General features: G+C 38.5%; 2 protein-coding genes and 3 long non-coding RNA genes across 6 annotated transcripts; 3 read left to right on the forward strand and 2 right to left on the reverse strand.

The window, feature by feature from the left end:
- Positions 1-7,370: 7,370 nt before the first annotated feature.
- LOC121902258 lies at positions 7,371-108,433 on the reverse strand. The gene is made up of 3 exons (XR_006097501.1): positions 108,257-108,433; positions 107,958-108,064; positions 7,371-7,451 (listed from the first exon to the last, which is right to left on the reverse strand). It is a non-coding gene; the product is annotated as an uncharacterized LOC121902258 (long non-coding RNA).
- Positions 41,184-50,726, forward strand: LOC121902259. The gene is made up of 3 exons (XR_006097502.1): positions 41,184-41,347; positions 49,872-49,983; positions 50,240-50,726. It is a non-coding gene; the product is annotated as an uncharacterized LOC121902259 (long non-coding RNA).
- On the forward strand, positions 79,996-90,088 carry pitx2 (paired-like homeodomain 2). 2 transcript variants are annotated; one of them, XM_042419514.1, is made up of 4 exons: positions 79,996-80,234; positions 82,696-82,766; positions 87,581-87,780; positions 88,695-90,088. In XM_042419514.1, the coding sequence occupies exons 2-4, from the start codon at positions 82,721-82,723 to the stop codon at positions 89,250-89,252; spliced, it is 804 nt and encodes a 267-aa protein (XP_042275448.1). In that variant the 5' UTR covers positions 79,996-80,234; positions 82,696-82,720; the 3' UTR covers positions 89,253-90,088. The 2 variants fall into 2 exon arrangements, with proteins under 2 accessions (XP_042275448.1, XP_042275449.1); XM_042419515.1 differs by lacking the exons at positions 79,996-80,234; positions 82,696-82,766 and adding an exon at positions 86,617-87,088.
- Positions 108,434-115,292: 6,859 nt separating the features above from the next.
- elovl6 (ELOVL fatty acid elongase 6) lies at positions 115,293-134,511 on the forward strand. Its single transcript, XM_042419744.1, has 4 exons — positions 115,293-115,579; positions 130,363-130,494; positions 130,793-130,944; positions 132,848-134,511. Exons 1-4 carry the CDS (start codon positions 115,497-115,499, stop codon positions 133,288-133,290), a joined length of 810 nt encoding a protein of 269 aa, XP_042275678.1. The 5' UTR covers positions 115,293-115,496; the 3' UTR covers positions 133,291-134,511.
- Positions 133,992-135,837, reverse strand: LOC121902434. The gene is made up of 2 exons (XR_006097545.1): positions 134,737-135,837; positions 133,992-134,587 (listed from the first exon to the last, which is right to left on the reverse strand). It is a non-coding gene; the product is annotated as an uncharacterized LOC121902434 (long non-coding RNA).
- Between the last annotated feature and the right edge of the window lie 8,342 nt (positions 135,838-144,179).

The raw sequence follows: 144,179 nt of genomic DNA on the forward strand, positions 1-144,179 counted from the left end.
CTGAACATGATAGAAAAGTCTGTAATCTGAAATCTCAGCTGTCTAGGTCTCGTTTCTGGGGACACAACAAGATAGCTCCCAAAGGTCAAGGCACGATGCCTGAGACATCAGTAAGTTTCATGAGAATACTTTATCACTTTTGTCTTCCAGGAAAAAAAGAAACTGGGCCAGCAGTTCTACTACCTCTACTATCAATAAAACCCCAGACACTAGAGGAAACAGCAATTTGTTTTCGCTTTTCTGTGATAAAAATCAAAGCAGGATTTTCTACATTTATGAAGTTCTGTCTTAAGAAAACATACTTTAAAATGTGTCATTCATATGTGTTTTCCTGGCAGCATAGACTCTTAAGTCAGGCCAGAGAAAGTTTTGCAATTAATTGTTCCGTTACTTCAGTTCATACTGCCTAAATATGGCCTGTTTGCCAAGTAAAACATAAATGTACTGTAATGGGTGGAATCCAAACATCTTCATAGTTACTAGCACATCAGCCACACCATCAACATTGTAAAGACATTACATCTCCATATGTAGGCGGTAAGCTTAGGAGGTTGTTCCTACTGTATGTGTAAATGAAATTTGCAGTGGTAACATTTAACAAGCTCTGCTTTATTGTTGCACAAATAAAAGACCAACTCACCACTGAGCACCCAAAGAGCCAACAGTGTGTTGCAGTCTAGCACAACTCAAGAAAGCATTTTATCTCTCTTATAAATTAACGACACAACCATAGGCCCTCACCAGGAGCAAACACAAGCACTCCCCTGGGGTAGGCAATTTAAGAGGAGAGAGGAGGGGGACAGTGCATCAGGCCACCGCTTGGACGGATCAAATCGACCTTAAAGACGATCCAGTGCGAGATGCAGCAGAAATTGATGGCCATGTGTCAATGAGATGGAGACAATGAGGGTGAAAGGTAAATGTCCCAGGGTAGATGTTTGTGCACGTGCATGACTGAAGTTTACATTGGGTCTCTTGCTGTGTGTGCATAAATCATGAATATCCTCGGAGTCTCTGCTGTTTAAGGCCCCTTTGGAGCGATTTCACCTTTTTTATTAAGTGGTAACAATTTATAAATTTCAATTGAAGTGGATATATGGCATGCCATTGGAATGGATCCTTTCATACGTGACCGAATCAGATGATGGATGTGGCATTACTAATCAAATTCATTGTGGTAGCCACTTGGGAATTAGACCCAGTGAAAACAAGTCTTGCATGTTTATGAAATGCCATCACAATGACAATTACATTACATAATTCCAAATTAAAAATGCTTTCTATTAACTCAAATAATAATTCATACAAGGCTGCACTATTTTAAAAACTGTAGGCTTTGTCTCTGGCACAAAAGGATGTAAAACAAAGGAGACATATCAACATGTATGATTGAGGATAAAATCACTAGACCATAACATGGACACGACCTCCATTGAGACACATCCATCTATCTCTCTCATCACTTCATTTTAATACCTTTTATATCTTAGCGGGTATGTGGCTGACCCCCCATACACTGCAAACATAGTACATACATGAAGCACATGTTGACATTTCATTGGTCAGTGTCTTCTTGTCTATACATATTTCATAATTAGCGAGAAGAAATGAGAAGAAAATGCTCAAAATACACAATCAAATCTCAAAACTCATCTTAAATATAAAATATGGACTGGAAAACATATTCATTGCGCTGCTGGAAATTCCCTGCTGTATTTTTAACTCAACTGACTTGTTTGACAAGCTGGTCAGTTAGGAGGTCTCACATTTGAATAAGCAAAACCCTGTTGTAATTGGGGTGCAGATTTTTTTTGAGTGAAAACCGTAAGACGACAAATCAAGACAAACCTTTTCCGTTCAGCCAGACGGGAAATCAACCTGATTCCCAGATGTGTCGACCCCACCCCCCACCACCCACCCCCTCTCCTAGTTATTCCTGTAACCTCCGAGACTATAAGGAAATGAAAAAGGATTAGTGGGACTCTGAATCAACGAAATGACTTTAAATGACTTCTTCGGGTAGCCACAGGCCAGGCGCGCAGCATGTTTAAGTTGACATTTCAATTGTACAAGTAATTTGCATTCTATTTGAACCTAAATGACACCTACATATTAAGGATTCCACCAGCAGTTTTTGATTTCCTCAGTTCACAGACAAGCCAAAGAAATGTGTTTTAATCAAGGTATGCAGGACTCCTGTCAATCTCTGACCAGGTAAAAAAAAAAAAACACTAACAAGGTGAGGTCTTAACTTTCAATCAAATTCTTAACATGTCCACTCATGACACAAAGCAAATCTTCAACTGCTGCACCACACCTTATTAAATAAAGATCACTAACTGAACACCTGTATCTGTAATATGGCAATCTGGTGAAAATGAGAAAAAAAAGGGGGAAATGATTGCTTTGAGGTTATCACATGAAGCCGCAGACAGTGAGGCTTAAATCTGGTGGGATCCTGTTGCTAAGATACTTGTTAATGTCAGTGAAACAAGACCATCATTTTAATTGGTTGGAGTTCATGCATGTCCTCACATATTTTGTCATAGTGAGGGGGAAGTATTTCATGTGTATGGTTGTATTGTTTTCTACAGGACTGACATTTTATCTTATTGGGCCATAATGCTGAAAAAAATCTGAACTTAATTTACTGTACCGCCGTACATCTTCACTGTGGACCTTCGTGATTTGTTAATCTTATTTGAACTACAACACGATGGAAGCTTTAAATATACTGCAAATCTGTAAACCCTGTTATGTAACCTATTACTGACACTCATTTGTGTATTTTCAGAAAAGGTGGAAAGATCTATCATAAGATTCAGACTATTTCATCTGTTTCTACTGCAAATCTACCCGTTTCAGTCATTTTCATAAATCAATCGACATCAGTGACCCAATCTGCCTGAACACACAGAAAATGATCTGGCTTCATGTGCAGATTTGTCTTTTCATTCAAGAAAAATATGATTTTAAGACAGTATTTGTTAGCACCATGCAGTCTAAGCATGCTGTCTGTTATTACCAACAGTAAGTAGTAGAAAGAAAAATCCCTCTTAGTGCGTAAAGACAGAACATGATTTCCTAGACTATTAAACTGAGGCAATTTTGGAAGTCAGAGGAACACACTGTTACTGGGTGTTTAAGGCAGGCAGTGCTTTGGTAATCCTCCACTAGAACAAAATAAAACTCAAGACATATGAAATAAGGTATTTGTAGGGCTTGATATTCATCACCTGTTGCAGGATGGGTAGATGTGTTTGCTGCTATGTGTAAACGAGGGACTTAAAGAGCTTCTTGCTATACTGTACTTCAAATCCAGTGCATTTGTTTGGGAAAAGCACAATTTACTTACTTTCCAATAAAGGGTCATATTTGCACATATGCTATCAAAGTTTTAAATACAATAAAAACATATTTGGGAGTAAAAAATACCAACAAACTCAGAGATAGCCACTTATATTAATATATCTTTTCATAGCTTTTGATGGCTTAACCCATTAGACACATGTGGGTCAGTAATGAAGAGGAGTTTTTTATGCATTTTATTTCATAATTAAAACATCTCATATTAAAGAAAAAAGAACTACACACCCAGATCTGTAAAAATACCAGAAAAATGGGAACTTAAACTATAAATTGTTCATGTCTGGTATTTACTGTTACATTTTTTTTTAAGATATCATATGTTTGTTAAATCGCATTATTATCCTGCTATTCTATCAGACACTAGATCCTCTGAGTCCGAACACAAAGAACCACAGCAGAAGTATGGCAGAAGTATATTTACCCTCACTTTTTTTCGCCTCCACTCCTTTATAGAATTGGGTACTCAGTTGTCACCTTTCTATCTATTTTCTCAAGGTCAGAACATGATGGGTAGATGGCCAGACGCGAGACCGAGGTAATGAGTTTGGAATGGCATTTAGAGCAGTGAGAGGCTGGAGACTCACACCTGACTCATCACACTATGGATTCAGAAAGAATAGATAGTGTTAATGAAAATATATGGCCAAATCCTTGGTTCAAAAGAAGAAGAAGAAGAAATAGTCTACTATATGAGGCAAGCTGCAAAAATTGTACATGATAATAATAAAGGTCATTTCTTGATGTAATTACAAATTTGCATCTAGAGTGATGTATTTTGGGGGAAACATTTATTAATAGCTGTACTGTAGCAGGACCATGTTGACTAATTTGTAAAAGAATAGGAGTTTGGCTGTCATACAATTAATTCAGTGGCTAACATGCTACAAGAATCCACTCTGTTGGTTTGGCTAACATCAGATTTTTAGCTAAGCCAAACACCAGAGGCAAGCTATTGCGTATAACACAATAAAATGCAGGTTAGTGAAAAGAAATAGATCTTTTAGAGACTGAGTTTAAGTGAGAACTTAACAAAAAATGTGGTCAGTGCATTGTGTGTCAAAACCTTAAACCTGATTTTTCATGTTTGTTTGTTTTTTGTGTTTATCTTTGCTGAGTGCAGTTTTTTTTTAATGAAATTAGTATTGAGAAATGTGAGCAAATTCAGATAAACTGTATACATCCATTGTCAAGGTATGATGAGTACTGTTAAGCAGCCTACAGTAGATAAATTGGCTTTATTCATTTACATACATCGTAACAGAGAAATTGACAGCATATTTTGTATTAAACTAGCACATTGTTTGCAAGTTCTTTGTCAAATTTTAAATGGGAAATGTACAAGTCTTCTTACGAACTTACTTTATGAACAAAGCTGTTTTCTGATGTGGCACCTATGTGGTCACAGTGTGATTAGGGTTAGGCAAACTAAAGCACTTGGATAAAGGTTAGGACGGCTAATGGGTTATGGTTAGGAAAAGCAATGCTGACTCGCAAAATGTCGCAAGTCAGAAACTTGAATGTCATGGAGCTTGGCAGTGGTATTAAACATTCTGGTGGTAAATTAAGAAAGTTAAGACTTTATAAGTTGATGAGGCCTGGATATACCATACTTTTGGGCTCTGTGAGTCTACACAGGAAATTATGTTACAGTGAGTCTGACCGTCCTATTTGGGAGGTGAAACAAGTTCAGCCTACAAACACCACTAATCATATCAACAAAACCCTTTTTGCCCCTTTTATGTATTCTGCTCCAGTGTTTGCTCTTGTAAATGTCTCCTCATACCCCAGGGCATATATCTGTTCTCACGGGGCAGAGCAAGCAGAGAAACAATCATGTTTAGGCCATCCATGAATGATACTTTTCAATTGTCCTGTCAGTAGCACAGAGGAGACCGATAGAAATGTTTTTCCAAGCCTCTTACTACTCTCAATCTCAACGCCGCTCTGCCATGAGAGGAGAAAATGCTTGTTTACCCAGAAACCAACGGGCCTCCCTGATTGCCATCCCAACGGTAATGGCCAAGGATGAGGCAGATCAATAGCCATCTGCTCCCATTCCTAAAGCAATAACATTCAATAGGAAAACCCATTTACTTTTACTTACCTTTGCTTTATTTTGTTTTACCATAAGGACAGCCAGTTCTGATGAAGAGGGGATTTGACTGGACGGGCAGTTGTGGTTATGGAGCTTTTACTCCTGTAATGCTTTATGTCATTGATTTTATTATTATTATTATTTATTTATTCTGAATTTATAAGAAAATGGTCTTCAAGTCTGATCAAGAATTCAACATCTCTACTCGTCTATGTGACAGGTATTCCTTGTTGCTTCATTTGACCTTGACGTACAGTATCAGACCTGCCAACCCTGAACTATTTTTTGAGTACCACTTTGGTGACCTAGTTGCGTCAGATGCATATCACTGCTGTTCGCACAATGAATTATTGTACATAATTTGCATACATACACATTATAGTACATCATTTGCATACATGCAACAGTCAAACAGACAAAAAAGTGATACTCATCACTGATATGAAAATTCTTGATACCATTAATAGATTGTTCACAAAAATATCTGAAGATGCCAGTATTGTTAGTTAGTCATAAATGCCCATGTTTGTCCATTTGTATCACCTTCCTAAACCAAGGAACACAATTTCACTTAGGCTACACACTACCCTACCACCACTGCATTTATATAGTTTCTACTGTTTACACCGCCACAATAATAAAACTTTAAGCCAATTTGATTTTTGAAAATATGATTTTCAGCTAATTTGAAAAGATAATGACAATGTAGCTGTAAAACCCAAACCAGCCTGAACAGACTATTTTGTGGCTATGGTGAAATAAATATTTTTGAGTTGGTTAATACAACTGTTCTCATTATGATTAATATTACTTAATGGTATGATGACTTAATAACAATACAGGCTGAATATGAACATGACTGTTGAAACTGTAGAAGTAATCACATTCCTTTTTAGATATGTACTTAATTTGCAATGGGGGGTGTTTCTTTTCCTTGGAATTTTCCGAGAGTAGGCAAAGTTAAAGCAGCGACAGCAGGCAGCTTTAGTGTCATCAGGCTAGGCTAACCCATTGTTGCTAACTTTGGAGCTAACCCCTTCACTTTTACAGCAGTTGGGGAAACAACACACGTGACTTTTCATGGTCTTGACAAGCTGCAGCATTTATTAACTGACACACTGTAGTCTGTACTGTACATTTACTGCCAGACTGACAACTTACTGCTAACCTTTTCCTGGATATTTGGCATTATTTTTGACATTTAAAAAAATATTTTTTGGCCTGGCGGGGGTTCTTGTTGGCCTGGTGGCCCGCCAGGCCTGTACTATTATAGGGGAAACACTGTGTTGTGTTGCTGTCAATTTGCAGTCTCTTGAAATGACATTACACATTTGTCAATCATGATCATCCCCGCTTGATATTTGGTTGAGGGTAGGGAGAATAAATCCGGCACTATGATTGGTTGAACTCTTCTTCTTCTTTTGCTTTTTGGCAGGCGAGACGCTGCTGCCTCTTGCTGTTAGACTTACTGCACGTGCACAATTGAACTCACAGGCGTCACCGGCTTTTTCCGTACTTTAGAGTGACATGCATACAGGTTTGCAGGTCTGCAGTATGGACAATCATCTATTGCAATGGCTCTAGTCTTATCCAAGCAATGATTGCTGACATATAAGAATAACACCAATTCATGGCTGCAGGAATTTAAAAAAAAACACTGTCATTCTCACAAAGATTTTTTTTTCTATATTTCTTTTTTCTTTTATGAAATACATAACTTATCCCTGACCACCAACAAATCTGGGGTTAGAAAGTTCAGTTGCTAAATGCTACATTTCTCTCTCTCTCTGTGTTTGTGTGTGTGTGTGTTAGTGTGTGTGGGCCAGCACATGCATGTGCATGCTCTCACTTGGTGAAAACAGGAAGTTTAATAAGAGTTTGTGTGTTCTGCTGAACTTGCCTCAGAGCCAGTTCACAAATCCTCTTGCAGTCAGAGCAGCCAGCTCTCCCAGGTGAACCACTCTCAGATCAAATTATCTCCAGTTCTCTGAGACAGAGTGGGAAAAAAAGAATATAAAGTTGCTTTATTTGTTGAAAACAGTTTTTCATCACCCTATCATTCAATATTCACTTCAATATTGTGCTTCACCCCTGTATTGAACCATTGCCTTCCACCCGTTTGTCTCACCAGTGTTATTCCTGATGCAAGGTGAATTAAGTTTCTGCATCTTCCATTTTGTGGCTGTTGTTTGACTCATTGTACTAAACTAAACACCCGTTCTGGCTGCCCTCCGTATAACCTTGCATCTAACTCCAAAGACTTCCCTGAATCCTTAGCTAAGCTTCTGGGAATGATATTTCTTTACTTTGGCACACCGCTGACCTGCTGTAGATATTTATTTTCTTTCTTTTTATGATGTTATCACACTCAACGTGCACTGCTGTGGACAATTTGTCAGACTAGCATTGTCACTACTGTGTCAGTATGAGACCACTTTGCATTTATGAAGATGCTGCATCTTTGCTATAAAGTCTGGATACAATATATTCTCTCATATTTGAAATGCTGTCACTGTTTTAACTCAAACTAGTTTTTGTACTATTCATGTCTAGACATTTACTTAAGTAACATTTTTCACTTGTTCTTATTTGTTCCAGAAGAAAGCTTTAAATGCACCTCACATGAAATATACTGATATATATTACAGTGAACATTGTTGGTGAATAAGTTGGAGCAATAAAATGTAATTTCCAACCTTTAAACCTTTCACCTCATGTCACACTGCAGCAGAGGTAAAAGGGATTTTAAGAGCTCTCTCTGCGTTCTGTGTAATGGCCCAGCTGACATTTTCTACATCTTTGCAAGTATGTCTACTAATCCTATATTGTATGAGTATTAGTGTGCAATATATATCCAAATTATTGTATTAGGGAATGCAATGGAATATACTAAATCATTGTAAATAGGTCAAATTGTTCAGGTGGACTTTTCACTCAGTTGGTGACTTTATATATGTAGTATAGATATTCACATTTGAATACAGATAAATACTGATGATAAGGTCAATAATACTGATGATAATAATTGATAGATGTCATTAATCAATAATGGTAGATATCAACAACATCAACAGTAGATGATGTTAGTTCATTAGTTGATTTTATTTTGGGAAATACTGTTTATTTCTACTGCTGTATCCGCTTTCTATTGAAAGAAGTGGGAAAAACAGATGACATGGTGTTTCTGCTGTTTTGAGGTCACATTTAACCATTTTCAATATGTAATTCTTGGGAAGTGTAAAAACTCAAAATGCTCTCAGATAACTCAGATATTCTTCAGTTGTGTGTGTAAAGGTGACAGTTTCAACATTACATAACTCATCACATATGCATAATGACATAGCTTACAAAACAAACCATTCCTTTTAAATCTATTTTTAAAATAATTCACTATGTAAGGATCACTCTATTTGGCTAAATGCTTGGAGGAGCTTAGCACTGCTATCTTGTTGCCAGTTTCTCAAGCTGCAACTTCCTGAATTCACTGAAGTTGAATATAGATATTATTAGCTATACAAAACAATGAATATCAAAATATGTGGAATGCGACAAATTTTGACTCCCTCTTGCTACTACTAGTCAACAGAAGTCACCATTTTAAAGGGGGCAGCCGCAGCAGTACGTGAATTCAGCGTCTCACTGGGATTGGCCGTAAAAGGTTAGGAACACTTGCAATTAATCATCCTGTATCTGCACTGCAACAAGTATTGTTTCCAAATTTATCATGATGCCAGGCCTTTGCAGGCATCTGTGTCTCACATCATGCCATCCAAATGCCCACAGTAGGAGACATGGGATGTCAGCTGTAAATTAGCTGGCACACAGTGACCCCATGGTGTACCAGCTTTGGTTAATCCAAGGCGAGGCGCGCCGCGCACAGAGGACACAGCAGGACACAATGATCCCTTTGACTAGGGTGCTCAAGCACTATTTATGTAATTCATAGTATATCCCAATTGTGTGGATGCTATGAATGTGTACATTTGTGTGGTTGGCTCTAGTTCAACTCGATTAAGAAACACTTGCCACACCGAAAAAGGAACTCCTTCTACTAGCAATACTAGTGTCTTGCTGTACACATTATGCTATATAGGGAATGGAACCTATATATAACCTCTTGGCTATGTTAGCGCCATGATCTTTCATTACACTTCAACCAATAACGCAGGACTGTCTGCAACTGGTCTAAAATACAGTATATAAGTTGGTTATGTCGTCTTCTGATCAAATTGTTGACTTTTTTTTCCCCATTTGTTGCCTCTGTTTACATTTTCTAACAATTTAAGATGAACTCTTCTCAAATTATTTAAAAAAGACACAGTTTGCTGGACATGTTAATTGACCTCTGCAACTTTATGATTGGTCAAACAGCCTGAAAATACTCCCTCAGTGACATTTGCACACATCTCACTTACATTTCCCAATCGTTGTTGTTTGAGTTTCTTTGAGTTTTTGTCATTGCTTTTTGTGGATTAATAATAACAATCATAAACTTTATTTAAATAGCACATTTCTTAACAATGTTACAAAGTGCTTCACAAAAAGATAAAATATAATACAACAATAATAATGAAATGTAAATAAATACAATGAGATAGAATAAAATTCACATAGAGATAAAAGCTTTTTTTAAAAAGAATGTTTTAAGAAGAGAGTTAAAAGCAGTGATAGATTTAGCAAACCTAATCTCAGCAGGAAAATCATTCCAGAGTTTGGGGGCCGTATTACAAAAGCCTGATAGCCCTTGGTCACCAGCCAGGCTTTGGAAATGACCAAAAATCCACTATTGCTACTAAGAGAGGGCACCCAGGCTTGTTAGGGGTTGGTAGATCTTTGATATAATCAGCAGCCTGGTCATGTAAAGCCTTGAAGGTCAACAATAAAATTTTAAAATCAATGCGAAGATTAACAGAAAGCCAATGCAGGGAGGCCAGAATTGGAGTTATATGATTTTGTTTTCTTGAACCAGTGATTCAAGAAAGGGATCTAATTTTTGAAATTAACTTAAGTAGAAAGAAACAAAACTGAACAACCATCTTAACTTGGTCATCAAAAAAGGCCCAAATTTCTTCAGTTGGCTTCATGTTATGTGATAAGGCTCCAAGATTGCAGACTATCTGACTGAAAGAACTGGGTGTGGCAAATAAGATCATTTCCATTTTGTCATTGTTAAGTTTGAGGAAGTTTAGAGAAAGTCCAGAAATTGATATCAGAAATGCAGGCAGTAAGTTGGGTTAGGCTGCTATGATTAGTGGATTGTAATGGGACATACAACTGGGTGCATAACACAGTACTGTACATTATGCTTTTTAATTACCAGACCCAAGGGCAGCATATAAATGGAGAACAGTAACAGACCCAAGATTGACCCTTGAGGACTGCCATGAGTGAAACAGGAAACAGAAGATTGGGAATTTCCAACAACAACAGAAAAGGTTCTGTTGGGCAGAAAGGAGTGTAATGAGATAAGAGCAGACCCTTTTAGACCAACCAAAATTTCAAGATACTGTAGAAGAATGGGATCGTCAACTGTATCAAAGGCCACACTCAGGTCTAGCAGGACCAGAATGGACCTTTCACCTTTATCTGCAGCAAGGAGTAAGTCCTTTGTCACCTTAACTAAGGCAGTCTCAGTACTGTGTAGAGCTCTAAAACCAGACTGTTAGTTATTGAAAATGTTGTTAACATTCAGATGCTATAAGCAATCAGTTGAGAGACCATAACTTTCTCCAACACTTTAAATAAGAAAGATATTTTAGAGCTGGACAGATTAGACATGTGTGTCTGAGATGATATGAGTCCTAATATTCTCCACCTTTTTTAACAAAATAATTCCACTAATTCAGGGCTAAGTTCAATATTAGAGGTGGAGACACTGCTCGCAACAGAATCAATAACCTTAAATAAAACTTTGGAGTTATGGGAGTTTCTGGAGATCAAACTGGAGAAATATGCAGATCTTGCCTCTGATAGCAGCAGTCTGATAGTTAGCCATGTGACTTCTTAGGATGTCAAGCCTTCCATATATGTTCAGCTTTTCTGCATTGTGTCTTGAGGGCCCAAGTGTGCTCATTGAGTCATGGGAAAGGATTATGGTTTCATGGTTATGATTTTAAGGGGAGCAATATGATCAAGGATAGAGAGGCAGCTATTGTTGAAAGAATTAGCAAAAGCATCTTGGTACTGTTGCTGCATTAAAGAGCTTGAGGTTAAGGTATTGGATGAAGCTTCACAGAAGTTACTGGCAGAATTAGAAAAACGTGACAAGACAATAGCACAAGGCTTACCAGTGGGAGGAGATAAGGGAACATTAAAAACAATGGCTTTATAATTTGAGATATAGAAGTCAACAAGGTTCACATTGATAGGGAGAAAACCACTAGTTAGGACCAGATCTAAAGTAGGGCCTTTAGATTGTGTGGCACCTTTAACAATTTAGTTTAAATTAAAAGACTCAATAAGATCCAGGAAATCACAGGAAAGAGTGTTAGTAGGCCAACATACATGGATAATAAAGTCACCAAGGATGAGTATTCAATCATATTTGGGTATAACAAGAGAGAGGAGCTCAGAAAAAATCATGAATAAGCTTAGGGGGTCTGTATAAAAGTATACAAAGCAGAAGACCTGGATAAGAAATTTAAAAAAACTTTAAACTTCAAAGGATTTAAAAGAACAAAATTTCTATGGAAGACAGCAGTGCCACCACCCTGATCCAAATGTCAAGGGAGATGAAAATGAGAAAGGTTGGCAAGGGTAGCCTCAATTAAGGAGACAGTACCATTAAGAGTGAGCTAGGTCTTAGTAGCTATAAAAAGTCCAAGCAATTAGCAGTTATAAAATCATTGCAAATAAAGGACTTACCGTAACTATTCTAGTATAGTTTTAATCAATGAAAACTGTTGACATTTTAGTCTTTTTAGTCATCAGATTATATTGAACATTTCAGTCATTTATTAGTCTTATTTCACATAGATTGTATCATATTATCTGATGAAAAACACAGGTTGAATAATTAAGAATGCAGCTTTGCAGAAAGTGTTTGGTCTGTCGATATCAATTCAAGGAATACTTCCAGACGTGAAACGTTCTGATTTGCATATTTATTTTGAACCAACACAATTCATCAACTGGAGCCCAATGAGAGCTAAAGACATTTTGAAATCAATTTTTTGGTTGCCCAAAGTACATGACAAACTTACCTTTCTGTTCTGAACAATGGAAATAAAAGTAGTTAGCCTAAAAAAAAAAAAAAAAGAATACTGTAAACACACCAACTGCAATCTCCTTGCATTAATAAAATAAAAAGATCTGAGGTCAGTGTTAATAAGAAAAGAAAAAAGGTGCCTCATGGACTTAATAATGACATAAGGTTAACGAAATTGCTGTCTAGCAAGCTAGCTCACATGGCATCAATATTAAAGGTTAAACAAAGCAAGGTTTGCTAGAATAACAACAACCATGATAAGGAAAGGTAATGTTATACACTGCTATTTTAATAAATACAGCTGTCTACACGGGCTGCGTAATGGCTCACATTTCACTCGCACTATATACACGTAAATGCGACCTGGAGCCTATTTTCCTCTGTTTTATGCATGTAATTACAGTCATTGTGTATTGGGCTCTGAGTACAGCCCACCAAACGTGGGTGACCTACACTCAACACTGCACCTGAACGCCTCCAATGTAGACACACAGAGGGAGCACTCGCTGCTGCTGCTGCTGCTCTGCTAGCGTGCTGCTCAGGCTACAACTCCTGTGAATCTATAATTGTTTTGTCAATGAAAATAAAGAAAATTTTTGGTTTTTATTGAGTTTTTATTTTTTTAAACTACATTTTAGGTTTTTTTTCCCGTCAACAATATTGCATGCTGATATAGTCACAGTCTCATCGTCTCGTCTTAGTCATGGAAAAAAGAGATTGTTGACGAATATATTTAATCATACAGTAGTTTTCGTTAACAAAATTAATATTACAACAGGCGGAGCTATCATACAAGATGGTGGGTAGAATAACCTGGTTTCTAGCCTGAGTATGATTCTTATTTACTATGATAGTGGGCCGGTAGGGGGAGCTAGCATAAGGAACAGTGCCTGTGCTGGTTGCAATGTCATGTACTGTGAGGGAAGAAGAGTTTGTGACAGGTGTACTGGAGTATGATGACAGTCACACAGCTGGGCTAGAGAGTTGTGAACAATAATGGCAGACAACATGCGAGAACCCAGTCGGTTTGGATGTAAACCCATCCCTAAAGTTGTGGTTAAAGTTACAAAACCAGTTTAGTTTTCACACCCATTGGTGTGGAATGTGCTTAATAAGCTAGATGAAGTCACAGTAAGTTTGTATTATTGTTTTTGGACAACATGGACTTTGTGACTGCCTTTACAGACCAGTTTCCATGCATTTTGAAATTACTGGTACAGTTCAGAGCTCTTAACTAGTGCAGCATGGCTGTGGTTTAACAGGACATAATCACATTTGAATGCAGGAGTGTTAGGGTCAGTTGAGTGACAAGCACTGCAGTGTTTTTTTTTCATTATCCATGTATGGTCTGAGGTTGGTTGATTTATAAAAGGAACAGGAAGCTTTATACATTACTGTACAGTGTATGTGTGTGTATGTCTCTACGTGTGTTTGTGTACATGTCCACATGTGTCTCTGTATGTATTCTTCTCTACACTTTCCCCACAGTCCCACTGCCTTTATCGGCATAAAGCTGCCTAAACAGCTGCAGCCTTCCACCAAGAACCCTGGGACAGCTGGTCGTTCACACAAAAACTATGTCATTTTAACACACACACACACACACATACACACACACACACACACTTCCTATCCTCAGCCTCTCTCCAATCCTCTTGTATCTATCCCAGGTGGAATTGGGTTGAACAATGGCATGATGGGAAGGGTGTTGTTTGGTGGGCTTGGTGGATAGTGGAATCCTCCCCAAGGTGACCTCTGAGGGGTGGTGGGGAAAGAGTTGAGGGCTTTGGCGGTGTAATGGACTGGTGTCATTCTGGCCAGAGATGCTCAGCAGAGTAATGATATCATCTTGATGCTGCCAGATAAAAACCACACAGCTACAATTTATTTGGGGTGGGGTTTTTTTTCCTCTTTTTATTGCTTGACTTGAAAGTTGACATGGTCATTTTGCTGTGTGTGTTTAGGGCAATTTCATGACCATTAGGCACTAAACCTGACAAAAAAGTCAGCCAGAAATTTGATCAAACATTCATGGGAAGCAATGATAAAAAAAAAAATTAAAAATCATATGACTTCCACAAACTCAAAAAGTAGTTATTGCGTGTCACTACTGTATTTATTTGTTTTTATCCAATAGCTGTGACACAAAGAGATAATACTTGCATATGACTACATTGTACTGTGTTTAGTAGCAGTATGCATTTTAAAATCAATATTTAGAATTAACCTGTATACTTGAAATATGTCTTCAAATGTTGTATTTGCAAATGAGGAATACACTTTAGCAAAATTGAAATATATTTAGTTGATTTAGTTGTAATCCTTGTTGATTTAGTTGTTTTGAACAAAACTACTCTTTAATCTCAATTTTGTTTCCTTTCATATAAAAAAGATAATAATAGTGCAATTTATTCATATACCAGGACATTAATGTAGTATATAGCTGGTAAAATATTCTGACAAATACTATGGATGTATTTGAAATGTATTTTTATGAATTACATATTCATATACGTACACTATAAATACTGTGTAATTAATGAAAGATACTTGTATCAGAAATGTTCTCTACTATTAAAATGTTTAAGCATTATTTTAATAAATGAATGAATATGAACATTCTCTGAATGAGGTGATGATGACAGCAAGGAAATATATCTTTTTTTCATGCATAATAGTGTATTTTGTGTCTACACATTGCTGATTAATGTGTTGTGTTTGTGTAAAAGACAAAAATTTAAAAAGAGTGAAAAAGAGATATAATTTGTATGAGTTTTTGTACGTGTGTCTGTGCATCTTGTCCAATAATTGGCCCAAACACAAAGTGAGATCGGGTACACATACAGCAGACAAGTAATTAGCAGATGCTGAAGCTTTGCGTCTCGTAAATCTGCCCATCGCCAATGATACTGTATATCAATGAGGCTACGCAGACTCACATGAGATCCAGATCACGCTTTAATTACCTTGAAATGAACCAACTTTGAAAAAAAAGTATCTTGAACTTTCATATATATTGATCTTAATTATTTCAGCCCCGAGGGTTCAACAGACACACAAAATGAAAACAGAAGAGTGTTTCTGCCTCCCCTCCTCCTCCTCCTGACAGAGATTTTGCTCTCTTGGTGTGGAGGTGTTCAGAAAAAAAAAGGGAAAGGAAAAATAGCCTGGGGCACCTGGCAGAGGATTTGACCTGTTCCCTTGCAGTTGGAGGCAGAGAGGAGAAAAACGCACTTTTTCCCACACTAGCCATATTCAGGTTTAAAAAACTGGAAAGTAAAGCGGTGCCCCTATAGGTGGAAGCCTTCATCTCTCTCTCAATATGTAGGTGCGTGCAGTGGGGAACAATCCGGACATTGTGCTGACCCGCCCTGTCTGCTCTCAGCTTACACACCCAAAATAAGATAAATAATAATAAAGGTTTCCACGTTTATCAAGGGTCTGGGGGTCTGCCGCGTCACATTAATTTACTTTCAGTCTTATGGCATCACAGCTAGTCACGCGATGGTGTGTTAACCCCCTTGATGATGTATTAAGTTGGATATATAATACGCCGTAATAGATGAAAGTTCACCCATATGAAAACTTTCACTCTGCCTCTGTGTTTGGTCCTTTCAGCTCTACTTAATGCAGAGCTTCCAGTTCTCAGGCATGGAAAAATCCAGAATAATTTTCACTTTAACAAACAATCACATTAATGTGGCCTCACAAATATACTTACTTATCCGAGCAATGCTTTCAACATAAAGATCCTTTAAATTCACAAAAACAGTTCATAATTAACCAACAATTCAGTTCTTTTATAGTACAATATAATTACAAACACAGTATATTTCTTCTACTGAGGCCAAATGTGATTTGATATGCCACAGAAATATAATAAACTTACTACTACAAAGGGCTGTTTTTATGTCAATCACAGAGCTATTTGACAATAACTCATGTTTTCCACAATGGCCCCGGGATAACACTCCTATTCTACCACATAGCACTGTACAATAACCATATTTCATATTTCTGAGAAAATAGGCACATGGAATTGCTGACAGCGTTTTTCCTGCAGTGTATTTTCATGGTGGAGTTGTGCCCGATGATGGTTATGATAATTTGATCTAAGACACAGAGATTTGAACTAGCAGAAAGGAGGATGCAAATCCCTCAGTAAATCCCTACACTATATAGCACCCAGCCTGCCGGGAGAGTTTAATATCTACTGGAATGATTAAACTGAAAAGGTGAAACCACCATTGTAGTAATAAGAAGTTGGGCTGTGCAACAGAGGTTGGGGAGTGGGCTAATCGTTTGCACTGCAACTCTGATCTCCAATGTACGCAGACAAACCTGAATGCTAATTTCTTCAACTTATTTGCAATTTTTCCTTTTTAAAAATGTTTAAAATCTGAATACCCTTCATGAATGAAACAAAATAGGGAATGATAGTTATTAATACATTTTCTGGGTCTTTGATCAATAGCTCTATGATAAAGTATTGCTCCATTGTTTAAAAAGGACTGCAGTCATATGCATCCCTACCAACCCTGATAAATAGGTGCAGAAAAATCAGTAGTTACAAAATTTGTAAATATAATATATAAATAAGTGCTACACGTTTAGCAATTTATATTCAAGTGAGATGACTTTCAGCGTGACTCGACTTTAAAAGGTCAGTTTTCCTTCAGTGTATAATTTTTCCTTTGTGAGATATTAGTACCTATTTCTCAAAAAAACCTAGTTTTAGATATAGCATATTATATATTCATTATATTTATTTTCATGTAATGTCCATGAGACTGTCTCATAGTAATTTTAACAACAAAGGAAGTAATGCTACTGATTCCAACATCAGAGTAAATAATACTCTTAATTTGATTAGACAAATTGTATCATAAATCCGAGGCCAATATTTGTTCCTCACATCACTTACGTAGATATTTCCTTATTCAACACTCTTTCCGTGTCTGCCATATAGCCGCAAACGTAGCCGCATATTCTGTTGGCAGTCGCTTCTTTTCCTCTGCCAACAAGGATCTTTATTTGGAAGCTGTAACATGCACAGAGCCTCACGCTATCCCCAGATCACATCACCCATGGCCAGGCCCCCAACCAACTGGTGGTTGCCACTGAAATAACACAGAGTGATCCCTCACTGGCTTCCCACCCGGAAAAACTCTACACTAGCCACTTGTTTACCTTAGTTCGCCACCATTTTGTGCTGAGCAGGTGGCATAAAATCAGCTCGTGTGAGCTGAATGTGCTGGGAGTGAACGGCCATGGGGGTGTCTGTGGGAACCAAAGGTTTTCAGTGTTTGTGGCTGAAAGCTGCATAGAGCTGAAGTGTTGATTCTCAGTAAATCCAGCAGCACCAGCAAGCCTGTCACACTATATTTGATTCAATAATGATGTCAAATATCTTTCTAAATGGAGCATTAAAACAATTAAATTGTTAAGATGCATCTGAATGAGCTTTCTTATCATTCACTCATGGTACCACAAGGACTTTCATTAAGAGCATCCAATCCACCTATGACATATTTTCTTCTTTCATCTATTGACGTGTTTTTGTTATCTCAGAGACTTCTTGTGATACTTCAAAAGTCCTGTAGGGAAAATTATCTTTGCCTTGATTGGACTTCTACATTGGCTGGTCAACAGAATCAAATACCCAGCTGACACTGCACCACCCGACTCCACATCCCTCATCTGAATGTCTATTAATAGCATTAATAAGTGTGGACCTTATAAAACCCATGAGGTTTTCACTAGAATCAAATCTGATAGCGCTGCTGGGTGTTGTAGGAAAAGGGTCAGGGAAGGATTTAAAGTACACAATTCCTCTGCAAGTACAGTGAGTACTCTCGTAAAATCTTGACCCACATACAGTACATTCCTATTTAAAAGAATACACATGATAAAGCAGTACCTGAAAATAAAAGAAAAAAAATTAGTTGTCCTTCTAGCAAATTTTGTGACTTTTAATTGAGTGTGGCCTTCTAAAGCATTGCTTACTCAATATTATTATCATTATGTTAGGTGCTTTCTGTACAATACTACAGCATATTATCATTATTATTATCATTATTATTATTATACATAAGCAACCAGATTAATGGCCAAATTGACAAGAGTGTTTCTGACAGACATAACTTATTTTTCTCTTTCCTTTATGTAAATTAAACATAATGAGCTTCACCACTTAATTGAAGCTCATATCCTATCATTCCTACATTTAAAATTAAAACTTTAAAATAAATTAAAATCATTGAACCAGGAACATTTTCCCAGACATAATGGATGACCCTACATCATTAATGAGAAAAGTAATGTGTTTAGAGTAACTTGTCACTTAGGATGGTGCCACCCACAAAACTGCCTTGTGAAGTTTCATTAGAGTCATAAAAAATAAGGAAAGAGGGTTTTCAATTCAGTTCAATTTTATTTTATTTATATAGCGCCAAATCACATCAGAGGTTCACAACAGAAGTTATCGGGGCACTTTTCACATAGAGCAGGTCTAGACCGTATTCTTTATTTTACAGAGACCGAACATTCCCCCATGAGCGAGTACTTGGCACCTGGCGACAGGCAACAACAGTCAGGAGTTCCCAGGAGGAGTTTTGGTGCTGCAAAATCTCAAATGGTAAAAATGGCTAAAAGAAATAATTAATAGTTGTGATTAAGAGAAGACTACTGTCAAGATCAAATTAATCAGACAGGGAAAAAATCTAACTGATCTGATCAGAGAATGGGTACAAATGGTCATTCGAAAGGCCGAAGGGTAATAATGCTTTGTTACCTACAATATGGGATCTGTGTCAGTTTGATGATGTTAAATGTTTTATTCAAATCCTTTATTTTTTCCCCTGGTTGCTACCAAGTGGCTAACCCTGTTTGGACATCCTGTTTTGGGTTACTTCCTGCTTGTCATTACATTGATAAACGCTGCATAGGCTGAATGTTAATTTTTAAAAAAGATAATTTTTCACCCCATTAGCACAATAGAGTACACTGTGTTGTCACACCACCAGGACCAATTGAGACATGTAACTAGGGTTAATTTACTTTCCATTACTCAGTTCATGCTTTTGTATCTAAAGCACTGTTGTTACATTTATACCTCCCCTCCAAGCAGACCTGGATGTTAACCTGTAACACAAGATAAAAATGCATTTTTATCTTTTGTATTATACTGCTAAACAGTATCCAGGCACAAAAGCAACCAACTTGCAAGGTAAATGCGACGACTCATTCAGGCTCCATACACAGTAATTCTGCTCTAGCCCCTTTAGTCTCTGCTGGCTAAATCCTCTGTTAGAGGTAGAGGCTGGGTTTGATCCCCTGCAGGATCTCAGTTTATCTCTCTTGCAAATCTGCTGCCAGATGACAGGGTTAGCTTTGTGGACTGTGGCTGCCCACGCTCTCTTAAAGATCGACACAATGCCTGGTGCCACAGTGTTTCTGCTGTTTACCTATTCTGGACCACTGACTTATACGGGGGTTGAAAAGCCATCTTATTCTTAAAGATGCAATTGATGTATGTTTGTTTATGGATATCTTAATTAGATTTCAAATATTTCCCATATCAAATTCATATCAAAGGGAAAAAAAATCAATACTTGTTGCTGTTTTTCATTCAATAACTCAAACTATACTACCTGTGAAGAATTTTTAAAGTAATATTTTACTTTAAGCATACAGAGGCAGTATATAAGCATTTAATAAATGATTTATAACACTATAATGTAGTTATAAGTAGATAATGACATTTAAGTGTTTATTAATATAAAGCTTTTGTCAACAATTATATTCCCCCATGAAGACATATTTTATATTATTACAACTGTGTTTTACTATATTTTCATTCATTATCTGTTTATACACCAGCCTCCACTTATGGGTGCCGTCAGGAGAAGTTACTGACAAATACATTAATAAACACTTACATCTGCTGTTATGTGCATTATAGTGTGTAAGAAACTATTAACTAAATTCTTCTATATTGATTATAAATGCTAACAGGGGAGTAAAGTGTTACTGATTTTTTTTTTTCAATTATGGCAATTTACGCTTCAGATTTTTTTTGATTTTTTTTTTTTTTTTAATCAAAAGAAACATTGCGGTCATTTTGTGATGATTTTTTGTCCACTTGGAAATGGTGAATAATTTTGAAATCAAATTCTTAAACTGTGTTTCAACATTCTCAGTTAACATAAATTAATATAATGTTGTGTATGATGTACTAAAGACTGCAATGTCACTGAGCATCATTAGAAGTACTGAAATAAAAACTGATTTTATACAGAGTTTAAATGTAAAAGCAAAAGGAAGAATAAAGAAAAAATAAACTGTACTGTGTTTGCCCTTACAACCACAGCCCATACAGTGCTCTGTGTGCTACACATGCCCAGTCACTGCTGTGTCTTGTGTCATCATTTCATCAGCCCTGTGCAACCAGCTGCTGTTGCTGCTTGCTCATTAAACATTTGTAGAGTCAATACAAATTCCACCAAGGCTCCCTTCCTCAGGGCAAACATTGGAAAATACAGTATGTAAACGGTGCCGCACTCATCATTCACCTCTGCAGAAAATAGAGCTATCTTCCCACCGTACTGTATCAATAACTGAGGGATGGAGGGGGTTCAGAAGCAAACCTCCGCAATTCATAACGAGCCTGCGTCGCCTCCGGCAGATGTGAAGGTTTGCTGCTGTTGACAGCTCATCTCTCTGCAGAGAATCACTGATTATTGTTAAATGTCAATGTGAAATATCAACTCACCATGTGAGAGTACTGAGCCAGAGCATTCTGATGCACAAGAACTTTCTTAAAAACTTTTTTTAACCAGGGAAGCAGTCTTTTGCCGTTTCACGTTCATTTCACACTAGGGAACTTCCTAGTACAGATACTTGCTTATACTGCAACAAGCAGCTCTACAGTTCCAGTTGCAGGCTAATATGTTGATGACTGATTGTAGCTGCTGAGAGAGGAAACAGATTTCTTTTTAGCTGATTACCTCAGCCGGAACAGGAAGTTGACATTTTGTATTCACTGTTCCTCTCTGGCCTTTTGGCGACCCGCATCTTCCCTCAGATTTATAGATTTTTGATACTATAACTTACCTGGGGTGTCACAGGTGTGTTGTTTAAAGAATTTCACAAGGGTTTATGTGCAAAAAAAAACAAAACACAATTACAACATGATGGCAGAAAAGAGTGTCTGGTCTCACCTACTTAAAGGATAGGTTCAAAATGTTTCAAGTCTGTCTTAAAATAACAGTCAGGTGACATTATGAAAATTGAAACTGGTTTCAAAAGATCCCCTCCAAACGCCCTTACATTTAAGTAATTGGGGACAAAATCCAAAAGATAATATGAGGATTCAGCCACCTGAGTTAGTCAAATAAAGTGGACATCTTCCACAGTTAAAGGTTTTTTTAGTTTAAAAAAAAAAAAAAAAAAAAAAAAAAAAATCACTCTTTGTGTCTCGACAGGCAGTGTTTTCCTGTTCAGCTGCAGTGGAAGGATCGTAAGAGAGGGAGACAATCTGGCATTGAAAAGATAGTGACTTTGATAGATATGTATTTGATTTGATTTATTTGCACAGCTGAAGCATCATATTAGCGTTAAATAAACTTTTAAATACATTTTTATACAGAGGGAGACCTGTGGATTTTACATTGTGGATCATAAATGGATCTCTCAGAGGCCAGTGTGAACAGGAGGACAGCAAGAAAAACATGAGTCATTGTTCATACGGGTACCTCACAAATGTTTTAAAACAGACTTGAAAAACTGTGAACCTTACCCTTAAGAAGAAAAAGTTCCCTCTGTTTACCAAATCAAAGTATAGTGTCAGGTATGGACTACTAATGCAATATAAAGAGCTAACTCAATACAACACTATACCACAGCGAGAAAACACGACATCCAAAGAGATGATTGATTCACTTTTAGTCAAGCTGACAGGAAACATAAAAAGGTGAAGGGGGAACATGTAATAAACGTTGCCGGCAAGGATCAAACCAGTTACATGGAATGTGCCTTAGACAATTGGGCCACCAGGACGTCTGGCCAATGTTAAAAGTTTTGCCTCTCTTGTCCCAAACAAAGTGATCATCATAATCCTGATTTGTGCAGTTTAGAGCTTAGTATTGTCAGTTTTTAGGTTATTGATGTCCAGATATTTCAAACATTTATATCTTGTTGTCATTTAGAGCAGCCAACACTGTCTCAACGATTCAGATGAGTGAAATAATCTTAATTATCGTCATTATCGTCATCGTTACAAGCAACTACTGTTCAGTCTCACTGAAGCACCAAACAGAGGTGACGTAATTTTGTTAAGCTCTCTTAATTATGATAATAAGTACGGGCATCTAGACATTGACTGCTATGTAGTTATTTTAAAAAAATGGATCTATAGATGTCTTGCTGTGGATGTTCATGGTGACAAGCTCCATAAACATTAAAGTACAATAGCATGTCTAAATGCGTGCAGGGTGTGAGTGTGTAAGGTTGAAAAAGTAGAAAATGATTTATTGTAGTATATTCAAAAAAAAAAAAGAAAAAGTTTGAAATGTTAAGTAGATTTTACTAAATAAAAACCATAACTATATATTTTTACTATACTACTTTCACTGCAATCTATATAATCAAGCAGAATGTTAACTAAAGGTCACACAGGTCAATCATTGTTGCCCCAGGAGCAGTGGCAAGTTGACTAAAAGCCCCCCAGAGTGACAGATATTTCAACTGCAGTCATATTAGCAATATGTAGATGTTTATTATTATTTTATGTTTCAAAGTGGACACTTGTGATGGAAAGCGACCATTTTTGCAAAACATCTGCAAGGTTTTTGAAAAGAATATGCACATCTGCAGGTAATGATATAATCATATAATTAGATTTTGTTTATTTTAATTAAACTATATATTTCCCCATAATGCTGAATTGTTGTCAAGTTGCCTTTGATTATCCTGGACTCAAGAAAAAGCGGAGTGTATCTATGCGTTGTGCTGTCGCATTTAAAAGATCATTATACTGTATATCACATGATTATTGTTATTTGGAAACCATATGCCGTAATCTTCTACTACCCTCAGTGGAGTGTCTCTGCTGCAGAGACTGTACTGACTTCTGCGGTGAGTAATCTGGCTACTGGCATGACGCCCCCGCACTGTGAATGTGAGAATAGCCTGCTGGGAGCAAAAGCACTCTGGGGCCTGCTTATGAAACGTCTTCCTGTGATCCCAGCTAGCTAGGCCCTTGAGGTTCATCCTGTGAGCAGGACATTGCAGGAGACACTGTAAGTCCAGGTCACAATAAACTGGGTCTAAGAAACATTACTGCTTTTTCCATTCGTTCAAAATTCAACGGATAAATAAATATAAAATGTTTTCTTATTTTTCTAAAGAACTGTAAAAGTTTGTGAACAATATAGACAGAAAGTCAAAAAAAAGGGAAAACAATAAGGTTTATATTTAAGTGTGTACTGGAGTTAAGAAAAAGAACATTAAGCATAATAAATACACAACACCAATATGACAGAGAGCACTCCCATGTTGTAGCTTTGATGCTAGATTATCAAAACATTTGGGTGAAGGCAATATTGCACATTTGCATGCCCTGTAAATACAGTACTAACTGAACTTGCATACTTCATTCAGCTAAAGTTTACATGGGTAAAGTGTGCAAACACCAAAAGTTAGTTTACTTTCCCCCCCTCATCGGTGACCTCGAATTTCCTAAGTCGCAGACACTTTGAAATCCAGTTTGTTTTCGGGCCCTTCAAAAGACAACACACTCCCTTTTTCATGGTGTAAATTCTTGAGAGCCTGAATTATGACAACAGATGCAAATAGTTTGTGTATATTTGGTCAGATGTTCTGTATTTATTTCCTTCATATATCACAAGGTATCTTGGGCATTTTTTTTTTCTTTTTTTCTTTTCTTTTTTTTTTTTTAAAGGCAACATTTTATTGTCCAGGACTTCTCTCATCAGTTGGAACAAGATTTAAGAGATAAGACAAAAATGTAACCTTAACATGAACCTTCTATGAACGTATGACCCCGACTGGTATGATCTTCCTCTGGTGTAAGACTAAATAAGTCCAATGTGTGCCAAATGATTCAGAAAGAATCAACATTTATTGAACTTATCTGTCCAGAATCTAAGTTTGCTTTTGATCTTATCGCAAATTTCATTAGTGAAACTTAATCAAATTTACAACAGAGGAAACGTGCAGTGCTGGCGTGTTGTAAACACAAAAAGAATTCACAACACATCGTCTCTATAGATATTGTTTTCCTACCTATGTAGTCGCCCCAGAGGTGAAGTTTACAAGAAATTTTGCGTGCGAAGCGAGGTGCCAGACGGTCAACACTCGACTCCGCTAAACAAAAGTAAACATAAATTCCAAAGATAGCTGATGGCTGTCAGTCAAACCCATCCTCAGCTGCCTTCACCTGTCAGCCGTCAGTCTTTTCCCATGGTTCCTCTGGGCTGAAGTGTCCCTGCCCATGTTTTTAGACAAACAGATCAGATTCCTCCTCAAACAGGCCGCTGCCGTCCCTTTTGATAACAATGTAATAATTCAAAACAAATGATTCAGCTCTTTGATGAGAGCACTTTACGGGCACGAAGACTCACCCTCACACTGACATCTGTTTGATTTTATCTTCTTGAACTTTATCCTCTGCTGGAAAATTTACTGGCTCTGACCAGAGCAGTGTGTTAAAGCCAGACTAATAGAGGGGCAAAGACAACTGAGACACTGGGCAGGACAGCATGTCTTAGCCCGTAAAGCCTGCAACATATAGCGCTACAAACTCTACACTGTCAAGCATTTAAGGAATATCACGTTTTCAGAGTGGTCTCTTGAAATTTTGTAAAAATGAGCACATTTTCAAATGCAAATAAATGACTCAAGCTCAAAACGGAGCGGTGGATACTTTTCCTGGAATGAAAGAAATACATGGATGAGACGCCACTACAAAAAAAATATCTAGTTTGACTTGGATATAACTGTGCAGATTAATGGTGTGGAAGTCTATCTTGTAGATGTGTAAATGCAACTTTTATTCAACACCTTGCTCAGTGAGTAAAGTTTTATTTTAACCTTTTTTTTTTTTTCTTAAAATGCAGCTTACTGGCAATCAAATTGTGAAAACATTTACCAAAGTTGCTTAACAATATAACAACTCTTGTGACAAAATTAACCAACATTGAATGCAAAAGTTAGCTCGGTTGTCATCATGTGGCCGAAGTATGGAACTATCTCCAAAGAAAGACTATTAGAGGCAGCTGAAAGCTCTGGGAAAAGCATGTAAGTGGATGAAGAGGTTTTTTTTGGGGGGGGGGGGGGGGGTGTTTCATGTCTAAATTTGACCACTGGCCAACTACTTCCTGTTATGTCACATGGCTTCATCTTTTCATAGTAGCAGGAAATTTCAACTATTTGTGTTTCACACCATGTATAAGCTGATTTTGCATTTTCTTTTTAGACTATATTGCTCATTTTGCAGTTTTTGACAAAGAGCGTGCTAATGGAATTATGACAGTGATTATCGTAATAAATCCAATGCACAAAAGCTCAAGTTACGGCACAATCATTTCGTCTGATCATCACTGTATTTCGCAGGAACATGTGTGAACCAAAAGAATCATGAAATGAAAACCTGGCCCTCTTAATTCTTAATATCAGCGCTACCTTCTCATGCTTCTCTATATTTCTTCCCTTGACGAGGGCCTGGGGTTGGGGGGGGGGGGGGGGAGCTGCCTGTGCTCTAGACCCTGGCCGTGGTTGGAGCTGTATGCTAAAGCCATGGTCAGGCCCCAGAGATTTGCAGCCTCTTAGATGCCTATAACTCATCCCTAGCCCTGCTTCTGAAGGGAGATTTTCCCCCCTCAATCCCAGGCCTGAAATATCCTTTCAAAGGCCACAGACTGGAGACAGATATGTAGGTGTTTTAGATAAGGTAGGAATTGCATTAAAGGATTTTTCCTTTTTAAAGCTGTTGCTATCTTTTTCTGCCCTTTCCCATAGACTTAAGAGGAGTAGTTGAGAAAGGATGGGAAGGGGGGTAAGGGATGTACTTTGGGACAGACTAGTCCGTACATTTGTGGTCAGTTCACAGCTCATAAAAGACTAGCGCTAACCTCAGTAAAAATTGAATAATGTAGAGTGGCTAGAGGCAGTGCAGAACCTTCTCAAAGAATACTAAAGTTATTGACCCAAGTTTGAAGGAAAATCCTCCCAGCTCATTGATCTCTTCACCAGCATAATTACAGGGCAGCGAGATGAATCTTCATGTGGAGGAAAATAGAAAATTCATAGTGATGAATTTTCAGAGTGACGGGGATTCTTGCCAAATGCAACCGTTAAATTAAAAGCTCTTTCCCAAAACCACAGAATGGGATAATTTTGTTTTGCAAAGTCGAGTGTGGCCAAAAAGCGACTCTGTAAAAGTCAACAGAGTCTCACCCAGGCTGCGGCGTGTGAAAGTGAAAAGTCGGTTTAAACAGCAGGTCTGTTAAGGCCCTAGTATGTATGTAGGTATGTGCACGGCATTCCCGACTTCTCCTCTCCACACTTCTCTGTTTTATAAGAGCTTACGCTTCGCTTTGGCATTTGCTTTAAAACTTTATAATTATGTGGCCTCCTTTTTCCCCAGCCGACTGTGTTTACATTTGCCAGCTTAACATGCACACGGTCCAGTCCACACACACGGCTCCTCCACAGTCCACATGTCGTTCTGCTGCAGTGTTTGTTGGACTGGGCTACAGAGAGATTAGTCGCCTCGTTCCCTCTGGTGCCTCGGCGTAATGTTCTTCACCCAGAGGGCTTGGCTGCTCATTTTCCAATAGGACCTTGGAGCAAGAATTTCACTCTTATTTTTTAAATGAGCATTTATTTTCCCTTGCAAAGCCTGCTGAAATGTGAAAAAAAAAATCCATCCATCATACTTGTATTACTGTATTATTCATTGCCATATACAATGTTTCTCCATTTGATTTCACTAAAACTGAAATATTTGAAACACAGTAAGAATCTGGCTGAAGAATTATAAGAAAAAGTGTGAACAGTGACGTGACAATCTCCGTCCTTTTGGTATCATAAGATTAAATGAAGTTAATAACCTAACTACACAGTAAAATAATTTTTCCTCTTTAGTCCATTTTTAGTTGCATTTCCTTTTGCATGATCCATGTCAAGTCGTCAAAATTTAAATAGTTTAAGAAGACATAAAAAGTCAACTTTATCCGTTGTCCGTTCTGAATGACACAAACAGATGGAAACAATAACTTTCACCTGGTCAGTTTACTTCATGAAAATAGAAACTGTCCTAGACCCACACATTAAAAAAAAAAAAAGAAAGTCTTGCACTTTAACACACTGTAAATATGCCAGTAGTTATGATGAAAAAAACATCCAATCATAAATCAAAGTATTCTGAGACGCTTGCTTGAACGGAGCCTCAATATTTGCTGAAATAATATATCACATCTCATATTGAGAAAATTACAGACAAGCGCACTCAGGCTAGGGAAGTGCTCTAGAGTAGACAGGGACTAGGACCCACATGGTCAAAACCCACACATCAGTGGATTCGTAACGGCATGAGAGAGAAAAATAAGAAAGAGAGACGGGCAGTGGGGAAACTTGCTGAAAACATGCCTGTGGCACTGGCTGAAATCGAGGGAGGAAAGACTCAAATTTGCACAGAGAAAAAGCCACAATTGAAGTTGTGCATGAAATTATTGAATAACTTGATTGTGAGGCAAAAAGTGTAATCTGTTCAATTAGCAATCCTCCTTTTTGTCTTCACTCATTCAGAATCTGCACACCGGGACAACTGTTTTAAAGCTCTCTAAAGGTAAGACTGGTTTCATTTCTATTCTTTACCACTCCATTGTGCTGTTTTTTTTTTTTCCACTCTACTCCAGCACAGATCATTGGCTCATTTGTTGTTTGGTGGTGTACATTTTACTTATTGAGCAGTGGAGTTTTGTACAGCCTAGGCAGAGATTAAGACAAATTCTGATAAGGACTGGAAGTTGACTCTCAGCATTAAGGAGGATTAATGTTTAGCTCTGTGTGGCAGGGGCCTTCTCAGTGGCTGTGTTTACGCAGTGTTGCAGACCCCGCATTAATCCGAAATTAGTATAAAAGATCAGCTGTGGCCACTGAGGCGAACCTTCACAGGGCTTAGGCCAGTAATCAAGTCTCACTTTGGGACAATGAGCGCCTGGAAGGTCAATGAGAGGCCTGGGTTGAAGGGACGAGGAGATTGAGGTGGGGGGGTGGGAGACTGCTGAGGGACTTTTGGTGACCACATGGTTTAATTTAGGTGAGATCCACACACACACACACACACACACACACACACGGTTTGCCCCCACAGTATGTGCCTTCTCCTCTTGATGTCGGGTGTTCATGACCATGATTTGTTTTTGTTACAGCTGCAGAGGACATTAGTGTTTATAATTTAACACCTAAAAGACATTTCTTCCTTTTTCTCGAAGCCCGTCTGAAATTTAAGACATGTATTTGAATTCACACAAGTTTACATTTCACAGCACTAAGTATTACCTCTGTCACATAATTATAATGTGTGCTGAGGGATTATAACAATAAATAGTATAAGACTATCTAGCTGCTTGTAGCGTAGAACAACATCTCCTGTTCCAATGCAAACCAACATTCAGTAGAGCTGGTAGGAGAATCGCAAGAGATGACTCGGCTCCAAGAGCGTCTTACCGGAAAGTAAAACTGTGTCAAATTGAAAACAAGCAGTATAAAAATCAGCAGTAAATTTTCCACTACCAAACTGGTGCTGGCTGGTGCAACACAAGAGGCAGCACCGCTGAATTCAGTTAGGAAAATAAAATAAAGGAAATATAGCTCAGCATAAACCACAACCCTTGGATGATGAATACTCGCAAAACTGTTGATATCTGCATTATTTTGTATTTTTAAACCACTCACACTGTGAGCGGCCACATTCGAACCTGCTTCCAAAAGGAGACAATTTTATTGACATTTTAAATAAGGCTCACCATACGTGTAGCGTTATAATGCGGCCAAGTGAATGTCTCAGCTGCAGCGAAAAGGGTCCGAGGAACTTGCCCTTGTAAATACTTTCCAAACTACATCTATAAAGTTCTTAAATTATTTATTTATAGGGATTTTATAGTGCCTGAGCAAATTACAGTGCCCTTGAAAAAGAAACAGAAAATCATCTCCTCAATCAAGTATTCTTGGCACGTGCCAAACTTTAATCTGCACTGACTTTTCCACAGTAGTTCCTCTATGTCTGTCTTTTGCGCACACATGTTAACAACAGACAAACTACAAATGAAAGGGGAACAGCACAAAAAACAACAGCAACACAGCCAAATGATAATTTAGGGCATTTGCACCACATTGTGGTGGAAGCAGCTCTCTTCAAGTGCCAGCGGGGTACCAGGGAAGCCCCCACCCCAGCCACCCACTGCTCCTGCTAAGATTAGACAAATTAAACACTATTATTCACGTCACTCCCGCAGCTGGCCTTTTAAGTGGTTCTACGTTAACTATCATAATGGTTTGCTTTGAAAGCCACAGTCTTCTCCTTAATTTACAATATGAAAAAGCACTTTTGGCCAAGTCTTGGTGGGATTTTTCTTCTCTTGTGCCTCATGTTGCAGGGGAAAAAATGTTTTACACTGCAGTTTGTAGTATGTAGTATCTATGCATGAATTTCCTGTGTGAAACATTTTATATGCATATCCGTATTTAAACATTACTGTACATGCATTTATATTACATGTTCACTTTGTAGATTATCATGTTTTAAGACAGATCACTTCTTTTAGATTTTTTGTCATCAGTAATTTTCTCATAGCATGTAATTTATTTCCCAATGCTAAAAGTTTTGTACAGTATATTTGGTTAAAAAGTCAGCCAGGACTCTTCATGTCAGATATAATCAATGTCTGTCCCTGTGCACTATTTCATCATTTACAAGAAGACATTCCTGAGTTTGTGTCCTCTCAGAGTGAAGAGTATACTGTAGTGGGTCTGCCAGACTCTCACATCTGTCCATACGTTTTTAATGTAGTCTCCTGTTGGGAAAAAGGCCTTTCATTTTCCCTGTTCATGTATCCCCGCAACCTGATAATGGATGTGGTATTGGCCAGGGGCCCGTGGACTGAGGACGGCCGGTGATGGATAACCTAGTTTCAGAGCCATCATCACTGTACAGCATGTGCCTTGTATCTGTAGTAAAAATGCCCCCACCCACACTGAGTGTGCCCCAGATATGGATTTAGGAAGTGACAGATAGTGACATCCTGTTAGCTGTATTACATTTTAAACCACTATCAAAGGCACAAACTCACACCAAAGAACTCAGTTATCATACCATGTGGGTACACGACGGACAAAATAATGGAAACACCACATAAACAAGAACTTTAGCTTCACTGAAACTAAAGCTTAATTACAGAGGCAGATAAACAGCCCAATTATATGCCCATTAGTAAAGTGTCAGTCTTAAAAGAGGTAAACATGTCACCACTTTAATATTAATAGTTATGTTACAATGTCACAGCTCATCAAAAGGGAAAGCTGACTTTTACAGAATAGCTGCTAAATGATCACCACCACCAACCAGCAGCAACACACAGTATGGCCACAGAATTAACAAAAATTTGACACAGTCTCAGCAAAAAAAAAAAAAAAGTACACGATGAGATTCATAAACTACTTTTCATGGTGGGTTTTGAAAACTATATTTAAAAAGGGGCACGCCACTGTTTTTACACATGAAGTTCAGTTTACTCATCATGATGAGTACCACTCAGCATGTTAAACATTTGTATAATGCGTTCTGTTGCTCTGGAGGTAGTTTTCCAAATAACCGTGATGATGTCACTAGGGTTATCTTGGCTTGGCTCAGGAAAAACCCAGTATTACAAACTGGAAATGTAGGATTTGAAAGAAGTGGATGCAGGGAGGGTCTAATGACAGACTCTATTGAGTTGCATTATGGGAAATGTAGGACCCAGTGTTTTTGAAGCCTGATCCATACTAGAGACTAACAGTTCAAGTCTCCTTACTCAAAATGTGTTTTTGTCACTTCACTTGGATGTCTGACCATTGATGATGAATCAGAATGATGTATGTGCAGAGTTTGACACTATAGCAGGCTGTTTTCACTTTCATCTACTGCGGAAGGAAAGTTTCTCTGTGCTCACCTTAAACCTGAGTTTAAAGCGCATACATACAAGCATGATTTTTATGATATCAAAGCTAGTTTGGGGCTAATCATGACATGTCTTAAAACATGTCTGGAGGGGAACTTTAAAATATGGTAAATGCTAGGTTGGATCAGCCAGAGAGACAAACTCTCGCGAGGTTAGGGATAATGTTAGGGTTAAAATCTTCCAAGATTTTTGCAAATCGTCCCTGCCTGCTCTAATCTAGCACCAACCTTAAAATATCGCATGCTCTGCTGCTTAACTTTTTACCATTCTTTTTTAATTTGTCTTTTATGAGACTCCCATTGTTATGGAAGTGCAATATGAATCGCTGGAGTACCCATTTAAATCTATAGCATCAAATGGAGCAAGGATTAGTAAGAAGCACTTGCCTGATCTATGAAAAATGGGAAAAAGACAGCGGTATCTACCCTAAATGTCTGTCACCAGACGTTAAACATGGTGATGGATCTGATTTGATAATGGCAACCATCATTTAGAATATACAGTATGGTTCTTCATAGGAGCAAAGGAAAATGAGACTAATGTAATGGAAAAGGGCACAAACTAATCAGCTATCAACCACAGCCAAAGCAAAAACCACTGATGATGTGTCTGAGGAGCAGTTCCATTGGTGTGTACAAGATGCTGGCTCCAAAAAAAAAAAAAAAAAAAGACCTCTCTGGCTCCATAAAGATCCAATTAAAAAGTCCTTAATGTTTGCTCAGAATACAAAGTAAGGTTTCATTTTATAGAAGCTTTACATAAGGAATGAAAATGAATTAAAACAACATTTAAAAGGAAAATGTAAAGGAAAATGAAAATAGAACTAAATTAGGCATTAAGCCTTATTCTAAGCTGTAAAACATTCCTTTAGAAACATACCGTTAACATATCACATTTCGTTAAAGTGTGGAGACTATGACCACGTTTTTCTACTCTGCAGCACAAACACTGTGTCTTCCCAGTCTATCCCAGTACATACCACTAAGCAAATTTAGTAATGATTTCATGGACATAAGTCAATCGCAATTCTATTATTGTCCACATCTGGCAATACGTTCTCAGTTTTACAGAAGATGTAGCGGCATGGTAAAAGAAGGAACAGCCTCACACAAATGTTATACATTAACTAAATAATAGTAATAACAAATTAAACTGCAAATACATCAGGCTTCTCTGACATTTGAGTTGCATTGGTGAGACCATAAAACACAGACTTTTGTTACATGATCACGCTATTATGACTTGAGTCTGTGTGTTCTCACCAAAACCAACTTTTTGAAAATGTATCCACAGTTCTAGGCCAGTTTCTGGTGTCATAACCAACCCCATCACCGCAGGAGCCAGCGAGCGGAGAAGCACAGCCTGCTTCCACTCGTCAGCTCCCGACGTTATTACCTTCGATGAGTCTTGCGTATCAACTTCACATCCAGCACCAGGGAGCTGCACATAACTTTCTTGTGGAAGAGAGAGAGAGAGAGAGAGAGAGAGAGAGAGAGAGAGAGAGAGAGAGAAAAAAAGTTCTCCAGCAGGTTGAGATTGTATGTCTATAAAAATAGTGACAGAATAGCTCATGCCTCAGTGAAACTCGATCACTTTGTCTACAAGCTGCGTACTTGAGCTCCAGCGCACAAGAACACCATTTAGTTTGAGTTTCAGATTTACTGGTTGATTATTAATCCAATGTGTCCTTCGCCGAGTGCTGCTTATTGCATAGAATATCAGCACATTTAATTTTTCAACGTAGTTTCACTTGATTTCACAATTTTTAGAGCGTGTTTTCCGAACATAAATATTGTTTAGATGGATATGTCTGGAGACAACCCAGTATTTTGTTTTCCAAAAACACACAGGACTAGTGGTTTGCATTAATCATTTCCAAATTACGAATCAGTCTTGTGAACAGTCTTTTTTTGTTGGTGGGAGCCGCAGCACCGCAGGAGGGAATTAGTCTAAGCAGGGTTAAAGCTGTGACACACAATTTGAAGACAGCTGTACGACTCGCCATACAGCATGAGTCTGTTTGTCCCTGAGTGTCTCGAGGAGCTGCGGGCGGCTGTTTCTCATCCTCGCTGTGATGATTTATGCCTGACACATCTAAGTACAGTAAAAAGAGTCAGCATACAAAAAAAAAAAAAAAAGAAAAAGATGCTCTTCACATTCACATGTTTTGCATTTCTGCCTGGGCGAGGATGACATTTCATTTCTTACTCCAAGTCATCTCAGAAGGGCTAATTCAATTTGCACTCCAAGCTGTTTCTAATCCTCTCTCCCTTCTCAATTTTTCACTCCATCGTCTGAATACCAGAACGTTTGCTGTTTGATTGTCTTTTAATGGCAAATGTGAGGCATTTTTCACACAGCTGTTGGTAAAGACTGAGAGGAAAACAGTTTTGTCAAATGTATTCCAATATCCTTATAATGTATATGAGTCCATCAGTAGGATATTTAATCTGTAGCATGTCGTTTGGCAGGGTTACCAGTTCACGCTTTGTTGGTTTGTTGGGACAGTTCACACTCTCTCCGTTTACTGTTTAGGAAGCTAATTGTGCAAGTCCACCGAAGTGGGTTTGACTTCAAGGACGAGCACACTAATAGCGATACATCACTCATTTTAATATAGGGTTTGGTCATGTACACTTCAGTGAGTGGTGCATGAGACTAACACTGTCTAAGCTGGATGCCTTGTTTATTCCACTACATCAATTAATGAATAGAATAGTGCACAGGAACCGCATCAATACTATTGGAAATGTTGATAAATTTGTTCTACAAATGACTTAAATCTGTAAAAAAAAATTTTTGGCCACTCAGGGGCAGTGCAACAAGCTTTTAACAGAACACTGACTTTTCACATTACAAAGTGATATGTTGAATGTGTTCGCAAACACTATACACATCTAGCAAACACAGAGAAACATTAGCATTCATTTAAAGTTGTGATTTTGGTGATCTGACAAATGTAAGTACAATAGTCACTCTCCTTTTAGCTCTGTTTTGGTCTCCACCAACCCCTCAGAGAAATATGTGGCTCTTTAGCTGCTAAATGATACACTTTGTTCGCCAGCTAGTCGCTAATTTTGCTGTCTGTTCGCTGTGAGAGTTTTTTCACTAAAAATAGCTGCAGCTGGATCAGCTTTAAATATAGTTTGTTTTGTTTTTTTAAATACTGAATATGTTTCATGGATTTAGAGCCAAAACATTTCATAAATTATTAAAGACTAAAGTGTATTATTTTGCGTTTTGCTGCAAAGGCAGTTATGTGAGCAGCAGCCCTACAGTTGTCCAGAATGTTTAAGGGATACTCCGATAATTTGGTATTATATTTCCATTAAGTTTGGCAACTCACAAGAGACAGATTTTAAAAAATATACACACACACACGTTTGTCTCCAAGCTAAAGCTGAGACAATCCTGACATCACTATATTCTCAGACAGTGACAGGAGTGCCACTTCAATGTGCTGCTGAATTGTAAGATAACACATTTGTTTTAAATTAGTATACGTAAAGTCTCATTAACACAATTTATGCCTACAAGTAATCACTGTAACAAACTTACTTACTGTATGCTACAAGTCAGCTCCTGCTAGAATAGCTGCAGTTTTGCTGCCTGTGCTTCTATATTTAAGTGTTGTGGTCATGCATGATCCATTGTGGGCTTGGAGAGGCACCCATCATGCCAAGCTACAGTATCAAACAACTGGCGCTGACTGTTGCCATGAGTTTCTCCACATTGGCCACAGCTCGCTTGCACCGCGCCTGCCTCTGACAGCCCTCACAAGGTAATCTTCACCCACTTATGTGTGGCGTGTGAAACTAGTTTTCTCTTCTGCTCATCAAATTAGCCGGTAGATTTCAAAATAGGACATCCACCTTTATTACTTTACTGCACAGTTTTTTTTAGAGTAGACAAAATAAGTTGTTTACCAGGTGAGATGTCTTTAAAAATGGTCAAAACATGCCAAAAACAAAATCTAGAACATGAATTTTGCTTGTGGATGGTGTTAAATTATAAATATTCTTTAGTAATCTGGTGACTTTTAAGGGTTGTGGTGATCCTCTTTGCAGCAAATACTTTTCATATGTTATAAAGTTTGTGCTACACGACACAAGGTGTATAGTGACTTTGGCATCTACTGAAGTCAATATTAGCATTTGGCGTGTAATTCTAGGTCACATCAGCAGGCCGCAAAAGTGAAAGTAAGAAGGGGAATACTGTACATTTCTGACGTTCTAAAGTTGTCTCTAAGGAAAATACCCACATGTGCAGCGTATAAATAAATAACACAGAAATGTCTAAGTTTCCAACCTCTGCCAAGTAACATAACACTTGACATAATAGCAGAGATAAGTTGAGAGTGCTGGCTACTCTAGCAGTCCAACAGGCTATAGGAGAAGTTTCTCCTTACCAGCCCTGCACGCCATGTCCCTGCACTGCATTTTCATCCATTAACACATCCACTGTGTACGCACTCAATTTAGGAGCATAATAAGAGGCAGATGAGACTTGCAGCCGCTCCCCTTGCAGCCGGCAGACACCCTGTAGGAGGGGAAATTTGTCCAACTAAAATCACCCCAACAGGGGGGAGCTCTTAGGTCAGAAGCCCTTAAGTTGAGGCGAGCAGACACTCCTATGAGTTTGTGATGAAAACCGTGTGATCCATCACTGCGGCATGTTCCTCTGTTAAGGGACTGTAAGCGTGCTGGGAGCTCACACAGGCCTCCACTTGATCACAGTTAAGCTGAGCTACATGGGGCACCAAAGCTATCACTCATTATGAAAATGGAGGGAAACTGAGATAAGCTTCCACATTAAATAATTAAAGTAGATCCTCGTAGGGACTGGTTTAAGTAGATATGCAGAGAGGTAAAATATTATCCCAATGATGAATCCCTTTATTCTCAATATCACAAGAGCGTTTATAAATCCTGTTTGTCACTGGGCGATATGGTTAAAATCAATGTTAATAATAATATGATCATGTCATCACAACTGTGGTGGTGACACTTTAACTTACATATTTGACATTTTACACAATTTTTCTGCCAAAGTTGGAAGAAATATGTTTTTTTTTGGCATGAATTCACTAATTTGAAGAGAGCAAATTTAGCATTATTTGAACCAAAATCTGACGACGGTAGTGTGGTTATGTTGCTAGGTCGATGTCAGTCAGATCTGATCAAACCATACCCGCACAGCCCTTATCAAACAGAGTAGCTGAGTTTTTGACTCTTAAACTCTTAATAATATTGAAGGTCATGATTTCTTTGCGGATTCCCCTTCCAAACATAAGCTATTCTTAAACAGCGGTACCATCTTGTCTTACACCAGCGCTGATGTGACCTCTCACTTGCCCCACTCCAATGAAGACAGCTAGGTAGCAACATCCCTGAGTCTTGGAGCCAAGACAAGTCTGGCTCTGATTACCATGGGAGCTACTGCCTCTGCCTGAGAAAAATGCTGCAGGTTTAAAATAAATGTTATTGTTTGTCACAGGAAACCAATCTGATTACTGTTTCTTCTCTCATGTGCACACTTAATGCCGCACACCAGGCTATATTTACGCATGTGGTTTTCATTCAGCCTGCCCAGTGAGGGGGAAACGGACACCTCGCGTTTTCATCTTTATTAAGTCACACTTTGGAGAAGGTTAAAATGGGGGTTGTTTACACAAAGTATTTGGCAATCTTTGCAAGACAATCTGTCTGTTCACATCAAACAATAGATTGAGTTTCTCTGCAGCAGCAGCGTCTCAGAAGTGGGCAGGGGAGAGGGAGGGAGAGGGAGAAGGACGACTTCTCTGATAGTTGTGACGTCTGTGTTTGCTCAAGCTGACAGCGAAAGTGAGGAGTTGTTAAAGTGTGGTGTGAAGCTATTTTGGGTTCAGCAGGAATTGGCCATTCTTATGGTATCATTTCACATCGGGGCATGTGTATTGTTATGGCACAATTGTGTGAGTGCATGTGTGTGTGAGTGTGTCTTCAAACATTGAAAATAGCATTTGAGGATGCCTCTACCTCTTTTACTCACTGCCATGTCTCCCTCTTTCTCTGTCTTTCTCCCCTCCCTCTCTTTCTCTGAGTGTATCCCTCTGGGGATCAATGAAACACACACACACATACACACATCCCGAAAGCAGTGCACAGAAAGAAAAAAAAAAAACAAGTGTGCCAGTAAAAAACAGAATAAAAGGCTTAAAAGGCATCTGGGAGGAAAGCTGAGAAACCAAGGGACCCGTCAGCAGGGTCTGCCAAGGCTTAGAAGTCAGACTGTTTGTTTTGCTTCGTATGTCGACGCGGCCACTCTTTTTTCCCCCTTTCAGTCCCACCGTGATTCTCCACTAGGCTGCCTCTAATAAACTTTACCTCCATAGGACACCTCTACTTGACACCCACCAAACCAACAACACCCACCTCCCAGGGGAGAAAAAAGAAAAAAGAAAGGCAATATGTAAATGTTGTGAAAGGAGCCAATTAGGAAATTTATCTTGTTTGGAAGGCTCGTAATAGTTTAATTCCAAAAACATGTTTTCTGCCTTCCTGGTAATGTGTCTCATGTGAGGCTGTGGCTTTCTGGAGAGCAGGGGTGGGCAGGCGGTGAGAGGGGGAGGGGGAGTTTGAACGTGCTTGGTGGCAAACATTTGTTTATGTTTTCCTCCTAGTGCATCATTTCAAAGGGCAGCATGCATGTCCCACCACGGGCTTCACATCTCCCACCGATTGGAAACACATTTCAGCAGAAAAATGTCAAACCAACACTCATGTCATGTATGAGAGAGATAAAGGGAGCGTTATGTGATGCACTTTTTAGAGAAACAATAACTTGCGTATTCAATCAGGGAGACATCGGCTCATTTGGTTTCACTTAAATCCACAAGTCTCCCCGATGTGCAGAAATAAATGATTTTCTGGGACCCCCCACTCCTACAGAAGGAATAAACTGCTGTGCATCCGTGTATTTGAGTGTGCATTCAAAAGTAGTTTTAAAAGAATTTCACTCTTTTTAGACACAGGCAGAGAAAATAACTGAAATAAAACAGCCAATGCCTATATACATAGAATGAATGAAGGAGGCCATAAAGCATGTGTGTTTCCTACACCTCTTTATTTTCCACTTCCACTGTGCTAAGCCTGAGCACATGGTTAACAAGACTTTGCCTTTTAATTGCTGCCATCACACAGTTGACGCATATACTACCAGAGTGATGACGAGCAGTGTCCTTGAATAGACCACCAACCTTAACGGCAGAATGAAACTTTTTATTTCTTTTTTAATATCCTCAGCCACAAGTAATTTTACATTCCATGTAACATACATGAAAATCACATCTCTTACTATTTTGATTGAATTTTCTTATTTAAATGACATTTCATTTTGTCAGTGTGTCTTTCCCTCCTCTAAATTAAATTGTCAGGTTTAACACATTTTAAATTAAATTAGGATCTTTGCAGATGTCACATTCACACTGGAGTCCTAAAAATTGTCATAGACATGGTTTTTATTAAACTGTTGGAAAGTCATTTGCTACTGGGAAGATGGAAATATATTAGGAGAAATAACTGGATTTTTCCCCCCATCAGGAACAGTTCAACATATTAGAGTTCTTTTAATTGTAGAGAAGAAATTGAGAAACTGCAAACACTTTGTTTGCAGACACTACTGTCGTGGGAAAGCACCATTGTGATTCAACTTTCAGTATCTAATGTATTTATGTAGTTACTGCCTATGTGACATAAATAACTGTGATATTGGAGTATACAGACAAAATACATGATGTAGTCGGATACTGACTCATAAAAGAAGTAACACTGGGTAAAACATAGGATACGACTGAAAAAAGACATTTAAACATAAAGCTATTCTGCTTTTGATATGAGCCTTGCATTTATTATTAAGCCAACTGCAATTCAATCTGAACATCCCGAACATATTTAGGGTGACATATGTTGTTGTTGTTGTTGTGAAACAAACAGATTCATGTCCTAATTCAAAATGTGCTTCCTGATGGTATTGCAGTACCTCTAAGGTTTGCCTGTTGATATATGATATGAAGGGTATACATTATGAAACAAAAAAATGTTACCTAAGCATGATTTGTCTATTAGTTCTCAACAAAGTCCTACATATACACATTTACCATGCTGTCTCCACTAATATTACCTTTAGTTTGCGTGCGAATGCCGACAGACAGTGAATATGAGACTGACCAGGTGTTATCTGTGTGCGCCCCCAGTAGCTGACAGCACTGAGGCAGCGGGCAGCACAGGGTGAACATGGTGCTGGGCAGGGTAAGGCCTTATCGCCGCTTTAATTTTTCTCCCCAAGGTGAGCTGGGAAGAGATCAGTGGCACTAAACCCTGGGAATTACCCTAGATATTGGCCCCCTGTGCTCTGCAAATGAAATCCTGCCGTCGGCAGGAAGAACATGGTGGTTAACACTCTGAAAATCAGTTTTTGTGCAGACCACAGCTGGCGTGAAGGGGCAAGGGAAAGCAGTGGAGAAAGGAGAAGCAAGGAGGGAGGAAAGAGGAGGGGGAAAGGGCACTTTGAAAAAAAAAAAAAATCGACATTACTCATAAAGAGAAGAAGACAGAGGGAGAAGGCTTTGCTCTTGGTCTCTTCATTCTTTAGAGTACTGGCCTACAAACTGGGCAAGAGTCAGCATCATAATTTGTTTTCAAACTATGATAAATGGACGGAAATTTGTCTGTGTTTATATTTAGGCACACACATATCAAGAAACGGTACATGGTCAACAGACAAGTGCAAGATATGTGACAACAGACATAGTTTGTAGTTGTATTGACCAAACTAGTGGTGAAACCAGAACCAGGGTCCAGCTGTCTGGGGGTCTGAGCAGGGGTCTCTGAGTTGTGGTGAGTGGGCGGATGGTGAGATGGAAATCACTCACTGTGATCATAACCTTCACCGTCCTGAACCTGACCAGCTGTCAGGCCTGTGTTCGCCTTTACCCATATAGCACTGTGGGCAATGTTAGAGTGCTCAGATTAATTCTTTTTGGTACGTTGTATACAAACTGAAAAAAGTTATCATTTTAAAATATCATTTAATTAGATTTTATTATAAAATAGTTTAAGTTGATTAATAAAAATAATACATTTTCTGTTTCAGCTTTTGTTTTTATGCTTCTGACACTAACAGTTGAACATTCTGTTGCTAGTAGAAACCTCTAGTGACACAGTTCCACAGCAGCTTCACTGACATTGTTTCATACATTTAGTCAGATATGTAACACCGTGTCCTAACAGTAAGCAAGTGTCCAACTATCACGTTGCATCGCATAACATCAGACGCTCTCTGTCCATACCGAATCCGTTAAATATGCTCTTTTGTTACGTCATGTAAACAAATCACGTACCTATCAGCTGCTCACTCAAGATCAAACTGGAGACGTACTCAACTAAAAGATGGGTGAGTACTTGCTATCCTACATTTGTACTTTTTAAACAGAAAACACACGTTTTATATTGTGATATTTAGATGTTTCTTTACTGGAAATGACATAAAATATGGCAGCTTAACCAGAAACTTGCAGCTCCCTGGCGATCTCCCTCCTACCCAGCTGCCACCTTATTTAGGCTTTTGTAGTGAAAGGAGGAGGTATCATAGATATAACTCCTCATTTCAACTAAATAAATCTGCTGTTCCTCGTCCATGACGCACTTTCAACACGAGCTGCAGGAAGTAAATAGAAACAGGGCATCTGACAAAAGTTCAGCTCAAAACAGTGTGCCGCATCACGTTGTGCACATCTCAGCAAATTAGGACATTTCAATAGAGAATAAAGCAATCAAACTGATTTTGTCGCTGACGCTTACTCGCATTGCATTCAGTCAGGACATGGTGTTACAAAGCAACTACTGACAGGTATCTTTTATCTACTCCCTAAATGCTCTTGTTGTATGTATAGATACACTTTTTATAGCTGTTTTGTGATTGATTATTTGTGATTTAGTAGAATTTTGTTTTATGTGATCAGTTTACTGCTAAGCTAACCATTACACTATCAGTCTGACTGTGTGTTCAGACAGAATGAGAAGCAAAGTCTAGATACGGCGCAATTACACATAAAAATCAATGGAAAGATGCGATTATAATGAACAGACGCGAATATTGGCAACAGTGTGCAAATAGATGCGAAGACAACGAGTTGAGAATGTTTGAACTTGAGTATTTATATATTGTATATTTCACTCTTTTTACTTTTACTCTTGTGGACTCTATGTGCAATGTAAGATGCTTATGTTTTTTTTGGCCTATTCCTTTCTATTGGCCTGTGTCCACGTCACGTGACCGTAAAGTTTCTGTCTGTGAGAACCAAAAAAGAAGGACTGACATTCCTTTTACTCTCAGTGGAAAATACAATATTTTAGATAGTTTCAACATTAAAATGCATTTTGATAACATTTCTAGCCAAAAATGTGCATTTTACTTTCATAGTCTATGTTCAGTGAATGTATATAATGTTTAGTTTTTTAGTTATTAGAATTACAGGCTTTCTATTGTTGCTATGGTGGTTGCTATGGACGCTGCTATCACTGAAACCAAGTAGTTGCATGTTGTTTGAATCATTGTCTTTGTGTTGTGTAGTTATCTGAGCTGTTATGTTATTTGTGTAATTTTCTGCAACTGTTGGATGATGTTCTTTCAATAAAAAACTAGATTTTAGAGCACCCCAGGGATGAGGGAATATAAAATCCAGAATTTGAAGCTTTACAATTGGCTGACCGGAGGACCCGCCGCACGTGAGTATTTTCCTCACCTTAACTCAAGTATTTTTCCCAACACAAAAACATGAAAGTGTCCTTGATAACTCAACAATCCAATAGGTTAATGTTAAGGCCATCAGTTTTAATTATTTCTCCTTCAATTCTCTATACCTAAAATAAACCAACATCTTTACTTTTTCTTAACACATATCATTTAGATACAGTGTAATTATTAGTTTGGCTACTAGATATTTGATATATTCAGTAGATATGTCTTTTTACAACCATAATTACAACCCTACTGCAAACCGGAAGAACTGCAACAGCTGATTTGCATCAAGCTGCATGGCGCAGCTCCACGGACTTGTAGTTTTTAAAAAAATATTAGTGTTTTTTCCTAGAATTAGAAGTTGTAAATACTGAATTGAGAGTACACTGAGGAGTTTACAGGGATGGGAAACACATTCATGTAATCAGATTTTAAAAAATTGTTAAATGGGTGAAAATTCATTTTAACCATATTTTACCCATATTTGACAGCACCCCCATCTGTTCACTGTACTCACATGATAGCTGAGGTCAAGAGCTCTCTATAACAGTTGGTCCCATCTCTGCAGCCCCTTTTGTTGCTGAATTATAAGCCTTCAAACATGCACCAAGGTCAAGGTTCAAAGGTCAGTATTTCAAAGTAGGAGCTATGCAGAATCTTCATACTGACATATGTTACTGTCGTTGAGACCTTTGCAAAGATGTATTTGGTTTGGCTCTACGACCCTAAGGCCCAATTATAAAATTAAGCTGTTTGTGTGTTTGTTTGACCAAGATGAGTCACCTTCAGAGATTACAATACTGCTGACAATCTAGGGCATTACTACATGTTTGGAGGTTTGGGTTGGGGTTAGGGTTGGGGTTAGGGTTAAGGTTAGGGCTGAAAAGACCAACCTGTTCTCATTCCCAGGTCGTCAAATACCGACGCATACATAGGCTAAAATTTACACAACTCTGAAGATTTTTTTTATCTCTATGGTTCTTGGTTTTGGGATTTTATGTCAGCATGACATAGTCTATTCAATCAGAATCTGTTTTATTAGCCAATGCAAACATACAAATGATGTGTCTTGGCATTTGCTCCCAAAAAACTCAACACAGAAGAATAAAAATAGACAAAAGTAAAGTTATAATGATGAAATGAAAATGAAATAAACAAAGTAATATTAAATATAAATTTTAAAATCTATTTACATAATGGAATAGTAATAGTTTTGAAATGGGATACAAAACTTTAAAGGAAATATTGACTGTACAAAGGAAATATGGACTGTGCTATAGACAAGGAAATGAAGTGTATCAAGCATATGAAGGTGACAAGAGAAAAAATTAAATGTGACATTTGCATAAATAATTAAATAATGTAACAGTGGCAGTTGAACGCAATACACAATGTAAAGTCCAGTTCAATGAAATATATGAAAGTGACAAGTGCAGGGATTAAATGAGGGATGTGAAATGTAAAGTCCATTTCCATCTTCATCCCGTTTATATGGCCATGGTACAAGATGTCATGTACCGACACACACACACTGTTGGAGTGCTTTGTTGGATAACATGGCTCAGTATTCATTGAGGAAGACTCAGTGTTTTAAGAAAGATGATTTCATATTAAATATCCTCAGCCACATATTCTTGGAAATATAAAATTAAATGAGCAACTTCACATTTTACAATCACAGGCTTTACAAAGCCTTTCTTCCTTGTTGTTTGGATTTGGGTTGCGGCCGACTGGGCGGCAATTTGAAATGGAACAACACCCACTGGCACCAAAATAGTAGTCAAATGCGTCAAGTCCGCCCACAACCCAATGCTCATCTGTAGCCTTCTGCTATCAAAATCTGACAAAAAAAACTTTATTCCTCAGAATTGAAGGAGAAATAACTAAAACTGATGGTTTTAACATTAACCTATCGAATTTGAGTTATCAAGGACACTTTTGTGTTTTTGTGTTGAGAAATGTTAAAGATATTAAAAGAAAACCTTAACATCATGACAGTGAGGAATATACTTCCAGGCGGCGGGTCCTACGGTCAGCCAATCACAAAGCTTCAAATTCTGGATTTCAAATTCAATTCATCCCTGGTGCACTCTAAAATCTCCGATTTTTATTGAAAGAACATCATCAAACAGTTACATAAAACAGCTCAGATAACTACACAACGCAAAGACAATGATCCAAATGTGCAACTACATGGTTTCAGCAATAGCAGTGTCCATAGCAACCACCATAGCAATCGCCATAGCAATGATAGAAAGCCTGAAAATATCTTTGTAATAACTGACAAACTAAACATAATATACATTCACTGACCAAAGATTATGAAAGTAAAATGCAAATTTGTTGCTAGAAATGTTATCAAAACGCATTTTAATGTCAAAACTATCTTAAAATATTTTTTCACTGAGAATAAAAGGTCAGCTATTTCTTTTTTTTTTTCCACAGACAGAAACTTGACAGTCATGTGACGTGGACGCAGGCCAACAGAAAAGAATAAACCCCCCCAAAAAATGTAGGCACCTCACAATTTTAGAGCCATTATTGTGAAACCGATACGTTTTGCGCTGTGGACCAACGTAGCTGTTACACATTTTGATGTGAGACTGGGTCGGGCCAGAAGTTAAACAAGCTTGAAAGTTTTTAACCACAGAGCGCAGTACGGTAGCAGTCAATCACTACCTTGATTAACTGTGGATTTAACCTTTAAAGAGTGAAAATCAAACGTTTCATGCAGACACCATGCTGTTAATCCAGAAAAATGCAATTTAAAATATGCTTTGTACAAATGATAAAGTAATAATTTATTGAATTTCTAAACAAAAATCGACAACATATATGTCAGCAACATTCATATTTTTGAACTTGGTAACATAAATGTGTTTCATATCAACTAAAATAAGAGTGACTTTGTTACATATATATATTATATTATATTATATTTAGTAGTTAACAAAGTAAAGCAGCTAATGACCTGGAAAATTAATCATCAACTACTCTTGCCATCACTAAACTGACACTGCTCACGAGGAAACTATATATATGTTGTCATATTTCAACACTCACTTGAGTGTCTGTCTCAGTTTCTCTGCCTTACAGTGGTATATACAACTACACACCCATACACACAGCATGCATATACACACACCAAATACACACACATCATCACCCACATCCTCACCCCCCCCCACGTCCCCGCCACCCCTGAACACGCACACATGCAGATTTTATTTATAGGTTCTGATCATGGTGTAAAACAAGCCCTTCTCTCTTTAGATACCCCCTCACCATATTCTCCCAAAAATAGCAGGTGCCCATCCACTTAGCCGCAGTGGGAGGATTCAGAGCTTCTAAATAAATGGAAGGATGTTTACTCATCGCCAGAATGAAAACAGCGCTAATCTCCAATCAAGTCCAAAAGGCAGATAGTTAGCAAGGAGAACCTAAAAATAGCCCAGAGGGTAACACATTCCAGCTACGATTGAGCTTAACTTTGATCTTACTATACGCTGGCCCTTGTGCACTGAAAATGATTAGTACTTCTGTACAGTGATTTAGGACACACTGTATATAGATGAAGTTAAAGGACATAATATGATGAGCCTGGTGTATTAGTGCATGCTCTACAGTTCAGTGGGATGGAAAATTTGGAGGGGGGTGAGGGGTGCGGGGGGGGTATTTGGAAAAGTGATGGAAAGCTTAGTTGGAAAACATAGTTACAACAGACACAACTGAATGATGACCTTGGTGATGATCATGTTTTACTGAGGTGTTTGGGTTTATTTATGAAGACACATATGAATTGTTGCATATTTACATGAGACAATCATAGGAACTAATGTATTTGTGATTCATGCATGGTAAGAAATAAACCAGATATGGGCTTGTAAAGTAACAGATTAAATTCATTTGTCAGGTTTGAAGTATTTAATCAAAGCTGAACGGAAGATTATCAGACATAACACATTAATACAACTAGCTTACCTCAGAAAAAATGCTTTTTTGGCTTGATTTAAAAGAGGAAAAAAAAAAATACAAATTGATGTTTGCATTCCAGCGAGTGAATCACAAGAACACTTTCAGGCTGTAGCGATGAAATATTGGTGTGCAATTCTACACGTATCAAATGAGCTATTACAGCTGAAATATGGTTTCCATAATTGTTCAGCTTTTTAATGACATGTAACTGCAGTGTGAGTGTTACTGTGTTGAAAGGGTGGGTTTTATATTCCTTTTGGAGTTTGCATTGGCCCCATTTTTGTGTTATGGAGAGCAGCACTCCCTGCAGCTGCAACCATATCTCTCACGATTTACCTTCATGTTCGACTATTTTGCATTAGCAGGTTTTTTTGGGTCTTTTTGTGGGGAAATTTTACGGTGCCTGAGTACGTACTGTATCAGGATGTTCATCAAAGTTTTTCTCGTTTTTCCCATAACATCTTAGCCTGGTTCACTGACCGCATCTCACTTTTTCAGCCACTCAAATAGGTCAAGCCAATTGGAGCTTTTTTAGGTGGGATTAAGAATGGGGACAACATATCCCTGTGCCACAAGCAGAAAAATGCTCCTATCAACTGCTACTGCAGCTTCCATATCAATAGAAATGGCATAGGCAGAATGAATGTGAGACTTGCCACTGCTTGAATAGGGTAAAAACATCACTTTACCTGACAAATTTGAAAACCACCATGTCCAATTGAAGTTTTTGCCACAGTAGAAGAGAATATTGTTCGTATCCATCCCACATAATCAGCATTTTTGAGATGATTTCATGTATTTGAGAGACAGTGTTGTTTTGATGACACTGAAGAAGGAGCAAATTCAACATATAAGCTCCAAGCATCAAATATCATGGATGTGTTTCCTGAGACTAAAAAGTGTCACAGTAGACGAAGGGTTGACATTACAACTAGTGCAAATAACTCTTTGATATCCTGCAGATTAACAGTCACTTTAGACTTATTAGCCGAGAAACTGTGCATATGTAGCCAGGCGTGCATATTCCCACTGCATGTGGAGTGGAAATTTAGTGTTTATTCCAAGTGTTTTCAAGGGGTGTTACCTGCACTTTGGCTCCTCAGTGGAGCGTTCCACGTCTTCTGCCATTTGGCTGACTATGGCTGGCGTGTGCCCACAGCAAATAACCAGGGTGGTTGACTTTTGGGTAAGGTGATGGTAAAAAACAGCACTGGGGAAATGAACTATTAAATGGAAACTGCCAGTTCATTAATTGTCAGTTCATAAAATCTACTTCGCATGATTCTGATCTTAAACGTAACTTTTAGCCTAAATGGTACTTTTGCTATGAAAAACGTCCTAGCAACGTAATTAAGAGCAAAAAACAAATGTACAAAACCAAACATTCAGCAAACCCAACAACAAAACAGAAAGCTGTGACCAATAAAAAGTGTAGAAGGATTCAAACAAGACCATGTTGTCCTTCGTCCTGCACACTTGGTTTTAGCACTACCTTACAACAGCTAGTCACATCACTTCCATGCAGTAGACATATTTCTGTAATCCATCTGTAAACAACCTCCTCCTCATCTACTGTGGCACCAAAGATTGGTAGAGAGAGGGAAACAAATAAAGATGCTAGACACCACAATGAATAATCGATTCTATGTGTGGTACGTCATTCTGTCATGATTTGAACATGCTTGAGACTCATTTATGACTTAATTTGATCAGATTTCACAAACATATACAGAAGAACACCAACACAGACTCAGAATCAATACCTGCTACCCCCAATCTCAAGTAAAAAGTTATATTTCACTTTTACTGTTAATGTGGAGGAGTAGAAGTATAAAGTGGTAGAATATTGATGGATTCAGTACTTAAGTAAATGTACTTAGTTACATTTCCCTACTGGCTACTATTAATTGAAGTATGGCAACACTATACTATATAGTATATCTAACATTCTTTCACGATTATGCTAATACTTTAATTCAAATAACGCATAACTTATAATTGCAACCTTATCTTGTTCAAACAGAGCAGAAAGTACTGCCATCTTCAGATTTTCTCTTGATTAATCTTTAGTTTCTGCTCTTATCTTTATCTTGCCAGCTGTGGTGGCTGTTGGTACTCCTGCTATCTATCAGTCTCCTGTTTATTTCAAGTAACTTTCTGTTGCTGGTTCATTAAAATCACACCACTTTTACTGTATCGTAGGGCTGGGCAATATATCGATACTATATTGATATCATGATATGAGACTAGATATCGTCTTAGATTTTGGATATCATAATATTGTGGTAAAAGTGTGGTATTTTCCTGGTTTTAAAGGCTGTATTACAGTAAAGTAATGTAATTTTCTGAACTTAGCTTTAGCTGTTATATTATTTGCCTTTACCCACTTAGTCATTATATCCACATTACTGATGATTAAAAAATCTCACTGTGTAATTATTTTGTGATAGCACCGAAAGTCATCCGTACAATACTGTTTATCGAGATACTTGATGTTGATTTTGTCCATATCGCCCATGGAAATTCCTGGAAATTTTATATAAAAACGGAAATTTAGGGGAGCAGGTGTTGCCAGTGTAAAAACGCTCACAAATTGGACAGAATTATGTTATACCGAGAAGGAAAGGAGATTAGCAAAACTGACATATGTTTATGTAAAAATGTTATTGATAATAACTCAAACTTACATCATATTTGAATTCCATTTAAGACATGAACATTTCACCCAACAACAGGTATACAATTCTCTGTCTGTCTTTCTTTCCAGCAGCCAATTCTGACGTCTCATGTTGCTCGCCTTAAAAAGTGCACATGGGGAGAGCAGACATCATAAAAAAAATGCCTATCCACCTGTCGTTCTGGCATTGGGGGGAGTATTTGAACTCCACCTGCAATTCTTTGGTCTGGCAGACTGTGATATGTAATGTGTATGTATTCATGTGTGTGTGTGTGTGTGTGTGTGTGTGGACCAAGTGTGTCTCTCCATAAACAGGTGGGGTTCCCCGCCACAGATATCAGGTTCCCCTCTTTGATAACCCATTACAGACTTCATTAATTTCACTCACTCCAGCCACGCACTTGCCGTCTGACAAACTCGCTGAGGAATTTTTGTATGAGCACACCTCCTCGGGCTTGTGTAAGTTTTACAAGCAGAGATTAACATGTGTGAAAACAAATGTAATTCAATCCTTTATTGTTTTAGGAGGGTGAAACGGACATGCCCAGTGTTAAAGGAGCTTTCTGTATGCTACCCCCGATGACTTCACGACGGAGTGTTTCGTCTCTTTTGGAAAAAATCATGGAGGAAATTCAGGGTACAAACAGTGATTCAAATTACAGCAAATATGATATTAATATGATGAAATTAAAAGGAGGGTACAGAGGATATACAAAAAAGAAAAATCATCTTTTACAAATGTGTTAATAGGTCTCAAATGCCGACACAAATTTCTTTCTTGATCTCCTAAGCCAAGAAAAACAACTCTACACAGATACATCTCCAGTGTCCAGTTGTGCGGGGCTAATTTGTTCTTTACTTTGTTTTCTTGACATTGATTGGTTATTCTTCAGCACATGGGACACCCGACACCGCGGCCCCCTTGATTCCAGTTGTGCAGTGAGTCATCTCTGTGTCTGGCAGATGACACAGTGGCACGAGGCCAACTTAAACTGGACCTGACTCTGTCCACATTGAAGCTCCGACCGCTATGCGTCCAAAAACATGTCTAGCATTGCTCCCAACTAACAGAACAATGCCAGGGATTAGGATGCTAGGCTAAATTTAAAGTCGCAAAAGAATGCATTCAAAAACACAAGGACCCATCAGAGCAAGGATGGAGGTCTAGAGATGTTATTCTTTTATTGTCTTTTCCCTAAAATTAAATGTTCCAAAATGCAGAGACAGTTGAAAAGACTGTATTTCTCTGAGACTTTGTGTATGTCTTTCTGCTAGAGTGGGGTGGGGTTACACAGGGACAAAATTTATGACAACTGCTTTCAACTAAAACCCTAATGTGATGTTTTAATGTTTTATTCCGATTTCATCAATAAAACATAATTTATATGAGAACCCCAGAGCTTGTTTGTGACGACTCAGCCTACAAACTTTAATGAAGTAAGCAAAAAATTTGAGACTGTCCTCCCAAGAAAAACAACAGCATAAGCTGTTTACGACATGTGTTTACGTTCAAGTGGCAAAGGCCTCTAGTGGCCATTAAAATTATGGCTCTTGTCCGTCTGAGGTAAAGGAGGAATTAGTGTAACAATTTTTTAAACCCACAAAGTTCATGGAAGGAGCTTGAGGTCAACAAAACATCAGACTTTTCCATTGGAGACCACTGTTCACCTCCCGTTTCCTAGCGTCGATTGATGTTGGTTTCAACCATTACCTTAATCATACCCTAAAGGTTGCACCAGTTCCCTTACTTTAACAAAGCAGCTATTTTAACCCAGACAGTGATCTCTCCCTTACCCTAACCTGCTGTTATTCTTGTGCCTGAACGTAGCCAAACCATTTTGTGTAAGATCTAAAAACACAATGGTGAAAGGCAAAGAGTTTTGAAAAGCAATGTTGTCCTGCTAATACGGGTGTACTTTACAAAAGCACTGTCTTGGATAGACAAATATGAAGACTACACTCCTTTCTCCATAAAGTAAAGACAAATAAAACTATTTGCCTGAAGTTGGGAGTCCGGATTATAAAATTCACATAACTTTTCTTCTAACTTTTTTATGTATTACATGTTACATGTCTGGGCTGTGTCTGTTTGAAATTGGCTTTCAAATATGCTTAAGTCATTTTTTGGCCTGACCAGTTGTTCTAAATCCCCGTAAGTACTGCCTTCTTGTTAAACTCTTAGTGTGGCCCAGACACAAACTTGACCTTGACACTCGAACACAGACAGTCACCAAGATGAGCGACAAGTGCTGGGGCATGAACTTGACCCACTGAGGGGGAGAAGGACAGAGCTAACGATGAATGGTGTACAATGTCAAGGCTAAGTTACCTTTTGTCACAACATTTTGACATTTAAGGGGAAATTCTTAAAGGCTGAAAGTGGAACCAGGAGCACTCCCCATCTTGCTCTATGCATTTAAGGATAAATTAGTTTAGATATTAGATTAATTTGTCTGGTTTTGATTGTATATGTCCATGTTATACTTCCATTATATTCTATTTTACATAGTTTTTTGTTTTGTAGTGAAAGCTGATTCCATTGTTGTGTGCCGATAAAAGAACCTGGACTTGACAAGTATTGATGGGAGAATGAAACCTCCTCTGATCAACACGCAAATAGGAGCCACTTGTGCAACATTGTTTAAAGGATATCCATGTCATTTATTTTTAGAAAGCTATACCAGCTATTTAAACAGGTCTCCATAATGTAGATACACAGGTCACTGCTGTCATTTTTTTGCCTTGTTGCTCAGAAGAGAAGCAGCATCTGTCGGGACTTTTAACTCTCTGTATTGTTGTGGCGAACACGGCTTTGAACTTCATTCTGATCAGACAAGCTTCTTGATTTAACACAAGAGTACAGAGTTTCCTGGAAAAAGTTGTGGTATTTTTGGCCATAGCCATAGATACAGGGCATGTGGATGCTTGATTTCAAGATGATTTACAATGCTGAGGCATCTATAAATCCATAGTGTTGAAAAGATACAAACATACCACAGGGGCCACTGAACAGTGGGAGTGGGAAGTTGTGGATAGAAAACCAAACAAAACCGTTTCATCAAGCAATTTCTGCTCTTCGTCTCGGTTGAGTATTGATTTTTGTGGTTCACTGTGTAACTTTGTATGCAATCTTTAACAGTTCAATGCCATGGAATAGTAGCCGTGCTCATTTAATTAACAAGGTCAATCGTTACTTCAAACAGAGAGAACCCTAGCATTGCACCCATGTTAATTTCTTACTGTCTATTGAGGAGCTGATATTAAGGAGTAAGGGAACATGAGAAAATAGAGAAAAAAAAGACCTCCCCCACAATAGTCATCCAGTTTAGAGTTTGCTACAAACAGACAGGAGGAATTACTGTTATGTTGTTTGATTCAAAATCATATTGATCTCTGCCTCTTTTGATTGGCATTTTCCCCACTCACAGCCAAATCCTCCCACACAGGCTTTGCTTTTTGAAAGATCGCTTTCAGACAGTGTAAAGATGCCAACCGAAAAATTATTCTCTGAGAATATTACTTTAAAATACGTATTGATTCCGCTCGCATAAATGAAGCATTATGTGGGTGTTGAGTGGAGCGTGGAGATACGGTGGTGAAAAATGACACTGCGTCACGAGCTATCAGTTTCAGTGGCTCAAAGAGAAACATCTGGTTGGACTCTGCTCCAAAGAACACAAACCCAGCTAAGAAGGCTGCATAAGTTGGGAGCAGTCAGCCTTCAAAACAAACGCCACCAGCTTTGTTGGCTTCTGACACAATTTGCTCGAGGTCTTATTCAGTTCGGAGACGGGAGTCTTACAATGATCTCCATGTGCAGAAGAAACTCAATTTTATTAAAACGTGGCGGGCCAAGATAAAAGAGAAAAGGTGAAAAAAGGTGCAGTTACTGTGTATGATAACAGATACCCCTCCTATGAATACGGTACATTGTTACCTCTTTGGACACTGTACATAGTTTGGCTTTAGGGTAATCCATCAACCCAGGGTGAGAAATAGCCTTCTATATTTGGCCTCTACATCTTTAGCTTGTTCTCTCAGTGGGTACAGGGGCAGCTGAGGAGACAACCCTCTCCATCAGTCATAACTGCTGGCCCGAGGCCCAGAGTTCCTGTCACTAAGAGGCTTAAACCAAAGAATCTTCCCCCTCATTCGTATAAAAGCATGCAGGTCAAAAGGTTCTAAAATGATTTGCATAGCCAATGAGGTACTGACTTTATGACTATAGTCCACTATTCAGACTGAGTCATGATATTGTCAGAGGGCTGATTTCCTTAGCTGACACCTTTTTCCAGTCCAGCAGCCAAATAACCTTAAATTCCTACATTGCTAATAGTACTAAAGAGCGTGTCTAAGGATTTACTACCGTCAACACCTTGAAAAAACTAACATGCAGCACTCTGGGCCCTGATTAAACTGGATACAGTTCATTTCAGTATTTTTTCTACATCAGCCCAATTTAAGGTATTAAACACAGACTACCAGCTCTATGAGCCACAGAATACGAGCCCCATAAAATGCAAGTGCAAGACTGGCGATAGGAAAACATTTGGGGAAAGGAGCCGAACCTGGGAATTGCTTCTGTAACGCTGCTGGGTGACCACAAAAATCTGTCTGTGAACCACGTCAAGACTGTGATCATTATTTCACTCTTTTCTCCAGCTTTTCGTCTGCATTCGTTTACCACCGCATCAGCATTTTTCCTCCAAATGAAATCTGAAGGCATTCCTTTGCCTTTCCGCACCCTTTTCAGAGCCCTCGTCAAACCGATGGCTTTACCTCTCGCTACAAGACATGTAGCTCAGCAGCTGATGTTGTACCTTTACACTCAGCTTTTAATTCAATTAGATTTCTCCAAAACTGAGGAATGAGTGATAAAGAATTTAAAAAGACAGAGATTGACAAATTAGTAGCACTGAAAGCTTTTACCCAAGGCTGGATACATGTGGTTTCCTTCACCACAACAAAGACTGACTAATTAATTGACCTAACAACTTGTCTGTATTTCGGACCAAATTTCTTAGCATCTAGATCTTTATGTGCATAGTTAGTTGTGCATTAGGAAAAAATGTAATACTAATCTAATGGAGCAAGTTATGCAATGACATACATTGGTTTTTAATTGCTCTGTTTATTCAGCTTCAATTCAATCAATTGATTGAGTCGAAATTCTTTTTGTAATCTGCGTCTTCAGCCCGTAATGATTCAATATAACTTAGATGAAACCACAGAGAATCTGCGTCTTCACCTATGATTTTCACTGGTATAAGTTTTTTGGGTGATTAATTTGTCTGGAATAGATGATTGGTACTCTCAAAATTAAATAATCTACTGGTTATTGTTCTTTGCTACATGAGCATATAATTTATTTCAAACTTATGTCACTCTAAGTATGTGTACAATGCCTACAGTAACGCTCTTGGATGTGTCAGATGTGCTGAACACAGTGAGGCAATTTCTAAGCTGGAGCATAAATATGCACTGGCAAAGGCTGATACCTTGTGGTTACAGAGCTTATCCCACAGAACTACTCATGGCTGAAATGATTGACATATTAAGTTTAAATAATGGTGTAGCCATCTCATGCTGTCTTCAAAGTGCAACTCGTGCAATTTCTGCAATGTTCAGAAGTATTAAACTCTCAGCCTTTTCTGTACGCTGGGGCAGGATGCCATCCTATAAGTGCTGGATGTTGCAGGACAGTTTGAGAGTGTATGCCATTACCATTTTAGAGTCTGAACCTCTGTCCAAGTTCTCCTCTACTGTATACATTTCACTTTCTCTTGGAGACATAAATTCGGGCAAGAAATAGTCTATTTTATCATATCAAAGCAAAGTTTGCTAATGCAGATGGTTTCTGATCAAAGCAGGCTAAAACACAAACTGTTAATAAGGCTCTGAACACCCCAAGTTTTCAGTTATTTTGTCTGGTTAGATCCTGTTCAGGTTGAATATGGGCAGAACTATGAACTAATTAGAATGATAAAAGTGTAATTTGTCCCATCCAAACAGGTGCAACAAAGCTAACAGGGGAGTCAGGGGGATGTACCCTAAGTATGCAGAGTCTTAAACCCCTGCTCACACAAGAAAATGTAAAAGTTCATTTGTGTGTCCACACAAAATAGGTGATACTAGAAGAGTGGTAACATAGAACCTGCTTGCAAGGCCACTTGGTGAATGACTGTTGCTGGCAAGCTAACTGCTAACGCTAGTCAGTGACAATAGTTCTATGAGCTAGCTAACTGGTGGCTAAGAGACCTTTTTCACAGCAGATATTTTGACATGTTGGCTCCGGCCTACTTGAACTCTCTCATTCAGGTCTACAATCCCTACCGCTCACTACGCTCTGCCAATGAAAGGTGCCTGGTACCACCATCACAACCTAAGTCGCGAGCTAGACTCTTCTCTTCTGTAGTTCCCCACTGGTGGAACGAGTTACCAAACTCTGTTCAATCCGCAGAGTCCCTCTCAATCTTTAAGAAAAGACTAAAGACCCAGCTCTTTCACAAACACCTCTGCACTTGATGGACTGAAAGAAGAGAAAAAACAAAAACATAAATAAAAATAAATAAATAAATAAATAAAAATCTGCGTCTATGCACTCTACGCATTGCCTCTGTGCACCTCTCTGGTGGCATCTATGTCCTATTGGACTCAAACCTAGCTTTATAGCACTTATTCGTGTTCTCTCCTGACTAGATCCCCGCTTGTGTTGTATCAGCTTTCAGATGTATGCCCTTTGGATTAAAGCGTCTTCTAAATGAAATTGTAAAAAATGAAATTTAAGATGTCATATAAGGAAAAGCGCATGATTGCTCGTCAGTATGGTTAACAAATGGAATACCACCTTTATTACTGTTATTAGTTGCACCTGTGCGCTTCCTGCTATGACAACTCATTTCCCCTGTGAAAAAGGTCTATAGGACAATGAGTTCACCAAAGTTGGAGGAAAAGGAAAGATACGGACAGATTGTCTTTGTCCTCAAGAACCAACAAAGAAAAAATGACCGTAACTACTACACAACTGCCAGTTGGTCTTTTAAAACTGCAACTTTGGGATTTCTGGGAAAGGTTTTGAGGGGATATGCATGTAATAATTTGACATGCTTTGATTTCTGTTAATCAGAAAATAATCTTTACATAACAGGCTTACCAGTGATCACATGATTAGGAACATTTTGATGTGTTTGATTTACTGAATACTGTAATAAAAAATGCTTTAACGCCAACAATACAAATGACTTTCTTGTCATCACAACTGTTTTTTTTTTTCTTTTCCCCCCATTTGCATGGAAAATAACCAAAAGGATATGACAATTACAAAAATGTAACTATGCACTCACCAGTTCTACAGTCCACAGACCCCTATATGTTAATGCACAGTCATGTATTGTAGTGGAGAGTAAAAAAAATGCAGTAACATTTAAATGTGCTAGAAGTGTCAGATAATGTTATACTGTTACATTTTCTACATTACTTGTAGCAGACAGCACTTGCGACTCTCAAGAGTCCTTATTCTCTGCTTGAGTTGACCGCCACCCAAGCCAAGAGAGGCGGTATGAAGTCATCACAAAAGTCAAGAGCTACTGTGCCACAGAGATGTTGTTCAAGGAGGGAAGAAAAGTTGGCAGAAAATCAGTGTTGTGTCACTGGAAAGGATTTGCAAGTGGGAGGAGGGAGAAAGAGGGGAAGTAGGGAGGGAGGGATTGAGAGAGGAACTCAGAGCTGAAGCGGAAGAGGGATGCTGGGAGGGTGAGGAAAAAATGTTTGAGGAATATATAAAAGAAAAGTTAAGGAGAGTGTTTTTGTGGAAGAAGGTGAAAGAGACAGACTTGTGGTTTTCAAGGAGAGAAAATGGCGGTAGAGGAGGTGAAAGACATTTTCTCTGGCTCCGGGCCCAGCTGGTGTCTACTCTGGACTGCTGCGGGTGTCAGATCTTTATTCCAACCCTGGAGACAGCTGGAGGTGTCAACACTGTGCTGGCCTCAGTTATACCTCCCCACAAAACTCAGCCATGTGTTTGTGCACGCAGCAGCCTCACTGTCACAACAAGCAGATACCATGTTGACACAGGGTCTCCCTCATCTTATCACTATTTGTCCAGTATTCCTTAAATCAATTGTTTAATGTGTTATTTTACCTCTTTGGGAAAATATATTTAAATGAATAAAAGCTACTGTATTTATTTTCTGTTAACTGTAAAATGGCCACTTGAAAATTAGGAGTCACTTGTGGGAATTATAATCGAGCATGACAAGACCCAAAAGAAAAGTTATAGAGGGGCTTTCATGCCCCATTTACATTGAAACAATCACTCACTACTGGGGTTTCAAATTCTCAAGAACCACAGACAGACATTTGAGGGGTTAACCCTCTAACTACAAATCAAACTGGTAGGAAGGCATTTTATACATTTTTTAATGAGTTCCAGAGGAGGGGATGGCTCTCGACTATCACATGTGTCTCAAACTCCCAAGTTGCCTTTAAAACTTTACAGCCTTACGTAAGAAGAGGGCAAATACAAGACATTAGAAAAGATAAGAGGAATCTATTTCTATTCCAGTTTAGTTTAATAAATTCTCCTCAATCCAGGTCCAAAAAGGTAGCACATCCTGCCAAAGAGATATATTGTAGAGAGCAGGAGGCTGCAGTGTGTATAAGACACATTCCTTGGTAATGAGGTTAGTTCTGGTCTGATAGGTGAATGAGGATGATATGACTGACTCTGCAGGAATCTGGTAACAGCAACATCAGCTCCAAAATGTTAAGTTCAACTTTAAAATAAGAGTCAAAACATTTGTAAACATTTGAAAAAGTAAATTATGTCCTTACATAATGATTTATGAAAAATAAAAAAAATAAAAAAAACATTTTAAAAAGGAAAGCATGTAACATCTGTCCATTTTTGGAAGTTTTCCAGTTGAGATTTGACAGATCACTCTCTAGTCAGCTGCACTCGTCTTAAAAATAATGTGTCCATTTCTGGTTGGAAAAATCATTTAGTATCTATAAATCAGAAAGGATCAAGAGGCTGAAAACCTTAGAGTGATCACTTTGTAAGAGCTATGCTTCACTTGAATATCCCAAACATCTGTTATTAACAGGTAACACTAACTCACTTATGAGGGTTGGTTTAAAAGTTAGAAAACAACTATGAGTTCCTCGTTTTGCCATATCCACAATACTGCAATCATTTTATACAAAGAAAACATGTCACGAATTGTGAAAGAGAAGGAAAATAGAAAACTGAATCCTCAACTTTTGCTCTTTAAAGGTGTATTCAGCACAACTGGTTCCACTCCGTCTGCAAACAAACATCTCTGAAATACTTTATATATTGCAGCTTAGCCTGCATCAAACTCAGCAAGCAGATGTGTTTATGGGAAATGGGATGCCTAATAAATCTTTGGTATAATGTTATTGAATTAGTAGGGACTTAGGACCAGATACCACATTAAATCCTGTCTTTTCCAGTTCACTGCTTTTGATAGCGATATATTAGAGTCCCACATGATATACTTGCATATCCGCCGTCGTTTTTCATCACCTCTAGTGAGGCCTTGGTGAGGGGGTGACGATGAATAATAAATGAGTTTGAATTTTCTGATGGAATTTCCATTTGCGCTGTGAACAATTTTCAGGAAAGAGGATTTACACTTAATACCTCACGGTGCCCCCTCCAACAGTTGCTGTTTGTAGCACAGATTAACGGTGAGATCTCCATCTCTTCCATGGCATGATGTGATATTTGCTGCCATTTAAAAGATACTTATTAGTCTGAGGACTCAAGATCTTTGATGTTCAAGCTGAATTACAACTGCTATCCCCGGAATAAATATTGGTAAACCATCAAATACACAAGTTTAATGCACAGCAAATAAACATGTTAGACCCTAATATTATATCTTTACAAGTCTAAATCTTAATGTCTTATTTTCAACACGTGTGTGCTTGGTTTGGGAAGATCTACTGTTGACTTAACTTTGCTCATAGCGATAGCATTGTTAGTATAATGTTGTGAGGAACAATTGATATATTGATGACATTATTATCAGTGACATGAATTATGATGAAAACGTCATGCCTTTGGGATAAAATCTTCTTTTAACTTACCTTAATTGAAATTTTAGTGTTTTATTGCTACATTTCCCTCTTTCTTATAAATGATAAAACCACCAGCGTACAAAATGGAATTTAATATTGGTTGTAACAACACATTGTGACTGAATTGCTCACTCAGTTGGGAATGTTGCTTTCTTATGGGAACAACATTAAGGTCCAGTGTGTAGAATTTAGTGGCATCTAGCGGAACGGACTTGGCAGAACGGACTTGACATAGAGAGCAGGCATGTAAAATTAGCACCGGCCACCAGCCAAATGCCAGTGAATTTGTGAAGTGGATGGTGAATTTGCTCAACCTACCAGCCATGGTGGCCAACGTGCTGTAATGTTACCAGTCGACGATGCGTATCTGCTGCAGTTTATATCATTTATCGTGTGTGTGCGGCCGTGACATTACTGTCTGTGCCGCTGACATGCGCGACGTGAACCATCGTGCAGCTATGTGTGGCACATGTGTGTAAATTTGACTGGCGAAAAATCGGGATATATGAGACCGATCGGAGCCGGTCATCGGTCATGGTCGTTCAGCTGAAAACTGGACGTTTTCGATTCGTGGACGATCAATCGGTACATCTCCACAAACAACGGCTTTATTGTGTGCACCAAAAATTTTAAATTGGTGGTGGTCATGCCACAAGGAGGTGATCTGTGTCGTACAAGGAAAGTGGGCTCCGGAGAAAATGATGCAACGAATGTGTGTGTATAAGGGAGAGAGAATTAAAAATGGATTACCATAAGTGAATAAATATGAAATACTTTTTATGTGTGGATTGTATTGTATGTGTATTGTTTTTTCAAAGCAAGACAACCGTTACACAAAAGTTAGTTATACATAAAAGTGTGATTACAAAATGGTGGCTGGTCAAATTAAGAATCCAGCAGCCACTTGGGCTGGTGGAAGAAAAAGTTCATTTAACACAACACTGGTAGAGAGTGGTTCCCCTCCCACGAAGCCCGCCATGTTGCACCGCCATGTTACTACAGTAGCCCAGAACGTACAAACCAAACACTGGCTCTAGAGAAGGCCTTTCGCGTTTTTCGCGGCCACCGTAGGTTCTCCTGCACGCTTGGAAGGGGTGGTAACAGTTGGTAACAATCTGCAACCTCGCTGCTAGACGCCACTAAATCTTACACATTGGTCTTTTAATGCGTCTTTTTGCTTTCTATCATAACCTGAAAAGTTCAAGAAACCATTTATTAAATCAGTGAAATATTTATATGAGTGAATTTCTGTTGTGGTGATTTATATGACACAATACTAGTACACCTCCGTTTGGTCCAACATGTTTTTGCCAACTTTTAGTTGGTAGGTCTTTCTAGGAAAATTCCTCAGGCACACAGGGCTGGGTGCCAAACCACAATATATTTTTGATTCCAACCAAAAAGTACTGTAGTAAAAAGTACTGAAACTTGTCCTGGATTAGTCAGATTCATAATCTTTGATACTGTTTCTTTGATCAGACAGTTCCAGATTTAAAATAAAATTTTGGCATTATGAGACCATTTATTACAGCAGTTCTTGTGGAGCTGCTTCTGTGTAGACAACATTTAACATTTGAGAGAAATCAGCAATTTTTTGCTTGATAAATTACTAAACTGATTCATCGATTTTCAAAAAAGTTGCCGATTAATTTTCTGTAGATTGACTTATTGACTTATTGTTGCAGCTCTACTTAACACATTTAAACAATACCCATCCCTACTTCAACAATTTTAACAAGTAAATTATTGAATATTTGGAATAAAAAACAGGATTACATTTTCATTAACTGAAAACCAAAAGAAAAGGCTGGTACAGTAACGGACAGTGTTTGATTGATGGGCAATCAGAACTTTAAAAACCACAGCAATGACTGCTTATCAGCGAACATGTCAACAATAATCCCAGACTCTTTCCTGTCATAAACTTCTTTCATGTATCACCTCCTCTGGTGTGACTTTGACCCTTCCTCTCCTTACTAAGTTGCTTGTAATGTTTGCAGTGCGGGACGTTCATCCCACTGTTCCTCTGGATGAAAGAAGAAGTTAAATACCTTACACATAAATGTAAACAAGCTCACACACCCTCACATGACACATCTTTCCTTTCTTCCCAACATGGCTCGTAATCGGATGCCTGGATGCCCCTTGCCATCCCTCATTACCCAGCATTCCTGAGGGCTACATGCCGAGGGCGCGGCAGAGAGACGGGTGTGAGGTTGGCGCGGGGCCAGGTGACAGTGATTGATTGAAGTATGATTGATGGCTACAGCTGATACACCAGCTCTGTTTTCAATTGTTGTTGGATCTGGCACTTCTCACCTTGTAAAAGTGCTTTAAGGGGAGCTTTGGGATGAATGAGGGTGTAGAGCTGGAAGAAGAGGATTGTAAGTGTCAAATGTGGTTGAGTGGTAGAACTTGAATAGATGGAGCAGACATTTCCTTACTGTAAGTGCCTTTTATAGAGCAAAGATGGCCTCAGTAGAAGTTTAACATTAGTATTTTTTGTATGAGGACAAACACTAAAAAACAAACTACCACTGGAATATTCAGCCAAATGTAGATGTATCAAATTCCCATGCGCCAGAATCTGATATTGTTCCTATGACAACACTATAAAATATTTTGCTGAATGACTGTTCAAGAAAGTTAAAATTAATCTGACCTTTATAGACCTATTTTGGCATCTTTTCCCGCATATGCTCACAAAGTTGTTGAGTGTAGTAGCCTGCGACTCATTCAGTTGAAAACACATAGGTCTTAGGGTTCACACAACTTTTTGCAGGAAATAGAGTGCAAGCCAAAACACATATCAGGAAGTTTATGGGTAGATTTAACAGTAAAATGCTAAGTTAATGCAGTCTCAAAATCCAATCCTATTGCCAGAAAAGAACTTTGGACAATTCTCCAAAACAAATATCTGCGTATGGCAACTACAGTATGGTTAAGATTAGGGAAAGATCATGCTTATGACAAAAACTACAACGCTCAGTTAAAGTGAAGGTTAAGCAAACATTAACTGCAGGTCTGTGACGAGACACAAACTTGAGTCAGATATGTTACATCCCCATCCACCATCCCAAACTCCACTCTAATACTTTGATACAAAAAGGTCCCACTACTTCCGGCATTGATCGTTTGTCCAATATGGACATAATTGCAAGAGAAACTGGGTTGACTCAAACAAAGCTAATTAATCATTCCTCTCTAGGTTGATACGAAGTTTGATTTGAATGTGGAATATGTAAGTAGCTATAACCTGGAAACCACATCTCCTTGTGACTTTTGTCCCCGTGTAACTATGTGTAACCATGGCCAGTTAAGGTATTATTCTGGGTTACACACATTTAACTTCTATATTTTTCTTTACAGTCAAACTTTGCATCAACAAAATGTCACTTTCTGTCTTCCAAAATGTCACTGGACAAACCTCACAGAGATTCAGGTGTCAAAGTGATTTATGCCATTTTCACTTATACAGGTCTTTAGAGTTACAGCTCCCACAACACTAAAGCTGCAACAATTAGTAATCGATTAGTAGATCAACAGAAAATTAAAATGCAACTATTTTGATAATCAATCATTTCAAGTCAAAGTTCTCTGGTTCCAGCTTCTTAAATATGAATATGTTCTTGTTTCTTTGGTCTTCTATGACAATAAACTGAATATCTTTGAGTTGTGGACTGGTGACCGGGACTAAACAAAACAGCAGAAGAAGAAACCCTGAACAACATTTCTTACTATTTTCTCACATTTTACAGACCAAACAGTTAATAAACAAATCGATAAAATAACCAACAGATTAATCGATAATGAAAATAATCAGTTGCAGTCTTACACAACACTATGCTGTACTTGTGGTAAAAGTCTTTTTTAATGGTATTTTACTGGAGGTATTCTGTGTCTTGTAATATTGATGATTTGCTCATATTTACTACCAAACACTTACTACTGAGGAGTGCAGGTTGTAGACTTGGAGAGACATTGTTCCTAATGGCTCATGTATGAAAGTGTGTTTTAAAAGACAGTAATCTCAGGAGAGTAAGTGCTTTAGTTTTAAGTTACTGTTATTGATGAAAATCCCTGTTAATTCCCTCCCATCACTGTGGGCCGTTTTGTTCTATGGAGGACAGTAAAAATCATAATTGTTTCCGTGTTAAACGGAAATACCCATTCTCTCCTTTCAAGTGCTCTGAGTTGGATGTTTAGCTGAGAGGAACAGGTGGTACCCTCATTCTTACACCCCGCTACCCAGTTCCACGGCTCCACTGTTCCTGCTGGGAACTGCATAGCTGACGCCTTCGCTTTCTGAGTTCCTGCCTTGCAGCCCGGACAGAGTTGCTTTGTGTCCCAGCGGGGAGGCAACCTATCAGGAGATCCCGGTTGTTCCACAGCATAACCGAGCAAGCACAGAAGGACATGCCTTATCCGTGACCTTCTGAGACACCAATAGTTATCTGCCCTTTACAGCACTTCTGTGGTCCTATATTGCATCGGTGCAGAGGACAAAAGTAGCTCACTACAGAAGTATTTCAAAATTTTAATTATTTCACTCCTATTCCTTCTGCCTTTCTAAACTCTCTCTTCCATAGTATTTCAATAATGCACCTTATACAGTATATAAAGTAACTTATGGCTGAAGGAGTCTGTTATTTTGGTGTAATAAATTAGCAGGATTTTGTTGGAAAGATACAATATAGACAGATTTAAAAGACTGGACATCATATAAAATCACATAAAGAGCAAAGGGTCAGTGCAAGACATATGAAATATCGCAGATATGTCATTGAAGCCTTTTCACAGGCTGGGGTGATGCCGATGATAGCTGCTCAGAGAGTCAGCCTCCAACCTGACATTTTTACTGAAGCCACTGATATTGGACTTACTGAGAAATTACTGCTTTTCTCATGTAGTGCACCAGTAGACATTATTGAACTAGAGATGAAGAGTCTGATCTGATTCCAACTCATTCTTTGATTTGGCAGCTCTGGTTCAAAAGCTGAAGGGATCTGCGGTTTGTATGCTGAGGTAATTGGACTGATAGCTAATTAGGTGTCAGGAGAGAAAGGAGCAGGTGGTCACGCTACAAATCTTCATTTGTTTAGAGGGAGAAAGGAGACATTTTCTTTCTTTTTTTTTCTTTACTCCTCCTTAGTATCATTTGTGATATTTCTTTGTGTTTAAAATATAGTGGTGAGAAACTATCCATCCAGCCACAGATTACATCCCTTGTGCTAATTTAATGCCGGCTATTTTTTTAAATCTCATTTTTATCCCTGATTCAATATAATTTTGCTTTTCTTCAAGTGACAGGCAAGGCTGAGTGCTGGAGCTACACACACACACAAAAAGCTTCTTTATAGTGTTTTTCTTCTCTGTGGCCATAGACCAGTTATGGAGTCAGGAGTTGATCGATTTGTTTCCCCTAAAGATCCTTGAAGTTGAGTGGGATTGGTGACAAAGCCCTGGTTCTGTTAATATGGGCCCCCAATGACCTGACGGTATTTGAACTGCCCTTTAGGTCCAGTGATCAGAATGCTCTGTGTTATAACCATGAGCACCATAGAAGGGGTTAAGACTCAGTTGGTCCGCAAGGGCCAAGCCTTCAACATACTAGAGGATCTGCAGTTCTCTTTGCAAGGATCATGAACCTACAACCTATCAACCTCTGTTGAATTCATGTCTCACTGGACAATGGAACATATCAATCAATCATTACCTGAAGCCCACCATTCAATGGCAGTAAATCCAGTCTGTAAACATTTTATCATCTTGGCAAAAATGGACTATCCTTTAAAAAAAAAAAAAAAAACAGACTTGTTTCTTGTTTTTCCAGCAACCATTTTGCAAAAGTGGGTACAACATAATTTATTTGAAATGGTATATGTCTCATTCTCTACACTCCACTTTCCAACATATTTTTTACACTTAAATCTAGAAATTGCAGGTATTTGAAGTTATTTTAAGGTAGTTAATAACAACAGTCCCTTATAGAGAGCACTAAAACATCTGATTTGTAAGAAATTTAATAATTCAGTTTGGTGAAGACAGTCCACAGTCTGTATTCCTACTACTGCTACTACTACTACCACTACTGGTGTCTGAAGTCTCTGTATGGAAATACTTTTTTATCCTTGAGTGCATATGCAATTCTTATACTTTAAGACATATATAATAACACCTGATCTGTTTTGAAATAAAGTTGAGGTGTAAAAAACCTGTAGATGTTCTCTAAAATATAGTACAGTAACTGAGTTTATCCAAAGAAAAATTGAAGAAGCATGCAAGAATAAAATCTGGCAAGGTTTCTCCTGTAAAGATTAAAAAGAAAAATGGTCTGCCTTGAAAGACTTTGGGCAGAGTGCAAAGTCTAGTTTAGTTTGTAGTTTTGACAGCTGTATTGTGTCCATGGTCATATTCTTAGTAACAGATGTGTATTTGATAAACTTGGAACTAACTTGCTGGTGCTTAGACATTTATGTTGGGACTGCAGGGAAGTGAAGATTATCCTACAAGTAAATGTGTATCCAGACTGAAAAAGCTGTGTATGACGAAGCGATACAGTAAATATAACACTTTTCAAATCTATACATAAACATATACCCAGATTGGAGCAACAGTATGAGCTTACATGTCAGATATGTTGTGTCGTTTTCACATGTTTTGCTATAATTGTCTCTTAAAGTCCAATCACACAACTGCAGTATCCCACTTCTGAAGTGTTGCTCAAACTTGTTCCATGATACAACATTTATGTCAGTGTATTGAAAATGAGAACAGCCTCTAAATTATGTGTTGGCATTATGCCACAGGACAAATAGAATAAAAAACAGGATATGTTGCATCAGCGTAGGGAAATTTTAGGTGATTTCCATTCAGTCTGCCAATAGGAGAGTCTAAATAACATCCCTTTAATTAATCTTTTTCCTAAAAAATAGAAAATATCATGAAGAGCCACACTATTCAGATAAAGACAAATAAGAAAAACATCTTCCACTGTTGTTCAATGTAGGAACTATGCACTTGAAGTTTCACATAATGATTTTCCTCAGAAACCTCTCAGGTCCTATTTATCAGCTACACAACCTCTCTAAATAATCACACTTTATACATTCTTGACTGTGAATTTCAGATAACTCTGTCAAGATACAAGTGGAGCACAAAAGGGTTGTCCACAGCTGAATCTCACAAAAAAGGAATGTGATCCAATAATACACCGATTCATTTTGATAATCACATTTTGCTTGTGCCATATTTATTAAAAGTAACATATGAAAACATGCAATGAAAGCAATGAGAGAGCCTTGAAATTGCCTGGAGTGAATGTTTGTCCCACCAGACATGCAAACTGAAGTCATGTGCACCACCAGGGATGCACAGCGTTTGCGTGATCCATCACATCAGGCATTATCAGTCATATAATGAAGGCTTTGGTTCCACTCCCATGCTTTCTTTTCTCTCACACTCCTCAGACATTTTTTTTTCTTCCAAATAATAAACTATCTCATCCCTTTTTCATTACACAAGTATTCCAACACTGGAGTAGCCTGAAGGTTAGAGAAGCTTTCTTGTGACCGGAAGGTCACTATAGTCTGAATCTGCCAGATTTGCTTTGAAAATGTGGGTGGGGGAGCTGAATGAGCACATCACAACCTCCATCAAAGTGCCCTTGAGCAACACACAGAGCTTTGGAAGGCTCCACTGCAGCTGCTCAGGACAGTTTGTAACCCTTTATCACCTGTAGCTACTTCCAGACATCTTCCACAATTCATAAATTAACTATTATATGTTTGCAGGGCTTTTGTTTTCTGGCAGAAATCTATCATTAAAAGAATTATCAATCCATGTTCTGTAATATCAAACAAGAGTAATATCTGGAGCTCTGTATGGTGCTCAATGTAAAACCTGTAAGGTATACATTTGAGAGTGGAGGGAGGCAGAGGGAGGGGTTTGTGTGAAACGATCTGGAACGAGATTTAACACTTCTAATTACATCTATCAACAATTGGGGCTTTCACGTCAAAGCCAATGTGTTTCCTGTTAGCTGAACACCGTTCGTGACAGCCCTGCAATTAATTGAAACATTAGAGACAAGGGGGAATGCTCCAGGGCTCATGTGGCCTTGGCTGACGCGTCGCATGCACTGCAGCCCCCAAAAGACACGGAAATCACAATCTATCCAGCGGCAGCTTAGCCTAGCCTCAGTGTCAGCAGGCTAGCTTTCCGCCCAGTCAGGGGGAACCAGATGTAACTTTGTACTCAGCATTAGCACTATTATCGTGTAGAGGCAGCCGCAGTGGAAATGTCCCTATCGTGACGAGGTTATTGCTCTGCTGTTTATTATGTTGGAAGGCTGCTATTCTGAAGGTATTAGACATGAAAGGAAATGGAGGCATCTTGTTTCTGGTGCTCATATGATTCATTGACGTGACATATGGAGGTATATAGGGGAAAGGGTGGCGTATGGAAAGTGGCAACAAAATAGGGAGAGGCAGTGTGGACTTGTGGTTACAGAGACCATCCTGTAGCCAAAAGATTAGAGGTTTGACCTCCAGTACATGAGCACTACAATACATTTATAAAAGTGTAAAATGAACACCTAAATGATTAAAAACTTAAGTTCCTATGTCAAACAATTCTATATTCATATCCAAAATTCACATTAACATACTGACAAACTCAGAGATAAAACATTTTCTGCTTTTTCTGCCATTTCAGATAATATAATAATCAATTAAACCTGTTCTGGCTCCAGCTTCTCAAATGTGAGGATCTTTACTCTCTTTCACATCATTGCAAACTGAATATCTGTAGTGTTTAAACTGTTGGTCAAACAAAATATACAATTTGGAGACATCACTTTTGGTTTTGGGAAAACGTGACTGGAAGTAAAATACTTTTATGATATTTTGAGTGATTAATCAATAATGAGAAAATAGTCAACAGATTAATCAATAAAGAAAATAATCGTCAGCTGCAGCCCTAATCACATCCTTAAGTGATTCATAAAATAAATATTTTTAATCTTGACATTTTGGTGGGTTCTATTTTATTTTGTGGAGTTTCTTGCTTGCAATGGTTCATTTTAAAACTCGATCATTAAAAACTGTCTTTTCCGTACAGAAAACTACTTGAGAACTTTGTTTTGCCAAGTGTATCCATCTGTGAGGATTTAGCATGTTGGCATCCTTCTTATTATTCTTAGAAGAGTTGATGTATGTTTGTAATCTGTTGTCACGATCGACTAAAGTGCTGTGTGTCAATGCTGGAAACATTTGATATTCTCATATTTCTAATTGAATACTCCTATAAATCTGTGAGAGTTTTCTCGTTTTAACAATACCACAATTCTAATGTATAAGACTTTTTTTTATTTAACGTTGGGAAACTCATTTAGCAATGAAACTCATCTCTTACATCGTGTGTGTCTGTTCCATCTGTTCATTACAATGGAAACTGTTGTGTGACATTCACAGCATGCCAGGGGTCACCAGCACCAGCCTGAAAGCAAACTGACGTGTCAGTCAAAAAGACGTACTTGGAAACAATCTTAAGCATTATTTATGAGGCTGGCAACTGACATTACAATGAACTATGACATCACATAAGCTTAGCCCATTAAGCAGTTATTTGCAGCAATGTGGCACCTCACACATCAAAGCTGTCTGCCTGGTATTCCCTGCACCTCCGACTGCCTGCAGCTAATTACATGATCGGGAGAAGCCTTACACAAGGAAGGTTGTGACTAGATGGTGGCTACTGGGCCAGTAAATGTGCTGACCGCCACCTCGATGACAACAACAGCTGCTGTGCCCTTGAGCAAAGTGCTAAACCCACAACCGATCCAGTAGCTGCTCATTGGTCAACAATGTGTAAACCAGGCAGCTCCCCACATGTTGACCAAACTTTTTGAAATGGAGCGCTGCCAAAAGGCAAACATTAGTGATAGGTCATCTAGCCTAAAACTGAACATTAGACATATGGGAAGCAAATATTTAGGAATGTTAACCAACTAATATGATGCTGATGTTGGACTGTACAGACAGCTGTTAACACAATGACTAATGAAAAGATTTGCTTAGTGTGCTTAGTAAGTTCAAAACAACCAGCTCTTTTTGTCACCTGACCAACAGAAAACAAAGAACTTTGGCATCTTTTCAATGTTTTAATTGATCTTGAAAAAGGTCACCACCATTTTTCACACATTTTCTGCTTTTTATATCTATTTTTTTCAGACTCTCCTGTGGTGTCTACTGAGAAGGCATCCCAACGTCCTTCCATATTTGACTCACTAGCCAGAGACATCATGTAAAAGGGACTTTTAGAAATAAAAGAGCTCTAACCAGGCAGAACTTGTAAAGAGCTGACACTGTTTTGGCTGAGTGACGAACAGTCATGAGAAGGAGATCTGTATTATTTTGACTATAACAGGTCAAATAAGTTACCGTCAGTGCACGTTGTAAAAAAAATCCACAATCCAAATGTACACAGAAAGTTCACCCCACCACCAAAAAATACCACAAGACTGGAACCTCTTATCACTGTTAAATTGTTAACATGTGTTTTAAAACAGGGACTAATACTAAAAATGCAGCTAAATCTAAGAGATTCACGATTTCTGGTGCTGTTAAAAATGTTGTTTACATCTGTGTTGTTAGTGAGCACAAGAGTAAAACAAGAATTTTCATCTAAAAGTCAAACTTTTTTGATTCAGAATGTGATTATATCTAGAAATGTATCTAGAAAATATATAGGAAAAAAAGATTAGTTATTTTATTTCTCTGCTTTTCAGGTCTGATGTTATTATGTTTCTTCAAAGCATTCAATAGTTGTGAAAGCTTTTTAATATCCAACAAAAACCTTTCTGAAGGACAAATTTGGCCCTGTATCAGATTCTTACTGTCAGTCAGCTAAATAATGACTACAAATATAAACACACTACAATAAGTTCACTTTAAGAGCATCAAAAGACTATCAGATACCACACTTTTACTTAATAACCAAATTTACCCTCTGGGATCAATACAGTTCATCTTTTGTAATTATAATGTCAGTTTGATCTTCAAATATAAGTGGGCAAAAGCTTTGATAAGTTGTCTTGTTTTGAAATCCCCCGCACGGTGATCTCACTTTCATGTGGGACAGGAAGCAATCATGGAGCGATCCAGCCGTTTTTCAGGCTGGCAAGAACAAACAAGATTTCTGTTCAACTGGAACAGGAAGTTCACAAACAGGTGGCTCTCAGAAACGTGTCAGGTTATTAATCCTGCTACTGTGCCAAAAAAATATCTCATAGCATTTGAGAAGTCTGGGCTGCTTTTCTACCACTGAAGGCTGCAAATGATTTACATTTAAGATAAGTCCTTGTGCTTTTTAACAACTCATACAATGACATACAAACACTGCACATATTCTAGAGTACTTCAGATACAGTATTCACATATAGTACACTCAACTTAAATCACACACAGTCTATACCTTCACATTATCTCCTCACAGGACAAAATCTGATGTTATATAAGTTACACAAAGGCCCCATGAGGAAATATAGCTACCTTGTGAAATTGAATAATTTTGAGCAATTTTTCACTTGAAATAAAAGCATAAAAGGATCAGTGGCTTTTCTAGGGTTTAGGGTTTAAACTGGACATTAGGAGGTAATAAAATCTTTATTGATATCTTGTGACACATAATGTCACCCATATTTCAAGATGTTGGTTTGACTTTATTCACGTTTTCTCTTTATTAAGGGGGAACTCCAACAATTCTACACTTTCAAGCCTGTTTCTAGGTTTTAGGGAGTACAACCACATATGTGAAAAAAATTATAAAAGCCTTTTGTGGCTCCAGAGGGAGCTGTGCAAAATTTGATAAACTGCCTCAAGTGATTTCACTTCTCCAACATCAGTTTGGGCTGAAGACTACAACAATGAAAAATTCTGGGGGTGTGTAGTTAGAGAGAAGTGAGGTTACCAGACCTCTGTAGCCTGCTCCTCATCTCTTCTTCAAGGTAGCAGCACGAAGCTGCTACAATAGACCTGATGAAATGTTGGTGTTCGATTTGCATTGTGGGTAATGTAGGCGCTAGGTTTTGACAAAGAAGAACACATACAATGCATCAATCTTGATGCTTCTTTTTTTTTTTTTTTTTTTTTAGATCAGTGGATACATAGTTTTATCCCAGCTTACTCAAACATTTCAAAGGTGTCAAAACTTGAGATTTTGTGATTCAGAATTGAATTTGGACACTTCAGGCATTTCACCGACGCTCTTAGTCTGAGTGATTTTAGTAAGCTGCAGTTGTTCAGGCTCTAAACCATTTTGAAGGAACACATGTATGACAATCAAACTTATTTCTTTTTGCCAAATACCTGCACTATTAACCCATCAAATGCCCCTTAACCAAGGTGGCTGCCATCTTATTCGTGTATGTACAATCCAGTATCCAAACTATGACAATCAAAACAAAATGCCACTGGTGGAAGGCTGCAACATGGTGATTGGTCGGGAAAGAGTGACAAACTCAAAGTCCTTTTTGCTGTTTTCATGTTCTTAAAGCTATTGAAAACACTTGTACCTGAAAAAAAACAACTTTTTTCCCTTAACAGTAAGAAAAGCCATAAAAATGAACAATCAACTATCAAAAGAGAAGAGAATAAGACCCGACCAACACAATTACAAGACTATCACCAAAGCTTTCTGTGGCCATCCGCCTGGGAAACAATACCAGCAAAGATCAAAGCCTCAATCTTTCCTCTTATCATTCTTCCCTTTTATCTTTCTTTGACTTGAATAATTCCACTATAAACTGGTAGTGCTGAACTCAGAAGGATTACAGTCCTCTCTCTGACAACCAGCAGTCAAATGGCAAAATAGTCTCTGAGTTATTATTAGGAAAAAGAATTGTTGATTGTATTTGTGGTTTTCTGAATGATATTTGGTACAAAGACAAAAAAATATCATATACCAATCAAGCACTATATATATATATATATAGATATTTCCATTGATAAATGTTGACATGTTTTACCTCATCTTTTCAGACATGGTGGCTATCAAAGCTACACTAAGCAAAATACCTTCTTCGTCCATGTATCCCAAGATGTTTTAGAAAATGCACTTGCTGTGTTATTTTCTGTGCTTGGAAGAACACTGACTGTTTATGTGAAAGGTTTATTGAAACTGAAAGAAATGACATCATTTTGTGTCGCATCAACTGAGGACAAGTCATCTGATCTGCCAATCATTATTTTGAAGATTTATTTTTTACTTAATCAGCAAACAATCCTTCTGTATCAGAGTCCATTCAATTAAATGATTAAAAAACACAAATACAAATTACATAGTAAAATCTCATAAGTTAAGTTACCTGCAGTATATGTGTCATTATCAACCTTCCATTACCCGTCATTTATGCAACAAGTTTTCTTTTCTGCATACACTTGGACTTCAACCGGAATCTCGATCCACCTTCACGCCCACACTGGCCTTTATTTTGCACAGGCCGTACCTCCATTGTGTTGACAGAAATCAAAGCTTGCAGCGGAGACAGAAATAGTGAATATGTATACCTTTAATCCCCCTTATCCTGCTGTTGGGCCAGGGTGTGTCCCCCGGTCTTCTATAATAGTCTGCGATGAGAAGCTTGAGTAAACACAATCAATGGAAGATACTAGCATATGCACCGCCGAGACTTCCGAAGTCTCCCTTCCTTTTATTCACCCCTCCACATATTCGATTACGCACCCCTACCTTTGTGGATTCTCAGCAAATTACAACCAATAGAGACAATAGTATTGATGCGATATTACATGTGGGTAGCAATAATTGGTAATGTTATCACCGTCACAGGATTGTCCTGGGAAAAAAAACAAAACTCATTCTACTAGAGGGGTGCCCTTTCTCCCTGTCTCTCCTTCTCTGTGTACGGTGCTCTTGCATGCTCTCTTACTCCTGGATTACAATCTCTTCATCCATTATTAATGAAGTTAAACTACTAGTGGCATGCTGAATGTGCTGCATGGGAGATTTGTAGCTAATCCAGCGCAAAACAGCCCCAGTCACATAATGAAGGGAAAAAAAGCACAAATGTCAACAGTTTCACACTGGGACTGGATTAGACACCCCCACCTCACCCTCCTCATTCACACATGGCCTCGCTCTCTCTTTCTTCCTCTCTTCCATGACACTTGCACAGAAACCCCTACACACACACACACACACACACACACACACATACGTTGACTGAGTCGCACAGCAAATCTCGCATCCAGCATGAACGTTATAAGTACACATACATCCACATCCCTCCATCACCTCTTCTGTGATGTTTCCCCACTGTCAGATTAGTGAATCTGAAGTACAGAATTGAAGGAAAAGGCCAAAGGGTCGTTGAGGTCTGAAAAAAGATTAAATCGCTGTAATGCTGTTCCTTAAAAATCAACCGCGGTTCCAGTCTATGCTGCCTTTATAGGGGATATGACACAGAGATGTACAACATATGCTTACAGATCAGCGCAGTTTGAGTGGATGTTGACCCTGCGTCGTCTTTAAGGTTCTCATGTGTCACTCGTAGTCTAGCGACTGTACGGGGTTTGGTCGTTCTATTGTGGTGAAACACTGTGCGCTCATGTACAGTGCAGCCAAGCGCTGTGGCTCCATGAAAAGCAGAGACGAGCAGCGTGAAACACTGGAACTAATCAGAACACATGACATGGGACTAGCATCCTGATTTCAGATTAGCTATGTTGTATCCGCCCCTCCCGCCATTTCTCTCTCTCTCTCTCTCTCTCTCTCTCTCTCTCTCTCTCCTCATATCTTTTATCTTTGTCTACCTTTTGGAGGTGATCTTTGCTCTATTTTAAATCCATCTTCTCATATCCATATATTTTTCTCATTACCTTTTACATCTATTCCTTTTTCAGTCATCCATCATGTTAGTCTTTAGTTAGCCGTGTTGCTTTTTTTAAGTTTGCAGTCCACATTGAAACATCAAAATGACAGAAAAAAAACTAAAAACTCTTCTGGGTTTACCAACCTGAAATGTCATTTTGTTTCCATTTCATTGTGTAGTCAGTGTTAACGGTTTTATGCTTGGAAGACGGCCTATTTAGCCCAAACCAATCAGTATTTGTCTAGTCTATAATAATCTTTATACTTGCGTCATTTTTGTGGCAATTTTTCCATCACTATTTTACTGACATCCCCATTCTTGCTCAGTTGTTACCCCAACCAGGAAAACAGGTGTCAACTGAGCACCACACTAGACGTAGGCTGTGGCCCGAAATCACTCCTGATTTACTATATAGCGCACTACATTTACTCTCCCGTTTTATTTGAGTGTCCGAATGCGGAGTGTGTAAATATATCCACTATATAGTGCCCTAATAAATTCCAAGATGGAACAAAAAGTAGTGTCATTGGCATGTACGCTACTTTCTGCCAACTATTCCACAATGTAACGCTGCACATTTTATAGATACAAAAAGTACCATTCATTGTGCAACAGCTGACGATGATGACGCAAACCGATGATGACTAGGATTCAGAGGTCTGGAACCAGGCTGTAGCTTTACACCAATTTGGTGACTCATCATTTTCAATATATTGTTTGAGATCAGCAGCGTTTTTTAAAGAAAGCTTCTCGATCGACCGTACAGTGACTTTCCATCATCAGAATTTTAGAAATGTTTCAAAAAGAATAATTCAACTCAAAGACCACTTAGGCTACAAGCAGTCCAGGGTTTGATTGGCAGATGATGGAGTTTGCTCGAGTTGTCATGATCATATACGGGAAGGGGATTAGCTGAGTCATCCCCATGACAAGACGTGAGATGTGGTTAAAAGCCACAGAAAGAGCAAGTAAGTGTTCACCTTTTTTTTGACAAACTACATATTTCCAAGGTCAAGAATGAACACTCAATTTTTAGGAATGTTGTTGTTATTGAACTGCTGGATGAGTGTAGACGTTGCCAAAACTGAAAAACAGGATGCTAAATCAAACTCATCCAAATTTGTGCCAACAAAATCTTTCCCTCCTCTAACCCTCCTGAGTGAACTCCCTCACTACACGTGTACTTCCAATATATGACTTTATTGTTTATCATTTTGTTGTTTTACACATTTTAAAAGGGTTTATTTTCCACATTTCTACACTTGTCTGAATCAGCCTCCATAATCTCTTCAAGCTCCCGCCCCTCCCCTCTCCTCGTGTCCTCTCTCGCTGCCACAGTAGACCAATTAGGACTAAGCTGATTCCGGTTGTGACCTTTGGGTCCACCTCAGCTCTGCTGACAGGAGAGTTAGCATGTAGCTGAACTGTTTTACATGTTATCGACGGGGTGGGAGGCATCATAGTCATTTTATCACACCAATTTCATTCTTGGCCGATTTCCCCTTAGGCAGGTTAGTGGCAGCTTCCCATTGATTTTTCATGTAATTGATCAGAGACCTGCTTGAGCAATTTATTGGCCAGCTCACACCTGTGATTAAGGCCGAGGCCGCATGTGTTTATGCATGCACCGACTATTACTTTCCCCGAGATCATCCGAGCCGCTGTGCTGTCTGTCTGTGGCTGTCAGCGTAATGAATGCCGTCCTGGTCTCAGGGACATTTTTAATCATGCTTGACCAGAGTCATGTCATGTCCAAAGTCAAGAGGAATGGAGACTGGCTCGTCTGACTGACCAGCAATGACAGGAGTTAATATGTTCACATAAAAACATGGACCAGAGTTTAATTCAAAGTAATCCTTATTCATTTTGAAGCCGCTTCATGTATGGGATTAATATTAGAGCAGTCGGGGGGCCAAAACCACAATGACATCAGCTAAGCATTTTCTTTGGAAGCCGAGGATCGGATAATTACAGAAGAAGACAAAGACGAAGAGCTGAGTACTTTTTAAATATACACCATGTTAGCTGGGCATGTCGGGAGAAGTGAGGGTAGCCTATCATGTAAGTCATTTACTGGCCTTGCGTATTACGTTCTAAACCACAAGCCATGTTGCTGAGTTGGAGTGCTTAGCGTTAGTGTAGCTTGTCTCCCTTTGGTACTGTGACAGAGCTGGAATAGTAAGGATCAGGCATAAAGCCGCTCAACAAGCTCAAGAGCTATCAAAGAGCCACCCTTTTAATTTGGTTAATTTACAGGCAGCTTTTTCGCTAATAACGTTCTTGGAGTGATACTTGACAAACGGAAATACACACAGGATATTTCTGTCTCGAAGGAGAAAGTCTCATCTAATGTTTTGTCTTATTTCCTCTCTCTCCTTCTCCTCACTCCTCTTCATCACCTCCCTGTCCTCTCCCCTCATATTCCTTTCAATCGTAGCGAGTCACACCCCACAATAAAACTAAATTCCCAGCCATTACTTTATTTCTAACATATTAGCAGTACATAAACTGATTTGTTTAAAGATTTGTGGCTTTGGAAACACCGATTTGACTCCAAATTTTATTACATGGCCACAGAGTGCTGGCCAGACAGAACACTAGGCGACAATCGCATGTGGTTTGAGGCTGAAAACTGAAAGAAAAGAAAAGAAAAAAAAAAAAAGAAGAAGAAGAAGAAAATCATCAGGCTGGTTTCTCAGGCAAAGAGCACCCCTGAATAATGAAACCACTTCACATCTGCGCTACTCAAGCTTCCTGGTGCATCGGGAGGATGACAGTGTTCAACGCAAGGACTCGTATATTTCACTGACTAGTGTGGGAAAAAAAAAAAAAAGGTTTAGATTCAGTTTTAATGGCAGTCTGTGAATTAATTCAAAAGTCATGGTGTGAGGTGAGAGGAGAAAAATCAGAGACAAGCTCCTTTAAAGCTATTTTTTTTTTTTGTTTCTTTTTGATTTGACTGTAATTTAATTGATTCCTCATGGCACGAGCGGGATGCAAAGGCTGCAGAGACGAGGGGAAAGGCATTTGTCACACAAAACCATTTATTCTATACGTCTGAGGAAATTAAGTGGGGCTCAAATTCACTATAAGACTGATAAGTCTGTGTCGAGGCACAATTTGGCACAGAACGCAGCCCATATAACAAGTATTATGATGTTTCAACACAGTCTTTATGCATGGAAATATAGGGCCATATTCTGTAGGGTGTGCATATGACTCCCAGAATACTGTAATGGTTTTATACATCTGCATCACTTTGAATAAACTGTCAGGCCTTATAGATCTTTAAAAAAATGGCTCCAAGGGGAAATATGTTGTGTGTACGATCTGTTTTTAGGTGTCAACCTTACCAGATGTAATCATTTAGTGAAAATGATCAGCAAAAAATTAGCATATCATAAAGATAATTCATTCAAACTATTTATTTTTTAAAAAGGAACCAAATATGACGACTTAAGTTGTAGATTTGGTGTTTCTGTTTGTGGCTGAATTGGAGGGCAGTCTATCATCTCATCTCTTTAAGTGGAGGCTTGGATGCGTGCTGATAGGCTCTATATGAAAGCCGGAAAGAGTGTTTTAAAGTCCTCTCCAGTATGCAGGAGGAGGAAAAAAAAAAGTTGAAATGTCCAACTGTACTGACTGGCGGGCTGATGTGCTCGTTAAGAATCAGGAGAGAGCATCAGCAGAGCAGGTCACCCTGTTTCTCACATCACAGCCCCATCAGAAATTCTTTCAAGTGTCCTTCTGCGTCGCCAAAGATGACAACGGCGAATCGATAAGCGCTTGAAATGAAAAGAAGCCGCCAGTTTGCCCCCGAGGCGAAAGATTTCATACCCGCCAGCCTTCTCTGAACTTCAGGCATTCCTCTGCACCTTTCTGCGTGAGAAAGAGGAGGCTCTTGACTGATTCTTTTTTTTTTTCTTTGTATAAGAAGGTAAGAGGAGAATAGCCGAGCATCATGCCTCTCCAGACGCGCTGCTCACCCTCTTTTTCCTCTCAGTGCAAGGCGGGGCGTGATTTGAGGATGTGCATGATGCAGGGGGTTGATGTTTTCTGCACTCGCTTTGGGGTTGTTTACTTGCAATTTAAGTGTGGGTGCGCGCGGGGGGGTGGGGGGTGTGTGTGTTTATGGGCACGTGTGCTTTAATATCATAACGCACGGGTCAGATTTTGAGGAAGTGAGTGAGACGTGTTGGCAAATATGCTGATTTTATTTATTCTCCCTGTATTGGTTTGCATTTGACCCAACGCACTCCGTCTGCACGTTTTACGCGAGTGGAAAATTAATAAAATATGGCCTTTCTGGGCCTTTGTAGAGGACTAAAAAACCATTTATCTATGCTTTTAAAAAAAATGAGATAATTTAATGGGTCTAGCTAAAATAAATCAACCTGATCTAAGCAGCTGTTAAAATTACATTACTCTGTTTATAAGGTTACATAAGGATCCATTAAGCTTTTATTATATTACGTGTGTGTTTGGGATATCTGATTCACCACATTTTGGTTTGGGAGGGTTGATGATGCGCATGTTTTGCTTCAGTGTCCCCCCTTTTTGCCTAGAAATTCCCGTGTGGATGTGCGCATTAATTACCGCTTTGATGGGGAGTATGACTAAAAATGTAAAAGACGGATTAGGCGCGTGGAGCGCAGGCCTACGTCCGGTCTGCTCGCCTCACTTAAGATGCGAATGGAAAATCAGCCCAGTCTGTATCTAACGAAACGGATCTATAAAGAACATTTGCATCCGAGCCAGCTGTTCACTTCATCTGCACATAAATCCGCAACACGATAGCGCTCTGTCTGGCCCTGAACCAGCCTTATACACCCATTTCATTTTTTTTTTCTTTCTGTTTTCCACCCACCTCTGAATATTCCAAATACTCTGCTTTATAAATATGTGAAATTATGTATACAATCGCCAAACAGACAGCTTAATTACACATTAATTAGGCTCTAATTTTGCTGGGTTACAAAACAGACTGAAATCTGAGCCTGTATCTTTGATGTAAAAAACCGGAATTTCTTTAAATTGACTGCCAGTGAGTGGATTTAGTCATAAATCTGTGGTTATGACAATAGTTTATTTTGCGCACAGCGTTGAGATAATAAGCAGGTGAGTCTGTTGTTGTAAATTGCAGGCTGAGTTTAGGCAAATTGAACCATTATATGTTTTGCATGCCTGCGCCTCCACTAGTGCGCCGTTACAGTAAACGCGCCTGGGCGGGACAACAGGAATATCACTGCTTTTTTTTTTTTTTTTTTTTTTTTTTTTAATATGCATGTGCTTTTCAAAAGCTGCCATTCCGAATTTTTGATTGTTGTTGAAAGTTGAGAGGCTGTAAGTTTGCCCTCCGCTAGACTACAGAGGCATACATACACAAACACACCCCTTTAAAAGCACACACACACACATGCACACACACGTACACACACACACACACACACACACACGGGGTCCCTCTCTGAGCTCAAAAGAAGGAGGAAAAATGCGCCACTCTTGGAGCGTCTTTCAAGGGGGAAAAAGTTGAGGAAGACAGAAGGGGACGAACCAAGGGGAGACTCGGATGAAAACGCCTCCTTCGCTGTTTCTCCTCGCACTGTAAACAGATGGTTATTTATGCGCATAAATGAAACAATCCTAAAAGGTAGCGCTGCGTCTCTCTTTTTTTTTTGGATAACATAGCGGGGGAGCCATCCATGAACGCACGCACGCATTTCCGGACAGAAACTTAAGACTCCAGCGTTACTGGACATTCAAGTTGCTTGAATTCTCGCTGTAAACACAACTACTGGTGTCTAAGTGTGTTTGGACGGTGGGATTTTATCTCTTCACTACAGAATAAAACGCCGACGGCTGGGAAGATCAAACCCCACCGGTGTCTTCAACTGGTAAGTGCAGTAGAAGAGTAGAGGCGCACTTTTTTTTTTTTTTTGAAGCGGAGATGTGAGTTTATGCAAGTGAAGGAATTTGTTCCACCTCGGGGTTTTTTTTTTTTTGCCTGTTCTTTGTGTTTCTGATGTGAATTTCAAAGCCGTGGCCGTAACATAAAGGAGCATGAAGTGGTGTGAGGGCAGGGTTCGCCTTACAGGTCGGCGGATGATAATGATGTATCGTTAGCGGTGATGGAGTGTGCATGGGGACATAAAAAATGGGGGGGTAAAGCAAACTGTATTGTCCTCTGGTTTAGTGATAATCGTGAGAAAAGCGTCACAAATGATAAAACGTGTATGAAAGTACCAGAAAAAAAAGATTTTTGCTCGTTTTAGCATCAGATCCACACGCGTTTTTGCTACTAAACGTTTGGGTTGTGTGAGGTTCAAAAAACAACACAAACTAAAATAAATTGTGAGTAAATCTAATAAACAAACGTTATAAACTCCGAGGAAAATATAAATAACACTCAATAAAAAAAAACAAGTGGGCCTAAAGTGAGTTCAGATGTTGTTTACCCTCCTCTGCATCATTTTGCAATATAGGAGAAGAAGAAGAAGAAAGAAAAAAAAGAAATCGGGGTAAAAGAGGCCACGTTCACGGTCTCACGCCTTCAATTAATACAGGACCATATGGTGGAGGTTAGTCGATTCATCTCCCGGTAAAGGCTGCAGTCTCATGCTCCACTGTGTTAATTTCAGAAGTAAAGCCAGTGTGAGGCAATGCCAGCTTTCTGTCTGCACTGGGCCTGATGCCATGTGAGTCACTGACTCATATCAACTGTTGGTGGTGGTGAGAGCACAGAGAGCCCGTGAAGTGAGAATGAATGGATGGATGGAGATTTATATCTGGAATCATCATTTTCACACAGATATATTTATAAGCTGCTCCGATTGGATGTAAACTGTGGCGTCTTGTTAGAAATAAAATAATATATACACACATAAAGGCTAGATTCTTTTTGAAGTTACACTGAACCGTAATTATGTGTTAATTATTATTATTATTTATTATGAATAGTACGTGCCTACGGATATTCTGTGACATTAATCATGCCCGTGTGGACAACTTGTTTAGTTTGGTTTTCAAATTAGCGCTCTAATATCGACCTTCTTTTACTAAAACGTCAATTAATCAAGCAATTTATTTATTTATGTTATATACGTATTTTAGCCTTTCGCTTTTAAAGGAAATACATGCTTTTAATGCTTTTTATTTAGTCTGCAACAAAAAGAGATCAAAACAATCCCTTCAATGTTGAAACTGTGTTAAATATTTTACCCAATAACGTCAAATAAGATAAATACATAAAACACCGGAAGTGATTTCAGAGGCCGCGGCTGAGATATTGGAGGGACGCCTCATTAAATCTCACTGATTAGATAACACGGAGCCGCATGCTGTAACCTTCCACCTTACAGCCTGACCCGCACTATTTCATTTTGCAGTGGGGATAAAGAGGAGGGAAGAGTGATGCAGGTACACACCGGTAAAACTTAACCTCCACTATCTGCATCTTTTGAATTAAATAATAATAATAAAAAAAATAAAAAAAAACCCTCACAGATGATGTAGAGCAGGTGAAGTGAAGAAGTGAGGAAAATGGTTAACAGCATGACTGCATGCAAATTCCCCCCGACTTGAATTATCATAAGCAAACAGTGTGAGCCTGGACTAATAAAACCCCATCTGTGTAACTTCATATCGAGGTAGTATGAGGGCTGCGATAATGAATTTTGTAATATCCCACCGACAGACATCTCAATCAGACTCTAATCCCGTGATTTTACTACGGAATCACTCCACTTCCAACTGCTGCAGGCTGCAACAAGATCCGGCTCATGCAGAACACGCTGCTTTTCAGATTTCTAGAGTCAGACTGCACAAAAATAAAGTCTGACGTTGGAAGAAAAAAATATATAACAACACATATTGAGTGATGATACCGCGCTTTAGAGCCTGATTTGTCAAAATATTAAGAATCATCATGATGAGAAGATTCATTTGTTTCCACTTCAAATCAATTTGTTTCCATTTTTTTTCAAACCAAGTGGATTTTTCTTGAAATATTATTTTTGTTGGGTGAAATGTAAATATGACGCATTTCTAACAAAAATTAAAAGGCACCTTTATTGCTACCAGTGACATCAGAGCGCGCTGACATCCCAACGTGATCTTATGTATTAATTCATGTATTTACTCTTATTATAAAACCAGCATTTATGCTCTTATCAGTAAATTCGTTTTTAACTTATTTCTCTTCAAGACCACCAACATTTGAGCACACAACAACTCTTCCTGGTCTCATGTTCACTCCACAATCACTGGCTGCAGAGGTAGAGTTGTATGAATTATGCAGGCAGGGGGTTGTTTACTAATCTTAAAGGCTAATTATGGCTCCTTTGTCTGCTTTTACAGAAGCGGTTTTCCACAAATTGCGATAATGGACTCCCACTGCCGCAAACTGGCCACCACCTGCGCGCAAATAGGTGAGTATCTGATCCATGTGAGTCAGTGTGGTGCGTTTCTCACAGCTCATAGAAAGAATTTTAAAAAAAACAGGATTTTTTTTTGGAGATCCAACATTTCAATCTATATATGTATATATAAGGATTTCAAAAATGGTGCATAAAAAGGCCTCTTGGTAATTGATCCAGGCTGCAAAGAGGACATTTATTATCTGGGCCTATAACACATCCCTTATGTTCACTTTAATCTATTTCACACAGACGATGCACAGTTGTCTACGAAAAATGTCCCAAATTAGACTGCAAAAATAAGAAAAAAAAAAAAAAAAAAAGACTAGCTGACACATCCTGGCTCAAGGACGTTTTTGTGAATTAAGTTAACTGCTCTGACAGCCTGGTGGTATTTTCCAAATTTCTTGTTTTGTGAGGTTTCTTAAAAACAGGCTCAACATATTTGAATAAACGCAAAATAAGCGGAATTCTCCAGAAAATAGCGACGAGTTTTGTTGGGATTCGCACCAAATGACACATGGTTTCTTTAAGAGTCTAAGATTTCATTTTTGATGTTTAAAAAAGTTGCTTCATGTGCGTATTCTGCAGCGTTATTTCAGACTAGAACTGTTAGGGGTGGGGGGGTGGAGGGTAAGGGGGGGTGGGTCACAGATCTTAAGTCTTGCTTTGCTTGTCAGTGAGAAGTTGTTGGTGAATCCAGGTTGTTCACTGTCTTAGAGGGACACCTGGTGGTCGCGTGTGGATCTGCAGCTTCAGTGAGCAACATCCGAGCATTTGGGGGAAAACAGCTCTGCACAGCCACGGCCTTTTTTAATATATATATATGATGTAGTTCAAAGATTAACCATATGAATAATTATACATCTTATTGTGGCCTTTAATTCTCTACTTACTTGCCTTTGGCGCAGCACACAGCAATAAAACCCTCTTTTTTTTCATGCGTCTTCCCCCCTCTCTAATACTCCTCCACCATTTTCGAATCTATTCACAATAAATGGCAGCATGCTTCCGAAATCAAATCCCCCGAATAACATCCAACAAGAGACCGAACACAAGCTGGGAAGCCTGGGATTTATTAATTATTCGCCAGTGTAGCGGGGGAAATGACATCAGGTCTTGTTAGGGCCTTAAACGAATAACCAATAACTCTCATTCGGTTTCATTTAGCCGACATTGATGTGACAAAGTGCAGGCTCTTCATGGCGTCATAGCTGCGTATTGTGAACGACCATTGATTAAAAAAAAATAATCGTATAAAAAAAAAAAGAAACCGAAATAAACGCGGGATTTTATGCGGGTGAGTGAGAGTGATGCTTGCAAATATAGACACACCGAGCGTCTGTGGCCTAATATATGCAGCGCATGTTGGATTGACTCCGGGGAAAACTAAATGTATAATGAAAGCTCATTCGTGAGGAGGAATATACTAATGGAGGAATCTGATGTCTCCTTAATCCTATGTAAAAAGCCTTGTCGTCCCCCCCTCCCTATATTGACTGAATAGCTAATTAATGGCCCTCTATGACGGAGGCCTATTGCACGCAGTAATCCGCAGAAGAGAGATAAAGCATTCAGAAGGTAGAAATGAAGAGGAAACCGATAATCCACTTCAAGTTTAGTATTACAATCCGGGTAGAGGAAAAAAGGAGCAACAGACTGTTCAGTGTTGGACAGAAAATAAGACTTTTATTTTTGTTATTTTTAAGAAAAGTGCCTAAATCTAAAATCTGTTATTTTTACAATCACGTTTTACCTCCAAAATACTCACAATCATCATCAGTAATGTTATTATATTTTGACATTTTAGTGTCGTTTTAAATCTAAGGGCGTTATTGTGTTGTTCACACTCATAATAAAAAATGAATGATAGTGAATCTATTACGACATCATGCAAATTATGTATAATTTAATCAAAATTATACATGAATGATTATCACTTAAAAAAACATGAATCATCTTAATTGAATCACTCTGAGACCATCCAAACAAGGTTTTATTACTTTATGTGAGAGAGGATTCGCTCTCTAGTTTTGATAAAGTATCTTTCTCCCCCTTCTCAGTGTGTGTGTGTGTGTGTGTGTGTGTGTGTGTGTGTGTGTTACATACAGTCTATGGTCTGCTGGTATTTATATATCAGGGGCTTTCACGGGATTAGCCCAGTAACTTCTTAACAGCGCCAAATCCAAATGGGCGTTCGACTGGCCACGTGGAGAAGGGAAGTGTGTTATTTGATGATGATGATGATGATGATGATCAATGTGCGTTAGGGAATAAGAGAAGGACACAAAGAATATCCTTTGTATTGAAATAGTTTTATATATATATATATGTGTGTGTCATGTGCACTTATATGATTCGTACTAAATTGGCATGAATGTCTCTTTACACAATCGGCCCATCACTTCCATCACCTGTTACCCAGCTGACATTTCTCCACCCTCGATCTCCCACCTTGAAAATTAAAGGCGCATTTGTTTGATAAGACATGTTTACTTTGCCTTAACGCGTCACAATCTAGGGGGGAATTGGATGAAGTAAAAAAAAAAAAAAAAAAAATTGCTGGCATATCAGCTCAAACTCATTAAAAGTCCTCCTTCAGAAATTCTTAGGCAAATGAGAGTCTTATCAGATTATCAAAAAAAAAAAAAAAAAAAACTACAGGAGTGCTCGCTGAGAACGATTGAGGGGTCCAAACGCAAAGTGAGGAGAGATATCCAGTTAAGCACCCAGATAAAGTAATCCGTCGTCAACAAACTGAGTCTGCATGGTTAACCGTGGCTCCGGCGGGGTTGATTTAATGGATATTTAAACCTTAACTCTGGGGAGGTCAAGAGGATTGCTTGGTTTTACAACTAGTACTGTCAATGCTTTTCCGCTGGATATTGGTTATATACAGGGAAGTGGTAGACGATTCACTCACTTAAGGTCAGTTTGGTCACCTTTTATGGTCACGCACATTAGACATTTTCCTTACTATCTAACTGAATATGAGGTCAAACATCAGAAGTGGAAACAATATTTAAACTCAAGAGTTGTGTTTACTGCTCTAAATCAGGGTTTTATTCCCTGACTGACTTGCTTCTGAATGAGTACATGATATCTGAAAATCTGCATCCCAATGCAACACGCCCGTGAGCTGCACCAGCTGCACGTGTGTTGCTCTACACATGCATGTCTGGCAGTTAGTGTCAGTTGACAAGTGCGCACAGACAGTTTTGGAGCAGGCTGGCACATCCCTCCTTTAGAAATTACATTTGTTTTTTTTCCAGTGGGTGTTTTTTTTTTATCATCGCGAGTCTTGTCACAGAATCATTGTGCTGCAGAAGGTTTTTGTGTTTGATATGCAGTGTGCATCTTTTTTTTTTTTTCACACGGCTTTCAATACAATCCACCCAGTGGCTCGCTTTATCTACATTGAGTCTCTGAGTAAACTGCGGTGGCAGAGCCTGCGAGCATGCAGCTCAACTTGGGTATCAATAGAACTGCATCGTTTTACTGGGCCACTGGACCCATCTCATAAAATGAGGCCAAACTGTGTTATTTTCATTTTTATTTGGTCTTGGGCTGCTGCGCAACGGCACCTCGGAGCGCCGCGGGTACACCGTGCGTCCCATCTCTCTTTACATGCTTTTATTTGGAAGAGAAAAATAAGCGCCAGCCCGCATAAACACATTGGCAGACATATCTCGTTTCTGCAAGCTCCGGTTGGTTGGGCACACCGTCGTGTCCACATGGATGTGCCTGTCAGAGAAAATATGGGCGGGCGCAACATGGTGACGTGGAGGTCTGGAGAGAGGCGCAGTTGGATAGGCAGCGCACAGGCAACAGCTGAAATGAACAGAGAGCGGTGTGGCGTGTGTATGCCTCTGGATCTAATATCACCTACCTGTCCTTGTCACTCTAATAGTCAGCCGAGGTAGCCGCTGTTATCCCCGATGCTAGTATGGCTGCACTCAATGGCCTATTTTAAAGCATTTTCCAGTTTATATAGAAAGAGGGTTTCATCTCAACCGCAAGAGGAACCGCGCTGCTGTGCATTTTTGGGGGAGCTGAACACATTCCGCAGACGGACGACTTTCCGCCTATCCTGCGTGTACTAAAGGGGAGTTAATCTGCTTTTGACAGCCAGTTGTGCGATCTTTTACCGATGAACTCTATGAGGGATCCATTAAACATAGACCACCACCACCTAACAGGGAATAAACTTGCCTCCACGCACCACACGGCTCTGGCAATGGCCTCTAGTTTACAGCCGCTGCAGCGGTCTGTGGACTCTAAACATCGGTTAGAGGTGCACACGGTGTCGGACACGTCCAGTCCGGAGTCTGTCGGTAAGAACCGCCCGGGCTGCAGATGTTCTCAGCGAGGCGCAGCAGATGTCTTCTTTATATCAAACAAAAGATGGCTCCCATTAATCAACGTTAAGGGAGTTTTCATGCATGCAAACAGGCGATTATAGCTGTCATTTAAGCTGTCATATAATTAGTTTTGACACTGGCTTGTGTGTGAAAAGTTTCTGTGTCATGTAAATGAAAGGGAGCTTGTCTCGTGTCAACTAAAATTAGTGAAGCGTTTATTTAAATTCTTAATGTCAAGATTAAATCCAAATATTCACTAAAATCTCACAAAATTAAGGGAATACAAAACATGAAAAAAAGTAAAACGGCCTCTTTTATGGATCAAAACATTGCTTCATCTACATTCAGACTTTTAAATATTTCATTAATTTCCCCAACAGTCATTAATTGAGGATTTTTTTTTTTGTGCACATAGGCCTAAAACCCGCCTGACCCTGACTGAATTAACTCGTGTCCTTTCTACAGAGAAAGAGAAGATCCAAAATAAAAACGACGACTCCTCAGATGACCCCTCTAAAAAGAAGCGGCAGCGGCGGCAGAGGACTCACTTCACCAGCCAGCAGCTGCAGGAACTGGAGGCCACTTTCCAGCGGAATCGCTATCCGGACATGAGCACAAGGGAGGAGATAGCCGTGTGGACCAACCTCACAGAGGCCCGGGTCAGGGTGAGTATTCCCTCGGGTGTAAACAAAAACAATTAGTGTTTATAATGTTGGGTAACTTGTTCCAATTGTCCGGTGTGTCTAAGAATATCCTTTATCTTCATATTATTACGCACGAACGACAAACTTTACGCACGGCTGAAGGTTTCTTGAAAATAATGTAATAATGTGTAAAGCACAATATTTAGCTGGAAAACAAATAATGAGACTCTTGTTTAAATATACTGCTGCTTGAAGCCGAATTTTAATTAGACTGTATATGTTTATCTATTGGGGTAAATATAATTACAATCCCCTGCACACTATGCAAAAATAATTTTAGCACAAATGAATTCATCTTTTCAGTAACTTCAAAAATAAAAAAGTAAAAAAAAACTACTTATTTGTTATTTTTAACGTTTAATTACACATTCATATCATTGTTAACAGTTGAGGCTATTGACATGAGTCGGTGACAGATACCAGTCGTGTTCTCCTGCTCGTGTGAAAGAGGTGCAAAGCTTGTATTTTGCGATTGTCGCCCTGGCGTTGTGTGATTAAGGTCAGCGTGTTTGTGGACGCCTGCAGAGGAATACACAACCTCTCCACTTTGAGATGCTGTGGTGACACCCCGCGATGTGTATTCTGTTCAGATAAAAGGCGGATTCAAAGCGGAAATTATCTGCATAGGAAAGAAAAAGATTTATAAAACAGTGTTTGTTTGGGTTTATAGGCGTTGAACCTTTTAGGAGAACATACTTAGAATTACATTTATAATATGATTTTACAGGAAAAAATGCACAAATTAAAGATTTTTTTTTCTTATATTAAAATGTAGAACTCAGAGCATCCGCTGTAAGACATCATATAGGAGCTTTAAAGGATTAGATTCTCCTCAAAGACAATCTCTAACCTTTTCTCATTTTCTTTGGGTTTAGGTTTGGTTCAAGAACCGGCGAGCCAAGTGGAGGAAACGGGAAAGAAACCAACAAGCCGAGCTTTGCAAAAACGGCTTCGGCCCGCAGTTCAATGGACTCATGCAGCCCTACGACGACATGTACCCCAGCTACACATACAACAACTGGGCCGCCAAGGGCCTCACGTCGGCCTCTTTATCCACCAAAAGCTTCCCCTTCTTCAACTCCATGAATGTCAACCCCTTATCCTCGCAGACCATGTTCTCACCGCCCAACTCCATATCCTCCATGACTTCCAGCATGGTGCCATCGGCGGTCACCGGGGTGCCGGGCTCCAGTCTCAACAGCCTCAATAACTTGAACAACCTCAGTAACCCGTCTCTCAACACGGGGGTGCCCACGTCGGCCTGCCCTTACGCGCCTCCGACCCCTCCTTATGTGTACAGGGACACTTGCAACTCCAGCCTGGCCAGCCTGAGACTGAAAGCCAAGCAGCACTCGAGTTTTGGATATGCCAGTGTGCAGAATCCGGCCACTAATCTGAGCGCTTGCCAATACGCCGTGGACAGACCAGTCTAATATCTACCTGCACTGCAAAAAATAACCACCTTAAGCAAGTCATTAGAGGCTGGTAGTGACGCTTGAAACGTTATCTCTCTCTCAAGTGAGTGAGAAAATGTGGCGGTGAAATAATTTTACTTTTTGTAATGTGTTTCAGGAAATGTATTAATCAGCTGGCATTCTGTTGATGTAGGCTAGTTGGGGTGTGATGTACATTATTCTGACTTTTTTTTTTTTTCCTCCTCTCAAGATATCGCCACTTTATCCTTGGAAACTCCAAAAAAAAAAAAAAAAAACATATCAAGAAACGTGTGAAATTATCCCACCGCACCCTGTTGGTACATTTATTTTTTATTTGAATTTAGGAATCACGCGATTTTGAGAGTTATTACGAGACTAAATGGCTTGTTATGGTGGTCATTTTTTGCAGTGTGTGTGGGGTAATCACAAACAGCCGGCCACAGGAACAAGAGACTACTAGCCTACAACTACTTTTTTCATTTTTCAAAAAGGGCACTAGAAGACTGAACCACTGAAAAACAAGCTCAACTCCACACCGGAGTCCAACTGAAACGGGAGTTTTTAGGTTTATTCCCCCCCCCCTTTTAAACGAGTACCGGCCTGTTTCACACTGCGGCACAGTAAAAAGCTACAGGCCTGTTTCATTTTTTTTTCATAGCTCGTCATGAGGGGTTTCTCTGGTGGATTTTTGGACGTTAATTGTTGACTGAAAGGTTGTATATATATTTGAATTATCATCTCCTGTTTGTCGAGGCGAATGCGCTATAACCCTCCAATCCTCTCCAGGTTCAATTTATCAACGCATGTGGAAAAAAAAAAAAAAAAAATTACCCTAAAAAGGAATCATGTTTTGCTTGCAAACAAAAAGGGAATGTAAATACTAAAACGCACCAGTTGTGTGTTTCTAACATATTATAAATTTATTATTAATGTCTGTGTGAATATCGATTTAGAATAGCAATTCTGGTTTTAAAAAAAAAAAAAAAAAAAAAAGAAGCATCAAAATGTTCCTGCGACAAATTATTTGGTTTTTGCTCTGTGTATACTATTTGGTACGGAATTATGTTCTTTTTTTTTTTTTTTTTTCAACATCCAAAAAAAAACTATTGTGTTTTATTTAATGGAAGTAAATATATTGTTCAAAAACATTCTGCTGGGAGACTTTTATTGAATCTTTGTGTTAGTAGTCTGTTAGTGGAGTGTAAAGCAATGACAGTCTGTCTATAGCCTTTCGATTATGTGGAGGTGCTTGTGCGGCTAATCTATAGAGGAAAACAATGGGTCGCTCCAATACACATAGCAGCGAGATGCTCCGTCAGATTAACTGCTGAATACATGTCTGCCTGCTCAGCCAAGAGCCCCGGCGGGGTACTGGTGCTTGAAATAACACGGGAATCAACAAACAGCAGTTGGACCACACAACAATGACAACAGTCCATTAGAGTTTGAGGTTTTTTTCCTGTTTGAACTCAGAAGATATGGAAGTTGTCTGAAGTGGATGATTAGAAAAAAAACAAAACGTGCAGCACAATTTAAACAAAAATCATCCTTTGATTAGATTTATGCTTTAATAGGAGTTGTGCGTTTCTCTAAATGTATATTTTAGGGATGGATTTATGATCATAATCTACAAAATGCAACAGTGAGACGAGTTTGATCGTGGATATTTTTAAAGCTGCAATTTTTCTTCCAGAAATCTAAATTTACTGTGTAGCCTCTCTGTCTCACGCATGTCTCTGTTTGCCTTGTAGTTTTCCTTTGCAGCTCTGTACCCTTTTTTTTTTTTTTAAAGTCGTTGCTTTATAGTGCGCAAGTGCGGCAAAGCAAAACAAAGACACGGTCTAAGGGAAACTGATTCACAAGCTTGAGCAAACAAGCGCACACAGAGAGGTATGCGGGGCTGCTGATGACTGAGGAGGCGGGGGTGGTGGGGTGGGGAGGTGGGGGGGATGACTTGCACCTTTCGTGGCTGCAGGCAGAGCGCGGAGGCACCGGGGAGGAAGCACCGCAACACTTCCCCGCAGAAAGAAGTCAAATAAATAGTCCCTAGGCTGAGCTGCGTGCGCCGTTCAGCTTCACAACCACGATCATGATGTGAGGGGTTTTTTTGTGTGTGTTTATAGTCTATTTTAAAGCGTCAGTATGAAGCTGTTATCACTATTAAAATGAACAAGAATGATCTGTTCAAAAGAAGAAGAAAAAAGAGAGATGTGTCCACTTGGTGAAGGAGCTGATTTAGGATCTGATGTCATGCTGAAAGAGGCCTCAGGTCATCTCTCAAGGGGGGGATTATTATGAGGAGAAATAAATCACAGTTAGTCCAAATGTTGTTTTTACAAAAAAAAAAAAAAAAAGAATTGACAAATAACAAACACAAGAGAAGCAATCTTCTCTTTTTACAGATCTGTGAATATATCTGAGCGCATCCACAGCGGCCTGAACTCTTCGCCCTCCAGAATTAGATTTTCCTCTAAAAAAAACTGCGGGTCCTTTTTTTTTTTTTTTTTTTTTTGCACAAAGTGTCACCTTTTGATGGAGTCGGTAACGCGGAGCAATAATCAGCTGACAGGGATAAGCCTCGGCTGCTGTAGGGGGGCGCGAATACGCAAGTCTACAGCCACAATCCACATCCACACAATCAACATGTGTGAGCGCACAGGATGACCTGGAGAGAGGAGGCTTCAGTTGGGAAATGTTCATTTGGCTGGAACCACCGACGCTCAGGGACTGCAGACCTTTTGCCTTTTCTCCTCTCTTCTCCAGCCTACTCAAGGTAAGAGCTTATTAAAAGTTTCAATGGAAAACAAAAAAAAACACAATAGGCTTTTTAGCTCCTGTGGCTGCATGTTCGCTCACGTTTAATTGCGGATTTTTTTTTGCAGAGAAAATTCACAAAATAAAGCTTTTGGTTGCACTGTAGATATTTAAATTCATCTCACGTTTAAGTTAATTATTATTCTGAATTCAGACACTTGCAGAGTCATTTACGCACCCGAACTAAACTCCTTTAAATTAGAAAAACTACATGCTTAGCAGGCATTAAATACGCACAATAGGCTACCTAAGAAATATAAACAATAAACCTAATAAGCAGGCTCTTATAAAGATTGTCAATCTCTGTTTAAAGCACATTTATATTTTCCCCTTGCCTCATTTTTCGGACACCTAAAACCCACCAGCACATCTTGATGTGAGATTTGTTCCGCCAGCTGATTAAAAAAAAAAAAAATCCAATGTGAGGTAACACACCGAGCCGACACAGCTTCCACCTCCTCTCCTCTGGGAATTCAAATAAAAAGCGAGGAAGTGCAAATATCCAAACATGTATCGTTACACCTCCAATCTAATTAATTAACAAGCTCTCAATATTCATGCAGCGGCGGCTTTAGAGGAGATATGAGCTGGTTTGGTAATAGTCTCCATGCGATATTATCAGGGAGCATGTTTTCTAATTACACGCTAATGAGGCCTGGATTTCAACTATTGCACTTTTCTGAAACACACCTCTTTTTTTTTTTTTTTTTTTTTTGCACAAATTGCCCTGAATATAATATATACGATGCAACTGATGGTAGAAAACACGGAAAACAGATATTTCTGCGTGAATTTTAATTTTAAAAAAAACTAGTGCAGGAATATATTTTCAGTGACATTTCACAGGTATTGTTATTAATTAGATGCAGCAACAATTTAAGCTTCAAAGATGACTATATTTTAGAAATTCATAGTACTAACTTCTCATATTAGTTATGTCTTTAAACTAATTTAAACTCCTTTTCTTTTTGCACATGTGCCTTTAGAAATGATGTTCATAAAACGTGTGTTTCTCTCTTCTCCAACACAGAGGAAACAAACACACGGTTCATTTAATATTTAGTGAGGTTTTTGTTTTTATTTGATAAGATGTAGCAGGAAGTGTGGGAGCTGTAGGTTAAGGAAATGCACTCAGATTACTGATGTTTCAGAGCATGAGGATTCTGACCAATAGTTTATTTTTGAAGTAGGCAGTGATGTAACAGGCCCAAATTAAATTACAGCAGGACTCCAGGCTAAAAACCAAGTAGCTTTCCAAACTGAAAGATTTCTGAATTCAGTAAAAGCGAGTTTGTCTCTATTTGTGCTTTAGAAGAAGAAATGCAAGACAATGACTACACAGATGATAGACAGGCTACCTTCAAACACACATCTACTTCTAGCACTTTACCCAAAGAGTGCAGCGGTCAGACAGCAGAGAGGACTGCTGGGTGTCTGGGGGAGGTGGTCGAGGGGTTTGGGGGGGTTTGGCTCTGGACCAATGGCAGCCCAGCGGCTTCAGCTAAAGGTCACATGGTGTGACCTCACACATTCTCACCCTCACCTAAAGCCAGAGGAGAAGTTCTCCATAACAAGATGCACAACCGTCCATCTCAGCCGAAAGCCACAAAGCAGCTTCAGATTCATCTGACCTGCTCGGCTTCTCAGCAACACGGTGCGATTTAATTCAAGAGCTTCGCTGCAACGACGTTTGCGTTTGGTTACGTGTTGCAAAATTAAAAAATATTTATGTTTCTGTCTGAGGCTTTCATTTTAAAGTGTGTGCTTTATGTGAAAATATTGGCTTGCTGGTTTTCATTTACGGCTACGTGATTGAGAGAAGGTGTGCAGAGATATGCAAACTTGTCGTGTATGCTGAGTGTGTGTGTGTGTGTATCTTATGGAGGAATCTGCATGTATATGTATGGATGTACATACAGCCCGCGTGTGTAAATTGTGCATCAACCCTTCTCACAGTGGGGGCTCGGTGCTGTTTGGGGGCAGGCGGCTGGCCGGAGCGTGTGAAAGCAGATAACCAGGGCGAATTTCATGACGCACACACTTCCTGCTCTGTGAAGTTCTATTAAAGAGGGATGAAAACAAAAACACACATCTCAGATGTTTTCTCTACAAATCAATTTCTACACATTAAGCATGCTGAAAAGATCAGTAGCACGGCTCTCATGGACCTTGAAATAGTCGAGGGAAATGATCCATCAGGAGAGAATCGTGAATTTATTTGATAGGAGAAAGATATCCTGTGCTGGTTGAAACCTGGTTTAGAAGTATGTTTACCTGCGGTTGTATATTTCGCCGTGTTTTAGCAGCGATTTTTTAAGAGCCTGTATAGTGAAGAAGTCAGAAGCTTGATGTGTTCGTGGAACTGAACCGTTAAAATCACCGGCGTAGGTCACACTACTTTGGAGTGCCAGCTGGTGAGTTAAAATGTTAAATATAAAAGTTGGACGCCTCTCAGAGCCGTTTTTTCTTCTCTGAGGAACTAAATAAATACATTTTATAGAACAGAAGTAGTCCAAAGGTGATCAACGCTCTTCAGCAAAAGCTGCTGCTGGAGACACATCAGAAAGTGTGTCTATGTGTGAAGCAGGCTACTGCAGAGGAAAAGCTTGCATGCCCAAACTCCTCTGGATAAAAATGCCATTCAAGTGGCATTATTTAGCATTAAGGCTAACTACAGTCGACCTACCGAGCTGCAAGAAACACCAGTAAGCCTGAATCATGTTCAGTGTTAGCCACGTGAAATGCTTCCTGCATTTGCTTTGTTTCAAATTTTTTTGCACAAAACCGTTGCATTTTCTAAAATCCAACTATCAAACAGAGAAAATACAAAAAGTATATCATTCAAATTAGGCAGCCTGCAGGCACACCAGCTACCTAAAGTCTTCCTCATGCCTCTTCATGTTAACCTGACAAGTCTAAAGCTGCTAACATTTTAGCCTTATCTGAAGCATCGTGTTCAGACACCTTCAGTTTACACAGTCTGCCCCAGATGGCATCTCTCAGCACTGTTTTCTTTAGGCCTGTCATCTACTGTAACGTCTTAATTGACGTTTACCTCTGTTCGCTGCTGTCAGCCACCCGGACTCTGTGTCTGATGAGCAGCCTGGCAGAAGAGTTTCCCAGGCTCCGACTTCACACAGAAAATTACACCTGAGCGCTTTTGTTTGTTTTTGTATTTTTTTTTCATTTCGTGTTGTACAATTTTCCCTTCACACGCAGGTTGAATTAGAAAATGCTGTGGAAATTGTCAAAACGTCTAGTGTCTGAAGCCTCGTGCACTCATCGGTTCATGCGAGTTTAGCGACAGGACTGAAACCCCGGCTGTCCGTCCTATCTTATCGTAAAAGTCGAAGATCAGATAACAGTCCGTTTTGTTCTTACGGAAGCAAACTGTGAAAAGGATTTTAAATCTCAATTACATACACAGTTCCTTTTATGGCAATAATCCTAAATTGCTCTCTTTAGTAAGACCAGATATTCATAAGAGGTTTCTTCAATCTGCTTCTGCGGGGCCTCCGTGTCAAATTCATTCAAATCATAATGTGTTGATTCAAAGCATTTTAATATGAGTTTTTCATATTGTAGAAACAAAAGCCCCAAACACTGTCAGAGTTAATGTCCTACTCTACGCACTGATCTGACTCTCCAGCTGTACAAACATGACATCTTTGGGCATAAAATGTGCATTATTATGGAGAGGACCACTTAGGAAGATGATTTACATCCTTTATTCGCCTAATGTCGCGATCGGTTCAAAGATGAAAGTCAGAAATTAGTGTTTCCTTAATAAAACCTCTGCGCCTTCATGTGATGAAGTTATGAGGTGGAAAAGGAAGAAATATGGACATCCACAAGATTTATGTTGTACAATGTAAAACAGTGTCTCCTGTGGAAGAGTTTAATGTTGCATCGAAAATATTTGGTGACTAAATTTACCTGCTGGCAACTTGCCATATTCAAGAGTTTCCACACTGTGTTTTCCATAAATATGCGCTCATGAAATGCTACACGATGAACTAAAATGTCTTTTAAGGATTATAGCAATGTTAAAAATAATCTTGTTAATGTTAATGTTAACAGTGTACACTGTCACTGCAGATGCAGTATAGAGCTACAGCATTGCATTTTGACTAAAAATAAAAAGGTATTTTTTTAACTACTGGGCAGTAAAAGCTGAGCTTTTACTGCAGTTACCTGATGACAACTTAAAAATTAAAGACTCTATTAATAACCGTATGAATTTCCCTGTTCTACAGTCAGCATCAACTTACAGTTTTTCATTTTTACATTATTGATTAATCTGCTAATTGTTTTCTTGATTTACCGATGAATCATTTTTACTATCAAAATTTCAGGAAATAGTGAAAAATACCGGTTATAATTTCTTGGAGCACAAGATGAAGTCTTAAAATGTTTCATTATGTCTAAAATCCAAAGATATTCAGTTTACTATCATGTATGACACATAAAAGTCCTCTGAGATATCTTCTGTTGTGATTTGACTCTAAATAAATAAAACTGACTCGACAGTTATTCACTTATCAAAATAGTTGCCGTTTAATTTTCTGTCAGTCAACTAATCGATTAATTGACTCGGCATTGCAGCTCTATGCTAGAGCCAGTTTCTGTAGAAACTAGAACTATTACATTTGCAAAATGTTGAAAGAAAACAGTCACAATTTTACATCTCAAGGAAAACTATTGTCAAACTACTTTAACAGGCTTTTGTCCCAAGGGTTTGCTGGCTTTCTCATGAACATGATTCAAAAAAAAGGCTACGACACAGCAAAGTTTATGCAAATTTGAGTTTTTTTCTTTCTATGGATGCCGTCAAATATTTATGCATGCCATTATCCTGTCCCATGTGTCTTATTGTGTTACATCTTGGGGAACAAGCTGGAGAAATAGACATTAGAGCACTTCAGTCTTTTTACAAACTAGCTTTATAAAAATCTCTATAAAAACAAAAACTATAAATCATCACTGCAAGACACTGGAGCAATAAAATATTTTGAATTTTGATAACTTAAGATTACACGGATGTGTGTCACATGGACAGTACTAATATGACTTTTTCCTCTCGGAGAGCACCATTAATCTAATCTGGAACACGTCCTGTTAAAGCCATTACTGAATGGAAATCCGATTAAAATGTTGGCTAACAGCAATTCAAATCTGTAAATCATGACTCTGAACTTTATTGGACTGCATACACAAACATTTGCTGGTCTGGACTGCAGACAAAACATGCTCTAACAATATGGTACAATATGGTAACATTCATGTTTAAAATTAGTATCAGAGTGAGCTGTGACATCTTGCAGTGTCAAGACGAGGTTGCATCTAAATCAAACCCTCACTATTACTAAATGATTATCTGCTTTTTCATTGCATACAAAAGGCTTATTCAAACAAGGGTAAACAAATTGTTTAATTTACTGCTTGCCTTGTTATACTGCACATGGCCTGAGATCAACAGGTTTTTTTTTTTGTCCACTACTTGCAGGACCAGTTGCTGTTTGTCTCCATCCTGCCAGCAGCAGCTTGTGGTTACCATCCTATAACTCACAGTGACCAACCTCCATCGACAGACTGTCATTGAGCAAAAGATAGAAGCTCTGCCTGCTCAGTCATTGCAAGTCATTCTGGTGTTGGCTAAAGTGTAAAATGTTTACTCCTTGTAAAAATATTTCTTTGGCTTGCTCTCTTATTAAAGCCAGATGTTGCAAGTTCCATTTTTCCCTGGTGTACATTTAGTTTTTTTAAGTCTGGCATTCACTTTTCCATCTCAACACAAACCCGATGGTCAGCAATTCTACACAGGTTTATTCTTCTGTTGATGAGCAGCTGTTTGAGATCAGCAACTTTTATACACGGATTAATGTAAACTATACAAAACTGAACTGTCTGTATTCTCATTGTTTGAAGTAATGACATAAATATTGATTGATTTCCTCGTGTTCTCAAGTGTTATTGTTGATTTATTCTCTTCTGTGTACATTTACTTTTCCATTTTCTCAGTTATATGAAATGTGTATTATATTATTGCTTTTATTGAAATGCTTGTGCGTCAACATATTATAACGTCGTTCATCGCGCTGGAATTTAAATGTTTTGATAGTTCATCATCGTGTTCATGCTTGTCAGACTCTCTTTACAAATATTAAAGTCTCCAATTAATTCAGTCATTCAGGGTGTAATTACAAAAAAAAACTTAATTAGAGTGCTTTAGAGGTGCTGGTAGGTGGATTTTGTTTCCTTGCCAGGTTAGCTGTTTCCCCCTCCTCCCAGTATTTGTGCTAAGCTAAGCTAACCGACTGCTGGCTGGCTTCTTATTTACCATTTACTGTACAGATATGAGAGCTGTGTCAGAGCACAGTTTCACAGTGCATATGTTAATGTTCACACCAAACCAAGTTGTTGCAGTAATTATCTGCTTTGGCTGCTAACTTTATGATCAAACTGCCCTCCATCACTAACTATCAACAACTATAATCCAATGATACTTACTGACACTATATTGCATTTAATAGCAATATTGAGAAAGAAAAGATAAGTGAAAAGGCTTAAACTCAGGGGTAACATTAGCTGGTATAGTAAGCCAGCACTTTTCATTATTTGACATTAACTAGGGAAGCTCACAAACAGCTGGACTACTGTTTCTACTGACATTATTTAGCTCTTGACTAGAAAAAATTCACTTGATTTGTGGGACGCATTTCATTGCTGCAAATTTGTTTTGACAAAAACAATAATTTAGCTACTAATGACAGCAAATGAGAATAAGCTAACGCTAATGTTAATTACTTGTGGGTTACAGTTAAAACCACTGATGCTAAAGTCGCTTTAAATAGGGAACACCCGTAGACAGAGAGAAAGGGGGATGGTGACAAGCTCTGGTCGACATATATGATATATAGACCTTTATGTTTGATATTTTCACGTTTGTGCTTTCCTGTTTTACCTCGTGTTTATATATGTGTCAAATATATAACAAATGGCCTGCATAAATGACTCTGACCTGAACAAAATGAGCAGCAGCGTGCAGTGAAGAAAACAGCAAGACGAGTGAAACAAAGTGAACATTCCACCTGGTGTACCTGGCGCCTCCACTCATCCAAGCCTCTCCGAGCCTACAGCATTTTCAACCCAACGAGAACAGACGGTGTGGAAGGCGACTTATTGGATTGGATCCCACCCAGCAGTGACTTATACACTCAACCTATATGTCACAGATGGTAGGATTTCAGTGTGGTTGATATAGGAAATCCACTAAGGAGTATTGATCTTTCTAAGATCTACTCTCTCTGCCTGATCTCCACAGGATCTGAACGTCCGCAGAGACCTGGAGGGGAGAGGAGCCGCTAGAACCTCAGTCTACCTTTAACAGTGTCGTGATTAGTTTAAATTTAATGATATACAATGTCTCATGAATAGATGATAGCTTTATAACTCTTTCCACAATTACTATTTGCTGTAGCGCAATAATAATTCAGTCGATAGTATGGCCAAGTTGATTAAAGTTTTATACATGTGTTACTCTGGGAGTGGAGAAAGTCATGTGTGTTAATTTTTCAAACTGTAGCCACAGAAAATTCAGTGTTGTGTTTAGAACAGTGTTTGTGTTTGACACTTGAAGGCTGTTGCATCCGCAAGAGGGGAAACATGTCCCAGTAGCTACTCGCCTTGAATCGGATTTTGAGGCATGGACATAAAAGAATGGTTTTGTGACATCACCACTAGTTTGTAAGCCAATCATGGTGCAATACGCAATTTACATGGAAACATGAAATCTACCAGCATACATACAATGTCAAGTAAACATTTGAGATTAACAATATTTACATATTTATAGATTCTTGATTTTTCAATGAGATAAGGGGAATAGATTAACTTTTTAAAAACGTATATTAACATATTTGTGGGAAAAAAAAGAGGTATTTTTATGTCTTAAAACTTCTTTGGCAGGGAACCTCTAAGCATTTAAGCATTTGCAGTTTGTAATCAGAGGTTTGTCTTGCAAGCAGGCTTTCCTTATCCTGAGGCTTGAGTATCTTCTGCGGACCAAAATTCAGGGTTGGTATTAAAGCGCCTCAATATCAACTACACTCAGTTTTAGCTTTAATCAGAATCAGACAGAAATTAGAATTGTGTACTACTGTTGATCATCGTCTATTACTATTGATTATGATGTTAAAACAATTCATTTAGTGTAAATGTTTATTCTTGACCATGCAAACAGCATTTTGGCTCAAGGTCCATTTACTAACTTTTTCCGGGACTTTAAACTGTGTTTCACAGATGGCATTTGCTCCAGTTGTCATGGAGACAACTGAAAACATATAAGCAAAAGAAAGAAAGATTCAGTTTCAACTGAGCCATCTGGATGACAACTGAGTAAACTCAAAAGGAAGGCCGCGAGGTGTGGTTGAAAGCGCCGTTAAAAGCTAGTAAGTTGACCTTAAGAGACCTAAAGATTTCTTTGTCAAACTTAATTCCTGTTTTTTAACTGTACACATGGTCTGAACACCTATAAAACCTCTGAAATGATTTCCATAAAATTTGTTTGACAGACAGGCCTTGAAACACCCGTTTGTATTTTGGCAGTGATCCACATGGTTTTTTTCCAGAGCCATGAAAATGACTTGATTTCAAAACCTGAGGATATTTTTTTGTTTGCTGGCTCATCCTGGGAAACGCTGTTTAACTGCTTAGCTTTGGGTGCTGGTTTGTACTCTCAAAGTGCCCTCTAGCTGAATCACAGCACAGAAGTGACACTTGAAAAACAACCTATTTTGTCATAGTTTCCTTTGCTTTTCCTGGACTGTTAGCCAGTGATCTGCTGTTAAATTGCACAAGCAGGTTCAAAGGAACAAGTGCCTAAAGCCAGCTAGCCTCCCCTCTCCGTCTCCGTCTCTCTCAGACAGTTTTAATCTCTGGTAAGACAGTCACGTCCAGATTTGTCGTCTGCCATGTAAACTCTGGTGGAAAGCGACCTGCTGCCTGCGCCTCCAGTCTCCACAGCTCTCCTTCATTACCGTGCACTGTGGGAGAGCCAGAGCGCACAGTGTGGTAATCCCTGCTGGAAGGCGTCACCATATACTGTCATTAATAAAACGGAAGCCACACACGCGTAACCTACACACACACACACACACACACACACATATGCACAAACCCACAGCCAGGATTGTCTGAGAGATGAATGGTTGTAACAACAGAGTCTTGTAGACTACAGCTAAAGGTTTATATCTCGCTGCAGGAGATGTTATGGTGGATCAGATTTATCCTCAGTAGTCAGTTATAGACATGGACTGCTCTTATTTGTTGTTGATGTCATATATACAGTATCTGTTGTACTGCTGGGAGGTTTAATGTGGTTTTGCTTAGTTCTGAGTAATGCCATCATCTGCAAAAATAAAAACTTCCTTTAAAACTACTACAAGGATTTCAGTAGTGATTTTCACCTTTGCATACTTAATGTATTTGTTATGGCCTCCTACTACAGTCTATGTTTGTACATCTTCTTATTAAACTATATTGTTATTGTTGTATAAGTTAGAACAGGATTATATATTAATGATGGGATCACAGACTCATGCAAGTGATTTGTGTTGCATACAAGAGCATTTCCTCTAACATGCCTTTAATAAGCTGATTAAGGGTCTAGATGATGTGTAACTGTATGTTAATATTAAAGATGTACACAAATGTAACACAATACATCTCTTATTCTTACATTCTGAAGTTGTGCATATTGAGGTTGGTTTTTTTTTTTTATGGTACTATCTGTGCTGTTTTGTATCATTTAGTCATTAAAAGAAAATTATAGCCTACATATTATAGCCTCATGAGAGAGGTTTTGTGAAATGGCTCCGAGGGCTGATAAATAATGTATGAACTTCTAACTTTTCAAGGCTTTATTTTATGTATTGCCAAGTCAGTACACCATCAACTGACAAGGTCTAACAAGGTCTCATTCATTCAGTCTTGTAGTTTATTTGAGATCGCATGAACCGACCAGCAGAGGGCGCCAAATATTATTCAATCTAATAAAATGGCATCAGGCGTTCTCTTTTTTTAATTAATATGATTCAGCCTCTATTTTGTCTTTAAGATATGCCTCATACGTTTCATTTCACTAGACTTGCTGTTTAAAAGCTGATGTTGTGTCTTTGCACACTGATGAAAATATGATTCATGATATCCCTACAGTGTGCCTGTTCTCATTTCTGACTGTACACTAAGTCTACATTTTGCTAATTTATGCCTTTTTTAAATCCTTCTCTGGGATGATTGTGGAGTTTCTTAGTTGACCTTCTTCCCTTTGTTTTGTGAGGGTGATTTATATTGTGTACATTCCAAGTCATTTGTTGTGATTTATGCATTTGTGCATGACTTAATATTTTGATTATTTCTTCAGTGATTCTGCATATCTGTGTAATTATTTAACTTTATTCCTTGATACATTTTCAATATATTGCTAAATTGTGTTAAAATTTGCACACAATGTTGGGTTAATATTTATATTTTTTATTATATCTGGCATGAAGATGTGCTCTAATGAGGGACTATTTATTCAATGATGCACACGAGTCAATTTGATGATTCTGCACCTGCTGAAGAGCCAATCTGGGCTCAAAACATTGTCATTTTTTTGATATGTAATAAAGATGAATATTTTGAATATGAAATTTGAATTCATTCATTCAGCATCAATTAGTGGATCATAACGTTCTTGAGACATTTAACAGACATCTTAAAAGGCCAACACGGTCACGAAACACACTCAGTAAAAAATAAAGTTGTCCATACAGTCTGACTTTCACATCAAAGCAGAAAGGGATAAACAGAGAGAGGAAAAAAAAAAAAAAAACTGTAGCTCCCTACTCGCTTCTGACGTGACACCAGCACTGTATTCTCCTCAATTTATGAGGTATCATAGTGGGTAATGAAGCGGAAAGGTCAGGGGGAATGTGTTTTTATCCGCTCTAAACCAATAGGTCAGATTTCCACTTTCCACGCCACAACTCTGTGACTGCAGCTGGTGCCCTTTTGGTTAAAACAATACATTCACCTTGGCCACTCATACATCATATCACCAATTCTCCATCTTATTGGCAATGTCACACAGAGGGCTGGAGGATATTACAGAATAGATTTACTGCGAGGGTTTGTCTACAGCCCCAGATATGATATAAACGGTGTGTAATGTAAGCCATACATTATGAATCCAATTTGTTTGGGAGAGATCAGGTATTTTGAGTGCAAAATGGATCTACTGGGATGAAAGTCCTGCTGAGACCACTAGATGGCAGTATGCTGGTGAATATGGAGCTGATTAGGCCTCTGAGACCAGATTCAATGTGTTTTTTCCCCAGAACAGAAATAACAGATTTATATTAAAACAACAATGAGTAACTATGACACTATAACTCATAAACATCAAAATAACAGTGGTTTAGAGCACAGATGGAGGGTTATTCTCTAAGAAAGGCATCCCCAGGAAATGAGACAGCAACCTTTATTCTTAAAATTTGAAATAATACGACGAGGGTCACTGCAACACAATATTTTACTTTAAAATATATATATGTTATTAGAATAATAACCAATAATACCATGTCTGCCATATTACAGCACTACTAGAGAACTACCCATACAAATTACACAAATGCAAGTGAATCCATCATAGTGTGAGCAGTGCGGTGCATCCAGATGGCCTATGAAATATGTTAACCAAACTTTTGTTTCTGGACGGATGTGTTTTTGCCTCAAGGACACGGTGTATTTACAGCACACAAAGCCAAACAGTAGGAACAAGGTGTTATGTAGTTAGGAACTGCTGAATCTTCAAAAAAGGCTCAGGTTGGGGATATGAGGCAGGAGCATGTGTCATATTGATGTATGATACTACATGGGTGGTGGTCATGGGAAAACAGTCCTCTTCCCTTAGAGGCAAACATTAGACTAGATAACACATAACGTTAAAACAAGGGGGAACTCCGTGCCTCCAACCACATTTCTACACAGATAAACATCAGCAATCTGAAGCACACTGTAAAGCACATTCAAGAGGTCATTTCATGGTCACAGGACTATTGCAACTGCTATCTCTTCTCTTCTATTATGATCTTAAGTGTCAGCTCTCAACAGAAGCCCTCATTTTGTGATTCTGCTGCACCGAAGCCAAAAAAGGACACTTATTGCTGCAAATATCCTCTGGTTTCAAATACTATTACACTCGTTGAGTCCTTGGTAGATAGAAGAAAACCCTGTGATAATCAAAGCAAATGGACTCCTTGTGAAATTAGTAAAATAACACAGTCTTGGGTCAATTAGATGACACTTTTATAAAAGGGTAAAAGCTCAGTTTCAAGAGTTCAAGGGTCTCTGTGGGTAAAGATCAATGAGGTGAAGGGTCTTAAGTTGAACCACATTCAATTAGATTAATTATAGAGTGAATTGAAGGAGACATCATGCTTTTTGTGGTTTTCTGTTATTTTATACTGCTATGATGTAGTTAAACATGGTCAAAGTTCATCAGGAGCATTAAACATACAGGAGATTAAACGGCCTGTTTCAGACAGAGGCTGAACTGAGGGGCTGCATAAAAGGCCAGTATGAGATAAATAAGGATTTTTTTAAACTGTTAATCATGCAAAGATATTCCAGTAGTCTCTTAAAATAAGATATCTCCTCTTCCGTGTGTGTGATTCGACCTACAGCGCTCTAAGACATCGACAGAGGCAGTAGGAGGGAGTATGAGTTAGCAAATTAACAGTAAGACAGTGTGAGGAATCCCTTGTGGCATACATCACTATCTGTCAGGCTCTAAGCCCCATAGGGGGGGGGGGGGAAGACCAGTACCAGTGAGTTCTCACTCTCTGCTGCAATTTGTTTTTTTCTCTTAATCTCCGTTTGTCTCACTGCCTTGACTTTAACATTAACATGTGATGTTTTTAAAAAATAGTTTTTGAAAAGCTCATGATGATTATGTACCTTTTTTTTTTGCTGAAATTTGACAAAAAGTAACAAATAAACATATTTCCAATATTAAAATCATTTTTGTTTGTTAGAACCACGATTTAAACCACTGCCTACAAAATATATAAAACAAACAGAGCAGTGAATATTGTTTTTATACATTTTTTAAAATAATGAATTAATTATTTAGTCTGTAAAAAGCCCAAATGTTTTCAGACTTCTTATTTAGTCTGACCATCTGTGCAAACGCTCAGTGTGATTTAATTTACACTGACGTGAATTGAAGAAAAGCAAGAAGACAAAAGAAACTTGGAGAAACTTGAGCAAGAGAACAACGTTGCAGTTTTTACTCAATAAATGACTCAAAACAGATAATATAGGCTATTATTAAAACTCAATACATTCTTGTCAGTTGACTAACTGATTTCAGCACTAAACAAAAGCTTCATTTTATTATTTAAACAACCAAAGTACAGAATTCAATAGGAATAGGAATTTCTAATCATTAAGTCATTTTAATAATTTTAGCTAGGTCATTTGCGTACAATCCACATCGCAGCCTCTCTTCTTGAACTCACACCAGTTCTGATGATAACCTCCGACGTCCCCACAAACACACACTCTCACATTCCTCTTCTCCCATATTCACATGAGTGACTTCCCCGACAACAAAAGGACACAACTCATGAACACATGAATTCTCTATAGTCCAGCTCCACTGAGCTATGCTCCAGATGCCTGAGATGCCTGCCAAACTTCTCCCCCAAGGTCAGACTCACTACCACAGGTGCACTCACAGACACACACGCTCGCAACACAACAGACACGCAGGTAAGCACGTACGTAGACACAAATACATGCACACGGCCCATATGCCCTTCCCCAACAACACTTAAGATTTATTTGATGTGTAGAGAATGAACTGGGATGATGAAATCCCAGCTGATGGTGTTGTACACCCGGACTCAGCGGCAGATGCTCCACTGGGAGACTTTCGGATGATATGTTTAGACAGACAGGTGAGAGGTCACACCTTTTCAGTCCTACAGCAGAATTACACTCAAGAGACTCGTGGGAAACTAATGGTGCACTGATGAAATCTAAAAGCTGGATATTTTGAGAAGCGTAATTAGGTAACAAGGGAGAAAAAGAGCAAGAGGGAAAAAGGTGCAGGAACATTAGCACAGTTCAGCGAGGCAGCTCAAGTGGAGCAGATTATTTATGGGGAATACTGAGTTGATATTTGCTATCTGGGCTTTAACCTCAGTACTCTGTGCAAGCATATACACCCAGCTCTGAACAGAAGAAACTACAACTGCAACCCACAATTATTTTCACTATAGATCAACCTGCCGATTATTTTCTTAATTCATCGATTGACATTTTAGTCTATAAAATGCCAGAAAAAAGTGAAAAATGCCAGCCCAATTTCCCAAAACCTAAGTTAGCATATTCAAATGTGTAGTTTTATTTTACAAAACCCAAAAATATATTTTCATATATGACAGACAAAAGCATCAAATAGTCACACTTGACAGTGAAATGCCGGAAAAATGACTGAAATGATTATACGATTATTAAAACAGGTACCAATGAATTTTCTGACGACTGACTGAGTGATTCATTTATTAATTGTTTCAGCTCTATAATAAATTTCCCTCCCAAAACCACATTATATACAGAATCCGGTGCCACTCATTATGTGGAATCATATTATTTGTAAGCCATCGTCACACGTCACTATGTGGCCTCTCCCATTATCTCCAACCATCACGGGGAATGTATTATCATTGAAAACAGAGATAAACAGATCAAAACACAGCAATCCACGTAAAACACAGCCGCGGGTCGAGACACGGCGGCCATGCAGCTGATAATTATTCACTAATGCATATTAAAATCACAGACATTCATGATTGGCATGTTGCATTCATAATCAGCAGTGCATGGATAAGCTGAAAGCTGGCAGCAGTGATACAGAACGGGAGCTGAGCGGTAGGCCTTTTTTCGTGGAAGACATTGTGGCATGTCACAGTACAGCACAGCCCTTAATGCAATTAATGAAGGCTGGTTTCGGTTTCAGGGTCCTATTATTGTGCATGCTGGCTCACTGTCATCATGGTTTACTGCTGCACTTACCATGACTTCATTAATTTTATTATAACACCTGTGCTGTTTCCTACTATGAAAGTCAAAAATGTCTTCTGCTTATTATGATGCATTTATAATAATGATGAAGAACAGTAAAACAAGCAGACATATAAAAACCTATTACTTTTGAGTTGAACTATTCCACTAATCCTTAGCTGAATAAGACGTGTGTGGCTGCATGTGCATGACCAGAGCAATTACTATACGTTTCCCATGAAGCCAAACTTAAAGTGAAAAAGTGTATGAGCTCTGTGCAAGAGGACACAATTTATGTTACATAAAGCTAATGTTATACCACCTTCTACAAAGGCCCAAGTTTATAGTTGCCAATTGCAACCCCCCCCCAAAAAAAAAAGAAACTTAGGAGGAAATAATGTTCAGCCCATGACTAACTAAAATGACAATCAATAATGATCCACAAACATGATTATTCATATCTGACCAATATATAAATCAGCAAAGAAGCAGCATTATGCATCCACCAAACAACAAATAAAATAAAAATGTGGCTCATTCGCAACAAGAAAGCAATTCACCATTAATGCGTAGACTAAATGCAAAAACATACATATGGGAAGATAGAAAACAACATATACACAACAAGACATTGACCACGAGAAGATGCACCCATTAGCATCAGCACCTCCTAGCTTAGTGATACAGGCTAATCAAGCACACAAACATTTACTAAACAGAGTGAAAACAACAACACACAGAGTGTGACAGTTAGCAAAAGCAGTGATAACTTACTTGGTGAAGTGAAAAGTCTCAGTAAATAGTTGCAGAGTTCCCAAGTCACCCACAGTGCAGGACAGAAAACACCTTTCCAGCTTCCAGAGCTTCACTCAGGCCGACAGCTGATAGCATGGCGTCAAGGAAAACCAGAAGCAGTGACTAACAAATGTATTTCCTCCAACAAAGCCTTATAACATTGTTTGACTGTTAACAGGTGAGCTTCATCATGAAATGTTAAATGAGTCGCAACAAATGTTGGTTGCAATGTTTCAACTGCAGAATCATCAAAAACACAGTGGGAAGTTTAAACTGACCGCCAAAGGATGCGTTGGATATGTTACAATGACGGGTAAACAATGTCGTGTGTGTAGCAACGCACTGATGTAGCTTCCTGAACTGAACTTCGCTCCATTTAAAGGGCAATTCACCATAAAAACGTTAACATTGTCAACAAAAGGCTACACTATATAGCAGTACAGAGTAGGCCTATATACAGTAGGGCACTGGTGGAAGAAGTATTCAGATCCTTTACTTAAGTAAAAGTACCAATACAGCAATGTAAAAATACTCCATTACAAGTAAAAGTCCTGAATGAAAAATCATACTCAAGTAAAAGTACATACGTATTAGCAGCAGAATGTACTTAAAGTGTAAAAGTAAAAATAGTGGTTTGGTCCCTCTGACTGATATATTATTATATATTAAATTATATCATTAATACTGAAGCATCAGTGTGTAAGTAGCATGTTACTGTTGTAGCAGCTAGAGGTGGAGCTAGTTTTTTAAACTACTTTATATACAGTTAGCTCGTTTAGTCCAGTAGTTCCCAACATAGGGGTCAGGGCCCCTCCAAAGGGTCACCAGATAAATCTGAGAGGTCATGAGATGATTAACGGGAGAGGAAAGACGAAAAAACACAGTTCTGGTACACAAATCTGTTTTCAGTTTTTGGACTTTTTCTCTAATCTTTGATTTTTGGTGAAATATTAAATCATTTGAACATTTATTGAAATGAAACCATGAGAGAACTTTAGAGGGAAAAATCACAATTTGATGGAGCTGTTAACAACTCATAGATATCTGAAATGTGACCCTGACTACACACTGCTTTTTGTAAGACATCAAAAGCCAAAAAGGTTGGAAACCACTGGTTTAATATTTAGCAATGTGCAATTTTAAAGGCGTTTTATATTGTGTAAAATCTTCATCTGAAAAGTGATTAGTGACTAAAGATGTCAAATAAATGTAGTGGAGTAGAAAGTACAATATTTTTGTAGTGGAGTGAAAGTATAAAGTAGCATCAAATGGAAATACTCAAGTAAAGTATAAGTACCTCAAAATTGTACTTAAATAAAGTACTTGAGTAAATGTACTTAGTTACTTTCCACTATTGCAGTATAGCAACAATGTGCCTTGAATTATGCACCCATAGTGGTGATTTTGCTCTGTGGATAACTTAAAGTCCCTGTCCACTCAAAAATGTGTTTTGTTTACTGTTCCTTCAGTTGGATGTTTCAGCTTCACTGTGCAGAATGATTCATGTTCAGAGTTTGACACTAGAAGGTTGTTTTCACATTCATCTGCTGAAAGGGGAAAGTTTCTCTGTGCTCATCGAATATCTAAATTTAGGTGTGTACATTAGAGCAGGATTTATGAGCTCACACCTAGTTTGGAGCCTATCATGAGCTAATAGGCAACTTTACCAAGAGTGATGTGGTAACTTGAAGCCTCCAGTGCACATACATTGAAAACTGACTTTCTGTGGAGTAGAAGACATCTTGTGTCCAACAGTTTAACATAGAGTCTGGAATTTCTAATGAGGGAGAAGTAGTAAATAATATTTTAAAGATTTTTCTTGAGATAATAAGCATAGGTATGGTAAATAGCTTACCACAATGTAAGAACACTGCATGACAAATAAAAGTCCTGCATAAAAATGTCCTTAAGTCAAAGTAAATTTTGCATGATGAATACCTTTGCTATTGAAAGTATTTAGCTGATATCAGTGTCAAACATTTTCAAAAGCAAAAGTATGCATTATGCTAAATTCCCCTGTCCAGAGAGTTGTGCTTATTTGAATACTTTTACTGTTATATCTAGATGGTAGTAACTATCTGTCAAACATGTAGTGGAGTAGAAAGTACAGCTCTTCCCTCTGAGATGTAAGTGTAAAATTACTTAAAATGAAACAACTAAAATACAAGCGCTGTAAGTACAAATCTTAGGACAGTTGGCTGTTTAAGTAAATGCACTTGCACTATTACTTCCCACCCCTGCCAAAAGTAGAAAGCCCAACATCAACAACATAACATATCTAAATGGATACTGTACTATTTTGTCAAAATTGTTGTCAGTTTCTCAAAATCAAAGAGAAATGACTTTTCCTTAGTCTCACCAATTTGTTCAGCACTGCTTTTTGGAAGAATTTATAACTGTCATACTTACCATTCACTTACCAAACAGTAGGTTCGTACCTACCGTTCTTACCGTTCACTAGACCAGAATGCAAGGAAACTCCAAGACATTTTGCATGTTGTGTAAAATGTGCAACTATGATTTTTGGATATGCATAAGCTGAATATACAAAAGCCACAAACACTTTTTATAAGATAAGACAACATTCATACCCTGCAATGTATGTGATTGTATTACTTGTCACATACATTGTATATCTCCAGAACTCTCTAAAACGTTCAAGAGCAAAATTGCAACTCAAAAAAGAAATACAGTATTCTGTTTTTTCCACACATGTCAAACTCATAAGTTGTTATGAATAGGCATCAGAAAATTGTTTGTTCAAGATGCTCCTTTTTTCCCAAATGAACATGCTGACAGTGAGAAAACATCTCTGAAGAGAATAATCTGTCCGTTGGTTACCTGTAACACTATTTTTTCATGTTTGAATCAACTGATTTTCGGCCACGTTTACATATGAGATCAGGGAGTCCAACTCAAGCTGCAATGTCATCAGACCACCTGTCATAGATGCCAGAGGGCACAGTCCACATATCAGTGAGCTGATATGCAAGCGACAATCAAATCTGGAGAACGCGTCATTGTGCGGTGTGTCTGTCTGTTTGTGAACATTAATACATGTCTGTGTTTGCCTGCGGCCTTGTATTCAATATCTAGGTGAAAGTTCAATCAGGCGGTGCCAAGAGTGCTCCCTCCACCTATTTACCTTTTTCCCAGATGAGGAAATAGCTCCCACCTGGAATTGTCTGATAATGAGTTGTTACAACAGTCATTCAATATCTTGGCAAACAACATGATTGTGCAACAAAGAAATAGCAAATCATATACAGACATGGCTGAAAATATTGGTATCCCTTCCACCTTTTTTTAAAAAAAAACTTAATTTTCTCTGTATTCAGTTGAAACTACAGGAGTATATGGTATCCATCATTCTTTATTTCATATTGAATATACCTGAAACTTTGCTTTTGATTTACAATTTAATATATTATTTAATACAATAAAATAAATGGCATGGCCAAAAATATTGGTACTCTTATCTTAATATATTGTATCACAGCCTTTGGAGGCAATAACTGTAGCCAAGCACTTTCTGTAACTCTGAACTCTGAACTTCTGTACTCTGGTAGTTTGGCCCACTCTTCTTGAGCAAACCACTCCAGTTCTCTCAGATTTGATGGGTGCCGTCTCCCGATTGCAAGTTTCAGTTGTTTCAATAGATGTTCAATGGGATTCAGATCAGGACTCATAGCAGGCCACTTCAGAATAGTCCAGTGTTTTCTTCTCATCCACTCTCTTTTTGATGTATGTTTGGGGTCATTATCCTGCTGGAAGACCCATGACCTGTGACTAAAACACAGCTTTCTGACACTGGACTGTATGTTTCACTCCAAAATGCCTTGATAGTCTTCTGATTTCATTGTGCCCTCCACAGATTCAAGACACCCAGTGCCTGAGGCAGCAAAGCAACCCCAAAACATCACTGAGCCTCCTCCATGTTTCACGGTAGGCATGGTGTTCTTTTCTTGGAAGGTTTTATTTTTTCTTCTGTAAACATAGGGTTGGTGTAATTTACCAAAAAGCTCCAATTTTGTTTCATCTGTCCAAAGCACATTCTCTCTGAAGGACTGTGGCTTGTCAACATGCATTTTGGCAAAGTCCAGTCTGGCTTTTTTGTGTCTTCCTCTCAGAAGTGGGGTCTTCCTGGGTCTTCTACAGTTGAGCCCATTTTCATTCAGACAGTGATGGACTTGAAACTATTGTACCTTGACGATCAGCTTGGATCTGTATTGAAGTTTTCCTTGGTTTTTTCTCGACCATTCAAGCAATCCTTCTGTTCAATCTCAGGCCAATTTTCCTCTTGAAACCACATCCAGAGATGTTGGCTACAGTTCCATGGGCCTTAACTTCTTAATAATATTGGCAACAGTGGTCACAGGAACATCGAGCTCTTTGGAGATGGTTGTGTAATGTTTATGTTGACCATGCTTGGCTATTATCTTTTATTGTAATGTCTTCAGACCACTCTCTAGTTTTCCTTCTGTTTTCCATGTTCAATGTGATGCACATAGTGGCACAAAACAGCAGAGTGAGTCATTTTCTCCTTTTAAACTGGCTGCATGAGAGATTATAAGATTGAAAACACCTGTGATACTAATTGAAACACAATACTCTGCTTAAAGTATCACTACAAATAAATTATTTCTTACAATTTCTAAAGGGTACCTATAATTAATGTCCAGGCTATTTTAGAATGTCTTTGTAGAATAAGCATGGATTCAATTATTTTCACAACTTTTTTGTTTTGTTCCACTGCAAACCAAACATAGACATGCACTGATAATAAAATATCTTTTAATATCAACACTGTTCAGGGCAAATGGTGCATTATTTTCATAAAATGCAAGAGTGCCAATAATTTCGGCCACATCTGTACTATTTTATTTATTGATTTAATTACCTGTGCCATAGACCTTTATTCAGTTTGATGTATTTTATTTCTATTTCATATACCATGCACTCATTCACACCCATACATAAACTTGAATATACCACTGTATTGGAGTACACATGTCCTTGACCCTCTGTGGTGGTGATTAAAGACACTGTACTTTATCTTGAGAGTGTCCCTCTATTTCAGATACCATGCACTCACTAACACCCATACATAAACTTGAATACACAACATATTGGAATACTCATGTCCTTGACTATCTGTGGTGGTGATTAAAGACACTGAACTTTATCTTGAGAGTGTCTCTCTATTTCAGATATCATGCACTAACTCACACAACTACATAAACTAGAATATACAACGTATTGGAATTATCATGTCCTTGGCCATCTGTGGTGATGATTAAAGACACTGAATTTTATCTTGATAGTATCCCTTCATTTCAGATACCATGTACTCACTTACTATCATACATAAACTTGAATATACTAATGTATTGGAGTACTCATGTCCTTGACCATCTGTGGTGGTGATGAAAGAGACTGAGCTTTATCTTGAGAGTGTCTACCTATTCCTTCTGACTGAAGAGGATTCAGTACCCTACACTGGCATCTGATACACACAGAACTCAACAATTATGCAGCAAATTAGTAATGATAACATGTTTGGGTATGGTAAACATCTATTCTGTATTAGGCAAGGCAAGGCAAGTTTATATAGCACATTTTAGCAACAAGGCATTTCAGGGTGCTTTACATAAAACATTAAAAGCATTGAGACGAAGTGCAAAAGAAACATACAATAAAAGAACATTTAAATACAATCAAAAACAGTCATTAAAAAGCTGAGAGTAGAAAACAAAAACAAGCTAAACAAGACAGGTGTAAAATACAATAATGAAACTTACAGTGCAGTGTATTTGATTTAATAAAAGGCTGCGGCAAACAGAAAAGTCTGTAAAGTCTCTCACTGCCAGTCTGAAACCATTCAATACTTTATAAACCAACAGCAATATTCTTAAATCAGTTCTTTGACAGACAGGAAGCCAGTGTAATGATATGAGAACTGGAGTGATATGATCCACTTTCTTAGTTTTAGTGAGTCTCAGTACTGTGATGTGGTTGAAATCCTGACTGGAAGACATCAAAACAGTTGTTTAGTGCCAATAAGTTGTTCAGCTGTTGAAAAACAGCTTTTTCAATGATTTTACTTCAGAAGGGGAGGTGTGATAAGGGCCTATAATTGTTAATTAGTGAAATGTCTAGACTGTTCTTTTTTAAGAGTGACTTGATGATGGCTGTTTTCAGGGCCTGTGGACAGAAACCTGAGAGAAGAGACATGTTGACAATCTGTAGAAGATCTGAGGCCATACTGGGGATTGGAAAATCATGCATTTTGCAGTCTTTAGTGGCTTTTGATTTTGTATAGCCTATATTGTTGATATTGAGATTAATAAAAATGGAAATAGATGGATACAAAGAAGCAATCCAGTATCTTTAACCAGCATAGCAGGGTTATCATCTAATCAGTAATATCTGTTCAATTTTGGCTTTTTATTACATTGTCTCATAACATTCAAATCATGCCTCATAAGTTGGTTGAAAATTGCATTTGATCATATGTATTGTGTTCATGCTTAGGGTGAAAAGAAACTGTTCAAATTCTGTCCAAAGCTTTCTGCCACAACAGTTTCAGATTAACATATTTTCCGCAAATAATAAATCACTACAGACACTAAAAGAAAGCTACTGTATGATACAGGCTGTATTGTATTAAGTATTTAGCAGTCAAATGTATATCTTTCATATTTTTTACCTACTTTATACTGATTGTTTACTATGTAGCTATATTATACAGGGAAATGTCAATATTAGATTGGGATTCAAAATTAAGTAATTAATTAAGCTCAGGAACACTCCAAATTTTTAAATCGTAAAACTACTTCAGCACTATGCTACAGAGCATTCATAAAACTCAACTCAAAGTTAAATAAGCATTATTGAACTGGACTGATGTGAAGTGGTTAATACAGAGTTAATATTAAATGCATTTCATTTACATGAGAAAAAGTTGGACACAACTGATCTGACGTGGACTAAGTAGATAATCTTTTTCTTATCTTGAATTGGTATTAATTTAGTAATGATGGCTGTTTCACCCTCAGTCACCATTAGGGAGGGGACTCTTTTTTTTTCTTTCCCCCATCCTTTCCAATCCTTTCCCAAGATGTCTGTCTTTTATATTCTTATGAATTAATCTTTTTTAAGCCTTTGCCTGGTCTCCTATGAAGCTTGGGATAGGCTGCATTTTGCTCGGCCTCTATAAAGGCCACTGAGACATATTTCTCTATACAAAAAAAAAAGTGCACCCTTAATGACGAGACGAGAGCCAATCTGGCGGCGTTAGGACCTGGGGCGCACCTTTCTGAGGAAGAGGGCGTAGGCTCGGTCAGCCTGTAGAAGAGGAAGGTGCCGACTGCCAAATTGCTCGCGCACAACCGCGAGGTCCTGACAGCAGCACGAGCGATGCGAGTCGAAGGCTGCGAGGAAACAAAATAAACAGAAACACCTCGGCCGAGTCTCGTCTTGTTTCAGCGGCGTGAAGAGCAACACAGCGCAGTGAGCATGTCGGTGCTAGCTCTGCAAGAGTACGAATTCGAGAGACAGTTCAATGAGGACGAAGCCATCCGATGGATGCAGGAGAACTGGTAAGGAAGGCTACACTGCCATGTAACGTCAGCGCCCCGTTTTTAATCCCACACTAAACATTTTTTTCACTGCAGATTCAACGCCGTGTGTGTACGTGCTGATTGTGAATTAGAGGCTGTAACGGCGCACATGCATCAGCCTTCGCTCATCGGGATTAAACCTCGCCGTATCCTATTATATCACGCTCCCTGTCATCATCCGCAAATTGCTGCTTGTGCTTCATAAAATGAACAAATTCACGCAGGCCTTGAGCCGCGTGCGTATGCGATGCTCTGCCATACTTCAAGCCTGTCTGAACTAATTGAATACTACCCACACTCCGCTTGCTGCATTGTCCATCTTTCACTCGGATAGGATTTGTCCTTGATTTCCTGCGATTTATTCTCCCGGCATCAGTTACCGCGATACTATTGTAAAGGTCATCCATGGCTCCAGCTGCCTCATCCATGTAGACAGCCGCTGGCCCAATATTGAACCAAGCCTGGCCCCAGGCTGACACTCCACATCCCCAACAGTCATCTCATATCTCACAGTTATGTCAGTAAAAAAAAAAACAGACCACTGTAATTGCATTTTTAAAAGACTACCGCACATACACTCATCGAGCACTTTTATTACGCATCATATTGAAAAGTGTTTCTAATATTTTGTCCACCACATTAAGATAAGTACGTCCAGTCCACCACCACCGCCCACTGCAGCCTCAATGATAAAACATAAAGTAGAATTATCACCTTTCTGACAATGTCAACAAAAACTCAACATATATAAGCGTCGTAAAATTAGAATTTAAGGCAAAGCTGTTGTATTGAATTGCATTAGATTGCATATATGATCCTGATAAAGTGGTCAGTGAGTGTAACTTACCATAAAATCCTAGGAATGTTGTAGTGTTCAGGCTCCATGTGTTATTGCAAGGTTACTCTACTTTGTACCATTCATGTGTTTCTCCATAGGAAATAAGAAAAAAAAAACCAGGAAGTTGGTATACTGATGAGCTAATAACTGATATAATCTAAAATGACTTGAAATGATTTCATTTCATAAAGCCCGCTTGAAATGACTGGCAACCATAATTGAAGATGAAAACTCAATGAAGACATCTCATTGTTTGCCCAAGGGAGTGTCTGACAGACTTTGGACAAGCTGTAACAGTAGCCCAGACTGACTCCATATTATTAAGTAAACATTGTTTCGTGGTTGTGTGCAATGATGCGCTTCATATGTAGGTCATGTGCAGGGCCAGAGCAGCTATCTTTTTTGCATAAAGTCACTGGAGGGTCATTATTTGTCCAGGTCCCTGCCAGCAAGAAATGGTTCTAAGCAAAATCAAATGAGTCATGCGTAAGGTTAGCATGGGCTTCATTAAGCATTCAGTGGCACTGGGTTTGTAAGAAGACATCTGAGAGTAGCACACAGTGAGGAAGAGGCATTCATCTGGTTTCCTTCTATCATCTGTTTGAACTGTCTGTAGAAACACATTTAGAAAAATATTTTTAACACAAGTTCGGGTTGAATAGAACACATACTGTAGAGTCAGTCTCTGAATAGTTGCGTTCTTATTCACTGAAATGAAACTGTGTGTGTGTGAAAGAGAGAGAGAGAGAGAGAGAGAGAGAGAAAGGGAGAGAGAGAGCATGGGAGCAATGTGTAGGAGCTGTCCATACCCTGGTACTGACAACCGACCAATAACGTTCATCTTCTGATGTCTGCTGACAGAGAATTAGCCAATCACGTTGCAGCTGAACTGTGCTGACTTCTCTTTGCTGCTCCTGTAGTGGAGGATGTCAGACAGGGCCAGTGCACATGGCTGATAGAGGCAACAACTGTAGAAAATTGGATTGGATAGGTTGTTTATAGCACATATAATGTACAGTAAGCAACTGACTAAGAGTGGCATGTTTTTATAACTCAAGGATGAGATGGAGAAAGAAAATAAACAAACTAGTTTGAATGCATGTGTTTCGCAAAATAGAATAGACACAATATGATATGATGTACTAAATAAAGCTGTTTTTTAATGGTCAGTTCAGTAGGACACTTGGAAACCATCTGCAGTAACTTTATTCACAGACATGTACATCACAGTTTTATTCATTTATTTAGTCTGGGGTAAGGCATCTTTACTAAACCTACTACAATTAGGTTTTGACATCAATTTAGCCAAGTGCACATCTCAGTTTAAGTAGTTTTTGAGTAACATGGGGTCACTTAGGACTAGGGTTGGGTAGGTAAGATTTAATATATTATTATTCCTTTATAAATGTCAGTTTAAATTCAGTTTTTGGCATATTATTTTAATAAGACAAGAAATCAAATATTTCTAAAGCAAAACACACATTAATATTCAGAAGGTTTAGGTTTTCCACAAACAGTCTCTTGTCATTAATGGCAGTGTATTTTGTGGGTCATTTGTTTAAACGGTGAAGAAGAATCTAGTTGAATTTAAAGTGTTGCGTTAATTTTTCCGTGAGCTGTATGCACTGATGTTTGCTGATTCAGTGACATATTATTATAATGTATAGTGTTGCAGGAAATGCTATGTCATGTTAAAATGAAATTGTTTTCCGCAATGATTGCATTTTGCTATATCACCGCTGTCTGTGAAATGTAGATTCACTTCTTAAAGTGAGTTGTGAGCCATCATTTTGTAAATGCTATGCGCATGTGTCAGTGTAGGCCGGGTCCCATCTTCACTTTCAGGAACATCTATCAGTGGGTTTAAACATTTAAGTATATTGCATCCCACTTGGTCATGCCACCTCAGGTGTTTTACCTTTGACCACTGATGAGAAATGCCTACTGATAGTCAACTGATTTGGCATGTGGTCAGAATTACATCATGCTTGATAGTCTGAACAGGTGTCTCAGTGCACAATTGCCTTTTTTCCCCAACTGAACACGCCCATAGCTGACAAAATAAGCTCCAAGTAGGAAAATGCTGTTGGCAGCAGGTTTTACCTGTAATATAACCGCCAGAGATGAGGATCACTGTTCATAACAACTGTCAATCAGGAAATCTATTCAAGCCCTGAAGGTAAGACCCATTTCTGGTATATTTAAGTGAGGACATTACTATTTATTTTGTCTGAAGTCTAACTTTTGAATCCATTTGGTCATGGAAGGTCTTGGAGGTTGTGGAAATGGGAGATAAATGAAAATTTGAATGCAGAAATTGCATGGTGAAATATAATCTCTCAGTTTTTAGGTAATATTTTTGCTAATTTTGTGAGACTAACAACTAGGGCTAAATGATAGTTTTGAAATATGCCATTTTTAATGCATCATTTGCAATGCATTTAGAGTAGCAATGTTTATTGATGATGGGGAATAAGTCCATGAACAATGTAATATGTGAATGAGTGAAACAAGATGTAGAGAAGATTCTAGACATGACAGGAGGATCATATCATTGACATTCAGATTGCACGTCCCTTTCAAAACTTCATTACATGTGCACTTAATAGCAATTTTACAGAAGTCAGTAAATGTGCTAAAAATAGTATTTATGAGAAGAACTAGACTATTTTAGACCATTGGTTTAAAAAAAGTGACCATGGCTAGTTTCCTCTTTCTATCTGGCAGTATGAGTTCATTGGATCCGCTTTGCCTTGCAGTAAATTACATGTAATCATGTGGTGTGACTGTATTGATGTAGAAATGATATATTGTTTAATTTTGGTAGTAGCACTAGACATCTAGTGGCTGATAAGGGTAGATGATATGTTTTAGCCATCACTGTCAGAGGTGCTGGCAGGGTAGCTAGTTGAGATAATATGCTGCAGACAAACTCTCACAAACTACGCACAGTATGACTTCACTGGTAAACACCACTTATAGATATGTAATTCTTAGCTTGGGCCAAATGATATCATTGGGTCATTGTTGAAATCTGTTCATTTAATCTTGTAAAAGCCTTGTCAAACGGAGAGAAAAACTTCATATTTCAGACGTAATTTGAATCATTAAATGAGCCAGAAATAATTTTACTTTGTCAGATGCTCTTACGCCATCTCATATTATTATGTTGATGAATCAATTTCATTTACTATTCTTAGTGCAGCCTGAGGTACCTTCACTTTTCAGTTCACTTTTAGAGCTGACACGCACTAAGTAAGATATTTGTGTTTTGGTCCAGTCTTGAGCCATTGCTAAAGCAATCCAGATTTTTCTAAACAGATGCTGTGACAATGCATACTGTGTCTACATGTCATTGTTTTGCAGGGATGAATGGAGACTGGTACAAAGATCTGATGTGTTCCTTTGAGACTGGCAGCAGACAGCTCAGCATTGTGAAACGAGGACCGTTAAGCAACTAGTTGTAATAAGACTAGGAAGAGGAAGGAGTGGATATGGGCCTAGCTGCTGTTATTTAGTGACTTCAGTATCACCCCCTTTTCCTCTTATAATGAACAATACACAGGCACCAAAACCTTTGCTGCCCAGTTACCTTCTCAACCTGGATTTGAGTAACGTGTACTGCAAAGTCCTACTCTGATATGTACAACCAGCAGAAAGTACTTCTGTGTAGTATTTATACCATGAGCATTTGAGGTAGTGTAGGAGCAGAGCAATATTCTGGATATACAGTAGAAAAATATATATTTATTACATACCAATGACACAGTAGAGGTGACAGTTTGTCAGACTTGGTATAGCTGATGAAATTATAATCTGCCAACCCCAAATAATCTGTGATTATACTAACATTTCATGTACTAACGTTTCTGTATACACAATAGGAAAAGTGTGAAAAAAAATCCTCAACTTCACATATTGCTGTCGTCAATCCTTTCCTGTTATTTCAGGAATGTTAGCATCAAACAACACCTGAGACCTGAGAAGCAAAGTGCAAAGCGTAGGTGCTGTCAGTACATTTCAGAGCAAAAGTGGCATGTCAGCAGGGAGATATTAATATCGATGACTTTTTTTCTGTCACACTCTCTAAAACCCTTAGCACTCTTGTCCAATTTGATCTGTTCAACACATGTCCCTCAACTGTAGTACTGATCAAGGAAAGACTGGCAGATAAGATAGAGTAGGGAACAGGACTAAGATAGCTTGCTTGGATATTTAGCACAGTTTTAGTGAAAGTCTTTGCGTCACTAGTGAAAGGACTTGTGGACCTGGCACTGAATTAACCAAATCTTGCAAATAGGTTTTGGTTCTGTTGACAATCTCTACACCATTTCTTATCTCTTCTCTTCAAGTCAGTCATCTCTGACTTTTAAATTTTTCTCTCATTTGCATTTTTTTTTTTAGGTTTCTTATTTGCATAGTGTAGTTTGAATTTCAGTGCATGTGAATTGAATCTGCAGTGTGTTTTATTTCAAATTGATGCAAATGCCAAAAAAGCAATCCCAACAGAACTCATAGCTGTCCGTTCTCAGGTCAAATGGCACCTCTGTCAGTCTCACTACAAGGCCATTGCCAAGGGGGAAGCGGGCGTTAAAGTATGGCAAGGGTTCTGCGTGTTGTGACTTGGGCCAAATCTGTCTGCCATGCAGGAATCCTTATCTGGATGGGGCAGGAGGTTTAAGTAGGCATGCAGACAACTCTCCTTCAGACTTGATGTGACATTTAACTGCGTCAACACCAGCATTTTGATATGCAACTGTTCTCTTCTTGATCGATCAAATTTGTGTTTCTCAATAAATTCTTTTGTTTCAAGACATCCAAGGTTCCTGGTATTTCTGCTTCAAGATTTTTCCATAACAACAGAATGTAATTAAACAGACAGATTACTCACTCTTCATGGTGTGGTGGGAAAATGTCACTGAAAATAATCAAATGAAAATAATCTAATACGAGGCCATTGTGTAATATACAATAGAGGATTATGTATGTCATTCAGAGTGAGCATTGACATTGTGTAGGTGTGTTTGTTTATTTTCTCCATAGTGATGAATTTGATTTGATTCTGTGCTATATTAAGGTTGCTGTGTTTTGCAGTGGGGCCTTACTAGCTAAAAGAGAGCTGTTACCCTCTTTTATACACACATCTTCAACCTGCTGACTCACTCTGTGCTCCCACAGACGTCATCATTCCTCATTACCATGCAGGTTGCTTGGAATCTGTGTTTTCTGTGTTTGAAAAGCCTCTGGGGTAGATAGCATCCCACCGGGTCTTTGTACTTTTGATGGATCTCTGGTGGTTTTGCCCCGAACTGATAACAAGGGCGGCGGAGCCCTTGAACACTGCAGTGAGACCGAACAATGTGTTCTTTGTTGTGGCCTCTTTTGTTTTTGTTAATTCCTACTAATTATATGATTCAGCTGCTCTACTGTTTTTACCATCACATTGGAAATACGTTTGTAGGGTAAAATAATAATATATGTAATTAATTGTCTTTGTAGATTTCATGAGAGGTTTAGTGATGTTGCTTTGTTCTAAAGGTAGTGTTGTTGCTGTCAACACACAAAAGCTAATAATTAGGTTTTTGATTCAGACGTTGGGCTCATTTCCTATTCTGCAAGGTCAGGTTCCTGTGTGATTTGATGAATTAGGAGATAAGTTTCTAACGTCCAAGTCTCATGTTACTTATTCAGTCCACAAGGTCTCCTGCCTGTTGTCTCAGAGTGCTTATAGCCCTGTTGTTGGATGGATGAGACCAAAAGAGATCCGTCTTCAATCTAGCATAAGGTTATTTTGGTCATTACATATTTTAGTTATTTGTAAGAAGATTCTCTTCTCAACTGAGGAATTAAACTATGTCCTTCTCCATAGTAGCTTGCATTGAACAGAAACAATCAAATATTACATTTATGGATGCCAGCATTACAGGCAGCAACTAACAGAGGATGCATAACTCAAAGTGCAGAGGGTATAGGAGAGGTTGTTATAATTACAGAGCAGGCATTTTAAAATGTTTATTGAAGAAATTGGTTTTCAGTTTTCAAATTGGGGTAGTAAGAATGACGCTATACTTTAAAGCCATGGTAGCTGCCTCCTGTTTGTATTTTATGTGACCTGAATTTAATACATAGACTACCATGCCCATTACTTATTACTTTATTATTATTATTATTATTACCAATTAAAAAGATTCTTTATTGTCAAATGTGGCAAGAAAGACAACACACTTATTAGTTTGCTATTTGAAGAAAATAAATGATTTCCATTGTAATTCTAAAGGTTCAGTTAAGAAAATGTGTTTCCTCTTGATACAGTTCAATGTAAAGTTGTGGTTATGAATGCTACCGCCAGCAAATGGTGATGCTAATCAGTCCTGACCACATTAACCTAGAGTCCACCCCAGGCTTGATGTTTTCTAGGCTGCTCTGCTCACGACTGGTGAGGCCAGAGATGAAGATGTGGGCTGGCTCTTTAGGAATTAAGGACTGCCTGGGGTGTCGCCGCGCTCTGGTGTCACATTCAGATCTCATCAATCTGTCAGGAAAGAACAGCAATGTAAGCAACGTAAAGAGCATTTCATTGTACATTTCATTTGTATGAAGTTATGGTGTATGTCATTGAAAATATGTGAGTAAATAAATATGTTGTCCCTTTCAGCAGGTTGTAACAATATGCATGATTGTCCAGTTGGTCTCTAGGTTTTGCATTAGTTAGACTTTTGGTGTATCCATTGGGAGAGGTTTGATGCCTTTTTCATACAGGAGACATGCATCTGACGGTGGCCGATCCAGATAAAATTCAGATAAGGGTTTGACCCATGTCAGTGTGTGAGTCTGAATAGGGTATGCTTGACACCACCATATAAGTTAAGCATTGAAATCACTTGTATATTATGTTAAAGTTTCTTTACCCAAGGCTTTTTATGTCTGATGATACCTGCCTGCATACTGCCTTTGTACCTGCGGGATTAAAAAGTATATCTACTAGGTGGCAGATGAGGGCTAAATTATCCCTGGCTGATACTAGAATATAAAAATAAAATTGGACAAACGGCGTCACATTGCATTTGAGTGACATGGTTCCCATTTAGCCAAAGATGTTGTACATCTTTCCACATTTCCTCAACATCACACTGATGTCCTGTTGGTTGGACAAACAGAGGAGCACAGCTTGATCCATAGCCTTTAGGTGTGGTCACAGATTTCCTATCACAGAATCTTGTGAAAGGAAGCTGTAAACCTCTAATTACTACCTTTTGTAAGCCATAGTGAAAAAAGGTTTTTAGTACAATAAATATGCAGTAAGGATTTGGTAAAATGCTCAGTATGCACTGTGCTTATACTGTTTTGGTGCTATGCAATACAAGCTTCCTACAAGCCATTGGTCTTGCTGCTTAAAATAAGCATGACTCAATATGTTCTTAAGTACTTAACAGGCTGAAATGATTACCATTCAACAAAAGTCCTCTTCTATGTCATGAATCGATAAATTGTCCTTTCATGGGGGTCATCAGATGAAAAGAATAAAATAAACCAATGAGTGATAGTGTCTTACAGGCCTGGTAATTTTAACGTTCCTCGTGGAATTGCATGCTGTAACTAGGAGGACTGGCGGGTGTGTTACTGACTGGATTATATCTGAGAGCTTCTTGGATGACAGATTATTCTGTAATAGCTAGGTCTTATTTACAGTACCTCTTGGTCTTATTTAATGGTTTGCTGCTCATCCTACATTTTGGTACGCTAATTGTAATTGCCTCTCCACTGTCAGACAACAGTGCCAGGGTTACATACCCATAACTGGTCTTTGTGTGTGTGTGTGTGTACTTTCATGCATAAACACACATTTGTTGTGCTTCTAGTTGTATGGGTATATTTGACACTATAAACATACACTTTAGTCAGACAGTTAGACACCAGCACACTGGCACAGGCGTGCAGACTCATCCTCAGACTGCAAACTCAGGATTACGTAACGGGTGAAATCTCCTGGACCAGCTAATACAGATCCAAGTTCCACAGCAGGTTATCCAGCAGCTTTATACAACACTGTCAGTGGGGGAGGGGAGGGGCTATGGGATCAGGATCCTTATTATATTTTGTACTGTACTATATTGGCTACATGCGAGCACGTGGACCACCTAAAACCACAAGCATAAAGTGCACACCTCTGTTGTGATTTACAGTCCCAGTCCTTAAAGCTGAAGTCTAGACCTGTTAGTTTACTGAACAAATGTTTATAGGTTTTTATGCCTTTTCTCAGTGGCAGTTGTCTTGTTTGAAGTTAGAATAAGAAAACCTTGTGAGCTAAACAACAAGTGCAATCCTCATATTATGTTGGGCTATAATGATACAGAACATCTCTAGAGTTTTGGTTTATTGGCTTTTAACAATATGTTCTTCACCCTTTCAGATATGAACGCCCTTTTTTTTTGGATGTCTCAGATATTCAGTATGATTTGGCAATGCTTCAACTGGGCCACCATCCAGCGTCTCACCCAGTGATAACAATCACACATGAGAGAAAGAGATGCCAGAGATACCATACCTACCTCACTGAGCAGCTCTTGTTATACATGGACTTTATTTGCACATTATATCAACCATGGTCATAGTTTCATTTTGAACAAGTCTTTTACTCAACACATTTTCAATATAGTAGTGATAATATAATGTTTGTCCACATTGTTACACGGTCATGTAATGCCTATATGATTTATGTAGTGTTCCTGAATCCTCTGTAAAGAAATGTAACATTTTACTTTTCATTTCAGTAGATCAAACGTTAGGTACATGAAACAAATTCAGGTACACAACACATGCACTTAAACTGAGGCAGTGAATGAAGCCACTGCTGCTTACCGAGGAAAACCCAGCTGGAGAAAAACAGCTAGTTTCAAACATTGCAGCAAGTGAGAAATCTTTGCTGATTTTGTTAGTACTACATGCTGATCCTCCCTAGAAGAGCTCTGACATTGTAGTTTTTCATTTGTGCAGCCTTGGCCTGCTCTGACAAACAGCAGCAGCGAGCCTCTTGCCACACCCCTCTAATATATCATCCTGTCCAGAAGTGCTAGTTCCAAAATTCCTGCTTCAAGTTTTGTTTTTTTCCATTGTATTGAAATATTTTTTTAAAAAATTGGTAGAAGATTTAATTGGCTTTTTATGTCTGTTGTTCTATTTGTTGTTCTGTCTCTTAATAATTCAACAGATCAATTTGCTGTTTGATCTCTTTCCTCTTTATTAGTTTCAGATTTTGTTGTTAGCATTATTTGTTAATTAACTCAAATAACTTAACTTAAATATCCACTGTAAATCATGACTACAGCCAGAGGTAGTAGCAGAGCATGTTCAGTCAAGCTTGTTGTCATTCAAAGCTTTTAAAGTGACATTTAATAATCTTTGACTTTTCTCAGCTTCTATAACTCAAAGAGGAGAATGTAACACCAATTATAGAAGTGATCCTCTACATAATCTCTAGTACGCTAATCATCCTGCCATATGTGAATTTCTTTATAAGGTTTAGTATTTTGGGAAATAAATTGGCAGTGTCTTGGAATTCCAGTAGATGGAGAGTTTGTTTTAATCCAGAAATAGAAAGTGAATTTTAAAGGGCAGCATATGAAGCATATTTTTGAATACTTGGTCGTTTTGTGCTGCATATCAGTCAAAATATATATTTTTGTCCTTTCCATTGGCTAGTTAAAACATTATACCACCTACATGATAGCTATTATTCTGTCAGACATGTAACTTGTTTGTAAACTCCATGTCTTCAATTTCCTTTTTTGGGTGAATTTGAGTACTCAAGCTCAGTAGCAGAGTTGTAGAGGCACCGGGGACATGAGGGGATGATGTGAATTCACACTGATGTCTCAAATAGATTCTTGTGACTGCAGCCATAGCTTGGCTGCAGCTGGCACTTCAGAGCCTTTGCAAAGACAGCAGCAGCACCTCCCCCACCACCTCAACCAACTTGTCAGCTTTGACCATGCCCTTGGGTTTCTTTATCCTTTATTTTTTTTCTGACAGCAGTGTAATCTGTCTTCTAAATATACGGCAGTAGGCCATGGACATCTTAACCTTTGGCTTAGTCTACTTACACATGATAACGATAAAACACTGAGGGACATTCCTCCATACCTTTTGTGCTAGAACTGAAACATCATACATTGCAAAAATTATTGGGGTAGTTGTTTCAGTAGACTGATTTTGGCTCAAATGCTAAATTGCATGTTAAACTAGTTGAGATTGTTCTTTCAAATCACACAGTAATTTCAAAATTGAAAGAGTGTAATGATATGTGTTTTGATAGAGCTTGAGTTCATGTCAGTTGACTACCCAAGTCCTAAATGTAAGCATAGCAGGAATGAGTGGGCAGAATAACTCGCTGATCTCTGATGATATGAGTAGAGGATGATACCACATGGCATGCGCAGGTGCGCACAGTGGCACACGTATACACACTTCACACACAGTGAACTTATGTTGGGAGAGTAAGCAGGGACGGTTGGTTACACACTGTGGCAGTCCCAAAGACTCGTCATCTTGAAAAATACACTGGGCAGAGGACACATTTTTGAATGCTAAAAATCTTGGTGTCCCCATTTTCTTTTCTAAGGTTACATTGTTCTGTTGTCTCACAGAATACACTTTAAGTAAAAGTCATTTTATTGATATTTCTTTTCTCTTGACTTTATTTGCATATTTGGTATTGAGGTAATCCAAAAGTTATGGAAAGTAATCAAGTAACATTACTTAAATATTGTGATACTTGGATCAGCACTACATTACTGTGGTTGCAAATGAAGAATAGGTCTGCAACTAGTAAAAAATAAAATGTATTACGTAAATGTTTACCTTATTTAATTGAAAATATTTTATAATCATGTAGCCTGTAAAATTTCAAACATGATGACAAGTATCCAATACATTTCAGACCTCCTATTGCTTAGTTTTACTTAATTAATGACTTTTGCATTTAATTAATTGTTATTGACAAACTATCTGGTGATTGAATCATACACAGGCTGTACTTGCTTCACTAAAAACAGTAAGTGAATGCCATAAACCATATCTGTGTGGAATGTCATTACATGTAAAAGATATACTATGGCACTGCTCTTTGAAGCTAATTTGACAAAGTGGCCAAACTGTGGAATTACAACTACATTTTTTTTTTTTGAGTGCACTATCAGAATTTGATCCATTCGGTCCGATCACATTTGAAAGTAGTCAAGCCGCACGATTGAATTGTTTTATCCCCATTCAAGTTAGCCAGAGGGCTAAACTGGAAGTTAGCTGTCTCAGCCGCTCTATGGGCCACATGCCCCCATAGAGTGTGCGCAGTATGTTTTCATCCGGGTGGTTTCTTTACAGTGGAAAGTGGCTTTTTTGGTTTCATGCACCACTGAGCAACTTTCATAGGAATGAACAGGGAGGCCCCGCCTCCGACACTGTATCCAGTTCTCTTTATATATCCATGTATACTACACGCTGCAAAGCTTAGCTTAGGCTGTATATCACTGTGACCTTTGACCTGTCAGCAGTAGCGACAGTCCACAGAGGGGGAATGCTGAGATTGTTGCTCCTCTGCAATCCTCCCTGCCTTACTATGTAGGCCACTGTGTTTTGTGTGTTGCTCTGTTCTCCCCTCCTTCGTGTGGTGTTAAGGAACAGTGATGTCATTCTGCAGTCCAGCCCTGTTGTCATTCTGTGAAAGCAGCTCCTTTTGACTTTCAGTGGACTGCTTTGTCCTTTGTTCAGTGGAGGTGGCCTAAATCGGTTTGTGGGCCTCCTGCAAGAACAGAGAGATGGCATCTATTGTCCTTAGCATATGGACACACAATGAAGTCCACTGTTTAAAACAATTGACAGTGTTTCTGCAAAGAGGGATTCACATCTTCATGAACTTATCTGTCAGGGGCCGTTTGAAGGAATAGTTTCAACTTCACATCCTGGCAGTGTTTTCTTTGCAATAAGAAAAGATGGAGAAAAACAAAAGTAAATAGGCAGGCAGAAAAAGTTTTAATCGGCAGTAAACCGTTGAAACATCAGTACTAACTGATATTCAGCTTATGTTATGACTGCCTCAACAACATCATCACTATTTCAATCTATGACCTCAAACATTCCAACCAGATGGAATAAATGCTTCTGTGACATTGTTTAAAAAACAAATCATTGGCTGCATGACAATTTAAGGTGTTCCTATTATTTTGTCCGGTCCCTGTATATCACACAGCCATGTTTTTTTGTTTTTTGTTTTTTTTTGCCTAGCCTACACACCTGGTCAGCAAAACTAAAAGTGCTGTTGTTGCCGTGCTGTGCTGAGGCTGCAAAACAGAACAGGATGTATTGCTGTGTGCACGTAGCATATGTGACAGTTCTGTGAGAAATGTTTGTGTTTCTAGGGCGAGTTATGCACAGACCTTTGACTGGTATAGCATGTTTTTTTATACTGTATATTACAATGGCATGTGGCATTGAGAATATGATCCTATCCTTGGTAATTAAAATGAAAGACAAAATCAAAAAATGTTTTTAATAGAATAATTTATCCCAGTCATTTCCACTGAGTAATTAATTTAAATTTAGCCTTTATTTCAACATCATGTTGTTCTCTCTCTATAACTTCTAAACAGCAGGACTAAAACAACATCACTGAACTGGAACATGACTCCTTGGGCTAGTTTTTATGCTACCCATCATCCCTAGGTCTATGAGTCCTGGAGGTCCCAGAATGCCTCATTCCTCGTCCCTCTGCAGTGTACTCCGAGAGCAAACCTGATTCACTTATTTATTTCATTCTTGAGGGCGGTACTGAATATGCATTGTTTTTTTAATCACCACCATGCAGTTACACACACGTCTCTAGCTCTGTCCACTTAGCAGCCCTACTGTGGGTCTAGTGCCTTGCTCATTGGCATCTGCAACTGTAATACTTTTTTTTTTTTGTCCTAAGTTTTTTGGCTAGTGCCGCCATAAACAGTTACGCTGCTCTCTGTCCAATAGACCAAACAGTGTTTTGGACAAAGCCGCTCTAGTTTTAGGCAACATGCCCCAATCTTCTGTTGGTCTTACTCAGCATCCAATCTGTCAAGTCGACCACCTGTGTTTTTTAATTGTGCTGAGCTCTGGGATATGCTATTCTTTAGATCCAGTTGGGCCAGGTGGTGCTCCAGCACAAGCCCTCCACTTCATGTGGCACAGCAGTGATCTCTGACAAGTCAATTAAGGCAAACATGAGGCACTGAACGGTGGGAGTCGGGAGTGAATAGAAGCAATAACTGCAAACTGAAAGCTAAGCATTTAGCGACAGTTGGTGCTGGACTCGAGTCATTAAATCATAACTTTTGGCACTGCCTGTGAAGTCAGTACAGCAGTTTATGTTTTGTAAATTGTACAAAGAAAGGAAAAGGAGCAGTTAGAGGAATATACTTTTTATTGTTATTGTCTTTTATAAACCTATATTTTTTTTGTTTGTTTAAAATGGCACTCAGCACTCAGTAACTACTGTGAAAAGACTCTTGAGGGAAGTACATGAAGGAAAAGTCCACCTTTGATCACAACAACATCAGTTTGCGATGTGCATAAAGTGTGTAGTTGCGTGGGCCCAGAAGTGCAGTGTACACGCTGCCTCTAGTTATAGGGTGGATTTGGAACTTAATCTATTTTAACATATTTTTTCTATGTATAAGCCTTGCACTATTTTTGTCATATTTATGCTGTTATTCTGTTGACACTGCACATTTGTTGCAGAAAATCAGTTTTAGCAGCTCACTACAAGCTGCCCAGTGTGTCGCATCGGTGACTGTATGAATATTAACCAATCAACCAAACATAATCAGCATGTTAACCTGTGGAAGTACAGGTTATGAAGTCAAAAGAAGGTTAATGTCAATTTCTTTCCTTTGTTGTGTAACAGGAAGAAGTCCTTTCTCTTCTCTGCACTCTACGCTGCCTGTATCCTCGGGGGCCGCCATGTCATGAAACAGAGGGAGAAGTTTGAGCTGAGGAAACCGTTGGTGCTATGGTCGCTCACACTTGCTGTATTCAGGTGAAAAAGACTTGATATTATTAATGAAAACAAATGTACGTATTTTTTTAAAGCTCAGAGAGTAATCTTAATTATGTAATATAAAACTGAACGTCTGTATACATGTAATTGGACTGGGTTTGGTTGACTTTGGTTGCAGGTTGCCTTTTAGCTGGCACATACTGGTCTTTAGCTGGTATGGTGTCGAAGAGAAAATGTATCAAATGTTTAGTTAATCCATGGCCCAATTAAATGCATATTGAATGCATTTTTCCACTACAATGATTTATTATGTCTGCATTGTTTCTTGTCCATGTAGTATATTCGGTGCCATCCGTACTGGGAGTTACATGATGTACATCCTGATGACGAAAGGGCTCAAACAGTCAGTTTGTGACCAGAGCTTTTACAACGGGCCTGTCAGCAAGTTCTGGGCATACGCCTTTGTACTTAGTAAAGCACCAGAACTGGGTAAGTCTTGACCTTTTTATGGCATGTCTCATATTGTTTGTGTACTTCATTTCAGTGTGTCAGTGAAGTGAGAGCCAACATTTAACACTGCCAAACAACAATAGCATGTTGGTGAAATACTATGCTACTGTAATGAAATGCTAATAATGTAAATAAATCATCAATAATATTTGATTTCCTAGACTTCTATATTGATATTTTAGACATTTTCTCACGTAATATACCACTGAAGAACCTCATATTTGTCCATCCTCCCCTAAATGTACCCTGACCTTTGGAGTTTAATATTTTATGTTTTTAAAGATCCTTTTCTTCCTTTATGGTTCCTTTTGTTGCCCAAGCATAACCCCCAGGCTTCAACCTAGAACAGTTGTTCTACTCAGTAGGAATAGAAAGTGGCAGATGCTTATTGCCCTGGTTTTCTCCGTCTGGTTGTAGTCCAAACCAGCAGGATCATGACTGTGAAGGCTGGAAACCTAGACTGTCACTTTGTACCCACAAGGCTCAGAAACACAAATTCATTGTCATTGCTGACTAAACACATAAAGCAGGAACGTGTACATATAGGCCTATAGTATGCTTCTGTACTAAGGCGTAATGTCACAAATGACATGACTGTCATGCTCACATACGTATAGATGTCACACAGTATATTAAGCAGTGGAATTGCTGGTATTACAAGGAAAACAGAAGGTCACAGATTGCTGACATAATTCCGATACAATAATAAATAAAAGAAATAACATTTTTAAAAATACTAAGGGTAGACAGCCTATTTTCCTCAAAATTGGCTTGTTTTTCTTTTGTCTGTATCCATAGTAGTTGTATCAGTTTAATGTTGAATGTTCTCCATATTATCATTGTAATGGGTAATAAATTGGGGCAGTAAATACAGCTTTTGCTGCCACTTGCGTTTCTGTTCATTATTTATTTTTATTATTATTTTTTTCCTTACCGCACAAATTAGCGAAGCCATTCAAACTGTCGAAAAATACTTTTTGAATATAACTTATATCATAGTATAGTTACATACTCACACTCTCCTACCAGGCTCTTGGAAGCAGTCAAAAATTACTTTCTCTGGCAGTTAGCATGTATAAGACTGCCTGTTTGTCTTTTTGAGCTCCTTATCATCTGTCACAGTGGTATTTGGCAGCTTGACATATTACATTTCTGCAGTAGAGATATTGCAAGACGCTTTTGACTCAGAAAAACATGTTACACAAGCCTTCAGAAACTTCTGCAGGTTAAACTTGACTAATGAAACACATTTAGTGCTGACTAACTCTAACATACTCACTATAAACAGACCTTAAAACACTGGCTAGCCTAGCAACATTAATGCTATAAACAACCCATAATGCAACACTCTGTGTAGAAGTTGGTTTTACACCAGTACTTAATCCATTGAAAAGAATATCTGATGTTGTGAACACTTAATTGTCTAGACCCTGAATATAAGACGACCCCAATTTTTCAGACGTATTTCCAGGAAAAAAAACAATACAGTAAACTTTTTGAATGCATTTATTCCTGTTGTAGTCTATTCTTCATAGCCTCTATAGTCTAAATGTCTATATTTATTCTGGTGTTGTCATTAAGAAGCTGACCTTGCAGCAGGAATATTGGTCGGCATTCGGCAGGCACGTCATTTGAAACGTCATTCTTTATGTCAAGCCTGAGAGAATTACTAATGTCTCTTGACTCTGCAACGGACATGACGTGATTGCATTACCCTGGTAACGCAGTAACCACGGCACCTCCATGTTTGTGCCAAGGGCTTTGTGGTTTTACATTGCTTATTTAGCCAATATTTTAAGCTTATTTGAGAGCAATTTAAATCACAGCCAGCCATTTTGAATGATAGCTGATTTTTCCTTTTCTCCTGTTCCCGTTCCCCCAGGTGACACTCTCTTCATCGTCCTGAGGAAACAGAAGCTCATCTTCCTGCACTGGTACCACCACATCACCGTGCTGCTCTACTCTTGGTACTCCTATAAAGACATGGTGGCTGGTGGTGGATGGTTCATGACCATGAACTATTTGGTCCACGCCGTCATGTACTCTTATTACGCTTTGAGGGCGGCTGGCTTCAAGGTGTCGCGCAATTTCGCCATGTTCATCACACTCACCCAGATCACCCAGATGCTGATGGGTTGTGTGGTCAACTACCTGGTGTACTCATGGATGCAGCAGGGCCAGGAGTGTCCATCCCACATGCAGAACATTGTGTGGTCCTCCCTCATGTACCTCAGCTACTTTGTGCTCTTTGTCCAGTTCTTCATCGAGGCCTACATTGGCAAGTCCAAATCATCGGCTATGGCTGTCACCAAGAAGAGCGAGTAAAAAAATGCCATAAGTATGGGAAGAAGGGAGATGATGAAGAAAAGGGAGGTGGGAATGGAGAGCAGGTACCAGTGACTTGAGAGAGTCTGTTAGGATTGGGTAGGGGTTGCTGGAATGAAAGATGGATGATGGAGTGGGTGCATAGAGGCCCGGGGGAGTAGGGGTGGGGTGGGAGGGGGGGGGTCAAGAAGATGGCTGGTGTTTGTGCTTGAGCATTACTAATAATGTGCAGATCTAAAATGCCCCAATGGAGGTTACGTCTCCGTTAAGGGAAGCAGCGCCGCCATGATAAGAAGCCATCACGAGTTGTCCACCTGAAGTTTAAACGCCCCTTTTTGAATTCACAATGAATAGTTTTTAAAACCTAAAAGATAACAAAAGGACAGAATCGCCAGATTTAAAAAAATTACATCTGCCATGTGCATATGTTTACTTGATATTAAAAAAGATATTAATTGGTACATATGAAGATGGATGGAGTCAGCGTTTACTTGAGCCATCTGAGTATGTTTTTGTCCGTCTGTCATCAGTGTTTGTTGTTTTGTTTTGATCTGTCAAAGGAAAAGTTAAAGACACTGGTGAGTGTGTGAAGCTGCTGAGTGTTGGTGGTTGATATGAGTTGATGGGGTGAACGGCACTGTATCTTCTGTGACTTACATTGCAAAATGCGATATTTTCTCAGGTCTTAGGTTATCTCTTTCTTAATATAATATGCATATCAAGACAAAGTAGACATGTTTAACATCAGCACCGGTTTACAGTATGGCTGAAATTCATCTAGAACGGGCGCATAGTTGAAAAAAGTATGACTGATTGGAGGAACACGTCTCCGATGACCACACTGCTCCTGGGCATGATGGGAAACAGATGCTGACAGTGCCCTGCTTCACCACTCGTCATGACCTTGCAGAAGTTGCCGACCACACTTGGAAAATGACTTGCCATTGATTTCCAAATGCTTCTCTGTGTTAAAGGGTCCCTACCAGTGAAGAGAACCAGTCTGTTGGACACTGAAAGATTAAATGGAGGACAAACATATTTATGTTTAGCAAAAGAAAAAAAATCAAACATGCAAATTGTCAAAATCTGCTGTATTGACTTTTAAAAAATAGTATGTATCCTTAATGGTGTCTGTTGTGCTATTGTGCATTTGCACTGTATCAATGTCAAAAATGTGTTGCTGAAAAACTTAACGTACGAACAAAGAGTGCAAAAATGTGACATTCTGCCTGTGGTGTGTTTATTTCAGCTACAACATCTTGGCATTGCACACTTACCCTTTTTTTTGGTGCTCAACCTGAAAAGTCATTTTAGTGGTTTTGTTAGAATTACAAGGAGCAATATTTAGAAGAAAAAAAAAGGTCACAAGGTGATTATCACTTCTAGATAGTATATCTTTTCAAGTAGACAATTGATTCAGTGAATCTTAGTGGATAAGTTGCATACCTGCTATATGAGCTCTACAGTGTATCAAGGATCCCGCTCTCTGTATTCACTTGAGTCACTAAAGCCAATATGTGTCACCACTAAACACAATTTGCTGGTACCAATTATAAACAGCATACATGACTTAAGTAATTGAGGTAATTGGCTTAACCAATTAACCATTCCACAGTTGCAGCTGGACTTGCATTAGAAGTGTTTACATGCACTGCACCTGGCCTCCCCCTAGAGGTGCAATTGTGGAATAAAGTTTTATCATTGAGACTAACTACATTTTTCAAAAAATGTTAAATGGATAGATCCGTCATTTTGAGTGAGGACACTTGACTATTTAGTTTTTTTTTTTTTTAAATGCTCTGTGCTCTATTCTATGTTAATTATTTTGGTACCTTGGTCATCTAACAGAATGTTTTATTATTTCTTGTGGTTCATTATAGGCCTTAAGATTGCCACAGAGAAAAATAAAATTTTCATGTCTTTCATTGAAATGTCATGCATTGTGATGTGTTAATGGTGCAGCATAAAGCAAAAGACTGAAGCTAGAATAGTTCTGTAAATGATAGGCTACAGTACAGAAATAAAGCAAATACCGTTCCAGACAGAGAAAAACATCCTGTTGAAAAAGCCAGTGGAACAAATGATTTGGTCATGTTTGATTCTTGGTGGATTCTACCACAACCACACATACACAAAAGCAAACTCATGATGATTATAGTTAAGTTATGTAAAACTCATGTAAGTAGCAGGTAGACACACATGATTAATTAGTTTAGCTTTCACCAATGTGTTTCCTTATTTAATAGACTTTTCAACCAGAACAGAAAACATGGTAGCCGGAAGTGACCCACCCCCTTTCCCATTTCGTGGGACAGCAAAAATGTGAAATGCTAGTTCGTCCCTCTGGCTGATCCAGTTTAGCACAATCTCGACAAAAATATCTTGCTTCACGCCGCCATCTTTCTTTGGTTCAAAAAAATAGTTGTGCATCATAGCCGCGCATTTGTGAATGAATCGAAAAATTGTCTCGTGGAGCAGGAGAGCTACTATTTTTTCACAGGTTGGATAGAATAATTTTTGAGGAGTCTTGAAATGTCTTCGAAACGGCGGTGAGTGTTGTCAGTCGACCTGATATATCAAAGTTTGAATTGTTTTTAAATTTGAAAAACACATTGGATAGCTAACGTTAGCCACATTGGTGGGATGGAGTGAGGAGCTGTGGCTAAACTGCTCCTGTGGTGCCAATAATCACCGCCAAAACAAAATTAAAAAAAATATATAAATAGCTAGTTAGAAGAGAGGCACCAACTGGAGCTAGTTAGTGGGCTTAATTGAGTCTTCAGCTAGATAAGCAAGCCCAAACAACTACATGGCGAGATGAGTTCATTTGATGTTTGATTATTTTTTATTATAAAAATATGGTATGGTAATGATTTACCACAGTATGTAAAGTAGTCTCTCAAGTTTTTTTTCGGGGGGTTTGTGTTGCTAACGTAAATACTATTGTCTTCTGGTCCAATAGTGAATTACACACTCAAAATACTTAGACTTAAGGACATAATGCTTTAACATCTTCTTGAATAGGTTCATGCAACATGCATTTTATAAACAGGCATTAGTAACATCCAGACCAGTTTCAGGACTGACCATGGATGCATTCTAAGGTGTTATTATACATCCATGGGGCAGACATAATTTGTCAAAGCAGGAAATGCACAGGTGTATCAAAAAACATCTGTTCCACCTGTTCCAAATACATTGCGGCTATTATTAATGATATAAGTCACACCTGCTTTGGCCCAACAAAAGACTGCCACGAAAAAGAAAAGGTCTGTTAAATTGTGGGTCTGTGTGCAAGACTGTTGAGGATTTTTAATGTTATGGTTAATATACCTTTTAAAAAGGTATATGTTTTTTTGTACATGGGCAGTGGGATGCAAATGCATGGATCATTTTCTTTTGTCATGTATCAATGTGACTGAGAATAGGCAAAAAAGGACTGTGTTTAGATGGACTCAGGTTAACTTCACAAATCTTGTATTTGGTAGAACAGTTTGAATTGAATTTGATTTACATGAAATTTGTTTTCCGCCTTTAGCGGACAGCTACAATAGGGTCTGATCTATGTCACAAAAGTAAAAGTAAGAGCCCAGGTAATCCCAGCCAGTATAGCAGACAGCAGACAGCTGTGGTAAGGGTTAGAACCCTTCTATGTTTGTCCTGATTTATTATTATTTTTTGTTTTATTCTGCCGCGGCTCAAATTGCCATGAGCTGGAATGAGCGAAGTGAAATGCTCAAGTGAAATGTGGCATAATAACTGGAAATGATGCGCATATGCTTCCCAAGAAATATGAGCCCCGTCAACCAGATGGTGGCGCTGTAATTAAGGCCCAAAAGTTCAATTTTCGAAAGGCCACGCCCCTTACATTGTTTGACTTGAAAATTCACACACAAGTCCAGCTTAATGTGCTCTATAAAAAAGCCTCTTGGACTATAAAAGTACACCATGATAGATATTTTGCTAATTAGCATAAGCTGAAAAACATTAGTATGAATAGAACTTTTTGGATTTTGACTTTATTGACACCAAATGTGGTACACTGCATTATGGGACTAAGATACACATTTCTATTGTAAATGAGCAAGATCGGTTGAAAAACATGGCTGCTATCAACCAAAATATCTTTGCAAAAGGAGGGGCTTAGAGAATATTGGCCAACTCATTAACCATTTGTCCAATCATCATCCAATCACAATCTTGGTACATAACTTCAAACCTTCATTGGGAATAGGTATACCAAAGCATTTTGAGCCCAACCCATAGGGGGTGCCACAGATGCCACAAATGTGTAACTGAAAACCTGGTGGACAGAATTTCACCAAAATTGGTGTTCACACTCTGGACGTGACTATTAACCAAAATCTTAAGTGCCATTCTGATAAGTGCAAGTGAGCGTGACCTATCACATATTGGCTCATAACTCAAGATGCTAAGCAATCCTGATTAAACTCATTGGAGACATCCAGTGGAGACACTCACTGCGTATCCTTTGCTATCTCCTGAACATACACACTAAAAAAGTGATGAAAAAAGTGTGTAATTAGATTCACTCATTCCTGAAACAGAATTAAACTAGCTGAAGTGACTTTGCTCACCTTTGTGAAGCCTGAAATCCGCTCGTTGCTGCTTGCGGTTTTAATTTTGGCCGATTGAGTTGCTTCCTTCTGTTGAGCACAAAAAAGGTAAGAACCCTTCAATTGCTGCTTGCAGCTATATTTTAGTTTATTCTGCTGACATACATTTGAAGCAGAACCAAAAGGTGCATTACTTTACTTATGTTCTCCATCTTAACTAAGTAAATCTAACTATGAACTGATTGATCTAATACAATAATCACTGTTTAAATTAGGCCACATGCAATGAGCCACAGCAGGGACCTGTCTTTTTTTATGAGTTTTATAAAACAAATCATTTGTCACATAAGAGTTTACCTTTCACTGACTGACTAAGCAATCTTTGATAGATAGATTTTGTTAAATTGCTGCTACTACTGCTGACAATACTGCTACTGTATAACAGTTTCTCAGCATCAGCCCCACATGAAGTGGTTTTCTTAATGCACTACCGCCATCTACTGGAAAAAAAGAATGCCCAACCTCAGAGGTAGAAATTATGAAATTTTTTATCTTGAACTGAGCATTCCTGGAGAAATCTAGTTAATGATCCTTTTGATGATGTTCCTTTATAATTCTTACATTTGATGTATGTTTTGGAAGAATGTCTCAAAGGTAGAGATAATCAGAGAAAGCAACTTGATATATCAGCCTTTTCTTGAATATTGGTTAGTAGATGAGGTCTGCTGCTCACACAGTATGATGGTATTCTCTCAGTCACCACAAAACAAAAATCTGACCTTAACTCTGTGGTGTCTCTTTAGTCTCTGTCATGTATTCATTAATTAAAAGTCTGTAATATATCCACGATTTTACCTTTCCTACTACCAAAACAGATTGTCCTGATGGAAAGTCACTAACCCACTCAAAAGACTGAAATCTTTTCAGCTTATTTGGTTCAGTTTAGTTTAACTATTCAGCTGAGAGTTTAATGTCCAATGATGGCCCTAAAAGTTCTTAAGTGACAGTGAGTTTGCATGTGAATGGTCAACTTTAATGATACAACAGTACAAGATATCATTCATCAGCAGTTTCAGTACAAAACGATAACAGATATACAATTAGCTGCAAATGTTTTAAATGAATATGTGACAAAAATTAGAATTTTATGAAATGTGTTGTTGCAGTAAGGGTGACATTAATTTATGTAGATAAAACAGGGATTGGCTAGCACTTAAGGGAAAGCAGGTTTCATGCTTTAAAACAGTGTATTCTCATGTTCCCTCCAACTGCCCATCAGGACACAAAACTATCAAGGGAGCCTCCAGGTTTGGGACTTTCCTTCCTCCATGGTGCACCCATAGATTCTGGTTCAAGTGTCTATGTCCAATACATGCATTAGACCCCCTCCCCTTATGATTTTAAATCTGCCTAAATCCTCGCAAACTAGTGTTACTCTGTTCTGCTCAAGACCTGGAGGAACCAAATACTGACCTGGAGGATCAGAGCAAAGCCTTTGAGTGGGTAGCTAATTCCCTCATCAGCTGTCCTCTGGGCTGGGATGGAGTCAGGAGCGATAAAGCAAAGCTAGCCCCATCTGGCAGAAAAAACACAAAATTAGCTAATATAATTGGAATGAAAATACCAGGGTTACTCACTCAAAACTCTGTTTTTGTTCATTTTTTAAGGAGTCATTTAAAAAAAAAATCCCATCTTGTCAAATACTTTCAACTAATCTTTTTTGCTTTTTGTTTCTTACCGTGTCTCTGTGATAATCCACTGACTCACTCAGCCCCTCACTGCACCGTTTTCATTTGATTTCTACAATATTAAGTATTTGAAGCTAAAACTTAAATAAAGCTAGAAAAATTCCACAGCAAATGACATTAGTAGAACATGGCATGAAGATAATGGTCATGAAGCTCCAGTTGCCACCTTTCCCTCTCTTTTTGAGAGGTTTACATTTTTGTGTTTCGCTATTATACTGTACATCTTTCAAATTATACTGTATGGCCACATCATCATCATCATCATGGCATTATTTGAAGTCTCCAGCTCATGACTATTACTTGTTGAGAATGTTTCTGAACTTTGGCTCAGGTTGACATGGTTCATTTCTCTGCTGGCTTGGATGGGGATTGAATATTTTGGCATTGATTAGCAAATCAATAATTGTATCTGCAATACTAATATCTAAATGTGCTAATTTGCTAGACTGGATAGTAAATAGCTAACAGTACAAAAAACATTTTGTTCAGGTGTTATGAGATTGTTGAGTTTGAACATGTAGTGTTTCATAGACAAGTAGATGTAAGGCAACCATAATGTCCTGTGTGCTAGCAATATGATTGAACTGTATCTACACCTATATTAGGCATGGGACGATATGAAAATTTCATGTCACAATTATCCTGGCCAAAATCATTGTGATTAACAATATCTTCATAATCATTAAAATATGCAAAACATACTGGAATCACTTTACCTTACGAATTATTTTTATTGCATCATAGGACTCAACAAACAAGGACAGATTCAGACTCTCAAGAACACCCAGCAAGTAATCACAATGAGAGAAAAAAATCCATTAATAAAAATAATCTAGCTATAATCTAGCTATCAACCTGATATCCAAGCATTCACATTCCGAGCCTTCAGCCATGGCGACGAATGACTGGAAAGATGTGGGCTCCCCCTTGTGGCAAACGGCAAAATAAATCATGAAATCAATAGGTTTGAGCTAGACAGTTTTTTCAAGTCACTCATATGAGGATATTCACGATTATCCCGATAATAGAAATTCACCACAATTAAATTATCTTAAGTGTTTTCATTAATCTAATAATTTCCCATCCCTAACCCATATCCATACAGTATTTAGTTTATCTGGTTGATACTGTAGTCAGCCATTGTTTTCCCATTATGACAAACAAAACATTTGAGTCCCAACAAATGTGCCACAGTGTTTCATAAAATTAGCTTTGAAGGACAAACTTGTGGAACTGCATTATGTGTACATCTCAGGAATGTTAATACTTCACACAGAGAAAAAGAAACAGTAACTTGTAATCCACAGTACATTTATTTATAATAACATTTAAACCAATACTACCTCCAAAAATGATACAAAACTGAGACCCCTTGAGGCCCCCCTTACTTAAACTTACTGTGTCAGTGACTCTATTGCACCCTGTTGCCCCAATTGAGGAGTAATACAAGATAAATTGACACTGGGCCAGGGGCGCCGGATTAATTTCAGACGTGCAAAAAAGTGTGTGTGTGGTGTGTATGTAGGCTTTATGTGTAGCTGTAGATAAAACGGAGACTCTCACCATAGCTTAGAGTAACTATAGCTCGCTTCTACCACAGAGTGACGGTATAATTCCAAACACAAAGCAGCTAACTAGTGCTTGTGGGATTAGATACAAGTTTTTTTTGTTTTTTCTATTTGTTTTTTTTGTCCCAAAACTACAAGTTTACAGGATAGTAACACACGCAGCTGAGTAACAGCAAGCAGGCAATAGGAATGTTAACGTTGTCCTTGTGTTGTAAGCAGCTATGCCCCAAGTCTGTGGGCTCAAAATAGGGCCAAATATATTGTAGCTGTGTACCACATATCTGAATGTGTGACAACATTTTGTATGAATACATTCAAATGTGTGAATGTGTAAAAATATCTGAACAAATAGATTTAATTTTCAAATCTATAAGGAGATCTGTGGCTGTGCATGACATTTTGTGAACAAAGGACAAAGGAAAAAGATTTGTAAAAATAATTTCCAGAGTGTGAGTGCATGAAGAAGAAGTTTTGCAGGTACACTTCTATCTGTTTGTGGGTGAAAAAAGTTCAGAACTCAATTGTATGTGTGAATCCCAAGTTTATAGCCACAAATCAAATGTGGGACAACAGTACTCGTACTCGTAGGTTTGATTCATAGTTGTAAACTTGGGATTCACACATAAAACTGAGTTCTCTGTAAACCAGATGTGTAGCTGCAAACTTTTTTTTTAAACTCCAAACCTTTGATATGTATCTGCAAACCTGTCTGCAAATTTTCTTTATGCATTCATACATTAGAGATTATTTGTGCAAATCTTTTTCATTTGTTCACAGAATGTCATGCTACAGATCCCATTATGGATTCAAAAATTAAATCTATTTAATATCTATTCAATTTATCATATTTTTTTTACACATTCACACATTTGAGTGCATTCATACAAAATGTTTTCACACATACAGGTATGGTGATACACGGCTACAATACTTATGACCCTATTTTGTTTCTATACAAATCCATATTTAACGGTAAATTAGAAAAAAAGCAAAAAAGATTACTTTCCTGCTGCTTCACCTTTGCAAATTATCAACATGCCATGCTGTTGTGAAAATGTCATTCATAGCCTACAATAGCCTAAATAAACTTTGGGAGCACCTAGATTGCCTTTACTCAAAAAGGAAATGCTTTGGACCTGTGTTGTTCAATGCATTATCATGAATTAACCGTTCACATGAGCTTTCATATAAACAAGGACCAATTCACGTGAACTTTCAAAATGAGTGTGTTGACTGGCTGGTTGCCTGTGCATGCCGAATAGGTTTTGCCTATGGGTGTAAGCATCTAATTTTAGTGGTTGCAATGAACACTGTATGCACTTAATTTGTGTAACAGTGTCCTCTATGATTGGATCAAAATGTAAATATTTTTCCTGTTTTATGTTTGCTTCTTTATTTTACCCAATGTTTTAGAGTGGATGGGAATGATTGAAACGTCTTTTTACAGTAAGTGTTGCAATATAGAGGTATTTGCAGCAATACAGTGATTTGTGTCTTAAGAAGAATGTGAGAGGGGGATAAAGTGGGGGGAGCAATGGCTCCTTGGACCCCCTACATCCGGGGCCCTTGGGCCCAATTTCATCTTTTCTTAAAGGCTGATCTACTGCTGTTTAGACTGATGCCCCAACCTATCTGTTAGCCCTAATGGAGACCAATATATAGATAAGTGTGTCTTGCCAGGAAAATCAATATCGATGTGGCCCATGATGGTTTTTGAGTTAAAGTGCTTTGTTTTCTGCCATTGCTTCGAAACAAAGAGGCTATGGGTCCTTCTATTAACAATTCTCAGTCAACCTTGAGACAGACAGAAATAGAAATAGAAATAGACAGACGGGGTGTAGTGGTGGTGGAGGAGGGTGGCAGCATCGGTACCAACATCACTAGAGCGTTAGATTTGGTTGAGGATAGAAAAGCATCATCAATGGAGCACACGCAAGAGCTTTGAAGAAGAGTGTGATGGGGTGTAACGAGACAGAGATGGGCTATGAATGACCAAAATAATCTTTCATCTTTCTTCTTTATCATAAGAAAATAATGTTATTGGAAAAGTGTATTTTGCAAAGAAAATTTGATGAGAAAGAAGAACTTCAACAGTTAAGTAAGGATTACAGTTTTTGTGTATCCAGTAAAGTTGATGGAGTTGGTAACACAACACATTTTTTGTGAATATAGTTTTATTGATGGAAATAAAAACAAGCTTCATCTCGCAATTTTGCAATTCCAGTTATAGTCCATAGCTGCTGAAAAGATATATAATCAAAGTCATATACAGTTTGAAGAAGAATACTGGAAGGGGGTTGTGTCTTCCTAATAAATATTACCTGTGTTTTGCTTGTTTATATTTAAAAAAAAAAAGAAGAAAGAAATCCAACTCATACAAAGAAATGAAACAGAAATTAATAGCAAGAAACCGATACCTTCCCTTTGCAAGACAAACAATCCAAATCAATCAGTCAGCTATCCAGTTCAGTTTACCCTCATTTTATTTCTAACATTATAGATCTAAGTAGCGCTCTGACACAATGAAACATAGATCTTTGTATAAAAATAAATATAGTATAACTTTGCAAACTATATCACAGTTGTCAGGTGAGTTATGCACTGCTGTGCTTGGCTAAATATTACCATGGTGATGCCTATTGTAGTGCATTTTCTATGTTTATGCTGTTTATATGACATTTGATTGATTTGAGGTGATTGGTAAGATGAGCATCAAACTGTTTACTCAGCATGATGCAGAATTGGAAGCTAATGTTGAATATTAGTTATTTGCTGAAATACTTTAAAAAAGGGCTAACACACAGTCACTCCACAAAGCTCGTTCTTAAAGGTCAAAATACAAGACTCTGAAAAGAACCTCTGCCATACAATTACTCCATGAAGTGTACACATGGTAAACATGAAGTGATTTCTTTGTACCAAAATAAAACCAGCAGCAAAGCTGTTATTCTTCATTTTATGTTCTCCTGCACCAGATTAATCCAAGTAAGTTGTAG

This window comes from Thunnus maccoyii, chromosome 8, assembly GCF_910596095.1.
Source record: "Thunnus maccoyii chromosome 8, fThuMac1.1, whole genome shotgun sequence".
Classification (NCBI taxonomy): Eukaryota; Metazoa; Chordata; class Actinopteri; order Scombriformes; family Scombridae; genus Thunnus; species Thunnus maccoyii.

Excerpts from the sequence above, each read along its gene's own strand:
- pitx2 (XM_042419515.1), top strand. The coding sequence starts at position 86,905 with ATGAACTCTATGAGGGATCCATTAAACATAGACCACCACCACCTAACA. Across the intron at positions 87,089-87,580 it reads GTCCAGTCCGGAGTCTGTCG|AGAAAGAGAAGATCCAAAAT; the intron begins GTAAGAACCGCC and ends TCCTTTCTACAG. Across the intron at positions 87,781-88,694 it reads TCACAGAGGCCCGGGTCAGG|GTTTGGTTCAAGAACCGGCG; the intron begins GTGAGTATTCCC and ends CTTTGGGTTTAG.
- elovl6 (XM_042419744.1), top strand. The coding sequence starts at position 115,497 with ATGTCGGTGCTAGCTCTGCAAGAGTACGAATTCGAGAGACAGTTCAAT. Across the intron at positions 130,495-130,792 it reads CTCACACTTGCTGTATTCAG|TATATTCGGTGCCATCCGTA; the intron begins GTGAAAAAGACT and ends TTGTCCATGTAG. Across the intron at positions 130,945-132,847 it reads TAGTAAAGCACCAGAACTGG|GTGACACTCTCTTCATCGTC; the intron begins GTAAGTCTTGAC and ends CCGTTCCCCCAG.